This window comes from Salmo salar, chromosome 03 (assembly GCF_965601325.2).
Source record: "Salmo salar chromosome 03, fSalSal1, whole genome shotgun sequence".
In the NCBI taxonomy this organism is placed as follows: Eukaryota; Metazoa; Chordata; class Actinopteri; order Salmoniformes; family Salmonidae; genus Salmo; species Salmo salar.
Genome location: NC_138293.1, coordinates 69,051,200 through 69,169,092, shown reverse-complemented (window position 1 = coordinate 69,169,092; position 117,893 = coordinate 69,051,200). Strand labels below are relative to the sequence as shown.

Here is a 117,893-nt window from a genome sequence, read left to right as displayed (position 1 = left end):
ATAAATCAGTGGGAGCTCATAATAATGTCTGGAATGGTGCAAATGGAATGGCATCAAACACATAAAAACCATGTGTTTGATACCATTGTGCTCCAGCCATTACCACAAGCCCGTCCTCCCCAATTAAGGTGACACCAACCTCCTTTGGTAGATATGTATAGGGGTAAGGTGACTAGGCATCAGGATATATGATAAACAGAGAAGCAGCAGCATATATGATGATTGTATGTGAGTGGGTGGGTGTGTGTGTGTAAAGTCAGTATAAATGTATGTGCATATTATGTGTGTGAGCAAATGATGGCGTGAGTGTTTGTGTGTGTGTGTTGGAGTGTCAGTGTGCGTGAGTGTATAGGGAGGGACCTGTGAGTGTGCATAGAGACAGTGCAAAAATAAAATACAAGGGTCAACTCTGATAATCCGTGTAGCCATTTCGTTAGCTCTTTAGCAGTCTTATGGCTTGGGGATAGAAGCTGTTCAGGAGCTTCTTGGTGTCAGACTTGATGCACCGGCACCGCTTGCCATGTGGAAGCAGAGAGAACAGTGTGGTTTAGGTGGCTGGAGTATTTAACAATTTTCCTTGCCTTCCTTTCACACTGCCTGATATAGAGGTCCTGGTTGGAAGGGAGCTCAGCCCCAGTGATGTACCGGGCTGTCCACACCACCCTCTGTAGTGCCATACAATCGAGGGTGGTGCTATTACCATACCAAGCAGTGATGTAGCCAATCAAGATGCTCTCAATAGTACAGCTGTAGAACGTTTTGAGGATTTGAGGGCCCATGCCAAACCTTTTCAACCTCCGGAGGAGAAAGAGGCGCTTTCACGCCTTCTTCATGACTGTGCGCATGTGTGTAGGCCATTTTAAGTCCTTAGTGATTTGGAAACCAAGGAACTTGAAGCTCTTGACCCGCTCCACTGCAGCCCCGTCGTTGTGGATGGGGGCGTGCTCGCCCCCCTGTTTCCTGTAGTCCACGATCAGCTCCTTGGTCTCACTGACATTGAGGGAAAGGTTGTTGTCCCAGCACTACACTGCCAGGTCACTGACCTCCTCCCTGTAGGCTGTCTCATCGTTGCCGGTGATCAGGCCTACCACCGTTGTGTTGTCAGCAAACTTGATAATGGTGTTGGAGTCATGCGTGGCCATGCAGTCGTGGGTGAACCGGGAGTACAGGAGGGGACTAAGCACACACACCTGTGGGGCCTTTGTGCTGAGGGTCAGCGTGGCGGAGGTGATGTTGCCTACTCTCACCACCTGGGGTCGGCCTGCCAGGAAGTCCAGGATCCAGTTGCAGAGGGAGGTGTTCAGTCCCAGGGTCTTAAGATTGGTGATGAGCTTGGAGGGGACAATGGTTTTGAACGCTGAGTTGTAGTCAATGAACAGCATTCTCACATAGGTACTCCTCTTATCTAGATGGGTGAGGGCAGTGTGGAGTGCAATTGAGAATGCGTTGTCTAAGGATCTGTTGGGGCGGTATGCAAATTGGAGTGTGTCTAGGGTGTCTGGGATGATGGAGTTGATGTATGCCATAACCAGCCTCTCAAAGCACTTCATGATTACAGATGTGAGAGCTACAGGGCGGTAGTCATTGTGGCATGAAGCCTTAGAGTTCTTGGGAACAGGAATGATGGTGGTCATCTTAAAACGTGGGGGTTACAGACTGGGACAAGGAGAGGTTGAACATTCTCTCACCCTAACCTAACGTAGCAAGTGTAAAATAATCTCACCCCAACAACAACTAGGGAAAGTAAATGCATGCGAGTAATACTATCAGTGAGCTCAAAAAGTATTGGGACAGTGACAATTTTGTTGTTGTTTTGGCTCTGTACTCCAGCACTTTGAATTTGAAATGATACAATGACTTTGAGGTTAAAGCGCAGACTGTCAGTTTTAATTTGAGGATATTTTATTCCATATCAGGTGAACTGTTTAGAAATTACAGCACTTTTTATACACTGTCCCCCCCATTTTAAGGGACCAAAGGTATTGGGACAAATTCACTTATGTGTATTAAAGTAGTATAAAGTATTTGGTCCCGTATTCCTAGCACGCAATTACTACATTAAAAGCTTTGACTGTAAAAACTTGTTGGATGCATTTGCTGTTTGTTTTGGTTGTGTTTCAGATTATTTTGTGCCCAATAGAAATTAATGGTAAATAATGTTTTGTGTCATTTTGGAGTCACTTTTATTGTAAATAAGAATATAATATGTTTCTAAACACTTCTACATTAATGTGGATGCTACCATGATTACGGATAATCCTGAATAAATTGTGAATCATGAGTGAGAAAGTTACAGATGCACAAATATATCCCCAAGACATGCAAACCTCTCACCATTACAATAACAGGGGAGGTTCGCGTTTTGGGGGGGGATATGATATTTATACCTCTGTAACTTTCTCACTCATCATTATTCACGATTCATTCAGGTTTATCCACAATCATGGTAGCAGCCACATTAATGTAGAAGTGTTAATTGCAATGGAAAGGAGAAGAAGCATGTGATATAACAGGCCAATACTTTCTGCAGCAGTTTCAGCAATCCATAAAGTGCATACAAGTTCAATCACAAGTAGTTATTGACACTACTCCAATCAGGTTAGGGTTGGGGGGGGGGGGGGGGGGGGGGGAAACTAAACTAACGGACAGCAATACTTCTATTGCTACTTACAGCTATTTTTGCTCACATGTACGTTACATGTAGTTAAATAATTATAGATAAAGTATATTGCTAATTTATTCAAGTGCTGGATTTTCACCCACAGTGGCCAATCCACCAAGTTATTATTTTAGTGGTGATTTAATGGTCACCAAAATTGCGGCATCAATTGCTGTGTCTGTGATAACACTCACATTTTTATTGAAAGCAAGAACATCACAGCAAAAAAAACCCATCAAAGATGAACAAGCAACAATCAATTCAACCCTATCTCTACTTCACCTTTGTGATTGCTCCTCCACAATCCCTTCAGCATCACTACTTCAGAAAACATTATTGCAGCCACTTTGAGATGGGTGTCCATCAGTGCTATCACAGCCCTCTCTTCAGCAGCCACTGAACCTGCTATGAGCTTCCAGGGGTCATTCCATTGTCTGCTTTGGCCCAGGGAGGGCAGGCCAGATATAATTCTGTCCTGTAATATCATGGATTTTTTTATTTGTTTTATTTGTTTAACACTTTTTGGGTTACTACATGATTCCATATGTGTTATTTCATAGTTTTGATGTGGTCACTATTATTCTACAATGTAGAAAATAGTCAAATAAAGAAACCCCCCCCAGGACCATGCCTTAGGACTAACTGGCCTGATGGCTCCTGGCTGTCCCCAGTCCACCTGGTTGTGCTGCTGATCCAGTTCTGCCTGTGGCTATGAAACTCTGTTCCTGTTCACCAGACATGATACCTTGTCATGCTGCTGCTCCAGTTTCAACTGTTCTGTCTGCAACTATGGAACCCTAACCTGTTCACTGAACATGCTACCCTGGACCTTCTTTTTTTCGTACTCATTTTTACATTTTAGTCATTTAGCAGACACTTTTATCCAGAGCGACTTACAGTAGTGAATGTATACATTTCATACATTTTTTTTCTCCATACTGGTCCCCCGTGGGAATCGAACCCACAACCCTTGCGTTGCAAACACCATACTCTACCAACTGAGCCAGACGGGACCTCCTGAGGTGCTGGCCTGTTACACCCTCTACAACCACTGTGACTATTATTTCACCCTGTTGGTCATCTATGAACGTTTGAATATCTTGAAGAACGACCTGACCTTAATTGCTTGCTGTTTGGGGTTTTAGGCTGACGTAAAAATGGCTTTATAAATACATTTGATTTGATTATGAAAGGCCTATATGATATACTGTGTGTGGCTATAACTGTACAGTACACTCTTATCTGCTCATTATTACTTGCACAACACAACTGCTTGTCGCATAACACAAGTGTTTCCCAGAACTGGGCAAAAATAAGTTTCATTTCTCCATCATTGCCACCCCCCCCGTCCCCCCCCCGTCCCCCCCCCCCCGTCCCCCCCGTCCAGTCACTCAACAACCTAATCCAATCAGATGGTTCAATCGGACTGGGGGTTGGACTTAATCCAGATGAAATCCAACAATAAATTGTCTTCTTCACTCACATCGTCTGAAATTTAAGAACGGTTTGTTGTCGAAGTTGCATGCTGCAGTGTGAAGAGACTGGTCTGCGCGCAAAGAATCCAGGTAGGTTTACGTTACATTTCCCTCACTGTAGCTCGAGGTAGAAGATCAAACTGTTACAACATTTTTCTAATGAAAGATTAACCTTGCAATGATTCAACTCTGGCTATGATACTGTATAGTTAACTAAATACTTCCACCAACCCTCGACACATAACACCGCTTGCCCCCCCCCCCCCCCCCCACACATATTGTAAACATTTAGATGTTTGAACATCTTCAATTATTTTCCACCAGACTGTATTTCTGACTTCCTTAGTGTAGCGTGTAAGCAAACCTTTGGTAATGGCATTGGACGGATGTGGCCAGCTGTGCAAGTGTATCCTCCTCCTTTTCAACATCATTTTTGCCGTAAGTATCCACAATCTCACTGTAACTGTAGACCTAATGGTAACACCTTGGTATCTGGTGTGTATGAGAAAGATAAGGGGGCTGGTGTCAAATTTAAATTAATTGTGGTACGTGAATAGTTCAAATGTATTTATTTTAATTTTAACTTTATTTAACTAGGCAAGTGGGTTATAACACGTTCTTATTTACAATAACGGCCTACCCGTCATTGGGCATTGTCTATTTATCTTTGATCAACCTAAGCAGCATTTGCCATTTGCTGATTTGGAAATACACTTTGTTAAATTCAAATAATTGAATCACTTATTGAAATTTTGCCCAGAACCTTGCTACCATCTCTGTATGGGAAATACATTTTCACTGCTGTTATTAAAAGGCTGCATGTATTGTCTGTCTGACTGATTAAACCACTTTCCCATCAAAGTACCAGCTCATGTCTATTGCTCACAGTTGTCCATAAAATTGGTGTCACATGCCCGAATATAACTGGTGTAAACTTTACTGTGGAATACTTGCTTATGATCCCTTCCCTTGCAGAGTTTAAAAGAACAATACAAATAAAATAGTAACACAAGGAATAAAATATTGTTCAGCAGTCTAATGGCTTGGGGGTAGAAGCTGTTGAGGAGCCTTTTGATCCTGGACTTGGCGCTCCGGTACCGCTTGCCGTGCGGTAGCAGAGAAAACAGTCTATGACTTGGGTGACTGGAGTTTTATGGGCTTTCCTCTGGCATCGCCTATTATATAGGTCCTGGATGGCAGGAAGCTTGGCCCCCCGTTCGCACTACCCTCTGGAGCGCCTTATGGTCAGATTCCGAGCAGTTGCCATACCAGGCGGTGATGTAACCGGTCAGGATGCTCTCAATGGTGCAGCTGTAGAACCTTTTGAGGATCTGGGGACCCATGCCAAATCTTTTCAGTCTCCTGAGAGGGAAAATGTTTTGTTGTGCCCTCTTCACGACTGTCTTGGTATGTTTGGACCATGATTTTTCGTTGGTGATGTGGACACCAAGGAACTTGAAACTCTCGACCCGCTACACTACAGCCCGTTGATGTTAATGGGGTCTGTTCGGCCCGTCTTTTCCACACTGCCAGTTCTCTGACCTCCTCCCTATATGCCGTCTCATCGTTGTCGGTGATCAGGCCTACCACTGTTGTTGTCAGCAAACGTAATGATTGTGTTGGAGTCGTGTTTGGCTATGCAGTCGTGGGTGAACAGGGAATACAGGAGGGGACTAAGTACACACCCCTGAGGGGCCCCAGTGTTAAGGATCAGCGTGGCAGATGTGTTGTTGCCTACTCTTACCACCTGGGGTCGGCCCGTCAGGAAGTCCAGGATCCAGTTGCAGAGGGAGGTGTTTAGTCCCAGAGTCCTTAGCTTAGTGATGAGCTTCGTGGGCACTATGGTGTTGAATGCTGAGCTGTAGTCAATGAACAGCATTCTCACATAGGTGTTCCTTTTGTTCAGGTGAGAAAGAGCAGTATAGAGTGCGATTGAGATTGCGTCATCTGTGGATCTGTTGGGGCGGTATGCGAATTGGAGTGGGTCTAGGGTGTCCGGGAGGATGCTGTTGATGTGAGCCATGACCAGCCTTTCAAAGCACTTCATGGCTACCGACGTGAGTGCCAAGGGGCAGTAATCATTTAGGCAGGTTACCTTCGCTTCCATTGGCACAGGGACTATGGTGGTCTGCTTGAAACGGGTAGGTATTACAGACTCGGTCAGGGAGAGGTTGAAAATGTCAGTGAAGACACTTGCCAGTTGGTCGGTGCATGCTTTGAGTACACGTCCTGGTAATCAGTCTGGCCTAGCAGTGTTGAATGTTGACCTGTTTAAAGGTTTTGTTCACATCGGCTACCAAGAGCGTTATCACACAGTCATCCAGAACAGCTGGTGCTCTCGTGCATGCTTCAGTGTTGCTTGCTTCAAAGCGAGCATAAAAGGCATTTAGCTCGTCTGGTAGGCTCGCGTCACTGGGCAGCTCGTCTGGGTTTCCCTTTGTAGTCCGTAATAGTTTTCAAGCCCTGTCACATCTGACAAGCATCAGAACCGGTGTCGTAGGATTCAATCTTAATCCTGTATTGCCGCTTTGCTTGTTTGATGGTTCGTCTGAGGGCATAGCGGGATTTCATATAAGCGTTCGGATTAGTCTCCTGCTCCTTGAAAGCGGCAGCTCTAGCCTTTAGCTCGATGCGGATGTTGCCTGTAATCCATGGCTTCTGGTTGGGATATGTACGTACAGTCACTGTGGGGACGACGTCATCGATGCACTTATTGATGAAGCCGATGACTGAGGTGATTTATTCCTTAATGCCATTGGATGAATCCCGGAACATATTCCAGTCTGTGTTAGCAAAACAGTCCTGTAGTGTCGCATCCGCGTTATTTGACCACTTTCGTATTGAGCGAGTCACTGGTACTTCCTGCTTTAGTTTTTGCTTGTAAGCAGGAATCAGGATAGAATTATGGCCAGATTTGCCAAATGGAGGGCTGGGGAGAGCTTTGTATGCATCTCTGGGTGAGCATTTTCTTCTTTGCTTATGACCTTATCGAGTTGGTTGAGAGTGGTCTTAGTGCCAGCTTCGCTTTGTGGTGGTAAATAGACGGCTACGAATAATACAGATGAGAACTCGCTTGGTAGATAGTGTGGTCAACAGCTTATCATAAGGTACTCTACCTCAGGCGAGCAATACCTCGAGACTTCTTTAATTATTAGACATCGCGCACCAGCTGTTATTGACAAAAAGATACACACCCCCACCCCTCATCTTAGCAGAGGTAGCGTCTCTGTTCTGCTGGTGCATGGAAAATCCCACCAGCTCTATATTGTCCATTTCTTCGTTCAGCCACATCTCGGTGAAACATAAGATGTTACAGTTTTTAATGTCCTGTTGGTAGGATAATCTTAATGGTAGGTCATCAATTTTATTTTCCAACGATTGCACGTTAGCAAGAAGAATGGAAGGCATTGGGAGTTTACTCGCTCGCCCCCGGATTCTCAGAAGGATCCCTGATCTGCGTCCCCTTTTCCGGTGTCTTTTCTTCACGCAAAAGGCGTGAATCTGTGCCTGTTCCAGTGAAAGCAGGATATCCTTCTCGTCGGACTCGTTAAAGGAAAAAGTTTCTTCCAGTCTGCAGTGAGTAATCGCTTTTCTGATGTCCAGAAGTTATTTTCGGTCATAAGAGACAGTAGCAGCAACATTATGTACACAATAAGTAAAAAAATAAGTTGTACAAAACGCAACAAAATTGCACAATTGGTTGGGAGAATGTAAAACGTCAGCCATGTTTTTCAGTGCCATCTTTTAGAGCATGCGTGTGTGTGCGTATGTAGTGTACACAACACACACACACACAAGTTCATTCCATTAGTGAATTTCTCCTTCATTAATGGAAGTGAGCGAGAAGTTTAGTGTCATGTTAAGTTTCAAAATGTTGTCGTTCATCCAGACAACCTCTTAGGTTGTGTTCAGGCTTTTTAATCCAATCAATGTAATACGAATACAAAAGAAGCAACAAAACATTTACCTTGCTGCTGAAAAGCAGGCCTAAATCATAAAAAAAAAAATATATATATATATATATATATATATATATATATATATATATATATATATATATATATATATATATATATATATTTATTTCACCTTTTATTTAACCAGGTAGGCTAGTTGAGAACAAGTTCTCATTTACAACTGCGGACCTGGCCAAGATAAAGCAAAGCAGTGCGACACAAACAACAACAACACAGAGTTACACATGGAATAAACAAACATACAGTCAATAACACAATAGAAAAAAGTATATATACAGTGTGTGCAAATGAGGTAAGATAAGGAGGTAAGGCAATATGAGATATGAGCCGACAGTTGCAAAACCACAGACTTACTTCATCATTGGGGTGTGGTTAGTTCACTTTACCAGCTAACTGATATTCCAAGCAGGGGAATTCCAAATAAATGAATCAAAAGTAAGAAACGAAACCAAAAACTTAAATAGCAGTGTAGAATCACACAGTTGTGCTGTTTAATTCATTGAACTAGTTTATTCCTAGCCCCTGGTTGAGGAAGCTATTCTGTTCAGTATTTATGCTAATGCTATTTTGTGCTTTGAAAGGAATGCCTATTGTGAAACATTCTTTCTTTATGTCTTGTTTATCTAGCTTTCCCAAACTAGACTATATTTATTCGTAGTCCATTTTTGCAAAACAGTGCTGCAGCTGACATTTACATTTATATTTAACCTTTATTTAACTAGGCAAGTCAGTTAAGAACAAATTCTTATTTACAATGACGGCCTACCCCGACCAAACCCTAACCTGGACGACGCTGGGCCAATTGTGCGCCGCCCTATGGGACTCCCAATCAGGGCCGGGTTGTGATACAGCATGGAATCGAACCGGGGCCTGTAGTGACGCCTCTAGCACTGAGATGCCTTAGACCGCTGCGCCACTTGGAGCCCATGACTGTCATCATGTTACCAATCATCGTTCAAAACTTCAAAACAGAACATTTCAGGAAATGGAAAAAACTGCCATATTCTCCCATTAACAAACATACAATTATGAAACTTCAGAAGCAATTTTGAATACATTTCTTGGTCCTAGAGTCATGAAATGAAATATTCACAGTTCATTGAGGGGAGTTACTGCTTTCAGTTTGAAGGAAGTTGCTAACTAGCGTAGCGCAACCGCTAACGAGCTAGTATGCTAGTAGATACCATAGACGTCCAGCCATTGTGCTAACGCTAGTTAATATTGGTTCCTTCATACTCAGTGCTTGACTTGGGCAGAAACTCTCCTCAATTGTTTTCCTGCTTGAGCTTCTGTTCCTCTTATAGAATATTAGCTCAAGAGTATTGTGGAGCTCCTGCACCTAAATATAAACAGTACCGGCACCCAAAATGAGTTCTGGCACCTACAGTGGCAAGAGAAAGTATGTGAACCCTTTGGAATTACCTAGATGTCTGCATAAATTGGTCATAAAATTGTATCTGATCTTCATCAATAGACAAACACAGTCTGCTTAAACTAATAACACACAAACAATTATACGTTTTCATGTCTTTATTGAACACACTGTGTAAACATTCACAGTGTAGGGTGGAAAAAGTATGTGAACCCTTGGATTTAATAACTGGTTGACCCTCCTTTGGCAGCAATGACCTCAACCAAATGTTTTCTGTAGTTGTGGATCAGACCTACACAACGGTCAGGAGGAATTTTGGACCATTCCTCTTTACAAAACTGTTTCAGTTCAGCAATATTCTTAGGATGTCTGGTGTGAACCGCTCTTGAGGTCATGCCACAGCATTTTAAATCAGGTTGAGGTCAGGACTCTGACTGGGCCACTCCAGGTGTATTTTCTTCTGTTGAAGGCATTCTGTTGTTGATTTACTTCTGTGTTTTGGGTCGTTGTCCTGTTGCATCACCCAACTTCTGTTGAGCTTCAATTGGCGGACAGATAGCCTAACATTCTCCTGTGTTGATAAACTTGGGAATTCATTTTTCCGGCGATGATAGCAAGCTGTCCAGGCCCTGAGGCAGCAAAGCAGCCCCAAACCATGATGCTTCCTCCACCATACTTTACAGTCGGAATGAGGTTTTGATGTTGGTGTACTGTGCCCTTTTTTTCTCCACACAGTGTTGTGTGTTCCTTCCAAACAATTCAACTGTAGTTTCATCTGTCCACAGAATAATTTGCCAGAAGTGCTGTGGAACATCCAGGTACTCTTTTGCGAACTTCAGACATGCAGCAATGCTTTTTATGGACAGCAGTGGCTTCTTTCGTGGTATCCTCCCATGAACACCATTCTTGTTTAGTGTTTTTCGTATCATTCACTCGTCAACAGAGATGTTAGCATGTTCCAGAGATTTCTGTAAGTCATTAGCTGACACTCTAGGATTCTTCTTAACCTCATTGAGCATTCTGCACTGTGCTCTTGCAGTCATCTTTGCAGGACGGCCACTCCTAGGGAGAGTAGCAACAGTGCTGAACTTTCTACATTTATAGACAATTTGTCTTACCGTGGACTGATGAACATCAGGACTTTTAGAGATACTTTTGTAAACCTTTCCAGCTTTTATGTAAGTCAACAATTCTTAATCTTAGGTCTTCTGAGATCTCTTTTGTTCGAGGCGTGGTTCACATCAGGCAATGCTTCTTGTGAATAGCAAACTCAAATTTTGTGAGTGTTTTTTATAGGGCAGGGCAGTTCTAACCAACATCTCCAATCTCGTCTCATTGATTGGACTCCAAGTTAGCTGACACCTGACTACAATTAGCTTTTGGAGAAGTCATTAACCTAGGGGTTCAAATACTTTCCCCAACCAACACTGTGAATGTTTAAATTCTGTATTCAATATAGACAAGAAAAATACAATAATTTGTGTGTTATTAGTTTAAGCACACTGTTTGTCTATTATTGTGACTAAGATCAAATCAAATTTCATGACTAATTTATGCAGAAATCCAGGTAATTCCAAAGGGTTCACATACTTTTTCTTGCCACTGTATTTCAGTCCAAGTCAAGCACTGTTCATCATTCTGGATGTAGAGACATGTAAATGGTATCCATGAGTTCATCTGACTCTGGGGAAGTATTGCCAAAATCCCGAAGTATCCCTTTAATACTAGTACATCTTGTACACTATTTGTAACATATTGTGTGAGACTGATCTTTAGGTATGCTTTCACAACCTGTTTCATGCACAGTTTTTGTGGTCTCTTCCTCTGATAGCTGGTGGGTTTTGTGATGTTCGGGTTGGGCTTGTGGCTGAGATTCAGCTCTGAGACCAGAGGACTTTTCAACATAGACCTCAACACGCAACAGTTTGTCAGCGGTGAGCTCACACAATTCTGCTCTACTAATTTCAGCCCCAGATTTGTTGGAAAACCTTTTGCAGCTGTATGCCATGGATAGACTATACAACTTTAGGTCACTTTATATATTTTATTACAGGTTTATAAACTAATAATTACTTTATTAATGACTTATAAATATTTTAAAACCATTAATAAAGTTAATCTCTTAAGTGTTACTGACAAATTATTCAAATCACCATTAGTGCTGAACAGCTAACATTGACAAATCTCTCTCTCTCTCATACTGTAGTTGTGTCAGTGTTAATTGTGTTAGGAGCAGTGATGTTGCTCGTGGCTGTTTTCGGAGACTATGGAGCGTGCAATGAGAATAAGACTGCATTGGAAGTGGTAAGCTACAACGAAAAGAAAAACGGCAACCATTTTCCATTAGTTACACTACACTGAAGGGGGGGCACGAAGTATTTAACAGCCCTGATTTAGAGGCTTGAGTGGGCAGAGGTAGGTAACCTTAGTTCATTCAATTGTCCTCAAACAAGTCAAGGAAGATCAAAAGACTGAAACGTGAGACCAGACATGCTTTCAGAAACCAGGTGTGGATATTCACCCATTTCTAGTGACCAACCAACCCTTCTTCCACATGGAACATTGGCGTCTAAGAACATACATATTAGTTTAACTTCTTACTTTCTAGTGAGGAACTCTTATTATCTAAACTTGTTCAACCCAATATTTTGCCCAAAGCCCTTACCCACAAAGCACCGGTGGAAATCTAAGCTGTCACATGGAGCGTATGGAATGTTGAGTGAACCTGCTGCTTTTTCCCGCCACTCTCTGGTTCTCCTTGCTGCACCTCTGACCTCTCTCTCTCAGGGGCCTAGCAAGCACTTATTGTCATCAATCCCTCAACTGATCCACTACCTCAAGAGCCATGGTGCACTTTGCAACCATAGAGGAGCACTGGGAGTCTCACCTCTTGGTCTGAGAAGGCCAGAGACTTAAGATCCCATTTAACAAGGGCTCGAGATAAGAAATTCTTACTTCCTGTGTGAAGCTTTGCTGCAGGACATTTTTGTGAATGACTAGCTCAGTGGGTGACCTGTTTCCTGGTTTAACACCATTCCATGGGTATAGCGACAGGTTTCCAGTTCTTAGGGATAGTGAGTTCAGGGAAGAGGTCAAAGGCTCTAACAAAGTTTCTAGATTTGGAAAACACTTTCACAGCTTGAAATAACCCAAACTATTATTATTATTAGCTATTCCCCTACGAAACACACTACAGTCCAAGATGTCAGAAACAGATGATGCAATTATGATTGCTTCGTATCTCAAATTGACAAAGATTGACAAAGCAATGCGCTTACTAATTTACAGCTATGATGAGCTGAAACTTGTTTTTGGCTGCAGGTTCAAGGTAGAAATCACAGTGAATGGTTTATCTTGCCCAGAGCTTCCTGTTGCCATTTTGAGGCAGCGGTTGCTTTCACTCTGTGGTTTATTATTGGATGCATGACTGTGAGCGTGTCATACAGTATGTGATCTCTCTCACATTAAATTCAGAACTCAGGTTGAGGAATGTCATTACTTCTATGCTTCTGTAGCTTGTGAAGATAGCCAGTGATTTATTTTAGAGGCACATAGTAACCTTCACACAGTTTCTCAGAAAGGTCATGGTCTTTTCTCATTGTCGCAACTTCAAATTCAACTTGATTTATTGTGCATACATTTAACGTCACAACACAAATAAGAAACAAGTCAATTTAAAGGACAGTTTATACATATACAGTGATACTGTGGTTTTATGTGTGGTAATTCATAGAGTATGTGTCTTGTTTTCCTGCCTCTCAGTCTTCCTGCCTGCTGTCTTTCCTGACTGTATTAGTGATTGGAGCCGGTGGGGGAGCCTACGTGATGAGCGATGAGGTGAGAGAGGGAAGGGAAAAGGGGAGCGAGAGAAAAGGATTAATGATAAACAACTTAAAGCCAAGGCTTCCCTTTCACGCAGATCACCAAACCCTGTGCTATTTCATGAAGTGGTAGTAGTCAACAGTGTAAGTCTACCTCATGTGTTGTTGTCTTGTCTTTGTGCTGTGCTGTGCAGGTTGGGAAGCAGGTGGCAATATTCTATACGACTGTGTACGCTCAGTATCTGGACAAACAAGACCCTGGCTTGGCTGTTACCCTGTCCATGTTCCACAATGTGGTAAAGACCAAACCTATTCCCAAACTATTAATAGAATCACAGCTTTAGTTAGGCACATTTCACTCCATCATAGCTAATTCAATCCACAGCTCTATAACAATTATGTACACATTCTAAATAGCACTTTCCTTCTCTCTTTCTTCTAGTTGCACTGCTGTGGTCTCCTTGGTGGCTTGGACCTCTTGGTCAAAATCACATGTCCCATTACTGGCTTTTTGGGGACCTTAGCTGTCCCTGTGAGTGTGTTCATCATAGGCCAAATCCTATAAACTTGAGAAACATGAACTTGAACTTCAATGTATTTCATGCATTGTTGTCCATCCAATGGATATTTGTGAGTAAATGTAAGTTACAGGTGCAGGCAGGGTACCACATGAGGGAGGAGGATGTCTTCCTGTAACGCACAGCGTTGAGATTGCCTGCAATGACAACAAGCTCAATCTGATGATGCTGTGACACACCGCCCCAGACCACGGCGGACCCTCCACCTCCAAATCGATCCCGCTCCAGAGTACAGGCCTCGGTGTAACGCTCATTCCTTCGATGATAAACGCGAATACGACCATCACCAATGGTGAGACAAAACCGCGACTCGTCAGTGAAGACCACTTTTTGCCAGTCCTGTCTGGTCCAGCGACGGTGGGTTTGTGCCCATAAGCGACATTGTTGCCGGTGATGTCTGGTGAGGAACTGCCTTACAACAGGCCTACAAGCCCTCAGTCCAGCCTCTCTCAGCCTATTGCGGACAGTCTGAGCACTGATGGAGGGATTGTGCGTTCTTGGTGTAACTCAGGCAGTTGTTGCCATCCTGTACCTGTCCCGCAGGTGTGATGTTCAGATGTACCGATCCTGTGCAGGTGTTGTTACACGTGGTCTGCCACTGAGAGGACGATCAGCTGTCCGTCCTGTCTCCCTATAGCACTCTTAGGCGTCTCACAGTACGGACATTGCAATGTATTGCCCTGGCCACATCTGCAGTCAGCATGCCTAAGGCACATTCACACAGATGAGCAGGGACCCTGGGCATCTTTCTTTTGGTGTTTTTCAGTGTCAGTAGAAAAGCCTCTTTAGTTTCTTAAGAGTTCATAACTGTAACCTTAATTGCCTACCGTCTGTAAACTGTTAGTGTCTTAACGACCGTTCCACAGGTGCATGTTCATGGTTCATTGAACAAGTATGGGAAATGGTGTTTAAACCCTTTACAATGAAGATCTGTGGATTTTTACAAATTATCTTTGAAAGGCAGGGTCCTGAAAAAGGGACGTTTCTTTTTTTGCTGAGTTTATGTAAAATAATCTCTCAAGACTGACAAATGACATTTGTTACCTTATGTTTATTCCACTATGGAGGCATCGAGGAGGATGGCCTCGATTTCCATATCTCTGCTCTGTACTGAGCCCAAGGCCCTAACCCGTCCCCCTCTGGTCTCTCTGTCCCCCTGCAGGCCTGCCCCACAGTGATCATCAACCTCCTTGAGTCCAAAGCGCCTCTGGTGATTGGCCTCTTCCTTGGGACTGCTGCTATGATGGTAGGCAATACTACACACAGTTCAGTGGACAAATTCGTTAACCAGGGTATATGTTGCTGCAGGGTTAGAAATGCACTGGTTAGAAGAGAGCAACAGATGGGTGTTGTGTTACACATTGTTCCCGTGCTGAATGTGATGAAACTGATTGTCAGAGGAGAGTTGAAGCAAACCCCAAGACTTAACTGTTTTCGTTTTTCAACCCTCTGCTTCTCCTTTGTAATAACCCCTACCTTCATCTGTTTCTCCCATCCTTTACCATCCCTCCCTTCAAATCACTCTTCTCCCCCTTCCTTTCCCTCCTTTCAGATCTTGGCCCTGGTGTGCATCTCCCTCCTCAGGAAAGAGATCCAGCACTCCCAGTCCTCTCCCCTACATCCTCCTCTACTACTGTCCCCCCCCCAACCAGGACCCTGTGGTCTTTACCCCACTTCCCGTCATCATACCTGTGGCTGATGCACTAACTCCTTACTCCTCCATCTTTATTTACACCAATGATCTATGATTCTTTCCTCGCACACTCACAGATCCTCTTTCCACTGCTCAGTAAGGTCAATGTCTAGTCTTACTGCAAGCTATCCATCTTCTACTGTTAAATGTCTGGAATGAGTGTGTCTTCAATTCACACACTATTTAGGTACATTTGCTTGTCTAAGGCAATATTTTAGGTGGGGATTTGCACTCATGAATCTCACCCTGTTACTTCATGTGGTCTAATCCTGAAGGTGATGGGGGGCGATCGCTCACCCTGTTACTTCATGTGGTCTACTCCTGAAGGTGGCTGTGATCGCTCACCCTGCTCTCTTTCTCTGATCCCATTCTGCTTAACCCTTTCCTCCCTGCTCCTAGATCACAGCCGTGGTGTGCTGCAGCATCCTCGTGAAACAGATCAAGAGGAGTCACCTCTCTGCCCCCGTGTACTGAGGGGACAGGACCACCATGTTCAAACATTTCTCCATTGAGACCAAACCAGATGGTTGTCATTCAGTGACCATCACCCCATTCTTTCACTTAATACTTCTGGAGAGGCGCCCAATAAAAATGGATGTCCTAATTAGCTTGTATTCATTTGCGTAGCTGGACAGGGCTCTAGATCCTCTGGACGTGCTTTAGCAGGGCTCAGAATGAGACCACACCATCCATTTAGATGACATATGAACATTGCAGACAAGATACTGTTGCTCAGTAGCTCAGTAGCAGCTGTTTGTTCTGCCCCTCTTCCCACTGTAGTCCTTAATCTTCATATTTTTTACCTTTTTAAAAATCACTTACCAAATGTATATAGCTGCTCTTGCTGACAATGCTGCTTACATGAAAGGGACCATTTTATTAAGATAGTCATACGGAGCATTGAATGAGGGCACTGCTGTAATCAGACAAGTGAAGCACGTTTCAAAGTTAAAATATCCATAGCAATGTACTGCTGACAGAATTAGCATCTTAACATGATCTTAGACTGTTAGGAAATTAATTTACAAGGATTTAACTGCAAACTGGATTAATCCGTAGTTGGTTCTCTATGCCAAATGAAGTACATTTATTAATAACATCTAATCATTCTACACAATTACAATACTAATCCCAACTCCAGCTCCACTTGTACGCCCTGAGGTGATACGAAAGACTGATTTCTTCATTCCATGTTTGGATGTTGACGTGGGATGATATCATATGCAAAGTTGAGTCAGGAATCCTTAAATATGTCTCTAACGTTCTGTTTGCTTGACTTCGTATGCTATTACTTTGATGCCGATGTGAAATGGCTAGCTAGTTAGTAGTGGCACTCGCTCTGAGACCTGAAGTAGTTCTTCCCCTTGCTCTGCAAGGGCCGCGGCTTTTGTGGTGCAATGGGTAACGATGCTTCGTGGGTGTCAGTTGTCAATGTGTGCAGAGGGTCCCTGGTTCGAGCGAGGAGAGGGACGGAAGCTAAACTGTTACACTGATTTTTATAAGCAAACATTTTTGTAATTTTGAGTCACTCCAATCGCAGCGGATGTGAACCTTATTGCTATTGGGAATCATATCGCCCTGAATGCCCCGTCAAGCAGCAGTTGTACTGGAGGCTGTTGAGTGTGATAGAATAAACACTTCAAATGGAGTGGCTTGGTACACAAGCCAAAGTGTTGCCCTGTAAATGCAGGCCATGTCAGGCAGGAGTAGGCCAAATGGTGTACCTAACCAGGTCAAGTGTCTTGTAGGAAGTCTTAATTTATGAGAACTACAATTTCCAATGTTTTTTTTACACTGAGTACCGCTTATGTTCTGTTACAAGCTAATACTACTGACTAACTTGGCACCAAATGTGGAGCTTTTTGTTAAAATAAAAAAAAAAATGTCTTCCTCCTTGTCTGATGTCATTGTGCTTACTGCATGACTGAATAAGTGCTGGAGAAAAACAAATCATTGACCAATTGTGAATTTATTAATTTCTTCAGTTGTCCAGCTTTGGTCCTACAAATGAATAACAGTTAATGTAACAAAGATTGCAAATACATTAGTGTCACATTGAATACTGTAAGAAACAAGTACATTTTATGCTCACGATTGTCCAAACCATTATAGGAGTGTTAATTCAACTCACCGCTAAAGCAGCCCTCAATACAGTCCCCATCTGCTGGGGAGCACAACTCCGTGGAGCACATGAAGTAGATCTGTTGTGGATGAGGACAGGACAACACACTCAAATGCACTGACCAGACAGTATGTATCAAACTCTGTCTATAATATGACACCATTGGCTGAAACTGACCTCCTGGTCCTCCAGGTGGGAGGGACTTCCTGTGGGTAAAGACTGGAAGGTGGTGATTGTGAGCCTCCGGGTGTGACGGGGTTGGGCTGGTGGTGGGGGAGGGGCCTGGGAGTCACCACGGCAGCTGAAAAACGAGACAAAACAACGTAGAGGTTTTCAGACAAAATAACTGCTTGTTCACTATATGGACAGTTATTTAGTGGAGCTGAGCAGCAGGTTCTGTGGAAAAACCTAAAGAATATGGATATTTCATGCAGCTACAGTGAGGGAAAAAAGTATTTGATCCCCTGCTGATTTTGTACATTTGCCCACTGACAAAGAAATAATCAGTCTATAATTTTAATGGTAGGTTTATTTGAACAGTGAGAGACAGAATAACAACAAATCCAGAAAAACACGTCAAAAATGTAGAGGTGAGGTGCCCTCTTGTGGCTCTTTATAGTGCATGCACTGATATGAGACAACCACAGCCTTTCAATAGTGGTGCAGTTCACACATACAGTAGAAATATTAAAGATGAAGACTTACCTTTCATCACTGTGTCTGGCAGATCTCCAGGGGGCCCTGGGTTGGGACGATGATGGGAAGGAATGGTTGAAGTTTGTGGATGAATGATGTGATGGTGTGAGGGGTTATGAATGGGTTTGGTGGTAGGATGGGGTGCATGGGTTGGACTCGCCACAGGAGTGCGGGCAAAGCTTCCTCTTCTATAATGGTCAGAATCTAGGGGAGCTTGAGCCCCTGATGTCTTTTCGGCGTGTGTACTGGGATCATAGCTTTGGTCCTGGTTGTAGATGGACATTCCAGGATGGTAGTAGTAGTAGTAGTAGTAGTAGTAGTAAGGGTCAAAGGGAAAAGGTGGGATTTCAGGAGTTGTAGATTCTGGGGTTGGAGTGGGGGTTTGAGGACTGTTAGTGGCAGGAGGAATAGGCTGAGTTTGGGTAGTAATCTGGATAGGCATTTTGGCCTGGGCATAGTCATATGGAAGGGCTGGTTGGTGAGAAGTTTCCATAGTGTGAGGAGCAGAGGTCTGAGATGGAGGAGTCGGAGCTCCTTTAGATGGGGCAGAAAATGCATGATCAACAGGTTGGGGTAATCTGTATGGATCATAAGGCAATGAGTGGTAATAGTATGGGTGATCGTAGTAGTGTGGATAAACTGGATGGCCAGATGCTGGAGTAGAGGTTGAAGAGGATGCAGGCGGAGCAGTGGGGAGGACAGTAACAGGGTTTTGTTCTTGTTGAGGTTTGCTGATGGGTGATTTGAGATAAGGGTAGTACAACGGGGGGAAGTTTGGAAAGAGAAGAGGTTGGGTTGCAGCATGGGCAACAGAGGTAGAACTAGTAGACAGGCTCTGGGCTGTGTGTGAATTGGAGGGTTGTTGTTGTGGAGGCCATTTCAGGTGACCATGAGGGTGTGACTTTCCACTTTGATCAGGAGACGACGCAGGGGGAGATGGGACAACTGGAGGTTGTTCGTCCATGGGTCTAGAGGGATTGTTGGTCTGGAGAACAATTCTGTGTTTCTGGATCGGTGGAGGCTTGTATGGAAAATGAAGAGTGTATTGGTAGAATGGGATCTCTATTAAGGTGGGAGATGAGTTAGGGGAAGTGATAGGTTTCAAAGGTTGAAGATGAATAAAAGGGTCATCAGGGTGATGGGATCTCTTGACTTCACCACTGGGTGTTTGTGGGGTGTAGTAGTGAGGATAGGGTGGAGGGTGAGGCACAGGAGTTCTACGGTGTGTTTGTGAACTGCTAACAGGGAGAGTAGAGGAGTGAGAGGCAGGGGTAACAGGCTGAGGGCGTTGGGGTGGGTTATAGGGAGGCACTTTGGGGTGGTAGAGGTAGTAGTGTGGAAACACCGGGAAGATCGGGTTAGGGGTGTAAGGGGCAGGTGGTTCAACCTGAGGACCATTGGTGGAAGTACCCGTCTTGGCACCAGGACTGGGCCCTTGAGGTGGCTCAAGGATAGGGATGTTGGGGTGATGGTAGTTGTGGTAGTATGGGTGGAGAGTATACTCAGGGGTTCGGAGATTGGGGGTTTCAGAGTGAACTGGATGACCAGCTGTAGTGGTAGAATACTGAGTAACATGGGAGTTATTGTAGTTGGGGTGGCTTGGGACAGGAGTGTGGCCTGGCTTCGACTCAGTGGGGCCTGTAGTTGGGAGTTGAGAGGGGGGACTAGAGGAAAGGGGTGACTGGTATGACTCACTGAGGGGCATCGTGTGGAGGTAGTAATACTGATAGAATGGGTAGGCCTGAAGACGCTGAGCCAGGGGAGGATGGACAGAGGGGCCATTAGTCAAGGGAGAAGTAACATGGATACCAGGGCTGGAAGGCTGATCAGGGGGAAATGTGGGCAGGGGATTGAATGGGTGAAGCACCGGGTAAGACGGGGTTATGGAAGAAGGGTTAGACAGCAGGGTTGTGGAAACTGAGTTTGTTGGGCCCATAGTTGCATAATGGGGGAAATCTGCTGCAGGTCGGAGGGGTTGTATTACTTGGTCAGGCGGAGAAGAAGGACAGGCCAGTGTGACGGCTTTCTCTCCTATCTGAAGAGAGAGAGTGTATTTTCCATCCTGGAAGAAAATGTCCACTATTTCAGTTAGGTGGGGAAAAGATCATTTCACTGAGTGTACAAAATATTAGGAACAAGTTTCCTAATATTGAGTTGCACCCTCTTCTCTCAAAACAGCCTCAATTCTTCAGGGTATGGACTATAAGGTGTCGAAAGCGTTCCACAGAGATGCTGTCCCATGTTGACTCCAATGCTTCCCACAGTTGTGTCAAGTTGGCTGGATGTCCTTTGGGTGGTCGACCATCCTTGATACACACAGGAAACTTTTGAGCATGAAAAACCCAGCAGCGTTGCAGTTCTTGACACAAACTGGTGAGCTTGGCACCTACTACCATATCCCATTCAAAGGCATTGCAATCTTTTGTCTTGCCCATTCAACCCTCTGAATGGCACACATACACAATCCATGTCTCAAGGCTTAAAATTATATTTTACCCATCTCCTCCCCTTCATCTACACTGATTGAAGTGGATCTAACAAGTGACATCAATAAGGGATCATAGCTTTCACCTGGTCAGTCTCATGGAAAGAGCAGGTGTTCCTAATGTTCTGTTCACTCAGTGTAAAATGCAACATTATTAAGCAAAGAAATTGTTTTAGCAAATTTCATATAAAAACAAAAAGGACAGTCAAGTAGCCCTGAGTCATCATTTCCATCCCATGGCTCACCTTTGATGTGATCCCACAGGCAGTGAAGGGTGCAGATATGAGCAGCTCTCCATGTTGCCTGTCCATTCTGTAGCCACACTGCAGGGCCAGCGAAAGCAGTGGTGTCCATTTTCCTGTAACTGCAGGGGGAAACCAACACAGCTCACATACAGACCTGACAATATCCCCACAAACTCATCATAGCAGTAGAAATATAGTTACAGAAACATTGGATTCAGTCCAAATGATGCCTCTAAATCTGTCTGTTCAGCAGCCAGTGTGCAGGCTGTGCACAATTGTGATAAATTATACTATAGAACTCCACACTTACCCTGGACTCTGAGCTCCTCTTTGGCTCCATGAACTTGCAGTCTGACAGTCATTCCCTGAGATGAGCAGCAGAGGGAGGAGGGGGCCAGGGCCTGGGACACTGGGCAGGACATCTTCACAGGGGTCCCTCTCCAGATCAGAGGTAACACATAACTACCATCCTGTCAGCAGCACCGCAGGCCACGGGAAAGAAGTGAATAATGGTGTGTGAAGAACAATAGAAAAAGCTTTTAGGTTGACAGAACGACAGTCACAGAACAGTTTTGACCTGCCAGTCTGACAAGTTCGGAGAATGGATTGTGACTATGGACATCGAGTTACTTTTAAAGAGGGGGGGGGGGGGGGGTGCTACTTTACCACTTCTTGCTTGACGTGACAGGCATTATAAGGTACCACAAACGTCAGGTCTCGCCATGTCGACTCGACAGAGTAGCCACATTGAGAGGGTAGATGGGCCAGGGGGACAGCAGAGGCATTCGCTAAAGGCAAGAGGACAAATTAACAGAATAACCTTCAGCTATGCATCATTCACACCCACACACCTTGTGGTCAGACTTTGCCCAATAATGGACTAAATGAGCTTAACTTTACTCCTTATAGTCCAAGGACTTTACATGTTCTGTTTAAAGGCGAATTGGCTCTGGAAGGCAAAATAGTCAAATACTCCATCTAAAACATGAATCAATTCTCAATTGCAGTAGGTTTCTATAAACATAAATCCCTCTACTTTCATATCACGTCAAAATCATTTCATAAATGAAAATAATGTACACTGTTTTTAACACAGTTGCAGACAATAGTATTTTTTGGTGACGACTCAAGTTTGTGGAGTCCGTCTTCCATTTACACAAAGATGTTCAGAGACGCAGATAGCTAATTAGCACAGTAGTCCACTGTCTTCCGTATTATTCTGTACATAAATCCGTGACACTCCATTTAGTATGATATGCTACGTTTCGTATGGTATGTATTCATTTGTAGTAAAAATGGCTACCGTTAGCTAGGCTTGAGATTAAGGTTAAAGGTTATTAAGTAACCTTCTGTTTTATGTAACCATAGCAAACTAATTTGAGTGTCCCAGATTTACACTTATTATGTTACCTCTAGGCTGGGGAACCCTAACTCTAGAAAGGTGTGTATCAATTTAACTTTTAGTTTTTATAAAATGATGTCTTGCTGATATGAAAGATAAGGTCCTTAAGCTTCCAAAACCCTAACCCAAGCGATGTGAGTTAATGTTCAGACCGAGCATCAGGGCTCTTAAAAAAATATCATAAAGGGCTCTTAAAAAATATATAATAAAATAAACACTCCCCTGTACAGAAGACACCTTCATCCAATGACTAATGTGTAATGGAACTGAGAGTCATGGTCAACGGGATAGGTCACTGTCCGACTTACCTCTATCTACTAGCAGATGTAGGGCTCTTCTCCCTCTGATACTGAGGATCATAGTCTCATCTCCACATTCTACCTCTGGCTCCATTCTCATCCAGCTCTCTGCTTTTGCTATCTCACCTCGAACTCGGATCTTTCCTGCACGCACTCCTAAAACAGACATAACATTCAGTGGCGGTTCTAGACCATTTCAACTTGGGGGGCCAAACTGGGGCCAGTTGTACTGTTAGAGGGGCCAGTTACATTAGTTATTGTTGTCATATCGTTTTCTTCACTGCATTGCAGGCATTAGCAGGCAAAATACCATGTTCATAATCATCATCGTTGCCACTGTCTAATAACGGATCTGATGTAAAAAGAAAAATGATAGCCAAAATGTAAAAATTATTTCATACTCCACATTTAGGGGGGCCACAAAGGGGTCCAAAATTGTTGTCACAGCCCCCCCCCCCAGAACCGCTAGTGTTAACATTAGCCTATTATGCATATTCTGAGCAAAGAAATACGTGGCTAGTCAAACTAAACAAGTTGAATGGTAGTGACAAACAGAGCCCACCTATAGTTTACCTGGAGTTACTGAATCTGAGTGGTTCTCATCGTTTCCCGTGATGGAAAACTTTCCACGATGTAAATTCTGAATTTTTCCTTGATTGCAATCGATATTACTAAATGATTTAAATGGAAAATCTTCCGAATGCTTCTCCTCGTGTTGTTTGGAATGGTACTTGCCGTTCTTATCATTGAATACCACCGTTCTTGTTCTACCCGAACGTCGTGATCTGTTCAATTCTTCAAAGTCCTGAGATAATTTATATTTTCGCACGTTTTCGTATGATTCACCCATTTCACCTGGCTTGGTGTCGTGGAGCTGTCTTCGCGCTGGCATTTCTACGCTGATTCTTGACTGGTTTGTTTGACGGACGTTGGTCTTTGTCGTCGGGATGTAATGAGTCAGTTTATCGTTACGGGTTACACTGTCGCTTGAAATAGGATTTTGTGTGGATTCTGTGAACTCAACAGGTGTATGAATTATTATTTTACCTGTTGAATCGTGAGCCTGACCTCGCAGATACCGAGTGATTGTTAGAATGTAAAGTAGGAGAATACCGTAGCCTTTTTGTTTAAAATACATTGTCAATGTGATTGTTTCTCAACGTGCATCAACACACTGGGACGAGGCAAAAGGGAAAGGTATATTTTGAATGCTCCCGCAAGCATGCGTTCACTGATTCAACCTCAAGTAGTCTTAATTGGTAATTAGTCTCAACAATGACATGCTGATTCCAATTACGCTTGCCATTTCTACAGGGGTATATAATTACAGGTTTGCTATATAATTTACCATAATAAAAGTCATGTTGAAACAACCACAATACGTTAGAGATGACAAGCTCTCTTCTCTCCACAAGAGGGTGGCAATGTCATACAAGTCAAATCACACATTGAATTCTCCACTCCCCCCCGAGGAGCCTCTGACCATTCCACCCTTACCCTGGTATGGCCAAGTAACCTTACGCAGTTCCTATAACTTTGCTTTGTTATTATGGTAGGAAAATAAACCATCATCTGCTGTAGCATAAGAACATCAGCAATTGCTGAGAGGTGAACCTGACCCTAATCAAGTTTCACCTTTGAATGTATGGGCTAGGAAACCTGCTTTTGTACCAACCCACATGACATAATACTACAGTATTGCTATATTTATATACTATAGTATTCGCCATAGTGTTTTAGCAGAGTAGTGTATTATTTACTTCACTGTATTGTTTTTAGATCTTTGACATAGAAGTGGGGTCTTTCTCCTTGAGGAAACCTGCTGGACAAATACTAAAAGAGCAAATGTTCCATAACCTGTATGTAGGTAGGACTGGAGCCTGAACAGGTAGTTCAGCTCTTCTGTAACCTGTATGTAGGTAGGACTGGAGCTTGAACAGATAGTTCAGCTCTTCTGTAACCTGTATGTAGGTAGGACTGGAGCTTGAACAGATAGTTCAGCTCTTCTGTAACCTGTATGTAGGTAGGACTGGAGCCTGAACAGATAGTTCAGCTCTTCTGTAACCTGTATGTAGGTAGGACTGGAGCCTGAACAGGTAGTTCAGCTCTTCTGTAACCTGTATGTAGGTAGGACTGGAGCCTGAACAGATAGTTCAGCTCTTCTGTAACCTGTATGTAGGTAGGACTGGAGCTTGAACAGATAGTTCAGCTCTTCTGTAACCTGTATGTAGGTAGGACTGGAGCCTGAACAGGTAGTTCAGCTCTTCTGTAACCTGTATGTAGGTAGGACTGGAGCCTGAACAGGTAGTTCAGCTCTTCTGTAACCTGTATGTAGGTAGGACTGGAGCCTGAACAGATAGTTCAGCTCTTCTGTAACCTGTATGTAGGTAGGACTGGAGCCTGAACAGGTAGTTCAGCTCTTCTGCTCTCTTCTGTAACCTGTGGGGAATACAACATGTGATCTATACTTGACATGTAGGTTTCTCATTCATGGTTGGCACAAGTTGGGATATTTTTTGTGTGGAAATTGCCCTGAAATCAACTTGGAATAATCTAGCAAATTTGTGCATCATAGGGATTTTATTTAGTGTTTCGTTTGTAATATCATCATTATAACCATTGCTATTATTGTCATAGTGACACTGTGCCACCATATGACAACATCAATGTTGATCATTATCAACCAAATTGTACAGTGGCATGAATTGTACGGACAACAGTAGGCCTAAGAGTGACAGTGAAAAACAAAAACTAATTCCACTGTACTTTCCTCTTATCAGGCATCTGCATACTAACTACTGTAATATTCAAGAAGGACCCGTAAGTAAGAGGGATTTCATTGAAACTGAGCATAATGTACACTGTCTAACTGAACCACACTGTTCAATAGGCTACATGAAGAGAGTGTACAGGGGAGGAGAGGGGGTTGATGGGCGCGGCAGAGTGATGAGTCATATTGTGAGTTGCCTAGCTACCAACAGTCAGGAGTTGTTTTCTTTTCAACGTTTCAAAGCAAAAATATGTATGTCTGGATTTCATTGAGAGAAAAGAGGGAGAGGGGGTGGTAAACGAGGGCCGAGCAGGAAAAGGAGGGACAAAACAGTCAGAGGAGCTGGACGAGGGTAGATCATGTGCAAACTAAGTGAAATGTAGCAATAATGTGAGATCTAAAAAAGAGCTACAGGGTGGAAGTGACAGAGAGGGAGTGGATCAAGAATAAAACCCTGACCAGTCACCATGGAAACGGGCGGCTCCACTAAATATCAGGATTTTTTTTGTATTGAATGTAAACAGTTGCTGGAACAACCAAAACAACTAGCGGCTACATTTCTTATCTGTCTTCTGTTACTACATTGGGCTTCATGTCCCTTAAAACTATCCCCGACAGTTTACAATTTCTTCTTAAAAAAAAACAACAGACTGCTTTAAGACCTGTTGGAATTCCCCTTGCAGGGACCCACATGAAAAAATACTATAGTATTCTATGGTATAAATACTATAATATTCACTGTAGTGTTTTTGCGGACTTTACTGTAGTATTCACTGTAGTGTTTTTGGAGTATTTACTGTAGTACACTGTAGTATTTATTATTTTTTGTACCATTTTTTAACTAGGCAAGCCAGTTAAGAACAAATTCTTATTTACAATGACGGCCTACCGGGGAACAGTGGGTTAACTGCCTTGTTCAGGGGCAGAACGACAGATTTTTACGTTGTCAGCTCAGGGATTCGATCCAGTTAACTATAGTATAAATACGGTAGTAAAAGAAAATGGTAGTATAAACTATAGTTATTTATGTAGTGCTTTTGCAGATTGTAGTACACAGTAGTATTTACTGTAGTGTTTTTGTGGCCTGTAGTATGTACTGTAGTGTTTTTGCGGACTGTAGTATACTGTAGTATTTACTGTAGTGTTTTGTAGACATTACTGTAGTATTTAGCTTACTATAGTGTTTTTGTTTTATTATCTTAGATGTGGAGGCTTTCTCCTTCAGGAAACCTACTGGAGAAATACTAAAAGATCACATTTTCCATAACCTTTAGACAGTAGGACTGGGGTCTGAACAGATAGCTCAGAGCTTCCACTCTTTTCTATAACCTGTAGGGAACAGGTTGGTCTGTACTTGGCATGTAGGTTTCTCACTTATTTTTTGCGGGCATTACTGTAATATTTACTAAAGTGTTTTGTTGGGGGGGATAATACTGAGTATTTACAGTTCCCGCTCAGCCCAGTCAAAACTGTTCGCTGCTCTGGCACCCCAATGGTGGAACAAGCTCCCTCACGACGCCAGGACAGCGGAGTCAATGACCACCTTCCGTAGACACCTGAAACCCCACCTCTTTAAGGAATACCTAGGATAGGATAAAGTAATCCTTCTAACCCCCCCCCCCCCCCTTAAAAGATTTAGATGCACTATTGTAAAGTGGTTGTTCCACTGGATATCATAAGGTGAATGCACCAATTTGTAAGTCGCTCTGGATAAGAGCGTCTGCTAAATGACTTAAATGTAATGTAAATGTACTATACTGTTCTACAGTATACTTCAACATTATATAGTAAGTACTACACATTATCGAGGGATACTACAGTTACAGTATAGTATTCTACAGTATAATACAGTTTATCATTCTATAGTAAGTACTGTAGTATTGTATAGGAAACTGTAGTATTTTTTTAAACGTGGGGAGCATTTTGAAACCCCAGACGAATCTAAAGGAACCACAGACTGCCATAGTTTTGCCGTTACAGGCCTCAACTGATCACTGTCCCTATCATCCCCAGGGAAATCAGTGTTATGCAAAAGTAGATATAATCTCATGAAACCAAAATGATGATGACAGAGCAATTAAAATGGCATTCTAATTCTGGTCACGTAAAGGGTAACACAAATCACAGGATGTCCATGTACTCTGTGCATAATGATATCATTTAGTTTCGAGGCTTACATAAAATCACATTGATGTACATGTCCTAGGACCTAGTCCAACTCTACCTGTTTCTGGCTGACCTATGATGGCACCTGGCTGACCTGAATGTTGCTCCACCTTAATTAGGCTCATACGTCTCTTACTTTGGCTGGCTCTCCGGTGGCTTACCAGGTTCACCACATAATCACAGACCCCTACTACTTTACACTTTCCTCTTGAATCTTTCTGCCTGAATTGTGTCCCTGGGATCTCTAATGGAGGGAGTGAGCAGATTTAGCAGCCCTCGCTACACTAATATGGGTGGTAGCTGCACCTGGGCTGTTTCAAGGGGCTTGATCTTGCTTGTGAATTACTTGTGCATTACAGAGAATAATGTATGTGGAAGGAGCATGCAAACAACATGTAGATCATGGGAGTAGTATCTTTCAACTGGCAGCAATGTTCCCTCTAAACTGTGAGCACGTGTGTGGGCGTGCAGCTCCCCAGGACTGCCACGCAGAAGAAATATCAGCGTGCAGAGAAGCACGAGATTAAACTTCACTCAACTTTCTAGTTTCCCCCCTTAGTTAACACAATCACTGTTTCAATTTACTGTGGCAATTGTGATCAAATCAACGCAATATTAGCCACTTTCAATGCAACATACTGAAACAAAATGAACTATACAAGACTTAGTATGCAAAACGAACTATGCAAGAGATTTTATTGTAGGCCGAAAGCATCGGAGTCGGATTCTATTGCATTGACATGCGTGACTCAGGCCCCTACTCTACACAGACCAGTGTGCCATAACCAATCAGAGCTGCAGTAGTCCTATATGCAAATAGACCATTGCTATATATGGATCTGTGCCGTTCACTTTGAACTAGACTGTATTTACAGCATGAGCAGATGCCCTTGTTTTGAGATCAAAGCGAGAACTGCATGTAGCGACGTGTACATTTGTTCATATCCTTTGCTAGTTAGTGAGTTATTAGCCCCGTTATAGATCATTTCTAGTCAGCAATGGGGGAGTGATTGCTTCCTACAAGAGCGCAAAACGTGTGCATTTCTAGACATCTTTGAAAAGCAAGTCAGTTTAAGTGCCTTTTTGGTCTTAAAGGGGCGGTGTTGTATTTTGAGACAGGCTTGAATAAGCTAAGTAGCCAATAGGCAGAGGGCAGCAACATTTGTCTGATTCTCTGTAATAATGGGATGAGAATAATAATGCATTTTATTTTGTAAAGTGGTTTCTTGCATCAAAAAATACAAGGACAAGTGTATAAACAGGCTAATGTCAAGCCCTGCATATTTTTTTCAAGTCTCATGGAATGTAGGCCTATATTGAACACCACACATTAGCTGCTACTGTAGGCTGAACGACAGAACAGCTATTACCATGTTAAAATGTTATGTGATGCATTTTCTCCATTGTTTTTGATGGTAGGCCACTTTGGTAGGCCTACATTAAATAGCCACAGTAGTCTACTTGACCACTGTTAGAACTAACTTAAAGCAGGTACAACCTCGGTGTTCACAGTAAACGCACGCCGGAAGTTGCACAGAATTTTCACAACTTTCAAGTTTGCTTTCAGCAGACCTGAAACTTGCTAAGTGATGAAAAGAATTAGAGGGAACATTGACTGGCAGGCATAGAATTAGACGGTCCATTTTCTCCTTTGATCCAGGTAGTATTCCCTGTAGGATAGGGAGCTCCTTTCAGCTTCCACTGTGTGTGTGTGTGTGTCAGAATGTGTCTGGCTATGACATTCATCCGAGGGCCGGAAGGGTGTGATCATGTGTGTTACAACGGCACCATGACATCAGTGTGTACCTTACCTGTATAGGAAACCAGTTAAGCGACAAGTGGGAGTGAAGGGATGAGTGAGATCCCAATAGCCTCATCCCAATTAGGCAACACTGGGTAGGGTGAGAGTTTCAACACACTTTTTTGATACAGGCTATTATCTGTTCTGACTCATTAAACAGTACACAGTTCTCTTTAAAATTACTCAGCAAATCCCCTTGCTGTCTTTCTAAATTTAAACCTAGCAATCAGACATCCAGGATAGTCATGTTGCTGTAGGCAGACTCAGACAGGCAGAGACCGGGGAGAATGACAGTTAACCACAGCAGATTATTTTACCATTGTAAAGCGACGTGCTTATGGTCACGCTTACTCCCTTTGGCATGTGGACACTGGAATTGTTTCACACGGCCGTGTGGAAATACTCTGTCAGTGAGCAGCCCTGGGAGTTCCTCAGCGTTGAGTCACAAGCGGCGTGGTCTTTCTCAGCGCTCCCAGAAGTAACCCACGCATTCGAACTTCTCATCCCACACAAGACAAGGTGAGCCACGGCCACGCTGTAGATCTGCCTTGAATATGAAGGCGCGAACTCGTTATTAATACTGTACATACAACACTTCAATTCAAACAATATCACAACTGTTCCAGTCTGCCTTTAGGGCACGTGTCAAACTGATTCCACAGAGGGCTGAGTGGCTGCAGGTTTTCACTCCACCCTTCTACTTGATTGATTGATTAATTAAGGTCACTGATTAGTAAGGAACTCGCCTCACCTGGTTGTCTAAGTCTTAATTGAAAAGAAAAAACCAAACCCGCAGACACTCAGCCCTCCTGGAATGAGTTTGACACCCCTGCTTTATGGGCTCTGGTTTTTCCAGTTTTGATTAAGGAAGGGAAACAAAGGGCTGATTGTTGATGAAACGATCCCATTGGTCCTCTCAAAAGGCATGTTATTTGTTAATTTCACTGGGGCCCCGCCTAGCTCGGGACCAGCTTCCATAGGCAGACAGGGGCAGCAGGGATAAATAGTAGGCCACACTGTACCCAAGCTAACTTACTTCACCTGCCAGGTAGGTGGGGTCAATACACCGTGGGAAGAGGCAGGCTAGACAACATTTCTAAATTCCCTCTCTGAATTTTCTATATGTGAGGCCCAGTATTTGAGTTGCCTGTCCCTCTAGGGGCAAGGGTGTATCCTATTGGCTTTGTGACAGTCACAGCCTTAGTGTTGGTTGTGGGGAGTCCGCAGTACATCTTTAGAGGTTGCTCTGTATTCCTTGACTTTGACCCAAGTGAGGAATGCTGTTTGTGGAACCGTATCCACCAATAACCAGTATGTGACGTGCCCAGTGGATAATACTTTGAGGTCTGAGAGTCACTTGGCCAAACATGTCTGAAACCCTATCATTACCCTGTGACATCCCCTGAGGCTGCTGAAGCACTCTGTATGTAGCACATTACCTCAGTACATGTCAATAGAAGTCGTTTTCTTTCCCTCTACTTATATTGTCAGACTATTGTCCTAGATAGTGCACTATATCTATCAATCAAGTGTGAATATGAGGTGAACTAGTGGGAAACGGGTTTCTCTCACTCGTTCTCATGCAAACACACAATCTCTCTCTTTCTCTCTCTCAGGCTATGACTTGCACTTGTTACCTCCTCCTCTCCCTCCCTCCCTCCCAACCAACTACATTCCTTCATCCTGACTATCCTCCCGGAGAGAGAGCTTTGGAGGGGGAATGGAGAGAGTGGGTGGGGATCAGGCAGAAACACTACACCCACCACGTCAGTGTGTGGAGATACAACAGCAACAATGTGGTCGCTCTGGCTACTACTGAGTCTCCATGGCAGCAGGGATTTGAATTCATGACAATATTTTGGGAGTTCCCCAAACATCAGTGGGTGAGTCAGTGTGCTTCCTCTGAGTACTCATGGATATAATGGCCTAAATAGACAGAGTGACAAAGACATAGCTAGAGCATGAAAAACAAATAAACCACCACAAAGTTGTTGAAATAGTGGCTTTTGGGTAATTGCATGCATGTGAGAGAGAGACCGAGAGAGCAACGGAGGGAGAGAGAAAAACGGAGGGAGAGAGAGAGATAGAAAAAAGGAGTGAGAGATTTGGGTGGGGTGTGGACTCGAGGAAAAGAGGGAGGGAAGTGGGTGGAGGTGTGGTTGTGAGTGTTTGTGCGTGCCTTGGCGGCGAGGGCTGAGTCTGACATTTGGAACATAGAGAGCAGAAGGAGTTGGGCTTCAACAGAAAGGCTACCATCAAAAAGTAAGTTGAACATTTGTGTTCTCCTTCAGAACTCTCAACTCTTTGACATGCTCGTCATGTGTTTTTTAAATGATAATAGCCTATATAAAAGCCTATATGCATGCCTTCTATTTTATTACTGTTAAGACTAATAAAATTGCACACAGTCAGTAGGGGCGTAAATGAATTAGAATTGTAGCTAGCACGTCTTTTGTAGTGCAAGTGATACTGGTAGTTTATTCCTTTGCCAGGTAAGTTCAGTGTGGGCGTGTTCAGGTAATTGATCAGGTAGCTGGTTCTGAAACAAACATTACAAGGTGAAAATCCAAATGCACTGAAATTCTGAAACTTTAAGTATACATTTAGTTAAAGTTCATAATGCACACACTTTAGCCCATGAAACCTGTCCTGTAATTTCTGGTAGATAGCTGAGTTCATGATGGAACTATGCTCCATCCTAGAAGGCAGGGAGATTGTCATGAATTCAGTGTTTACTCTCTGTGACTCTGGCAAACTGCTGACGTTGGATAGGGTGTACTTTGTATTTCCTTCACATAACAGAACAGGGCTAAACTTCCCTCAGCAGCTGTCAGCTCAGACAGTCAGAGGTTTAATTGTCTAAGACTAGCTCGAGTTTCCTCTTTATTTGTCCCTTCAGCACTTAGATGAGAAGCTCTCATATGAGAAATTACACAGACCATCTTTTGTGTACTCAAATGTTTACACACAGTTGAGCTAACTAAGAAGTACTTGTTCCCAATTACAGTAATTTTGAAGTGTACATGGGTGGGAAACAACTTGGGGTGGGTCAGTGTTGATGTAGATCACATGTCTGGACCCAACCCAGACCAGCCCTTTATCCCAGAGAGGGTGCATTCCAGATGGGCTCTCGCCTCGCTCTCTCCACACCCACCAGATCCCAAGCCGCTCTATTGCTAGTAGTAGGGGTGGGAAGGAACTCTAAAGTGTATCCGTGAGTAGTTCTCACAATATGATTGTATTTAGGAAGAACAAGCATCAAGCAACCTCGCCTTCTCTCTACTGACAATGGCCATTCATACAGTCATTCAGCTTTTTTTGTATTGTTTATGATCTTTACTGAATGAACAAATCAAATAATGGCCATTATAATTCGTGAATTGAGATCGTTTATCAATATTTTGAGTTGAGCTGCCTAGTTAATCTGAATTGGTTAAGGCATGGGTTCTCAAAGTGGGGTCATTCAAACCGACTAACAATGGCTTGCAGTGGGTTCGCAACCAGATCTCAAAATATATATAAAAAAATGTGTGTGTGTGTGTATGTATATGTGTGTGTGTATTTATATATATATATATATATAACATTCATTTTATTATATAAATATTACTAACAACAACAATTTAAAAATGAAAAAAATGTCCAAGGGATCCGTGGAGTAAGTTTATGGGTTGTAATATTATTAATCTACAATATGTTCTTAACCCTGAGCAACATGGGCCTGGGAAGCTCACAGGGATATTGGTATTCACAATACTTTTACATAAATGCAGTGTAATTTAATCTTTAAAACTGCAAAGTCTTTCTCTCTGCCTCATAGAAAAATGTGTAGAATTGTAGGATATTAGCTTAAAAGCTGCAACAACAAAAGATCTCTCTGCCACATGACAAAATCTGTAGATTTGCATGAAATTAGCTTGGAAACGGCAACGTTTTCTCTCCGATGGCAAGAGGCAAGCATTTAAAATGTTCCAACCTAGGGCCCAAAACTTGCTTTGTCTGACCATGCACTGCCAAAGTCATGGCAATACTCCTTGTATGCTATTATTACCTAACTTGAGTTGTGTTCTGATTATGGGGGAGGGGGTACATGAGGAGTTTACTATCGGCCCCATAACGTTTGAGAACCCCTGGGTTAAGGTGGGTGTTTATTTGGGGGAGGTGGGGCAGGCAGGGGAGTAGGTATTTTGTGCAGTTATTTTAAGGAGTGGCGGTTTGTTGCAAGCTGCAAACAAGTTACAACTCATCTCCTGCCAACACTTCCCCCTTTATCCCTCAGATTTTCTCGCTCTCTGTTTCCCAGGGCTATCACTACCTCGCTTGATCAATCACTGTGTCCTATCTCAAATCTCTTCCTCGGAATCCTTTTAGATTCATTTTTTATCAAGCGTCCCTCCATTTCTGTTAGTGTGTGTGGCTATAACCCATGGTATTCAAGAGTTCTAAAGCCGCACCCTGAGGGGGTGCAGACTCAGGCCTTCCATCATTAATGACTGCCTGTTTCAAAGTGCTGAAGCCAAGCCACACAGTGCAGCCTTTGTCAACATCCATATCTAATAATATTTAATAATAAAAATGCATGAGATTTAAAGCAACTTTCAAGAAACCAAAGGACACTGTACAGCAAGAGTACAAAACAATAGAGTATCTGATTCATGTCACTCATGTTAAGCCCTGTGACAGTGTCTGTGTCCCCCAGTATCCCTTTATTTGATATGGTATAGAATGAGGAAGTGTTTGACCAACTTTTAACAAAATGTATACATTTTCTCCCTCTCCCTTGTTCTGTCTTTCTCTCAGTCATCATGTTGGTTCTTCTAGCCGGAATCTTTCTCCTTCACCTCACCAGCATCATCCTCCTCCTAGTGGCAACTATCGACAATGTAAGTAATCCCCCACTGCTGCTCCTCCACTTAGTTGTCTTCATGTTGACATAGCCCTGTGGAGCTACACATGAGTGCACGTCTCTTTCACTATGTATATGGGGTGTTGAATCAAAAGATGAAAGCATGCTATGTTAGCCCTCATCGGCTCAGGCCTTTGGTGCTGTTCTGTGTGTTCCACTTTGGTATTCTGGACTACATTTCTGAGATCACTCTCACCCCTGAAAGAAGATAGGTGACAAACCGGTTGGCCAGTGTTTCATCACCCTGAGTGTGTGTTTGTGTGTGTGTGGTGTCCGTGTACCTGTGCGTTATCGTCAACAATGTGGCTGCATATACATGCTCTTGTTCGTATGTGGGATTCCAGTGAGTGTTAAATGGCCTGTCATAGTGAGAGGAGCATACCTGTCTGCTGTGGTATGCTGCTACGTTCTACCCATGTACATTCCACCCATTGACTGTTATCCCTGTGCCTGGACATCCAAATGCATGTTACAACACAACACATGAACCTGTGGATGTCCATTGACTATCTCTCCTCTCTGTCCTGTCCAGGCCTGGTGGATGACAAAAATCGTGTCCACTGATGTGTGGGCCAGGTGGATACTGACCAATGGAACCTGGAGCTCCAACGATCTCCCCAGCTACTACCATCAAGGTAAGCCTGGGCCATACTGAACTGCTAAGCTAAAATGTAATGAAACATTCTCTGTGAAAAAAAAACAGCACTGCAGGAAATTAGCATTGCTCCTGGATATACAGTATATGTAAATATCAACCTACACATGAATAAAAAAAAAAAAATTCTGTCTCAAGTTACCCCAAGATACACATTTTCCAGCACAGAAACAGGAACAGTGTAGTTTCTCCAGGATGTGGGTTTACTGCACTGGAGGTTTGGTTGAATTCAGGGTAAAGCTCCATAACAACTGTCAGACTAAGCCTCCCATCTAGCCTGTCAGTGTGAAGCATGATTGATCAGTAAGCACTCTATTGCCCAACGAGGGAGAACAATGCCATTTTCTCATAGAGGAAACTGAACAGAGGGTGTGGCAGGATCAGAGACAGAGTTGGGGCTGGTGGGGAGGTTCAGATTTGCTTGAGGACGTACACTGAAAGTGCATTACAAATACAGTGAGTCTGTGTGTAGACCTTTAGTGAATGTGTGGTCAAAAGTATGTATGTAGCAATGTTGTGTCTCTCATAAAGTGTTTTATTTGATTGCTGAGAAACCCTTTTACAACCTATGAAATGAACTTGTCTTAAATCCTCTCATAAATTTTCCTTAGCACACAATTTTCCAGATTAAAATACGTTCATTGTGTCTCTAAAAAACAGAACTGCCCCTTTCACCTCTGCATTCCAGAACGTGACACAACACTGTTTCGTTAATATGGTGTTGATTTCTGGGTGTGTCTGTTCTGTAAATAGTCCTTACTCAGTGTCTGTCTCTGTCTCCCTCTACAGAATACCTCCAGGCAGTGCAGGCTAGCTCCATTCTGGCCTGCATATTCTCTTCCCTTGGCCTGTTTGTGTTTGTGGGACAGCTCTTCACTCTGTCAAAGGGACAGAGATTCACCTTCTCTGGCATCTTCCAGCTCCTAGCCTGTACGTATTGCCCTGAACACTTTCAATCTTCAACCTGTTAAACAACTAGTTCTGTCTTTGCTTGATGTTTGTCCCTCCCTCCCTCCAGGCCTGTGCATCATGATCGCTGCTTCCATCTACACAGACATCTTTCACAAGAATGAATCGGATGGTTGGTATGGCCACTCCTTCATTCTGGCCTGGATCTCCTTTGCATTCACCTTCATCTCCAGTATAATCTACTTTGTCCTGCGAAAGAAGACAGCAAACTAGAAGCAGAAGACTAGCCCAAACCCAAGGGACAGGCTCAATATCTTACGATCTGATCGTTTTTTGTACAATTAGGTATGGATATGAGTGTGGAATACAAAAGGGGAGAGTTGTTATCCACAGATTTTCATCCATGTATCTCTTTTGGTTCCCACTGAAGTGTCTAAACATATGGATTTACATTTTACATTTTAGTCATTTAGCAGACGCTCTTATCCAGAGCGACTTACAGTAGTGAATGCATACATTTCATACATTTCTCTCCGTACTGGTCCCCCGTGGGAATCGAACCCACAACCCTGGCGTTGCAAACACCATGCTCTACCAACTGAGCCACACGGGCCTGCCAACATAGTTATAACCTACCTGTCCTCCCCACATAGTTATAACCTACCTGTCCTGCCCACATAGTTATAACCTACCTGTCCTGCCCACATAGTGAGGTGGCAGGTAGCCTAGTGGTTAGAGCATTGGGCCAGTAACCCAAAGGTTGCTAGATCAAATCCCCGAGCTGACAAGGTAAAAATATGTCGTTCTACCCCTGAACAAGGCAGTTAACCCACTGTTCCTAGGCCGTCATTGAAAATAAGAATTTGTTCTTAACTGACTTGCCTAGTTAAATAAAGGTTAAAAAAATGATATAGTAATAACTTACCTGTCCTGCCCACATAGTTATAACCTACCTGTCCTGCCCACATAGTTATAACCTACCTGTCCTGCCCACATAGTTATAACCTACCTGTCCTGCCCACATAGTTATAACCTACCTGTCCTGCCCACATATTACCAAGTCCTTGTTTAGTTTTCATGGACTCTTAATATAAAGTGGGACAACATTTTCAAAGATAATGAAACTTTCACAGACCTCATATTTGTTGGAGAAGGTATAGGGGAGTCAGAGAGTATAGAGCGACAGTATCTCATTATTTCAGAATCATAGTCCTGAACTATTCTTGCTTTCATTTGATTTATTTCTCAATTAGGCTCATAATACAATGCCAAAACACTCAAAACCAAATAGAAGAATGAATTGACTAGAGTGCCGCAAACAGAATCCAATTTCGGAAACTGTCAACGATCATTACCCCGTTTGACTTACAGCCCTACTATAGTGTGCTGAATAAGACAAAGAATATAATGTATTTGCCAATGTCCATAAATGGAATGGATTATTATTTCTAACCTCACTGCTAACTGGACCCCTCCCCTTTTTAGTTATGTAATTATTTTTGCCAATTATTTTATGCTTTGTACCATTAGTCTTATTGTGTAGGTTAACTTCCGTTTGTCTGAATCAACCTACCCCCAGACACACCCATGGACTGACAGACGGATAGATCTTGAGTGCCTTGAAATCTGACAGAGCATGTTTGCTCGCTGCACATTGAGATATGTGTAAATATGAACATGTTTGGCTTCACATTATGCTTTGTATGTCTAATGCAATTTTATTTTTGTTACTATTTCTTATCAGTATGATAATGATAATAATTTGTATTAAAACCTGATTTAAATCAAATTTCTCCTGTCAATGCTAAACAATTTTATATGAATCATAATCGGTGAAGGAGGACAGATTGCAGGAAGATGAATGATACCTAGTCACTGGTAGAGGGAAACCACAGTGAAACTGACAGAAGGCATACTAATCTCTGCATGAAATCATTTTGCACATTTTCACCAAGTTTTATTGACAGCATGCATACAAGTTTGGACAGAGAGCTTCAGACTACTTCACACTGATTTGCTCTGTCAAAATCCAAATGCATGTTGGCTCATAGGTAAGTATCACACACATACAGTCAAAGTGGGCTGTACTCATCTGAGTACTCCCTCCCCTCTTCATCTCTCTGCCCCTGTCCTCTGAGTAGTACTGGGGTGTGTAACTGTGGACGGAGAGGGGGAGGGAGTGGCGTGGACAGGGGAACACAGAGGGACGGGGGAGGTGGGAAGTATTCAGGGTGGGGGAGTGTGTAGCAGTGGGGGCGGGAGAGGGAGTGGGTGAGTGGACGGGCTGATGAGGTTGGGGGTGGCGAAGGGGAGTCATAGTAGGGTGACAGGGGTGAGAGTTCTGGGGATGGTGGGGACATGTGGGGGCGGAGGGCAGTAGTAGGGGGCCGGGGGTAGCAGGGGCTCTATGTCAGGGAATCGAGGGGGGTACAGGCGGGCTTTGCGCCTCCGCTCCATTACAGCCTTCTTGATGTAGTTGTTGAGGGTGGAGACTTCTGACAACATGCAGCAGGTAAAGGCCAGCCATGCCACACTAAGACTGAAAAATAGAGTAGAGAGACAGGAGCAGCAAGGAGGATTGTGTTAATCTGAACCCATGTGTGCAAGCCTACTGTTGCAAACATATTCCATACCCTTTTCTTACTAAAACACAATTGCTTCAAGGCATATGCGTTATTGCAATAATCTATTTGAGATGGACAGAGGTCTTTAACAGGAGCCCAGGCCTCATGAGAGTCCTTGAGATACATTACTGGGTGTCTCTTATTTAAAGGGGAAAATGTAAACACTTAACCACACTTGCTCTTGGTGGCCAAAGAATCAAGAGAGCACACTGAAGATCAGAGAACAAGTAGTGGTACTGTAGTAAACAGTGTGTGTGTGTGTGCGCAGACTCACTAAAAGCCCCAGGAGTAGCCATAGCTGTGTGGTTTGAAGTCCTCTGGACCCATAGAGGCTGTAGTCTGAAACACCTGCATGAACATCATGTGAGCCACCATTCCCAGTCGCCCTAAGAGAATAAAACAGAGATTCAATGGCAGACATTGAAAGCTTTTATGTGGATTCCATCAGAGAGACATTTTTATTTCTCATACAAGCACTGATTTCGCTAATATCTTTATTGAGGAAAGTTTTACTTGCAATGACTGATGTGTGGTTGTCTTACCTACCTTAGTTGGGACACACTGATGGTAAGTTGCTCTGCATAAGAGCTTCTGCTATATCAGGGTTTCCCAAACTCGGTTCTGGCCTGTATAGCAGCCTGTATAGCATCTGCAATTCAACCAAAAGATAGACAACACATACAGTAGAGGCCTAGGGTTTCAAGCTTTGGTTGATTTGAAATCTTCAAGTTAATCATTAACATGTTGGATTCACATCTCCATCTAAACCAAAAATCTAAGTTAAAGAACAGGACTAAATAAATGCATTTAAAGTTTGATTAAATTAGATTTAGTCCTATTCTTTCATTTAGATGGAGACTTGAATCCAACATACAAATTATTAATTTGGAGACAAATTAGCTCTATCAAGTCTTCTCCAGCCCCAGCTTTAGGGTCTTGAGTCCAGTCAAGGCGGGGGGTTGAATATTGTCATAATCGTGTATGTAGGTGGCACGGAAGTCAGGCGCAGGAGAAACCAAATTGGTTAAAATTGAGTATTTAATAATGACAAAACAAACTCCAAAACCAAAGTACAAAATAACATGGGTAAAAATCACCCGTCGCACACAGATACAAAAAAACCACGTAACATAACATCACAAACAATCACCGACAAGGACATGAGGGGAAACAGAGGGTTAAATACACAACATGTAATTAATGGGATAGGAAACAGGTGTGTAGGAAGACAAGACAAAACCAATGGAAAATGAAAACTGATCAATGATGGCTAGAAGACTGGTGACGTCGACCGCCAAGCACCACCCGAGCAAGGAGGGGCATCGACTTCGGTAGAAGTCGTGACAGTACCCCCCCCCCCAACGCGCGGCTCCAGCAGCGCGTCGACACCGGCCTCGGGGACGACCCGGAGGACGAGGTGCAGGGCGATCCGGACGGAGACGATGGAACTCTCGCAGCAGGGAAGGATCTAACAACCCCTCGCCCGACGTCTCGAATCCAGGATGGATCTAACGGAGTACGCCGGGGCCCCCTCAATGTCCAGAGGGGGCGGAGGAACCTCCCACACCTCAGCCTCCTGGAGCGGGCCAGCCACCACCGGCCTGAGGAGACACACATGGAACGAGGGGTTAATGCGGTAATAGGGGGGAGCTTTAACCTATAACATACCTCGTTCACTCTCCTCAGGACTTTAAATGGCCCCACAAACCACGGACCCAGCTTCCGGCAGGGCAGGCGGAGGGGCAGGTTTCTGGTCGAGAGCCAGACCCTGTCCCCCGGCGCGAACACCGGGGCCTCACTGCGGCGACGGTCTGCTCCAACTTTCTGGCGCCGCGCGGCGCGCTGAAGGCGGACATGAGCGGCATCCCAGGTTTCCTCCACGCGCCGGAACCAGTCGTCCACCACAGGAGCCTCGGTCTAACTCTGATGCCAAGGGGCCAGAACCGGCTGATACCCCAACACACACTGAAAGGGAGAGAGGTTAGTGGAGGACTGGCGGAGCGAGTTCTGAGCCATCTCTGCCCAGGGCACAAACTTCGCCCACTTCCCCGGCCGGTCCTGGCAATAAGACCTCAGAAAACTACCCACATCCTGGTTAACTCTCTCCACCTGCCCGTTACTCTCAGGGTGAAAACCCGAGGTAAGGCTGACGGAGACCCCCAGACGTTCCATGAACGCCTTCCAGACCCTAGAAGTGAACTGGGGACCCCGATCAGACACTATATCCTCAGGCACCCCATAGTGCCGAAAGACGTGTGTAAACAGAGCCTCCGCCGTTTGTATGGCCGTAGGGAGACCGGGCAAAGGGAGGAGATGACAGGACTTAGAAAAACGATCCCCAACGACCAGGATCGTGGTGTTACCACAGCGACCACGGCCGTTGTGGAACGGGTAAGGGTTGTAACTTACCCCTGGGTAGGTGTCTAGGAGCCTTGCACTGAGCGCACACTGAGCAGGAGGAAACATAAACCCACCAGTACCTCTCACTAAGACAGCGCATTGTCCGATCAATCCCAGGATGACCAGAGGAGGGTGATGTGTGAGCCCTTTAGATCAATCGGTCGCGGACAGCAGATGGAACATACTGATGCCCAGCTGGACACTCAGGGGGAACTGGCTCTGCACGTGACGTCCGTTCAATGTCCGCGTCCAGCTCCCACACTACCGGTGCCACCAAACAAGAAGCTGGAATTATGGGAGTGGGATCCATGGACCGCTCCTCTGTGTCATACAGCCGGGACAATGCGTCTGCCTTAACATTCTGGGAACCTGGTCTGTAAGAGAGGGTAAACACAAAACGGGTGAAAAACATGGCCCACTTGCCTGGTGAGAATTTAGTCTCCTCGCTTCCCGGATGTACTCCAGATTGCGGTGGTCAGTCCAGATGAGAAAAGGGTGTTTAGCCCCCTCAAGCCAATGTCTCCACACCTTCAAAGCCTTGACAACAGCCAACAGCTCCCGGTCCCCCACATCATAGTTTCGCTCCGCCGTGCTCATCTTCTTAGAAAAGAAGGCACAGGGGCGGAGCTTAGATGGCGTACCCAAACGCTGAGAGAGCACAGCTCCTATCCCAGCCTCAGACGCGTCCACCTCCACTATGAATTGCAAAGACGGATCCGGATGAGCCAACACAGGAACCGAGGTAAACAGAGCCTTCAGTTTCCTAAAAGCCCTGTCCACCCCATCCGACCACTGCAAACGCACCGGACCCCCCTTCAATAGTGAGGTAATTGGAGCAGCTACCTGACCAAAACCCCTGATAAACCTCCGGTAGTAATTGGCAAACCCTAAAAATCGCTGCACCTCCTTCACCATGGTTGGAGTCGGCCAATTACGCACGGCTGCAATGCGGTCACTCTCCATCGCCACTCCTGACATGGATATGCGATACCCTAAGAAGAAGACGGACTGTTGAAAAAAACAGGCATTTCTCAGCCTTGACATACAGGTCATGCTCCAACAGGCGACCAAGTACTCTGCGCACAGGGGCGAAAATCTGATATCAACTTTGGAGGGGACAATTACATGAAATTTTCTCAAGAGCAATTCTTGAGGGGGACACCAAAAGTAGTGCTCTAACACATAGCCTACATTGTAATATGGTAAATGTATATTGAGGAACCAAAGAAATAAGGTGTTTGGGTACCGGTAGTTAGGAGTACGGCAAAACTACACAACTAATCACAACAGCAATACCATTGCCTTTAACAAATCTTAGTTCAGTCACCAGTTTAAGTTGAGAGTGGGGGTATCCATGCCATTTTTAAATTATGTTCCTATTTTACAAGTAAAAAAAATTGAGAACCTTTCATAATGTTGCCAAACAAAGACTCAACAAACTTACCTGAGACTCCCTGTCTCTGCCAGTCTGTCCCTGCATATCTGTCCCCAACTCTGCTGTCTGTGTGCCATCTGTTGCCTGCTCTGCCTAATGACATAATTGTGAAACATTTCCATTAGAATTTCATTTCTTTCTTATGAACATTTTATCAACTAGTCTTTGAGATATTAGGCTACTAGGGTTGTTACTTTGCGTTTTGGTGTACTGAAAAATACTCTGATGTCTGTCTTTTATTTTTCTGCCATTTTTCTACCTGGCTGGCTGGCTACACACACACACAGTGTGTAGGTTATTTACAGTAGGAGATGGGCTTCTATCATCTTATCTTTTATCATTCTATTTGGGCTTCGATCTAAAAGGTAGCTAGCAAATGTGAAACGGATTAAAATGACAAGAGTTGACAGCTGTATGAGTTCACCATTTACACAACATATGCTGCAACCTTTTTTAATTTTAATAGTTTGTTTCATATTGGCTGGCTTCCAACAATAGCTGAATTTGCAAAGCTAGCGAGCACCAATTCCATTTCAGTGGTGTTTGCTATAATCTTTGCTACCCGGGTTAAATAAAGGTGAAATAAAATAAATACATAAAAGTTCCCTTGCGACAATTTAGCTTTTGCAACGAGACCATTAAATATATTTAAGACAATGGTAGAAGAGAGTGTAGTTCTGTTCAGTTTGGACTTCAGTTTATCGCTAACCTTATCACAGGGACTTTGAAGCACTAATTTACATCATCTGCATGCTGATCTTGGAATAAATTGACGATAGCAAAGATTCCATCTTTGACAAGGCCACATAAATGGAATAGGTACTAGCTAGCTTAATAGTTAATATTTGCGCGCTAGCTCTGCATATTCAGCTAGTGTGTGTGCGCGATTGACTGGATTAACCTCACGTCAGTTACGTTCATTGAGTGCCTTTCAGACAGTGGATACGACCCCTCTGTTACCTTGCCAACTAAGGAACTGGCAGTGGATCAAACCATTGTGAGGCAAAGGGTGGGGGGGGGTCGCAATCGTTTGTGGACACGCAATCTTAATCAGCACCATTGCTTTCATTGCGTATTATTAATATTATTTAAATTACATAGTTATGTTTCAGTGATATATTGGGAGGGACAAATCATATTTTTCCCAGGATGGGGGGGTCGTGTCCCCCCCGTCCCCCCCGGGATTTCCGCCCCTGTCTGCGCACCAGGGACACATGCTCAGCGCGTGTAGCGGAGTATATCAAAATGTTATCAATATACACCACTACACCCTGCCCGTGCAGGTCCATGAAAATCTTGTCTACAAAAGATTGGAAGACTGATGGAGCATTCTTAAACCCGTACGGCATGACGAGGTACTCACAATGCCCTGAGGTGGTACTAAATGCTGTCTTCCACTCGTCCCCTCTCGGATACGCACCAAATTGTACACACTCCTGAGATCCAGTTTAGTGAAGAAGCGCGCCCTGTGCATTAACTCAATTGCCGTGGCAATCAGAGGTAGTGGGTAACTGTATCCCACCGTGATTTTATTTAGACCTCGATAATCAATGCACGGGCACAGACCTCCATCCTTCTTCTTCACAAAAAAGAAACTCGAGGAGACGGGGGAAATGGAGGACCTAATGTACCCCTGACGCAGGGATTCGGAGATATATGTCTCCATAGCCACTGTCTTCGATTGCGACAGGGGATACACGTGACTCTTGGGAAGTACAGCGTCCACCATGAGATTTATCGCACAATCCCCCTGTCGATGGGGTGGTAATTGAGTCGCCTTCCTTTTACAGAAGGCGAGAGCCAAATCGACATATTCGCGGGGAACGTGCACGGTGGAGACCTGGTCTGGACTTTCAACCGTAGTAGCAACAACAGAAACCCCTACACACCTACCTGAGCACTCTCGCGACCACCCCGTGAGAGCCCTCTGTTGCCAAGAAAAAGTGGGGTTATGACACGTTAACCAAGGTAGACCCAGCACCACGGGATACACAGGAGTGTCAATAAGGAAAAAAAGACAGTTTTTTTCCTTGTGACCCCCCTGCGTCACCATACTCAAAGGAGCTGTGGCATCCTTGATCAACCCTGACCCTAATGGTCGACTATCTAAGGTGTGAACGGGGAAAGGCACATCCACGGGTACAATGGGGATCTCTAAACTACGAGCAAGAGCATGATCAATGAAATTCCCAGCCGCGCCTGAATCTACTAGCGCCTTATGCTGGGAACGCGGGGGATTTGTATTTTTTTTTTTATCAGGAAAAGTAACAGACACAAATATATGTGCAACAGAGGGCTCTGGATGAGAATGGTGCCTACTCACCTGGGGTGGCGCCAGAGTGCCCTGCCTGTTACCTCGATTCACAGAGGAACCTACCCGGCACCGACCAGCAGTGTGACCTCTGCGGCCACCGATGGTGCACGAGCGGGAACCCCCTCCAGTCTCCCTGTGCACCTTCCCTCCCAGTTCCATGGGAAGAGGAGAGGGGGTGCGGGAGGATGGAACCACCAGACCCCGATCTGGACGTCCGCGAGCAGCCAGCAAGTTGTCCAGCCAGATGGACAGATCCACCAGCTGGTCGAAGGTGCGGGTGGTGTATCTGCAGGCCAGCCCCCGACAGACATCCTCACGCAGACTGCAGCGGTAATGGTCGATCAGGGCCCTGTGATTCCATCCCGTACCGGCTGTCAGGGTCCTGAACTCCAGGGCGAAATCCTGGACGCTCCTCGTCTCCTGCCTCAGATGGTAGAGGCGCTCATCACCGTTCTGCCCTCGGCTGGGTGGTCGAAAACTGCCCGAAAATGGCGGGTGAACTCCTCATAATGGTCCAATGCCGCATCTCCTTCTCCACACACAGCGCTGGCCCATTCCAGGGCTCTCCTGGTGAGGCATGAGACGAGGGTGAAACTCTTCTCCCGGTCAGTTGGAACTGGGTGGACCGTGGCCAGATAAAGTTCTAATTGGAGCAGGAAACCCCGGCAGTTGGCAGGACTTCTGTCGTAACTCTGAGGCAAGGCTAGACTGATGCCACCGGGTTCAGGTTTGCACTGGGCGCTTCGGATAGACCCCGGTTGGGCTGCTGGAGGCGCTGGAGTAAATTCCCTGTATCTCCCAGCGGTCCAGATTCTGGACAACGCGATCCATGGCGGCGCATAGATGGTGTAGCTTCTCCGCATTCTCCTGGATGCGCTCCTCCACCTCTCTGCCCGAGGTATCTTCTCCTGCTGACTTCAATATTTTGGTCGGTGATTCTGTCATAATCGTGTATGTAGATGGCAGGGAAGTCAGGCGCAGGAGAAACCAAATTGGTTAAACTGGAGTATTTAATGACAAAACAAACTCCAAAACCAAAGTACAAAATAACATGGGTAAAAATCACCCGTCGCACACCGATACAAGAAACACACGTAACATAACATCACAAACAATCACCGACAAGGACATGAGGGGAAACAGAGGGTTAAATACACAACATGTAATTAATGGGACAGGAAACAGGTGTGTAGGAAGACAAGACAAAACCAATGGAAAATGAAAAACTGATCAATGATGGCTAGAAGACCGGTGACGCCGAGCACCACCCGAGCAAGGCGAGGCATCGACTTCGGCAGAAGTCGTGACAATAATATAAACCTTTCTCTCTATTTGGTCATAACCCATAATTGAGTCATGCTGTTAGAATCTAAATCCCCCTGAACAGAGCACCGATAATAATCCTCTTTATAGAGTGCAAGAGCTCACACACACACACACACACACTCCACCGTACCTAGACTCTCATTGCGTTTAATCTCACCAGTGATTTTCATTTTGATCCTCACTTCCCATTGTTACATTACTGTGTGACTGCAACTGCCCCACTTTGAACCCACTATATGCAACTCTTGTGAACAATCCTAGAGTTATTAAAGTTCCAACCATCCATTTTCATCCCCCAAAGTCTCACCCCAGGCATCAGTGTAGATGTCCTCCTCACAGCTCATCCACATGCCTGCATGGAAGGCAGGGAAGACGAAGCGGTCGTCCCCCGTCTCCCAGGAGAACTGGATGGAGGTGGAGTTATGCGAGACCCCGGGCACAGGTATGCATTTGGTCAGTTTGTTGGCCGAGCAGAGGGACTTGGGGACCTTCTGACTGCCCTCACACCAGTAGGACGACAAGAGGGCCATGGCCCTCAGGACCAGAGACACTAGCGTCTGGAAGAAGGTGAGCTTGGGGGACCGCACCCTGGACAGAAACGACATGATGAAGGGAGAGAGAGGGAACCTGGGGTGGGAGGAGGTGTTGGAGAGGGGGAGAAGAGAGGAAGAACGAGAGAAGTTGTATTTTTAACAGCTGGTCAAACACTCCCTCAGTCTATACTATATAATGACAAAGGGAGACGGGGCCACTTCAGACACAGAGACTCTGTCAGAGAGTGACAGGAAGAGAGACATGTGACAGGAATCAGATATGGACGTTGACAAAGGCTGCACTGAGAGGCTCGACTCCAGCTCTCTTTTAAACAGCATTAAGATAGTTGAGAGATATGGAAAAGGAAAAGATAAAGTATTCAGAGGAATTGCCAACACAACTGAAAGAAAACAATCTAATCCCCCAATGTCTTTCCTTGCCTGGACTGTGTGATTGTGTTCTCTGTAGCCGATATGAGCGAGATTTTTAAACAGGTCAACATTCACAAAACCCCCCACCCACGTTATTTTGACCTCCACACATAATTGGAAGAGGAAGTATAAACTCTAACATAGCCTATTAGCTACAAAGGTAACTCCAAACACATTTTCTTTTTTTTCAATTTAAAGTTTTATTAAGTTTTCTTGTTTTTCAATCAACCAACAAAACACATTCCACATTCACAGATGTGACAGACTTAAAAAAAAATATATAATAATAATATATATATATATATATACAAATAATAATAATAATAAATATATATACACACACACACACACACACACACACACACACACACACACACAAAGAATAATTATTACAAAAGTAAATATATATATATAAAACTTGCAGCAGCACTATCAAGGTTCTTATTAGCTATTTCCAGCCTTAGCTGAGACGACGAGCAAATAATTCGTTTTTAGATTTTACAGCACCTTACACAACATGTATCTGCTCATTTTCCTAATCACCCCATTCACTCTGTCCAATTTGAAATATAGTTGAGTAGTGGAGACCAGAGTCTATCAAACTTGGGCTGTCTCTTGCGGAGGTCATAAGTGAGCTTTTCAAGAGGGAGAAAGTCAACAATCTGGTCAATCCACATTTTAAATGTAGGAGAAGTATTAGAGGCCCACAATAGAAGAATACATTTCTTAGCAAAGTATGTAATAGTCATAAACAAATTTTCTCTGTCAGGATCAAGAACAGAGTCCTGCTGGGCATTAAGAAGATTGATACACGGGGTAATATCAAACTGTACATCTAGTATTTTCTGTGCAGCAGTATGTATAGATTGCCAAAATCTGGCAATCTCTCTACAGCTCCAAAATACATGCATATAGGTTCCACCTTCAGAGGTACATCTTTTACAGTTAGGAGAAATGTCTGTTTTCATTCTATGGAGTCTCATTGGAGTGTAATAAAATTTGTACAAAAATGTGTAATTAGATTCTTTCATTTTAACATTAGTAGAGAAGCAGTATACCCTGTCGCAAACCTCCGCCCATAACTCATCACTGATAGTCAGACCAAGGTCCTTTTCGCAGATTATTTTCTAAGGAGTAAAGGAGGAGCCTCCGTTCTCAGGAGTCTATAGATATAAGATATTTTGCCTTTAATGGATTGTGCTTTGACAAGAAGGGTTTCAACTTCATTCAGCTGAGCTCTAAACCTCCTCTTGGAAGTACAGACATTTCACCATTTTATTACGTTTGCAATTACGTTTGCAATCGCAACGAATAATCTGCTCAGACCCCAACCAAGGAGCATCAAAAGTCGTGCTACAAATTCTCAGACAACCCAAAGATTCCTTGATGCCCTTCCAGACTCCCTCTGCCTACCCAAGGACATCAGAGGACAAAAATCAGTTAACCACCTAACTGAGGAACTCAATTTAACTTTGCGCAATACCCTAGATGCAGTTGCACCCCTAAAAACTAAAAACATTTGTCATAAGAAACTAGCTCCCTGGTATACAGAAAATACACGAGCTCTGAAGCAAGCTTCCAGAAAATTGGAACGGAAATGGCGCCACACCAAACTGGAAGTCTTCCGACTAGCTTGGAAAGACATTACCGTGCAGTATCGAAGAGCCCTCACTGCTGCTCGATCATCCTATTTTTCCAACTTAATTGAGGAAAATAAGACAATCCGAAATTTATTTTTGATACTGTCGCAAAGCTAACTAAAAAGCAGCATTCCCCAAGAGAGGATGGCTTTGACTTCAGCAGTAATAAATTCATGAACTTCTTTGAGGAAAAGATCATGATCATTAGAAAGCAAATTACGGACTCCTCTTTAAATCTGCGTATTCCTCCAAAGCTCTGTTGTCCTGAGTCTGCACAACTCTGCCAGGACCTAGGATCAAGGGAGACAATCAAGTGTTTTAGTACTATATCTCTTGACACAATGATGAAAATAATCATGGCCTCTAAAGCTTCAAGCTGCATACTGGACCCTATTCCAACTAACCTACTGAAAGAGCTGCTTCCTGTGCTTGGCCCTCCTATGTTGAACATAATAAACGGTTCTCTATCCACCGGATGTGTACCAAACTCACTAAAAGTGGCAGTAATAAAGCCTCTCTTGAAAAAGTCAAACCTTGACCCAAAACTATCGGCCTATATCTAATCTTCCATTCCTCTCAAAAAAAATTGAAAAAGCTGTTGCGCAGCAACTGACTGCCTTCCCGAAGACAAACAATGTATACGAAACGCTTCAGTCTGGTTATAGACCCCATCATAGCACTGAGACTGCACTTGTGAAGGTGGTAAATTACATTTTAATGATGTCAGACTGAGGCTCCGCATCTGTCCTCGTGCTCCTAGATCTTACTGCTGCTTTTGATACCATCGATCACCACATTCTTTTGGAGAGATTGGAAACCCAAATTGGTCTACACAGACAAGTTCTGGCCTGGTTTAGATCTTATCTGTCGGAAAGATATCAGTTTGTCTCTGTGAATGGTTTGTCCTCTGACAAATCAACTGTAAATTTCGGTGTTCCTCAAGGTTCCGTTTTAGGACCACTATTGTTTTCACTATATATTTTACCTCTTGGGGATGTCATTCAAAAACATAATGTTAAATTTCACTGCTATGCGGATGACACACAGCTGTACATTTCAATGAAACATGGTGAAGCCCAAAAATTGCCCTCGCTAGAAGCCTGTGTTTCAGACATAAGGAAGTGGATGGCTGCAAACTTTCTACTTTTAAACTCGGACAAAACAGAGATGCTTGTTCTAAGTCCTAAGAAACAAAGAGATCTTCTGTTAAATCTGACAATTAATCTTGATGGTTGTTCAGTCATCTCAAATAAAACTGTGAAGGACCTCGGCATTACTCTGGACCCTGATCTCTCTTTTGAAGAACATATCAAGACTGTTTCAAGGGCAGCTTTTTTCCATCTACGTAACATTGCAAAAATCAGAAACTTTCTGTCCACAAATGATGCAGAAAAATTTATCCGTGCTTTTGTTACTTCTAGGTTGGACTACTGCAATGCTCTACTTTCCGGCTACCCGGATAAAGCACTAAATAAACTTCAGTTAGTGCTAAATACAGCTGCTAGAATCCTGACTAGAACCAAAAAATGTGATCATATTACTCCAGTGTTAGCCTCCCTACACTGGCTTCCTGTTAAGGCAAGGGCTGATTTCAAGGTTTTACTGCCAACCTACAAAGCATTACATGGGCTTGCTCCTACCTATCTTTCCGATTTGGTGCTGCCGTACATACCTACACGTACGCTACGGTCACAAGACGCAGGCCTCCTAATTGTCCATAGAATTTCTAAGCAAACAGCTGGAGGCAGGGCTTTCTCCTATAGAGCTCCATCTTTATGGAATAGTCTGCCTACCCATGTGAGAGATGCAGACTCGGTCTCAACCTTTAAGTCTTTACTGAAGACTCATCTCTTCAGTGGGTCCTATGATTGAGTGTAGTCTGGCCCAGGAGTGTGAAGGTGAATGGTAAGGCTCTGGAGCAACGAACCGCCCTTGCTGTCTCTGCCTGGCCGGTTCCCCTCTCTCCACTGGGATTCTCTGCCTCTAACCCTATTACAGGGGCTGAGTCACTGGCTTATTGGTGTTCTTCCATGCCGTACCTAGGAGGGGTGCGTCACTTGAGTGGGTTGAGTCACTGACGTGGTCTTCCTGTCTGGGTTGGCGCCCCCCCTTGGGTTGTGCCGTGGCGGAGATCTTTGTGGGCTATACTCGGCCTTGTCTCAGGATGGTAAGTTGGTGGTTGAAGATATCCCTCTAGTGGTGTGGGGGCTGTGCTTTGGCAAAGGTTGGGGTTATATCCTTCCTGTTTGGCCCTGTCCGGGGGTATCGTCGGATGGAGCCACAGTGTCTCCTGACCCCTCCTGTCTCAGCCTCCAGTATTTATGCTGCAGTAGTTTATGTGTTGGGGGGCTAGGGTCAGTCTGTTATATCTGGAGTATTTCTCCTGTCTTATCCGGTGTCCTGTGTGAATTTAAGTATGCTCTCTCTAATTCTCTCTTTCTCTCTTTCTCTCTCTCGGAGGACTTGAGCCCTATGACCATGCCTCAGGACTACCTGACATGATGACTCCTTGCTGTCCCCAGGTTCCTGGCCGTGCTGCTGCTCCAGTTTCAACTGTTCTGCCTGCGGCTATGGAACCCTGACCTGTTCACCAGACGTGCTACCTGTCCCAGACCTGCTGTTTTCAACTCTCTAGAGACAGCAGGAGCGGTAGAGATACTCTCAATGATCGGCTATGAAAAGCCAACTGACATTTACTCTTGAGGTGCTGACTTGTTACACCCTCGACAACTGTGAATATTATTATTTGACCATGCTGGTCATTTATGAACATTTGAACATCTTGGCCATGTTCTGTTATAATCTCCACCCAGCACAGCCAGAAGAGGACTGGCCACCCCTCATAGCCTGGTTCCTCTCTAGGTTTCTTCCTAGGTTTTGGCCTTTCTAGGGAGTTTTTCCTAGCCACCGTGCTTCTACACCTGCATTGCTTGATGTTTGGGGTTTTAGGCTGGGTTTCTGTACAGCACTTTGAAATGTATCAGCTGATGTAAGAATGGCTATATAAATACATTTGATTTGATTTGATTAAATGAGGAAATTACATGTCTAATTTGAAGATTTTTTTAAAAATGGGATCTTGGCGCATTGAATTCACTGCAGAGCTCTTGAAAGGATTTCAGTGTAGTGGTTGTCTAATGAAATAGGTCTGAAAAGGTCCTGATTCCTAGAGTATGCCAAAGGTTAAAGTTGGCATCCCTCAGGGCTTTTGGAAAGTCTGGGTTGCCTACTATAGGCGAGTGAGAACATATTTGGGAGGAAATGCCCAGGTATTTCTTACAGTCCCTCCACGCTAGTAGGGTGCTGTAAATCACAAAGGTTTTGGCTATGTTGCCCACTTCACTAAAGTTATTAATGAATATAATTGAGCTTAGGGGCAATGAACCACAGGATTGGGCTTCTATCTGAATCCACGTTGACTCTTGTCTGTTTGTGATCCATGTTAGCATGTTGCGGATTTGGGCAGACCAGTAGTACAATTGAAGGGAGGAAAGGGCAAGACCACCCTTAGATTCAGGTTTCGATAGAGTGGAGAACTTGATCCTAGGTTTTTTATTGCCCCATATAAATTTAGTGATGCTTTGGTTAGTTGTTTTGAAAAAGGAAACTGGGAGATAGCATGGGAGCATCTGAAATAAATAGTTCAGTCCAGGGAGGACGTTCATACAGATGACATTAATTCTTCCTACTAAGCTAATTGGGAGGGAGATCCAGGTTTGGAGATCGTTCTTGATTCGATCCATGGGAGATCAATTTCCTTGAAAAGGCTATTCAGATCTGGTGTGTCTTCATAGAGCTGGTGAGTGTAATATTGAGAGGGCAGACAGTGGATTTGTTAAAATGTATCTTATAATCTGAAAACTTGCCATACTGAGCAATTGTGTCTAAAATGGGAGGGATTTCTCAGGGTTGGATATGTAGAGCAAGACATCATCCGCGTAGAGCGAAATCTTGTGCTGCAGGCCGCCTGCAGAAACACCCATAATACTTGGATTGCTCCTTATCAACTCTGCCAGAGGCTCCGCCCCCAACAAGTAGAGCAGGGGGGACATCGAGCACCCTTGTCTTGTGCCCCGTCCCAAAGGGAATCTGTCAGAGTTCAGTCCGTTAGTAGTCACCACAGCATTTGGATGAGAGTATAGAGATTTGATCCATTTAATAAAGTTTGGGCCCATATTGAACTTTTCTAAGACTGAGAACAGAAAGCTCCACTCCATCCTGTCAAACGCCTTCTCAGCATGCAGTGAAGCCAGCAGGACAGGGGTCTTCTGTGCGTTTACTTGATCAATAATATCAAAAAGACAGCGAATGTTATCAGAAGAGTATCTGTTTCTAATAAATCCAGTTTGGTCCGCTTTTATTATTTTGGGAAGAAGAGTGTTTAGTCTTTTGGCGAGCAATTTGGCAATTATTTTGTAGTCGAAATCCAACAAGCTTATGGGCCGGAAGGATGTTAAAATAATTTTATATCTTGATGATAATAATCAATACGCCTTGACTAATGCCCAAGGTTTGTAAGACAATGGGTTAAATAATTAGGCAAGGACTCAGCTTTCTGCAAAAGGTTCATTCAGCTTTATTCAGAGAACGTTCTGAGGTCAAGATAACAAAACAGTCATTATATAGTTTCTTGCTTACTTACGCACTTGCATTTACACACAAACTGTTGGTGAACTGCATCCCCCTTTGACTTCCCACACTGTTTATCACTATCCAGCTCAGCCTGTTCCTTTCCCTCAAGGTTAGGAACCCCTTGAAGTTTCTGCTCCCTTTACCATCTGGCCCCTGCCCTCTTGGGCCCACTAAACACACACACACACATTTCTCCCCCTCCAGCCTCTACTAGACTTTCTGGGACTAATCGATCATTACATTGATTATTCATTAAGCATGCTACATGACTTATAATTCATAATGATTTATTGATTCATTTACCTTTATTAGATAATTTTCTTATCAAAGGACGAGCAGGATAGAGGGTCCTTGTCTTTTTTGAGCAACACTGTAATGCGAGCTGTGTGCATTGAGTCTGGGAGAACTCAGTTTTTGCAAAGATCCTCCAGCATTGGCATGAAAATAGGGCTAAGCTGGGGCCAAAAAGCTTTATAGAACTCTCTGTGGAATCCATCTGGACCTGGGGACTTATTAGGTGGCATGGAGGTAATTGCCTCCAGGACCTCCTCAGGAGTGAAGGGGGAGTTGAGATCTTCTTGGTCGGTCTCTGATAATTTAGGTAGTGAGAGTCCCTCTAGGAAGGAGTGGAGTTCTGCCTATGTGTGTTTTCTCTCAGAGGTATATAGTTTGCAGTAAAAATCATGAAAAGCTAAATGTATATTTTTGGGGTCATATGTGACCTCGTCCTCTGCTGTTCGGATAGCTATGATTGTACGCTCTGACTGCTCTTTTTTTAATTGGTAAGCAAGCAATCTACTCGGCCTATTGCTATACTCATGGTATTTCTGTTTAGTAAAGAAAACTTTTTTTTAATCAACCGAGTATAGTCCAAATTCAGTTTGGCTTTTGCTGCTTTAAGTTGACTCCAGGAGGTGCTGTCTGGGGATTGTTTATGTACTTTTTCACAGCGTTCCTGCTCCCTCTGAAGATCTAGCCTGTGTGCTTCCATTGCTTTTTTCTTAGAGGAAGCATATGCAATTAGATGACCTCTTAGTATGGCTCCCGCAGCGTCGCACATTGTGGCCAGAGAAACAGGAGAGTCTTTGTTGTCTTGTTTGTAGTTGTCTATCCATGTAGTTACCAATGTATGGAACGCTTCGTTTGATAACATGGAGGTGTTGAATTTCCAGCTCTTTGACCTCGGGATGTTTTTGCAGAGGTCAAAGCGGAGGTGGACAAAGGCGTGATCTGAAAGTGCTATTGGTCCGATGGTACACGTGGCTGAATTTATGAAAATCTTTGGGATAAAAATGTAATCTATACGGGAGTTGGTGTTATGGACATTAGAGTAGTATGTATAGTCCATAGATGAGCTATTAGTCTCTCTCCAGATATCTATCAGTCCCATCTCTTTAGTAAGAGAGTTCAACATCTTTGCAGATCTAGGATTTGTGGTGGGGACTTGAGATGATTTGTCTAGGGTTTGGTACAATTAAAATCTCCGGCCACCACGCCAAAGGAAACATAATGCTCATTGAACATATCATTTTTGACATGAAAGCAGGAATGTCTGTGTTAGGGGCGTATATGTTTAAGATAGTAATTGGTTGCCCATACAATGACCCAGTTATCAAATAAATCTCCCCTCCGGATCAGATGTGTTTTTGTCAATTATGAATGGAACATTCTTATGGCTAAGTATGGCTGTACCTCTACTGTTTGATTTGAAAGATGAGAAATACACCTGTCCCACCCAAGCTCTGCGGAGTTTGGCATGTTCGGCATCACAGAGGTGTGTCTCTTGTAATAGTGCAATGTCTGCTTTTTCCTTTTTTAGAGCACATAGTGTCTTTTTCCGTTTTATTGCATGACCTAGACCATGGCAGTTCCATGTCAATAGATTTAAGGTACTAGTCATTGTCATCGAACAGTAATCGAACTTTAGTGCAAGTCATCTCTGGGTAAAGGTGGATAATAGTTACAGCTGCGTTCACATAAAATGTACATAAAATAACAATCTCTGAACACCCCAGCCGAGTTCCCAAACAACTCGACATATCCTGTTGGATCTATTACCCCCCCGCTCAGTCTCAATTCTGTGTTCCGAAAAAATAATAAAAAATAAAAAATAATTTAAAAAAACGGGAACAGTTAGCAACGCACAACGTCTCCCCCTCCCCACCAAAGAAATGCGTCATCCTCTCCTCTCCGCCCCACATTGAGTAAATGACAACGTAGCCCCCGTCCAGACCACATTAAAAGAGGGAGAACATAAAATCAATAGTCCAGCCTACATATACCTCCCCCAATGGACATAGGGAACCACAAGTAATAATAGCAACAACAGAAAAAGGGAAATAAAAGTAGGCTGAAACGTTAGTAGGCCTAGGTTAGGCTATATAGCCTATCCCTCTCAGCTAAAGGAAAATAAATCTAGATTAGTCGGCTATAATGACATTTAGCGGGGCGGGTGGGTTTTTGGATGTTGTCTATATGTTGTCTTACCTCCTTTAGTAATAACAGTAATCACATTTAGTCATTGGTCCATTTCTCATTGACCAGGATTGTCTTTTCAAAAAAGGTTTTACCTCTTCGGGAGTTTTGAAGTGTCGCAGGGCTCTTTGGTGAAAAATCCTGAGCTCGTTTGGTTTTTGAATCCCCTAAAGATGCCTCGGTCAATGGAGTATTTCTTCACCTCGTCAAACTCTCAGCACTTTCGGCGTATTCCAGCTGACAGGTCCTGGTGTAAAGTGAGTTTGGCATTTCCCACTGTAATGGTATTGATTTTCGCCGCTTGTAGGACTCGTTCCTTGTCGGTGAATCTCAGGAAACGTATGGTGATTGGGCGCGGTGGTTGTCTGGCTGCTGGTGGGGGCCTCAGTGCTCGGTGAGCTCTCTCCAGTTCTATGGGCCTGTCGGTGGACAGGTGGAGCCACTCGGGAAGTTTGTCTTGCAGGTAGCAGATCAGTGGCATATTTCCCTCTTCTTTTTCACCCAGATTTAATAGAACACAATTATTCCCCCTGTTTTCCAGGTCCTCTGTTTTCTCCTCCAGATCCTCTATTTTCTTTTTAGCATATGCTATTGTTTCCATGGCATCTGTCAATAAGTTTTCCATGGATAGGATTCGCCCCTCTGCCTCGTCCAGGCGCCCCGCATTTATGGTTATCTTGTTGTTGATGTCAGGCAAAGCATTTTCCAGGATTGTCACCTTGCCCCCCATCGCACTGAGCTGAGAGTTAATGGCATCTAATTTAATGTTGAGTTCTGTACGTTGGGATCTCAGCCCAGAAAGGATGTCTTCGACAGGGTGCGAGGTTGGCATTCGTTGGGCCTCGGGGGGAATGGGTCCTCTTGCTCCTGGCTAATGGCGCTAGCTTTTTCTGAAGCTAGCTGCTTCTTGGAGGCTTTTTCCGTCGCTAGTGCTCGAGTCCGGGTAAAAATGTCACCTGTAATGTCGACTTTTGTAGCCGCCATGACTTTTTGACTAAAGCTAAAGGAGTTTAAACTTGAAGTGGAGGTAAGATTAGGAATTGGAAACTACTTGTGCGGAACTCTTAGTTCATGCGGCCATCTCGTTCAAGTGTCACGTGATCCCCCAAACACATTTTCAATAAGAGTAGCTGTTTAAACAAAGGTTAGCCATGTGTTGGCAAACATTTATGTCCAAGTCAAGAAAGCTTACCAGCAGCCAGCAGCACTTTTCCCACATTTTGTTACATTACAGCCTTATTCTAAAATGCAGGTAGCCTAGTGGTTAGAGCATTGGGCCAGTAACCAAAAGGTTGCTGGATCGAATTCCCAAGTTGACAAGGTAAAAATCTGTCGTTCTGCCCCTGAACAAGGCAGTTAACCCACTGTTCTCCGGCCGGCCGTCATTTGAAATAATCATTTGTTTTTAACTGACTTGCCTAGTTAAATAAAGACAAAATTAAAGACAGAAATACCCCATAATGACAATGCAACAACAGGTTTGCAAATTTATAAAACATAAAAAACAGAAATACCTTATTAGTATTTAGACCCTTTGCTATGAGACTCGAAATTGAGCTCAGGTGATGATTTGGAAAGGCACACACCTGTCTACAGTATATAAGGTCCCACAGTTGACAGTGCATGTAGGAGCAGAAACCAAGCCATGAGGTCGAAGGAATTGTCCGTAGTGAGCCGAGACAGGATTCTGTCGAGGCACAGATCTGGGGAAGGGTACCAAAAAATGTCTGCAGCATTGAAGGTTCCCAAGAATAAAGTGGCCTCCAACATTCTTAAATGGAAGAAAGTTTGGAACCACCAAGACTCTTACTAGAGCTGACCGCTCGGCCAAACTGAGCAATCGGGGGAGAAGGGCCTTGGTCAGGGAGGTGACCAAGAACCCGATGGTCACTCAGAGAGCTCCAGAGTTCCTCTGTGGAGATGGGAGAACCTTCCAGAAGGACAACCATCTCTGCAGCCCTCCACCAATCAGGCCTTTATGGTAGTGGCCAGATGGAAGCCACTCCTCAGTAAAAAGGCACATGACAGCGTACTTGGAGTTTGCCAAAAGGCACCTAAAGGACTCTCAGACCCTGAGAAGCAAGATTCTCTGGTCTGATGAAACCAAGATTGAACTCTTTGGCCTGAATGCCAAGCGTCATGTCTGGAGGAAACCTGGCACCATCTCTTCGGTAAAGTATGGTGGTAGCATGTCCTTGAGTGGCCCAGCCAGAGCCCGGACTTGAACCCGATCGAATATCTCTGGAGAGACTTCAATATAGCTGTGCAGCAACACTCCCCATCCAACCTGACAGCTTGAGAGGATCTGTAGAGAAGAATGGGAGAAACTCCCAATACAGGTGTGCCAAGCTTGTAGCGTCATATCCAAGAAGATTCAAGGCTGTAATTGCTGGCAAAGGTGCTTCAACAAAGTACTGAGTAAAGAGTCTGAATACTTACGTAAATGTATATTTGGGTTTTTACCCCTGTGCAAGAGGGCAGGTATAGTTTGAGATGGATTACATCCCTATTTATATAACTGAATGACAAAAAATGGGAGAATACAAATCGAAATGGTAGGAAGACCAGCAGGAGTAAAAAATGTCAGCAATTACAGAAAATAGCTTATCTGTGAATCCTATAGAACAAATAATGGCTCAAATGTTCAGAAGCATTGACGACAGACAGTAAGGATCATTTGAAAGAGAAAAAGGATCCACTTTCTTCAACCTGTCTTATTTCCTCTTTATCTTCAGTACTTCATGTACTGAGTGTGGATTGTGGTAGTATTTAATGGACTCCTATTCCTCTTCCCATCGCCTCTCTCTCGTGTCTTCCTCTCCATCAGATAGCATGTCAGTGATTCAGGGTGTTGACCCTCACAGTAACCTCTGGAGTGTGTGGCTGTCACTCTTCATGTTACCACTTGGTCAGTAAGTCAGTGTGCTCAACCAAGCCTTAAGCTCCCCTCTTCTTTAATCTATTGATACAACTCTAAATCCACAGTGGACAACTCCATTCAATCTGTTCTCATTTTCATCCATTTCATCTACTCTTTTACCCCTCTTGTCTTCCCGCTTTCTCTCAAACTGGCCACACTCTCCTAATACCACCAGTTTGAATATAGTGTACCAGATATAGTTTACTAGCATCACCGCCTGAACTCCAATCTAGCGACTTTCTAAGTAAAATGTATGACTTCACATTACTTGAATGCCTTCCCTGTAGCTCAGTTGGTAGAGCATGGTGTTTGCAACACCAGGGTTGTGGGTTCAATTCCCACGGGGGGCCAGCACAGAAAAAAAAAAAATGTATGAGTTGTATGAAATGTATGCATTCACTACTGTAAGTCGCTCTGGATAAGAGCGTCTGCTAAATGACTAAAATGTAAAATGTAAAATGTTGAACATTAATTACACTGTATGATGTATTTCATCTCACAAATAAGAAACTCCTGGACAAATTCTATTCCCACAGACATGTTCCTGGTAGTTAGTCGCTGAGAGACTTTCCATAGAACTTTACCAGAATGGTAAATCTCCCATCTGTTTTTCCTCAGAACATCCTGAATAAATATAATCTTTTTACTATTTTATTTATTGGAAGGTCTTGATTCAATCCGTAGTGCTGAAGATCCACGCTGTAGCGAAATTGAAATGTAAAGGCCCAGCGCAATCAACATTCTGTTTTGCCTGTGTCTTATATCATATGGTACAACAGCTGTAAAGGCGTGAAAAAATGTGATCTGTGTTAGTTTCTGGTTGGAAATACACTGAACAAAAAATATAAACACAACATGCAACAATTTCAAAGATGTTACATAGTTACAGTTCATATAAAGAAATTAGTCAACTTAAATAAACTCTAATCTATAGCTGTCACATTTGTTTTTATTTTATTTCACCTTTACTTAACCAGGTAGGCCAGTTGAGAACAAGTTCTCATTTACAACTGCGACCTGGCCAAGATAAAGCAAAGCAGTGCGACACAAACAACCGAGTTACACATGGAATAAACAAACATACAGTCAATAACACAATAGAAAAGTCTATATACAATGTGTGCACATGACTGGGGCGTGGATCAGAAAAACAGTCAGTAACTGGTTTGACCACCATTTGCCTCATACAACGCGACACATTTCCTTCAAATAGATTTGATCAGGCTGTTGATTGTGACTTGTGGAATGTTGTCTCACTCCTCTTCAATGGCTGTGCAAAGTTGCTGGATATTGGCGGGAACTGGAACACGCTGTCGTACATGTCGATCCAGAGCATCCCAAACATGCTCAATGGGTGATATGTCTGGTGAGCATGCAGGCCATCGAAGAACTGGGACATTTTCAGCTTCCAGGAATTGCGTACAGATCCTTGTGACATGGGGCCGTGCACTATAATGCTGAAACATGAGGTGATGGCGGTGGATGAATGGCACAACAATGAACCTCAGGATCTCATCACGGTATCTCTGCATTCAAATTGCCATCAATAAAATGCAATTGTGTTCATTGTCCGTAGCTTATGCCTTCCCATACCATAACCCCATCGCCACCATGGATCACTCTGTTCACAACTTTGACATTAGCAAACCGCTCGCCCACACAACACCATACACGCCGTCTGCCCGATAGAGTTTAAACCGGGATTCATTCATGAAGAACACACTTCTTTAGTGTGCCAATGGCCATCGAAGGTCAGCATTTGCCCACTGAAGTCAGTTACGATGCAGAACTACAGTCAAGACCCTGATGAGAACGACGAGCACGCAGATGAGCTTCCCTGAGACGGTTTCTGACAATTTGGGCAGGTTATTGGTGGCTGGTCTCAGACGATCCCACAGGTGAAGCCAGATGTGGAGGTCCTGGGCTGGCGTGGTTACACATGGTCTGTGGTTGTGAGGCTGGTTGGACGTACTGCCAAATTCTCTAAAACGACATTGGAGGCGTCTTATGGTAGAGAAATGAACACAAAATTGTATGGCAACAGCTCTGGTGGACATTCCTGCAGTCTGCATTCCAATTGCACACTCCCTTATGACATCTCGGGCAATGTGTTGTATGATAAAACTGCACATTTTAGAGTGGCATTTTGTTCCCAGCACCAGGTGCACCTGTGTAATGATCCTGCTCTTAAATATCTTGGCAAAGGAGAAATGCTAACAGGGATGTATTTAAATTATATATATCTCTTTATTTAACTAGGCAATTCAGTTAAGAACAAATTCTTATTTACAATGACGGCCTACCCCGGCCAAATCATATCCAAGACAACGCTGGGCCAATTGCGCACCGCCCTATGGGACTTCCAATCACAGCCGTTTGTGATACAGCCTGAAATCGAACCAGGGTCTGTAGTGACACCTCTAGCACTGAGATGCAGTGCCTTAGACTGCTGCACCACTCGGGAGCCCCGTAAACATGTTGTCCCAAACATTTCAGAGAAATAAGCTTTTTGTGCTTATGTAAAATTTCTGGCTGCATTGGGCTTTTAAAAAACTTAATTTCCGTTTGAGCTGACATATGCAGTGTTCACCGTGAATGCAGTCTCCGTGAACACAGGAACATTGCCTTTAAATTTCAATCATGCTGTAGTGCGGATCTTCAGCGCAACGGATTGAATCGAGCCCTTGGGGTTTTCAGGAAAGTGGTGAGCTGGCTCCAACCACAAGGAGCTCTTCATCGACATTAAGGAAAAAACTGAACTACACAACACACATCCATGATGAAACATACAGTACAGTACTCAAAACACCATGATGTCAAAACACATACTAGCATCCCTACTGAATTTCAAGGAGACATGCAGAGGGACAGACACTCATAACTCAAAAAGGTGTTACTGCTAAGACAATATGGCGACCATGCTTCAACCAAAACGTAGTGCACAATTCTCAGCACATTTCTGACATTTGGTTTCTGAATGACATTTGTGACTGAACGCATCACTCACACTTGGGTCTGATATGTGGAGCCAGATTTAATCCTCACTTGAATATACAGTGAACCTGAGGCTCACTGTCAGCAGTACACAATTTAAGACACAGCAGGAGTGAGAAGAGTGTGTGCGTGTGAGAGAGAAATACTGAGAAGAAAAGGAATGACAGAATGAAAGGAGAGTCTATTGGGCTGAGAGAACCCAGAAAGGATCTTCCTCTCCAATAAAAACAAATTAAGTTTGAATTAAAAAAATGAATGGCTTAAAGGGACAACAGTACAATGTGAAATATTCAAAAGGATAGCATTCTTTGAAGCAGTTAGTAAGTGTATTCATAGTTCATATACATATTGACAGGTTTCTAATACAGCATGTTTTCAATATCATACTTGTTTTCTTTCAGTTCAACATTTTTTTTTACAAGTACAATAATAAAAAAATGATAGACAACACCACGTACGACTCACTTTTTTAGTTTATGGCAACGCTTCTTTTGAATGCATTTAGCATATCTTGATCCATATCTTAAGTGTCATTGAGAAATTAACCTATTAAAGTACTTAGGATATACTGACTCCTTGTTCCACAGTAAAGGTGGGGACTCCCAGTCCCAGTCATTCCAAAAACCCTCTAGATTCCAAAAGGTTTTGGTAATGCTCGTTAGAATTTTGTCAGCCAAATGTGACTTTCTTTTCACATAAAACCCCACCCATATACTGAACAGGGTCCACCACAACGAAAACACTTGGTTTACCTGTCAAGTGACGTCTTCTCCCAATCCACATGGTCAAAGATGGCAGGCATGCATTAGTCAATATTGTGATCTCCTCCTGTCAGGGTTCAATTGTTCTCTCAGCACATTATTAATATTTTGTTTGAAAAATAAGATCATGTCCATTCGATTTTCATGAATACTATCTGTACCGTAAAAACCCCAAGGATGAAAAATAAGAACACTTTTCAAAGGACCAAAAATGGACACTCAAATCCACATTTTCACACACATTCACTCTTATACATACGCACTTTGAAAGGCAACAAATGTCCATTCTCCAAGGCAATAATGTCTTTGTGGCAACTCGGCCTTGACATTCCAAATGATGTCATTCTGGCACCTCCCTCTCCAGGAATGATAAAATATCCGATGTTTGATAAATGTTGACAAAATATAAATGGAGATACATCCATTTCAGTAAATACTGATGCAGATACAAAATAATAATGATAACTAAAATAATGATTATGAAGGTTATGATAAAATACTACATGAAGTAGATACATTGCCTCTCCTTTCAACTATAATGTCAACTTTTCACCCCAACGCTCTCTTATAGTCCTCTGGGTGGGTTGTTCCCAATACTCTGATTCATAACATTTGGACAAAAAAACATGATCGATAAAATGACTAGAGCCATGATGGAAAGAAGAGTTTGAAGGTATTTCCAGAAATGCAAAGTTTGCCTAGAGAGGCTGTTTGTTTCTTTTAAGAGGAAGTTCCTTTCTGTTCCGTCACTCGCAATGTCTCGTTCTGTCCCACCTTGGTCTTCCTTTTTAGTCTTCCTCAGCGTTGCTTTGATCGTTTTTTTCTTTTTAAAGTAAGGAGTTTTTTAAAGTTAATTCCTGTTCAGAAATTTTACAATCCTCTTTTTTCTCCGTCATCATAGTCCATCCGTCAAAAGATGCACGTCCCATCCTGTTTAGGGCTGTTTGTTTCACTGACAATCCTCATCGTCCAAGCATACCTAGGAAAGGATACAAAAAGCAAGTGTGTATTGACACCAGGGATTAAACAACCCTGTGTGTGGTCGAAACAGTGGGCATATCCAAATCTATGATGAGCAGAATACTTTATTTTTTAACTTTATGCTACCTTGAAGCTTATGATATAAACAAAAATAATAAGCAGCCCTGGGCTAATAAATACTTGGCTTCATCTTTAACAGACACTTTCTTTGGTTTAACAATTTGCTAATTTGAGGATCATTTGGGGGGGATATGAACACAAACAAATAGAACAGGGTGCTCAGTCTCATAAACAAATATTAGTCTTTTCCAATCCTTCAGAGTTGCAACGTCGCACCACTGCCTTTTAAAAACTTACCGATCCTATACTCCTGCGTCTCTTCCTCCTCAGTGTCTCTCTCAGCCTCTTTCAGACTGCTCAAGGTACACAGATTTAGCTGGCTGGCTGCTCTGGGGAAACTGCCGAATATAAGAGGGGGTGGGGGAGGTGCAAAGGAGAGAAGGTAATTCAAGTGGTAATTAGTTTCAACTATAGTGGCAGAATTTAGTTTCTTAATAACTATAGTGGCATAATTTTGTTTCTTAATAACTACAGTGGCATAATTTTGTTTCTTAATAACTATAGTGGCATCATTTTGTTTCTTAATAACTATAGTGGCATCATTTTGTTTCTTAATAACTATAGTGGCACATGAAATAAAGGAATTTTAAATATATTAACACAATGAAGAGTCACAAATATTTGGTTTTCCTAGGAATTATATAATAACCAACCTCTCCCTTTTTACCTTGTGCTTCGGACATCGTAGTGAAAAATTATCTTCATTCAGAGAGCAGTCTGAGGAGAGGTGAAGGAAAAGTGATACAAATGACATAACCATCAACTCAGAAAATTATAACACTCAATATAATTGGGTACTATTGTTATAGTTACAGTAGGCAGTGGGAGGCAAGGTTTAGGGCACAGCATATGAGTAATGAGATATAACATTCGGTATTAAGGAACTATTTTGCTGCTCTTACCTGCATCCATGGCACACGGGTAGTGATATCTCAGTGTGCAGCCTTTGCTGTAACAGCCAAGGGTTGAGCCAACCATTTCACAATATGAGCAGACCTGAACACAGACAGACATAACATGGAGAATAACAGAAGAAAGTGCAAAAATCGATTAAACTTAGAACTGTGGACTTCTGAGAACTGCTTTAGGTATATTGAGCTGAAAAAAATCTCTATATAGCAACCAATATCATTACATTGTATACTGTATAGACGTCAACAACAAAAAAGATTACTCACTGTGTCTCTGGCACCATCTAGTGCCTCCTGTAGGCCATACAGTCTTCCATTGACCAGGTAAACCCCACTGGTCCAGACCATGCATGCCTCATGCACCCACAGCTCCTCTGGGTCTATAGGCATCTGAGGAAGTTGGGCCAGCTGTGCCAAAGGCCCAAGGGAGTCCAAGGTTGGGGGAGGAGGCTGGAATGGCAATGAGGCTTTGCTGTTGGATGGTACCATTCTTGGGGAATCCTCACTGGATTTCTGCCTCCTTTTAAATCTCGGGTGCGAGGTCAGCTTTCTGTGTTGTGGCCTTTGTTGAGTGTCTTCTGTCTGCTGTTGCTGGCATGGTTGGTTTTGCTGACTGTAAGTGGGATCATTCTGAAGTTCGGGTTGTTTCCTTAGCTCAGTAACTGGTTTTAACTCTGGAGGCATGTCCCACTTAAGAACTGTTGTCTTGGTGGTGGTTTTAGCAAGTTTGCTGGCCAGATAAAGCATCTCCCCTCCACCTGCTGGAGAGGCAGTGCCAACAGCAGTGGCAGGGGAAGTTGTATTTGTCTCTTGACTGAACATGCAATCACTATAAGTTGAGGACTTGATAGTTGGCACATCTTTCAGTTCAGGGCCCTGGGTGGTCAACACATTTGAAATGGTGTCTAGATTTTGCACATTTCTACTCATCCCAGTAGTTACAAGACTCTGTCGAATCTGGGGCTGATTCTTGGGAAGCCTTGTAGCATATTCAGGAGGGTAGTAAGGTCCATAGAGATCCCCAAGGTTTTTGTAATTGGCCCATTTCTGGCACAGGCAGCAGAGAAGACGGCCAGAATGAATGGATTCAGTAATCACAGGGCCTGGTAGAAGGTACTCAGATGAAGGTAGAACCTTTCCTGCCTGGAGGGCAGAGTCTACATCCTCCAGTTCCCTCTTCTCTTTGACCCTCTCAATTTCTCCGTCTCTCCTAGGCAGTTGAGACAAAAGAGCTGAGGTCAAAAGAGCTTCAATACCACTACTGCTTGCTTTCCCTCCAACTGCTCCACGCTCTCCCTTCATCTTTTCCTCTTCACCATTCACAATTGTGCACACGGCTCCTATCTCAGCTACTTTCCTCTCCACATGTATGTATGGAGCAAAGGCACACTTGCTATTATCAGGAAAAACTCTGCTGTTATCAAAATATTCCCCTGCTCTTGTAGCCGCTTCCAGGTCATCTTTGGCCGCCGCTGCTGCTACTCCTCTTCTTCTCCTCCTCTGCCTGCCTCTTGATCCCACCACCTCACTCTCGTCTTTCACCCCCCCTTGTTTCTGGCAGACTGATTTCACCTCCGTCTCTGGCTGAGTGTCCTCACTTTCAGCATCCACTTTTACTGCTTGGGTCAAGACTGGTGGAATCTCAGGAGGAGTCATTTTCTGATCAGTCGGAGGAGTGACTGATGGGGCAGAGGCTGTAGTGCTAGGGCTTGGGGCTACCTGTGGGCTAACAGTTGCAGGAGATTGAATGGGTGGGCCAGACAGAGCACTTGGGCTCACATTCTGTGTCTGGGCCTGGGTGGCTTGAGCACGTTTTTGCTTATTCACACTTCCAACAGGCCTTCCCTTCTTCTTGCCTGATGGGAAATAGCCTTTGGGTACAGAATTGTCTGATTGTTTGGAATCTTGTGGTGACCCTGTCATTGCCAAAGATGACCTTGGAGAAGTTTGATGTGGCTGTCTTAGTAAGTGCCCTTGAGCCTGACTGTGGTGTGGTGGGGTGGTTCCATAATAGTCACTCCTACTGTAATCATCAAATCCAATCCCAGTTTCTTCAAGTTTTTGTCTCAGAAGGTTAGCAGCAGATTTTTCACCTCTTCGAGTCTCAAGTTGCTGGTAAGTATTAGTGAAATGTTGAATATCAGACAAGGCAGATGAAGAAGGAGGGGGGGAGCCCTGTACTGGACAAGGTAGTGGTGGAGGTGGGGGTAAGGGCCCTAACAAGGTGAAGTCAGCGGGTATCTCTTTATCTCTATCACCAGTACTAGATGCTGCAGTCCCTAACCCAAAGTCAAAGTCTGGCTGCAAAGGTCTTGTAACAGTTCCTGTGGTGCCACGTTTAAGAACTTGTGATGTCTGGTGAGGATCACAAGGGTATGCGGTGGGAGGTAACGGTCCAGTCTCATCAACCCCTCTGTAGGGCATAATGTCACTTAATGAGAGACTTTCTTCTAGATAAGGTAAACATTCCTCTTCGTCCTGTGTGTCAGTAAACTGTGACATTTCAGTGTGAGAAAATCCAGCAAAATCATTTGAGTCAACATCGGTATGGCCGCTGTTAGTAGATTTCTTCACATTTGGTGTAATTTTCTGAACAATAGCCTCCAGTTTCAAACCTCTCCCTTTTCTTGGAGGCAGACTCTTTTTACCCTGAACAGGTGAGGAGGATTGTGAATAAGTGCTTTGTCCAGGTGTGGGACAAGGAGTATTAGGCGAACCAAGTGTAGTTATATCTGAACTGGATGAGTCATCGTCATTTTGGAGGCTGGATTCAGAGTAGGCCAAAGGTGAGTGATATGAACTAGGGGCACTCCTTTGCTGTGATACATCCTGATGCTGCCTCTTGGCAGGGATAGGGGAAATGAAAGATCGAACTCTCCTCCTCAACATTAATGGATTAGTGTCCCCAGAACCCCCAGTTTTATTTGGTCGATGGCTCTGTGGCATCACGGAATTGACATTGCCACCAATACTGTGACCAACTGTTTTCATGGAATTAGGTGTAGGTGTTGGATGGAGTGATTTAAAGATGTCCTCTGTAACCACTTGGGAGACAGGTGATTCAAGAATGTTGGAGACTGGTGAAGCTGTTGGAACCAATTGGGGGGCAACAGACCCAAGAGGAGCAGCAGGAGGTGGCTGTTGATTTCTCTGGTAAGGGTCCCCCTCCATCATCCCTACACTCGCTCTACCAGAGTGTGTTGACTCCCACATTTTCATGTCATAGTAAGTGTTCTGATGAGGAACTTGCTGTTTAGCGAATGGTTGGCGATTGTGCAAAATGTCAGTTGGAGATTGCATTCTTTGTCTCTGCTCTGAATGACTGAGTTTATGTCTACCTGGAGAAGTACTGGACTGCATCATATCCTTGGTGGGTCTATTAATGGTAGCTGCCCAATCAAGTCTGTCATCCAAGTCATGAGCATGGAGGTGAGTATACATTTGTAATTTGTTTGCGGCTTGTGGGTTTTGTAATTGAACTTGGGGTGAGTGGTAGGGATTGTGAAAATGGGGGTTACGTGGCATCATATTGCCCTCTCTTGTATCACCAAACCTGGAACCAGGAAAGCCACTGGCATGCCCTGTAGATAAATCTACACCATGTGGGTATGACTGACGTCTTGATGGTGGAGACAGAGGGTTAGTGGTAGAGGGATAGTGAGAGGTTTGCTGCAGATGTCGAGAGGGCATGGTGGTGGTCAAATCAATCTTACCTCTTCTAAGAGGCTCTGAATTCATAACCACAGATGGGTGTAAAGCCTTGTTATGATGCTCAACATCGGTTTCCTTGGTTGTAAGACCACTATGATGGACAGCCTCTGCAGTCTCCTTTGATGCTACCTTCACTCCAACCTCTTTTTTATCTCCCATCTCCTTACTGTTCCCTAGATCATTTGTTGATGGCAGTTGGATCACAGAGGCACCAATTGGACTTTTTTCCTGCTCTCTTTCACGTTCCCCATCCCTTTCTGGTGTACTGCGGCGATTGGGACAAACATCACATATAACAGAGCGGCGCTCTTTAGATGGAGGTAAAAGGGAGGACGTCAACATTTGAGACTCAATTTGACCTATGGTTCCAACACTGCCTGCTAGCGGCTCTGTTTCCTGCAATAGGAGTTCCTGTACAGCTGACGATGAGCTGGGCAGACCTGAAGGGGGTTTCCTGTGAGGTAACGAGTAGTCGGCTAAATTGATGTGTTTTGGTGGAGGTCCAGACAAAAACTCTGTAGACTGTGGCATATGGGTGGGGTGACGCTGCGGTGTTGCCATTTTATTTTTCTCTGAAGAAGCACTGTGAGATCCCTTAGTATCTACTCCTTCAGACCTCAAGGAGGGTTGAGGTGATTCTGGTACAAAATCAGATCCAGGCCCCTGGCGCTGATTTAGTTGAAGAGGCTTTCCAGGGCTGGTCATTCGGGAGGGGTGGGAAGTGACCTCTCCAACTCCAGTTTGGGTTCTCATACTTTCAGCCATGCCATAAGGATGCCTGGTTTGGTACTGTTGCCGAGTCATATTTTGAGCCTGGAGATGGGCAGTTAGTGCCTGTTCAGATCGCCCATAGCGCCGGTCTAAGTGATAACCCTGTAGAACCTCCTGCAAGAGGCTTGGAAATGGATGCTGGAGTTGAGAATTATCATCATGTCCTCTTGCTCCTGATCCTTCTCTTCTCCTCACTGATCCCTCAACTGTAGTACCTGCGACATCCTTGGTGTGTTCAGGGCCATAATTGGGCTTTGGCTGATGGAAGCCTTGATACCTTGAATTTGATCCCGTTACACTCCCTGGACTAGGTCTCCCCCTGTTCTTCAAACCCATGGCAGCACCATGTGGTGACTCTTGGTAACCATATTTTTGAGGACCTGAGGGGGGATGATTTTGAGGGACAGAACGCCCAAAGTTAGATTTCTGGGGAACTTCATGATGAGAGGAATATACACTCAAATCCATTCCTTCCTCCCCATTATGACGACTAGACTCTCTAAAGAAGCTGTCTGAATGTTTCACCTCTATGCAGTTGTCTTGTGCATGTGTAGCTTTTTCTGGATTATTTACCTCACAACGAGTTGACACAATAACACCCACTCCACCAGCATTTGGCTGTTCCTCAATATTTTGATCTTGACTGGAGTTGTCCAAATCTCGTGTCTTACATCGTTTTCCGTCCTTCTCATCGGCCTTTTTGTTACGCAAGGAAGATCGATCCAATTTATTTTCTTTGTCCTGCCCATCGGGTCGCATGTGTCCCTCTCGGGTCTGCTCTCCATGGGAGCCTTTTTCAATTTTTTCAACCATCCCTCCACTTTCATCTTTAATTCCTTCATATTTAATTTCCCTTGTTTTCCTAAGCCCATTTTTAGTATTAACATCAGTGGCACCAGGCTCAGAAACACAGTTTGGATGGAACTGAGGAGCAGGAGAGGGAATGGGGCATGAGGGAGTAGAGGAAACGGGAGGGTGAGAATGTACGCATGGACCAGGCTCAGCAGATTGAGGAGCAGAGGATAGAGATGACGATGAAGGTGTCCGGGTTTCAGTTGTCTTTCTTTCAGAAACATCTGATGGATTCAGAGATTGTTTTGTAGAAGATTCCGTGAACATCATCTTCCCTTGTGAACCCTGATCCCTCTTTCCAGTATGGGATTGATTTTTACTTGAACCCATGGACATTTGACTCTGAGATGGAGGAGGATAGTAGCCAGTTGGTTCTGATCCACTGCTTGCACCACTCATCTGCCGCATTCTAGATTTTTCCCCCTCAGAAATCGGCTCATCTCGTTCCTCTTTGGCCCTTGATGATACTCTTTCGGACACCAGAAAGGAATCTTCATCACCTCCAGCCTCAGAGCTAGCACCTTCACCACCACCTATCCCACTGCTTGAGGCAGCACTGACACTTCGACTCCTTGGTTGAGTAGAGGGAATGGCTTGTAATGCCTGCAGCATTTGACTTTGTCCATCTTTCCCCCTTCTATGTGACATTAATGTGTCAGTGAGAAGCATATGTTGCACTGTATTAGGTAAATTCGCTACCTGTGATGTCAACGCATTTAGACTGTTCAAGCCAGGATCTTGCATGAGTTTGTCAAGAGGAGAAGATGAATAGACAGACGAGGATGACCCTTCTTCATGTGATCCTTTTCCTGTACCTGCAGCAATTCTGCTTCGGTTTGAGACTAAGTGACCACCTCCAGCGCTTGTATTCAGACCAGTAGCTTTGTTACTGCCACTGCTGCCACAACTACTGATGCTGCTGTTGGAGTTGGGTGTTGGACTCAACTGAGGCATAGTCTGCAATAACCGACCACGGCAACTACGAGGATTTGGGGGAGGAGGATGTGATGGAACATGTGGGGGACATGAAGGGTTTCCATGACCTTCTGAGACACCCATCAACGGGGAAGGTGAGGAGCTACAACTGGGAGACTGCACTGCAGAGGCAGCTGGAGAGGGGTTAGATATAGGGCTGAAGTTTTGGTTAATCTGGCCCTGTTGGGGTTGAGAATGCATTGGCGATTTGGCTATTTCTTGACACGGTTGTTGAGGCATTCCGGGATTGGTGGATTGGTGATGTTTAGAGTATACAGAACCTGGTGGAGGGGCATGATGCTGCATTTTGAGAGAGTTGTCATAACCTATTCCTAAATTGTGCTGAGAATTGCGGTGCTGGAGGGTGGCTTGTTTGTGGAGTGGATGAGTTTGTGGGGAGTATGAGGGGTAACTTGAAGAGTGGTAACTCTTTGCAACATTCTCCAGTGAGCCAACATTGTTTGTTGTAGCTGAACTTGAAATTGAGTTTGAATTAGAGTTCATATTAGGAGAGTTGTTGACTTTAGGTTCAAATCCACCACCACTGCTGGCCCCATCATGATATCGCTGTGGTGGGGAGCTGTACATTCCTGATGACCCTGTGGATGCACTACCCTGTGGGGAGTAGTGTGAGAACTGTGGAGGCATTCTGTGTCCAGAGATGGGATAAGTCCTATGCTGCTGTCCATGTTGCAGAGCTTGATGGGCAGGGTAATTCTGTCCATGTTGGCGGTGCTGCATCTGAGGCCCTGATGCTGGCTGCATAGCAGGGTTCTGACCCATTTTGTACTGATGGGAGGGGGAAAATGCTCCAGCACCACTGCTGCCACTGCTACTACCACCCGAGCCGGCCGTCGAACCATAGTCCAAAGGATAGGGAGACATCATCCCGGAGGACAATCCGGAGCTAGTTCCAGTTTGTCTGTATTGCTGAGGTATATGTCCATCCATATTTGAGTACCCAAAACCTGCCCCATATGCCATACCTCCTCTTCTATGTCTGTCCTTTCCACCCATTGCAAAATAATAATCCATTGTTTCCTTTTGGTAAGGGTTGCTACTACTGCCACTGTGAATATTACCGTGTGATGATTCCCCAGCTCTGTTTCTTGCATCATAAGCAAGCATATGGCCAGCCTGACTAGGGTGGTGGTGCCCTCGATGGAGTAGGTGTCGACTGTGACTTTGAGGGTTTGGGGGTGTTTGCTGTTGCATCCCAGTGTAGTCGTCTGTCATCCTTGGAGATATCTGGGGATCTGTTGACTGTGGTGGGTAAGAGGAGCCACCTCCACCCCTACTAGTAAATCCAGGAGGAAGAGCTGGAGGTGCTGGACTGTTGGGGAAATTCTGCATGTTTTGATGGATTTTTATGAATTGTTTGAGGGAATGTTTTTTGTTCCGTAATGGCAGTTACTGTGTCAGTTGACTTCGTAGGCTTGCAGTTAAATGATGGTGGAGAGTCCAACAAAGTCCAGCAGAGTTGAAGCAAGTGACTTTATCACAAATGTTTTATCATACTTGTAGCAGCAATTGAAGATGAAGCAAATACTGAATGCTTGAGCAGAAAATGACTAGTAATAATTTTCAATTAGATGCAACTCCAAAGAACTTCTGAAATCTGCTGCTGATGTAGAGTAACTCCATTATAGTTGTAATAATTAGAGAGCTGTGTTCAAATTACAACAAAATGTACGTTTTTTTGTACTAAATGTAGTAGCGATTTCAATGTTAAAAAGATATGATACAGATGTTGCAGTTTGGCACTAAATGTGAAAATATCAAGTGCAAGAGAGACAACAGCACTTGAAATAATAGGCCTCAAAGTCCTTTCCACTGTATAAGAGCACAGGCAAACAGAGTTAAGATAAAATTGCAGTGGGATTCAATGGTGTCCCATGTGCAAAAACTTCTCAAAAGTAACTGAGTCACTGCCTTTTAGACTTCTGGACTGCCATTGCAGAAATTATTCAGTTCTGGCAGGAGTAGCCTATGTGAAACAATAATGCTTCCCTCATGTAGGTTTGCATGTATTTGGCTACTACCTGTGTAGAAACAGCCTTAGAAATGCTAACCAATACTTTCATCAAATAAATGTCTCAAACCAAAAGGGGGAAAAAATCCACTGATATTCGTGTGTTCTTGTTGAGATTAATACTTTTTGAAATTCTCATTTTTTCTAATTTCCTTAGATTTTTGACGTATGCAGTTGGATTGTAGAAAAGTATTTGGTCCCCAGTTTCCCCCAACTTTAGTTCTTCTTCACCAGTGTTTATCTTGGTGCTCTTCTAGATCTCCAACATGTTTCGGTCTTACCTTATTTTCTTTTTCTTTCAATCATTATTCAAATTGACCATCTCCCATACCAATTTCCAAAAGTAAGGTATCCATTTAATCAGCTTCTTCTTGTTTTTCTTTTGCAGTTTCTCTCCAGTATTTCCATCCATGTGAGTCCATCTCTCTTCAGTTGTTTACAGGAGCCCTGTGGAAATCTGAAAGAACAGAAAAAGAAACAAAAATAACTGTGTGTGCCACAACGACCACATAGCCTATACTGTACATAGGCTATTACATCCAAAAATGCTGTGTGGGTTTTTGTAGACAAAGTAAGTACAGTGGGTTTGTTGTTAACCATTGCATAACCCATTACTCTTTCTCACTGTGTTCCTTAACATATGCCACATGGTCTATTTTAGTATTGTACTAACTGTAGGTCTTACTGTAGAAATAGTCACATATAATCTGCAATACAATTAAATCAGGTGTCAACATGTCCAACATAATAACATCATACTGTAATTACACTACAGGCCCACCTGCCCATGTAACTACTATGTAAATAAATACACAGGTATTAGGGCACTTGTTGTAAAGTGGTATCAAACTAAAAAGTGCAAAACCACAACTATATGATTTTGAGGGGCAACATTTGTCCAGACGTCAATGGCTACAATATACCGTATTTGTATTGTGTGTGTCAACTGCTGTGCTTGTTCAATTCCTGATAACGCATGTAACTCAAACATCCACGGAATTGCACAAAAACGAAAGGCACTAGAGTAAAAGGTAAATTCATATAAGTTCAATAATTTTTGGACCGCTTCCCTGTGAATTTAAACAAAACTTTCCATACATGTTTGCCCATGGAAAAAGTGGTCATAAAGTGACTTTTTGGACCTGAATGCCAAAACATTCAGGAGACAGAGGTGCTCAAAGTTGACCCATTTTCCATACCCCACCACACCAAGAGACATTAGGTTAGGGACGATACCAGTATCACGATACTAACATTTTTTGTTAGTATTGCGGCAAGGGAAAAAAACACAAAGTGGATTTAAGTTATTTAGGAAAACAGCCCTAGTTTTGCAATATTGCGATACTGGTATCGTCCCGGTCCTATGAGACATGTCTTTATCACTGCAAATGATAAACGGTTGAGTTTGATATCATTTTAAAAGCTTACAAACAGAGTTGTCAAACTATTGTATAATTTCTTTGAGAAAAAAAAACTAAATTAATTATTATTTGTTGTTGCTTAGACCCTACTTTACATCATCTGAAGTTTGTGTGTTGTGCCCGCCATCGGTTGAGACACAACATGCTAGAAATTTATTCATAGAATGACTTATCCCTTCAGACCACTGGAATTTAACTGGTACACCATTCACATTTAATTTAAATTTGTACTTCTAATTACTACCACAAAGATGGCCGCCGGTCCACCCACCGTCAAATGTCAACTTAACTGGTCATGTCTATTCTATTATCTATATTTCAATAGGTTTCCTATGGAGGATTGACAGTGTTATTTAAACCAACTTATATTCCCATTCAAGTCAACATTCTCTAATGTGTGGTCCTCCAACCATGTTTGTTGTACCATTTCAAAGTATAAATTTCATTTTTTTTTTTTATACATTTATCAGCCAAAACATGACGCCCACCCTGTATTCAAGAACATGTTGTGTCTCAACAGATGGTGAGCACAACACCAAAACCTCAGATGGTAATTAGATAAATCAATCAATTATAAAACAGTTTGACAACACTGTTTGTAAGCTTTTAAATATCAATCTCAATAGTTTATCGTTTCCAGTGAATGCAAAATAGGTCAACTTTGACCACATTTAATGACATTTTATTTAACCTTTATTTACCTTTGACCACATTTATCTCTTGAATGTTTTGGCATTCAGGTTTAAAAAGTCACTTTCTGAGCACTTCTACTATTGGCAAATATGTATGAAAGGTTTCGTTCAAATCAAAAGGGGTGCTTACAAAAAGTGATTGAATTCAAATGTATTTATCCAGAGGCTTAGCAGCATGAGGTCAAAACAGTGGCACAATAATGTCAAGATCACAATGAATCCATGTAGGCCTACATGGATTGTACATGATTACAAATAATCTTATAAAGCTGTGGTAAGCCAGCCATGTGGTTTCTTATCACCCCACTAAATGAATAAAACAGGTTGGTATAGCTCAACGTAAATGTATTTAACAGCCTTCTAAGGCATTAAATCAACAGGGACTCTAATTATGGTGTGACGCCACTTTGATGGGGTCATCATTCATGAGGACCCATGTGACACGTCTATTGTCTGTTTTAAATACACTGTAAAGTGCTTAATTGACCAATTGCTTGCAGCCAACTTCTGCAGTCTTTTGTAAAAGTGTAATTTGTATAGCCAAGGCCTTGAACCTTAGTCACTGTTCTAGCCATCTACCACCCGGTACTCTACCATGCAACTTAGAGACTGCTGCCCTATGTTCAGTCATTAACACTGGTCACTTTAATAATGTTTACATACTGTTTTACCCACTTTATATGTACAGTGCCTTCAGAAAGTATTCACACCCTTTGACTTTTTCCACATTTTGTTGTGTTACAGACTGGATTTAAAATGGATCCAATTTAGATTTTGTGTTACTGAGCTACACACAATTACCCATAATGTCAAAGTGCAATTTTATTTGTAGAGATTTTTTACAAATTAATTAAAAATGAAAAGCTGTAATGTCTTGAGTCAATAACTATTCAACCCTTTTGTTATGGCAAGCCTAATTAAGTTCTGTAGTAAACGTTTGCTTAACTTGTTATGGATAGGGGGCAGTATTTTCACGGCCGGATAAAAAACGTACCCGATTTAATCTGATTATTACTCCTGCCCAGAAACTAGAATATGCATATAATTATTAGCTTTGGATAGAAAACACTCCAACGTTTCTAAAACTGTTTGAATGGTGTCTGTGAGTATAACAGAACTCATTTGGCAGGCCAAAACCTGAGAAGATTCCTTACAGGAAGTGCCCTCTCTGACCATTTCTTGGCCTTCTACACTCTCTTTATTGAAAACTGAGGATCTCTGCTGTAACGTGACACTTCCTACGGCTCCCATAGGCTCTCAGAAGGCGGCAGAACGGTGAATGATGACTTTGCAGGCCATGGCTGAAAAACAGTAGCGCATTTGGATAGTGGTCGATCTGAGAACAATGAGACTGGGGGCGCGTGCACGAGCCGACACCATGTTTTTATTTTCAGTCTTTGAACGAAAACAACGACGCCCGGTCGGAATATTATTGCTTTTTTACGAGAAAAAAATAAAAAATAAAAAATAATCGCATAAAAATGTATTTTAAACAGCGTTTGACATGCTTCGAAGTACAGTAATGGAATATTTTGAATTTTTTTGTCACGAAACGCGCCGGGCGCGTCACCCTTCGGATAGTGTCTTGAACGCACAACAAAATGCCGCTATTTGGATATAGCTATGGATTATTTGGAACCAAACCAACATTTGTTATTGAAGTAGAAGTCCTGGGAGTGCATTCTGACGAAGAACAGCAAAGGTAATCCAATTTTTCTTATAGTAAATCTGAGTTTGGTGAGGGCCAAACTTGGTGGGTGTCAAAATAGCTAGCCCGTGATGGCGAGCTATCTACTCAGAATATTGAAAAATGTGCTTTCACCGAAAAGCTATTTTAAAATCGGACATAGCGATTGCATAAAGGAGTTCTGTATCTATAATTCTTAAAATAATTGTTATGTTTTTTGTGAACGTTTATCGTGAGTAATTTAGTAAATTCACCGGAAGTTTCGGTGGGTATGCTAGTTCTGAACGTCACATGCTAATGTAAAAAGCTGTTTTTTGATATAAATATGAACTTGATTGAACAAAACATGCATGTATTGTATAACATAATGTCCTAGGAGTGTCATCTGATGAAGATCATCAAAGGTTAGTGCTGCATTTAGCTGTGGTTTTGTTTTTTGTGACATTATATGCTAGCTTGAAAAATGGGTGTCTGATTATTTCTGGCTGGGTACTCTGCTGACATAATCTAATGTTTTGCTTTCGCTGTAAAGCCTTTTTGAAATCGGACAGTGTGGTTAGATAAAGGAGAGTCTTGTCTTTAAAATGGTGTAAAATAGTCATATGTTTGAAAAATGGAAGTTTTCGGATTTTCGAGGACTTTGTATTTCGCGCCACGCCCATCATTGGATATTGGAGCAGGTGTTCTACTAGCGGAACGTCTAGATGTAAGAGGTTTTAACAAGTCACATTATGAGTTGCATGGAATCACTATGTGCAATAACAGTGTTTAACATGATTTTTTTTATGCCTACCTCATCTCTGTACCCCACACATATAATTATCTGTAAGGTCCCTCAGACTAGCAGCAAATTTCAAATACAGATTTAACCACAAAGACTGAGGTTTTCTAATGCCTCGCAAAGAATACAAATATTCCAAAACATGCATTCTATTTGCAGTAAGGCACTAAAGTAAAACCGCAAAAAATGTGGCAAAGAAATGTACTTCCTGAACACAAAATGATGTTCGGGGCAAATCTAAAACAACACATCACTGAGTACCACTCTTCATATTTTCAAGCATAGTGGTGGCTGTATCATGTTGTGGGTATGCTTGTCATTGGCAAAGACTAGGGAGTTTGTTGGGAGTATAAAAATAAACGGAATAGAGCTACGCACAGGTAAAATCCAGGAAGAAAACCTGGTTACGTCTGCTTTCCCACAGACACTGGGAGACAAATTCACCTTTCAGCAGGACAATAACCTAAAAAAACAAGGCCAAATATACACTGGAGTTGCTTACCAAGATGACATTGAATGTTCCTGAGTGGCCAAGTCGCAGTTTTGACTTAAATCGACTTGAAAATCTATGGCAAGACTTGTAAATGGTTGTCTAGCAATGATCAACAACCAACTTGACAGAGCTTGAATAACATGAAGAATAATGTGCAAATATTGTACAATCCAGGTGTGCAAAGCTCTTAGAGACGTATGTAGAAAGAGTCACAGCTGTAATCACTGCCAAAGGTGGTTCTAACATGTATTGATTCAGGGGTGTGAATACTTATGTAATGTAAATAATGTATTTAATTTTCAATACATTTGAAAAAAATTCTAAAAACATGTTTTCACTTTGTCATTATAGGTTAGTGTGTGTAGATGGCTGTAACAACTAAATGTGGTATAAGTAACAACTAAATGTGAAATAAATCAAGGGGTATGAATACTTCCTGAAGGATCTGTATATACTGTATTCTAGTCATGGCTCATCTTATAACTACTGCTGTACACACCATTTCTATACTGTCTTTACACACCATTATATATACACAGTTGAAGTCGGAAGTTTACAAACACTTAGGTTGGAGTCATTAAAACTCGTAATTTAAACCACTCCACAAATGTCTTATTAACAAACTATAGTTTTGGCAAGTCAGTTAGGACATCTACTTTGTGCATGACACGTAATTTTTCTAACAATTGTTTACAGACAGATTATTTCACTTATAATTCACTGTATCACAATTCCAGTGGGTCAGAAGTTCACATACACTAAATTGACCGTGCCATCAAACAGCTTGGAAAAATCCAGAAAATTATGTCATGGCTTTAGAAGCTTCTGTTAGGCTAATTGACAACATTTGAGTCAATTGGAGGTGTACCTGTGGATGTATTTTAAGGCCTACCTTCAAACTCAATGCCTCTTTGCATGACATCATAGGAAAATCAAAAGAAATCAGCCCCAAAAAAATGTTGACCTCCACAAGTCTGGTTCATCCTTGGCAGCAATTTCCAAATACCTGAAGGTACCACGTTCATCTGTACAAAGTATGCAAGTATAAACACCATGGGACCACGCAGCCGTTATACCGCTCAGGAAGGAGATGCGTTCTGTCTCCTAGAGATGAACGTACTTTTGTGCGAAAAGTGCAAATCAATCACCGAACAACAGCAAAGGACCTTGTGAAGATGCTGGAGGAAACAGGTACAAAAGTATCTATATCCACAGTAAAACGAGTCCTATATCGCCATAACCCGAATGGTCGCTCAGCAAGGAAGAAGCCACTGCTCCAAAACCGGCATAAAAAGCAAGACTACGGTTTGAAACTGCACATGGGGACAAAGATCGTACTTTTCAGAGAAATGTCCTCTGGTCTGATGAAACAAAAATAGAACTGTTTGGCCATAATAACTAGAGGTCGACCGATTATGATTTTTATTTTGCCGATGCCGATTATTGGAGGACCAAAAACCCGATACCGATTAATTGGACAATTTATTTTATTTTTTGTAATAATGACAATTACAACAATACTAAATGAACACTTATTTTAACTTAATATAATACATAAATACTATCAATTTAGCCTCAAATAAATAATGAAACATGTTCAATTTGGTTTAAATAATGCAAAAACAAAGTGTTGGAGAAGAAAGTAAAAGTGCAATATGTGCCATGTAAAAAAGCTAACGTTTAAGTTCCTCAGAACATGAGAACATATGAAAGCTGGTGGTTCCTTTTAACATGAGTCTTCAATATTCCCAGGTAAGAAGTTTTAGGTTGTAGATATTATAGGAATTATAGGACTATTTCGCTCTATACGATTTATACACTGCTCAAAAAAATAAAGGGAACACTTAAACAACACATCCTAGATCTGAATGAAAGAAATAATCTTATTAAATACTTTTTTCTTTACATAGTTGAATGTGCTGACAACAAAATCACACAAAAATAATCAATGGAAATCCAATTTATCAACCCATGGAGGTCTGGATTTGGAGTCACACTCAAAATTAAAGTGGAAAACCACACTATAGGCTGATCCAACTTTGATATAATGTCCTTAAAACAAGTCAAAATGAGGCTCAGTAGTGTGTGTGGCCTCCACGTGCCTGTATGACCTCCCTACAACACCTGGGCATGCTCCTGATGAGGTGGCGGATGGTCTCCAGAGGGATCTCCTCCCAGACCTGGACTAAAGCATCCGCCAACTCCTGAACAGTCTGTGGTGCAACGTGGCATTGGTGGATGGAGCGAGACATGATGTCCCAGATGTGCTCAATTGGATTCAGGTCTGGGGAACGGGCGGGCCAGTCCATAGCATCAATGCCTTCCTCTTGCAGGAACTGCTGACACACTCCAGCCACATGAGGTCTAGCATTGTCTTGCATTAGGAGGAACCCAGGGCCAACCACACCAGCATATGGTCTCACAAGGGGTCTGAGGATCTCATCTCGGTACCTAATGGCAGTCAGGCTACCTCTGGCGAGCACATGGAGGGCTGTGCGGCCCCCCAAAGAAATGCCACCCCACACCATGACTGACCCACCGCCAAACCGGTCATGCTGGAGGATGTTGCAGGCAGCAGAACGTTCTCCACGGCGTCTCCAGACTCTGTCACATGCTCAGTGTGAACCTGCTTTCATCTGTGAAGAACACAGGGCGCCAGTGGCGAATTTGCCAATCTTGGTGTTCTCTGGCAAATGCCAAACGTCCTGCACGGTGTTGGGCTGTAAGCACAACCCCCACCTGTGGACGTCGGGACCTCATACCACCCTCATGGAGTCTGTTTCTGACCGTTTGAGCAGACACATGCACATTTGTGGCCTGCTGGAGGTCATTTTGCAAGGCTCTGGCAGTGCTTCTCCTGCTCCTCCTTGCACAAAGGCGGAGGTAGCGGTCCTGCTGCTGGGTTGTTGCCCTCCTATGGCCTCCTCCACGTCTCCTGATGTACTGGCCTGTCTCCTGGTAGCGCCTCCATGCTCTGGACACTACGCTGACAGACACAGCAAACCTTCTTGCCACAGCTCGCATTGATGTGCCATCCTGGATGAGCTGCACTGCCTGAGCCACTTGTGTGGGTTGTAGACTCCGTCTCATGCTACCACTAGAGTGAAAGCACCGCCAGCATTCAAAAGTGACCAAAACATCAGCCAGGAAGCATAGGAACTGAGAAGTGGTCTGTGGTCTCCACCTGCAGAACCACTCCTTTATTGGGGGTGTCTTGCTTATTGCCTATCATTTCCACCTGTTGTCTATTCCATTTGCACAACAGCATGTGAAATTTATTGTCAATCAATGTTGCTTCCTAAGTGGACAGTTTGATTTCACAGAAGTGTGATTGACTTGGAGTTACATTGTGTTGTTTAAGTGTTCCCTTTATTTTTTTTAGCAGTATATTTCATATACCTTTGACTATTGGATGTTCTTATAGGCACTTTAGTATTGCCAGTGTAACAGTATAGCTTCCGTACCTCTCCTCGCTCCTACCTGGGCTCGAACCAGGAACACATCAACAACAGCCACTCTCGAAGCAGTGTTACCCATGTAGAGCAAGGGGAACAACCACTCCCAAGTCTCAGAGCGAGTGACGTTTGAAACGCTATTAGCGCGCACCCCGCTAACTAGCTAGCCATTTCACATCGGTTACACCAGCCTAATCTTGGGGGTTGAAGTCATAAACAGCGCAATGCTTAAAGAATTGCGAAGAGCTGCTGGAAATCGCACGAAGGTGCTGTTTGAATGAATGCTTACGAGCCTGCTGCTACCTACCATCGCTCAGTCAGACTGCTCTATCAAATATCAAATCATAGACTTAATTATAACATAATAACACACAGAAATACGAGCCTTTGGTCATTAATATGGTTGAATCCGGAAACGATTATTTCGAAAACGAAACATTTATTATTTCAGTGAAATACGGAACCGTTCCGTATTTTATCTAATGGGTGGCATCCCTAAGTCTAAATATTCCTGTTACCTTGCACAACCTTCAATGTTATGTCATAATTATGTACAATTCTGGCAAATTAGTTACGGCCTTTGTTAGGAATAAATGGACTTCACACAGTTCGCAATGAGCCAGGCGGCCAAACTGCTATGTATATACCCTGACTGCTTGCACGGAACGCAAGAGAAGTAACACAACGTCACATCCCTAGTTATAAGAAATTCATGTTAGCAGGCAATATTAACTAAATATGCAGGTTTAAAAATATATACTTGTGTATTGATTTTAAAGAAAGGCATTGATGTTTATGGTTAGGTACATTGGTGCAACGACAGTGCTTTTTTCGCAAATGCGCTTGTTAAATCATCACCCGTTTGTTGAAGTAGGCTGTGATTTGATGAGAAATTAACAAGCACTGCATCGATTATATGCAACGCAGGACACGTTAGATAACTACACATGGTTGATGATATTACTAGTTTAACTAGTGATTATGTTAAGATTGATAGTTTTTTATAAGATAAGTTTAATGCTAGCTAGCAACTTACCTTGGCTTCTTGCTGCCCTCACGTAACATGTAGTCAGCCTGCCATGCAGGCTCCTTGTGGAGTGCAATGTAAGGCAGGTGGTTAGAGCGTTGGACTAGTAACCGGAAGGTTGCAAAAACGAATCCCCGAGGTGACAAGGTAAAAATCTGTTGTTCTGCCCCTGAACAAGGCAGTTAACCCCCGTTCCTAGGCCATCATTGAAAATAAGAATGTGTTTTTAATCTGACTTGCCTAGTTAAATAAAAGGTGTAAAAAATAAATAAATAAATAAAACGGCAAATCGGTGTCCAAAAATACAGATTACCGATTGTTATAAAAACTTGAAATAGGCCCAAATTAATCGGCCATTCCGATTAATCGGTCGACCTCTAATAATGACCATCGTTATGTTTGGAGGAAAAAGGGGGACGCTTGCAAGCCGAAGAACACCATCCCAACCGTGAAGCACAGGAGTGGCAGCATCATGTTGTGGGGGTGCTTTGATGCAGGAAGGACTGGTTCACTTCACTAAATAGATGGTATCATGAGGAAGAAAGTTATGTGGATATATTGAAGCAACATCTCATGACATCAGTCAGGAAGTTAAAAGTTGGAAGACCCATTTGCAACCAAATGGACAATGACCCCAAGCATACTTCCAAAGTTGTGGCAAAATGGCTTAAGGACAACAAAGTCAAGGTATTGGAGTGGCCATCACAAAGCCCTGACCTCAATCCTATAGCAAATGTGTGGGCAGAACTGAAAAAGCGTGTGTGAGCAAGGAGGCCTACAAACCTGACTCAGTTACACCAGCTCTGTCAGGAAGAATGGGCCAAAATTCACCCAACTTATTGTGGGAAGCTTGTGGAAGGCTACCAGAAACATTTGACCCAAGTTAAACAATTTAAAGGCAAGGCTACCAAATACTAAATTGAGTGTATGTAAACTTCTGACCCACTGGGAATGTGATGAAAGAAATAAAAGCTTAAATAAATCATTCTCTCTACTATTATTCTGACATTTCACATTCTTAAAATAAAGTGGTGATCCTAACTGACCTAAGACATGGAATTTTTACTAGGATTAAATGCCAGGAATTGTGAAAAACTGAGTTTAAATGTATTTGGCTAAGGTGTATATAATGTTCCGACTTCAACTGTGTGTGTGTGTGTGTGTGTGTGTGTGTGTGTGTGTGTGTGTGTGTGTGTGTGTGTGTGTATGTATGTATGTATGTATGTGTATATATATATATATATATATATATATATATATGCGCTGGACATCACTCCTGTGTTCCAATGGCACGTTGTGTTAGCTAATCAAAGTTTAGCATTTTAAAAGGCTAATTGATCATTAGAAAACCCTTTGCAATTATGTTAGCACAGCTGAAAACTGTGGAGCTGATTAAAGAAGCAATAAAACTGGCCTTCTTTAGACTAGTTCAGTATCTGGAGCATCAGCATTTGTGGGATCGATTACAGGCTCAAAATGGCCAGAAACAAATAACTTTCTTCTGAAACTCGTCGGTCTATTCTTGTTCTGAGAAATGAAGGCTATTCCATGCAGGGAATTGCCAAGAAACTGAAGATCTCGTACAATGCTGTGTACTACTCCCTTCACAGAACAGCAAAAACTGTCTCTAACCAGAATAGAAAGAGGAGAGGGAGGCCCCGGTGCATAACTGAGCAAGAGGACAAGTAAATTAGAGTGTCTAGTTTGAGAAACAGATGCCTCACAAGTCCTCAACTGGCAGCTTCATTAAATAGTACCCGCAAAACACCAGTTTCAACGTCAACAGTGAAGAGGTGACTCCGGGATGCTGGCCTTCTAGGCAGAGTTGCAAAGAAAAAGCCATATCTCACACTGGCCAATAAAAATAAAAGATTAAGATGGGCAAAAGAACACAGACACTGGACAGAGGAAGATTGGAAAAAAGTGTTATGGACAGACAAATCTAAGTTTGAGGTGTTAGGATCACAAAAAAGAACACTAGTGAGATGCAGAAAAAATTAAAAGATGCTGGAGGAGTGCTTGACGCCATCTGTCAAGCATGGTGGAGGCAATGTGATGGTCTGGGGGTGCTTTGGTGGTGGTAAAGTGGGAGATTTGTACTGGGTAAAAGGGATCTGGAAGAAGGAAGGCTAGCACTCCATTTTGCAACACCACGCCATACCCTGCAGGCAGCACTTAATTGGAGCCAATTTCCTCCTACAACAGGACAATGACCCAAAGCACAGCTCCAAACTATGAAATAACTATTTAGGGAAGAAGCTGTCAGCTGGTATTCTGTCTATAATGGAGTGGCCAGCACAGTCACCAGATCTCAACCCTATTGAGCTGTTGTGGGAGCAGCTTGACCGTATGGTATGTAAGAAGTGCCCATCAAGCCAATCCAACTTGTGGGAGGTGCTTCAGGAAGCATGGGGTGAAATCTTATCAGATTATCTCAACAAATTGACAACTAGAATGCTAAAGGTCTGCAAGGCTGTAATTGCTGCAAATGGAGGATTCTTTGACGAAAGGAAAGTTTGAAGGACACAATTATTGTTTCCAATGCTTGTTCAATGAACCATAAACAATTAATGAACATGCACCTGTGGAACGGTCGTTAAGACACTAACAGCTTACAGACGGTAGGCAATTAAGGTCACAGTTATGAAAATTTACAACACTAAAGAGGCCTTTCTACTGACTCTGAAAAACACCGAAAGAAAGATGCCCAGGGTCCCTGCTCATCTGTGTGAACGTGCCTTAGGCATGCTGCAAGGAGGCATGAGGACTGCAGATGTGGCCAGGGCAATAAATTCAATGTCCGTACTGTGAGATGGCTAAGACAGCGCTACAGGGAGACAGGATGGACAGCTGACCATCCTCGCAGTGGCAGATCACGTGTAACAACACCTGCACAGGATCGGTACATCCGAACATCACACCTGCGGGACAGGTACAGGATGGCAACAACAACTGCCCGAGTTACACCAGGAACGCACAATCCCTCCATCAGTGCTCAGACTGTCCGCAATAGGCTGAGAGAGGCTGGACTGAGGGCTTGTAGGCCTGTTGTAAGGCAGGTCCTCACCAGACATCACCGGCAACAACATCACCTATGGGCACAAACCCACCGTCGCTGGACCAGACAGAACTGACAAAAAGTGCTCTTCTCTGACGAGTAATGGTTTTGTCTCACCAGGGATGATGGTCGGATTTGCGTTTATCGTCGAAGGAATGAGCGTTACACCGAGGCCTGTACTCTGGAGCGGGATCGATTTGGAGGTGGAGGGTCCGTCATGGTCTGGGGCGGTGTGTCACAGCATCATCAGACTGAGCTTGTTGTCATTGCAGGCAATCTCAACGTTATGGCATTACAGGAAAGATCCTCATCCCTCATGTGGTACCCTTCCTGCAGGCTCATTCTGACATGACCCTCCAGCATGACAATGCCACCAGCCATACTACTCATTCTGTGAGTGATTTCCTGCAAGACAGGAATGTCAGTGTTCTGCTTTGGCCAGCGAAGAGCCCAGATCTCAATCCCATTGAGCACGTCTGGGACCTGTTGGATCGAGGGTGAAGGCTAGGGCCATTCCCCCAGAAAGGTCTGGGAACTTGCAGGGGCCTTGGTGGAAGATTGGGGTAACATTTCATAGAAAGAACTGGCAAATCTGGTGCAGTCCATGAGGAGGAGATGCACTGCAGTACTTAATGCAGCTGGTGGCCACACCAGATACTGACTGTTGCTTTTGATTTTGACCCCCCCTTTGTTCAGGGACACATTATTCCATTTCTGTTAGTCACATGTCTGTGGAACTTGTTCAGTTAATGTCTCAGTTGTTGAATCCTGTTATGTTCATACAAATATTTACACATGTTAAGTTTGCTGAAAATAAATGCAGCTGACAGTGAGAGGACGTTTCATTTTTTTTTGCTGAGTTTATGTACAATACGAGTCAAAGGTTTGGACACACCTACTCATTCAAGGGTTTTTCTTTGTTTTTACTATTTTCCACATTGTAGAATAACAGTGAAGACAACAAAACTATGAAATAACATATGGAATCATGTAGTAACCAAAAAAAGTGTTAAACAAGTCCAAATCTATTTTATATGAGATTCTTCAAAGTAGCCACCCTTTGCCTTGATGACAGCTTTGCACACTCGTGGCATTCTCTCAACCAGCTACATGAGGTAGTCACCTGGAATGCATTTCAATTAACAGGTGTGCCTTGTTAAAAGTCTTTGGAATTTCTTTCCTTCTTAAAGCGTTTGAGCCAATCAGTTGTGTTGTGACAAGGTAGGGGTAGTACACAGAAGACAGCCTTATTTGGTAAAAGACCAAGTCCATATTATGGCAAGAACAGCTCAAATAAGCAAAGAGAAACGACAATCCATCATTACTTTAAGACATGAAGGTCAGTCAATACGGAAAATTTCAAGAACGTTGAAAGTTTCTTCAAGTGCAGTCGCAAAAACCATCAAGCGCTATGATGAAACTCGCTCTCATGAGGACCGCCACAGGAAAGGAAGACCCAGAGTTACCTCTGCGGCAGAGGACAAGTTCATTAGAGTTACCAGCCTCAGAAATTGCAGCCCAAATAAATGCTTCACAGAGTTCAAGTAACCATCCCATTAGGTTTGTGCTTAGTGGGACTATCATTTGTTTTCCAACAGGACAATGACCATACACACCTCCAGGCTGTGTAAGGGCTAATTGACCAAGAAGGAGTGTGATGGAGTGCTGCATCAGATGACCAGGCCTCCACAATCACCCGACCTCAACCCAATTGAGATGGTTTGGAATGAGTTGGACCGCGGAGTGAAGGAAAAGCAGCCGACAAGTGCTCAGCATATGTGGGAACTCCTACAAGACTGTTGGAAAAGCATTCCAGGTGAACCTGGTTGAGAGAATGCCAAGAGTATGCAAAGCTGTTATCAAGGCAAAGGTTGGCTACTTTGAAGAATCTAAAATATATTTTGATTTGTTGAACACTTTTTTGGTTACTACACGATTCCATGTGTTATTTCATAGTTTTGATGTGTTCTCTATTATTCTACAATGTAGAAAATAGTAAAAATAAAGAAAAACCCTTGAATGAGTAGGTGTCCAAACTTTTGACCGGTACTGTATATGTATTTATATTCCATTCTCTGACATTGCTCCTTCTGATATTTCTGAACTTCTTTATTTGTGTTTTTCTGGATTTTGTGTGCATTTTTTCTTTTTTACTGCTATGTATCCACTACTGGATTTCCCTGCACCTACAAATCTGTTTACATGACCAATAATCTTTGATTTGAATGATATTTGGCAGGTTTCAATCGTGACAGTGAAACAAGTGATATCGTTACACATTTGGTCAGTTTCGTTTTCCAAGTCAGTTTACTATACATCCAGTAGCCTAATTGTTTGGGGTTGAATACTTTTGGACCAATATTACTCCGTTTTACTGGCTGTAATTAAAATGTTGATGGTGGTGACGTGATAAATTCATTATGGTATAAAATATGACAGTTTATGAAGAAACAGCCTATTCGATTACAGACCAATGAAGCTTTTATTGACAACACAGTGCTGTCACACCAGGTGCTAAACGTAACCACTGGCCTCACGCACTGTAAACAAGTTGTCTGTAGAGTTATAGGCCAGGACAGAAGTAGGTTGATGAACCACGTCCTCTACTAAACCAATGCCATGGCACATAGCTAGATATTATGATGTAGCTAGCTAGAAAAAACAGTAGCTAGTGAATAACATTGAATAGGATGCTAAATGTTTAATACCAGCTAGCCATTTGAGCACACCCTGTATGTTATTTAGTTAGTTGCAGACCAAACTATGCGCGGGCAGCTTCTAGAATCTAGATAGTAGTTTCATGTTGACGTTAGTTGTAGCTAATATTAGCTAGCTAGCACGTTTAACGTTAGCTTTATGCATCACAATTAGTGGGTGCTGCTGGACTAGCTAGGCTGTGCTATAGAAACCCATTTACGTCATTGCAAATTGGGTTTGAGTTATTTTGCTGCAATTTAGCTACGTTAGCTATCCTGATAAAATAGATTTGTGCACAACGAACACAATTAGCTAGCTAACTAGCAATGTTAGCTACCTGGTCTGGCCAATAATCATAATAGGACGGGAAGGCAAGCAGCTTACAAAAAGAGGGTGATTAGGTGCAGATGTTAGAAATACAGCAGTGGTAGGTGGGTAAGCATATATAACACTGAATAAAGCGGATGTTGCTGCAGACAATCTTCCCCCCAACATGTAATTTCCCCGTACTAAATGCTGAGAAAAACAAGACAGAGACACTCTTTCAATGCATTCGTTACCTGGGAACGCTTAAGGCCCCACGAAGAGTAAAAGGTTGTTTTGTGACACTCCCGCTGCTCTGGCAGGAAACCCCGGTCTTGAGTCGACTGCTCCGCCGCTTTTCCTTCACCCTTTGTAGTCTTGACAACCCCGACCAGCGGCGGCGAGTCGGGGGCCCCGTCACAATCAAATCCTGGGCCTTTCCTCCAATTTTCCCTTTCTTTTGTCCTCACCTCCACAAATTATGAGAGCACAATCGGGGTGCCTGTAGGTCCCGTAACCAGTGAGGTCCATACACCCCCTCCCCTCTTGTTCCCTCTCCTTTCCTCTTTCACACACTGTTTAGGTGAAACCACCTAGCTCGAGCTCAAATTAAACGCATTGCCAGTGTCACCGCACTAACTGTACAACTAATAATTATAAATCTCAAGTGCCTATTTCCATGATACGTACATCGTATAAAAGCATGCATCTATCCGTAGACCTATTCGTTTTCCTGTTACTGTTTTTTTGCTACTGAAAGACCGCCTTGAAAATGCATACACTCATATTCCTGCACCCCCTCCCTCATCTCTTCCCATCACATCCCTCCATCTCCCCTCCCTTTCCCAATGTTTTCTACTTAATGATTTTTGTATTTATATATTATATTATATATATATATAAACACTGAGCGCAAAATATTACTGTTTTAAATCACTGCATTTTGCTATCTTTGCTCTTTCAATCAGTTTCATTGTTCTTATTTCATCCAAGTGCATGATTACTGAATTCACTACAAAGGAACCCATAAAGAGACGTGACAGTGGTTGAAAGATGTTAAGAAAATGGGTTTAATAAAGATACAGACAGCATACTGGTTGATGTGGTTATTTGCCTGGTCTTTAAAATCTCTGATGTTTAGGGATAAAGCCTGCCATTCAGTAACTGTAGCCTACCTTAGCTACAGCACACTGACACCCAACACATAACATAAAGCCCTTCTCAACTGACTCCTGACTTATGAAATGTCTCATTAAATTACCCTACTGCAAGGAATACCATGCACTGAAATTACAGCAATGAAAGCCTAGGTTATCGAATAACCTACCTGATTAGATTTATCACATTGTGATTAGGAAACCATGTTATCATGTACAATAACAGAGGTTCTAAACAATATCGTTTCCCTATTTAATTAGTGTTGTCGCTGAGTGCTTATCTCCTCTCAAGCACAGGCAGTGAATGCAGTACAGACCCACTCACTCTCTCCTAGTCATAATGGCCTGGCCTATGGCCCCCATCCACGCTGATGCACTTTTAATGTACTGCAGTGTGCACACTCATTCACCAATCTTTTATTTTCTGTCTCTATTTCTAAATAACACAGTTCAATTATTTCGTTCCCATGCAGATACCCGTCTATTTCTACCATGGTTACCATAGCAACTGCATCACAGAACCCTAACTGTGGAAAATGTGTCTATGCCAGTTACACATGTGCACATGCACACACTTACCAGTAAATGTAGGCCTTTACATACCTACATACACAGTATGAACATGCATACACTCATAAATACAGTAGCAGTAGTCCTGACATGCATAGAAGCAGCGTAGTACTCAAACATGTTCTATGCTTAGTCACACAAAGAATTTAGAGGTGAAAAGAGCGGCATCAACAAGGACAGATATCCATCCGATATAGATACAGGAAACATAGGCACTGATATAAGTGAATGTAATGTATCACAGGCAATGTTACTGTTGTGTCCTTGACTCTAAAACAAATGATTATCAATCCATTGCTGATATATATATATATATATATATATATATATATATATATATATATATATATATATATATATATATATATATTATCTGTATAAGGAAAAGTGCTATATAAAATAAATAAATAAATATATATATATATACTGTACATTTATTTATTTATTTATTTATTTATTTTATATAGCACTTTTCCTTGTACAGATAATCTCAAAGACGCTTAAAAACAAAAAAGTACATGTCTTCAACAGTCAGAGGCTGGCACGTCCAGGTCACATCCAACTTCGGTGGGCTGCACATAGGTCAAGTCTACAGTACACCCGTCACCAAGTCAGTCAAGAGCCTTCACTCTCCCTTAGAACTCTCCTCCACCATGCTGTTCTCAGCTCCTCTGATACCCGGAAGCAGGCTTGAGTAGGGGGAAATCAGTGGTCACATCCAGCAAGGTGGGGTTGGGGGTGGGGGGTGGGGGGTGGGGGGGCAGAGGCTCACTACACATCAATTATTAGGATAGTCCACCTTGGAGTGAGAGGTCCACTCAAAACTACAAGCCTCTGTGTGATGTCCAAGCTTGTGCCATCTCCAGTTAAAAAAATAAAATAAATAGCTATACATTGTCATAAAACTGGCAAGTCAGTTAGTTTTGTCAAGATAACCCAGAGGCTAGCAAGCTAGCTATCTAGCCTTCGGGTTATCTTGACAAAACTAACTGAATTGCCGGTCTTATGACAATGTTGAATCGATAAGTTAACAAAATAAAAAGTTGATAAAAAACATAAAATCAATAAAAGATTTACAAATTTACAGGAGTTCTCTGCCTCAGCCATGGCATAAATATAAAAATATATTGTTGTCAATAAAGTAGTCCATTATCTATAAAGAAATATATTATTTTTATAGGGACGTTATACCAGGCGAGGTCATAAAATAATTCGAATTTAAATTTAGAATCTACAGTTTGAATGCATGTTTTAATGATCTACCTCTTCAGTGAATTAACCCTCACCTGACATGTCATATACCTTAGGGAGCACAAAGCTGACAATGTTGCTTGGAGAAGGAACTCAAAATCCACCTGAAAGGGACAATCCGCGTTTGAAACAATAACAAAATTAAATCCCCAAGATTTTATCTGTAAAAAGCTGGGGGATGGGGCTGGAGAAATCGAACCACTCTCAAATTCATAGACAGAGCTATGGACGCAAGGACTGACTATCCATGATATCAACATTATAGTTTTAACCATGTTTTGAGGCTATACAGTGCTTAGTTATAAATACATTGTTTACAAACATTGGATTAAAACAAGTTTATATTGTGGGTTCTGATGGGGCACGACAGTTGAATTAAGGTCGTGAGGCATTTCTAAATTATATTCTTCAAGAATCAATGGGTACATATCATTGATTTATAAGTAAAAACAATGCATGTAGCAACTGCTGCTTGCCCCTTACAACAGAACAGTGATCTAAACATAGTCTATAGATTTAGCTAATCTTCAGATTATCAAAGTGAGGAGGGTCAACAATATGCATAATCTCAAGAAAAACGAAGATAGCACTTTAATACATTACGTCGCATTTATACCTGTCTAGGAATACTTCATTTGCTCAAGTAACAGCAAAGCCTCAATGCATGCGTTCGACCGACCTGAGATGGTTTTGTGGAAAAGGTCTAATATATGAAAAGCAAGTGTTCAGGATGCCAATCAAATCCCTGAATGAGCAATTAACAACCCAGTTGGAGCACAGTTCTAAACCCTGAACTCACGTAGGGAGGAACACTGGCTAAGTACCCGTACTGGATGTCTTTCTTTAGCCTACATATTTCAATAGACCTATTTTAACCATCACATTTCCCAATGTATTCTAATGTATAATATTACTAGAATCACATCATCAACTATAAAGCCCTGTTTACTTTTGATCAGAAAAACCGAAAACTCAAATCCAACCAAAGAGTGAAAGGTCCAGGCACTCAGGCAAATGTTAAAGTTACAAAAGGCCTTAATATACTGGGCATATAGCATATGAAAACAGCTATGTGTTTCAGCATAGAGTCTTCATTAAGGTACCACACAGGGTATTTATTTATACCTGCAGGGCTCCTGAAACTTTTCACCTACGACTTCTGCTTTTTGTACTTTATCTGTAAGGATATTGGAGTCTGGTCAAAGGTTGTCACTGTCCAGTAGAATGATCTCTCTTTATAGAAATGCTGTAGGCATGTGGGTGTAGTTCACAGCAGCGGAGGCTGCTGAGGGGACGACGGCTCATAATAATGGAATGGAGCACATGGAATGGCACCAAACACATGGAAACCATGGAAACCATGTGTTTGATGTTGTTGATACCTTTCCACTTATTCCGCTCCGGCCATTACCACGTGTCCATCCTCCCCAATTAAGACTCCAGATGTTTATATTCACAAATGAAGTAGTTTAAAGGAATGCATCAGAAGAGACATGTAAGACACCACCTTACATCTTGTCTGATGACATCCAATTTATATGGCAACCAACTCCCAGCACTGCAAGCATGGCATGCAATGTGCAATTTCTATGATGACCACATGGAGTCAGAGTTATACCAGAAAAATGCAACATGCTAATCAAAAAACATTAGAGCGTCACAGCAGCATGCAAAATATGAGGAATTTGCAGGTGTTAACCTTTTTAATATTAATCCAACAAGGCCTTTGACGTGTGTGCTTGTATACCATGCATCTACAGTTCTACATATATCTACAGTTTACTGTCCTTTGCCCTTTACTGGTGTAGCGTCTGTGTCCTACAATATTTCAATTGGTGCAATTATAATAGACATTGAATCAATAGAATGGGTTGATCTGATACCTTTCTATGGAAAACAAATGTTGTCTAGCACAGCATCTTGAGTAGCTTTGGCTGCATTCATCCCTCCATCTTTCCTTTCCTCCTATGCTTGACAAAAGAGAGGAGGCACTTTACAGTAATGGAGACAGCGAACAAGAGCGCATCCTAGACAGTCTAATTTCACTGCAAATATCTGTCATTTAATAGAGGGAATTCTTAGCATCCTAAAGGCTTTATGCTAAGGAGATGTCCTTTATCAGAGCAGAATAACAGAGATGTAAGATAACTGCATTATGACTAATAGAAAGAGTGACTATGTGTATCCAGCAGGGGGCATCCTCTCCTAAAGGCCCACACAACATCCTCATGGCAGGTTCTCTCTCTCGCTGAAGCCGACTACCTCACTCTCCACATTTCCTAGCAACCGCAGAACCCTGCCTCAATCACTACGGATACCGGGAGGGAAGGGGGGGGGGGGGGGGGGCTGGGCCAGGCAGGCAGGCATCGGCATCCCAGCAAGGCCTCCATACTTAGAGGAGGGAATGGCCTTCTCCAGCAGCAGTGAAAGGCAGGGTGCTGGTTAATGTGTTTGGGTGAGGGTTTACACAAGCCAGGGAACAAGGGCTAAGGGGACCAGAGAAGTCTAAGGGACATATTGAGAACATATTTCAAATTCAGTGATATTACAGAATGAGAAGTGAGGAGAGTGATTACCCCAATTAAGCAGGTTTGTCTTACAGTGGAGGAAAAAAGTATTTGATCCCCTGCTGATTTTGTACATTTGCCCACTGACAAAGAAATTATCAGTCTATAATTTTAATGGTAGGTTTATTTGAACCGTGAGAGACAGAATAACAACAAAAAAATCCAGAAAAACACATGTCAAAAATGTTATAAATTGATTAGCATTTTAATGAGGGAAATAAGTATTTGACCCCTCTGCAAAACATGACTTAGTACTTGGTGGCAAAAACCTTGTTGGCAATCACAGAGGTCAGACGTTTCTTGTAGTTGGCCACCAGGTTTGCACACATCTCAGGAGGGATTTTGTCCTACTCCTCTTTGCAGATCTTCTCCAAGTCATTAAGTTTTCGAGGCTGACGTTTGGCAACTCGAACCTTCAGCTCCCTCCACAGATTTTCTATGGGATTAAGGTCTGGAGACTGGCTAGGCCACTCCAGGACCTTAATGTGCTTCTTCTTGAGCCACTCCTTTGTTGCCTTGGCTGTGTGTTTTGGGTCATTGTCATGCTGGAATACCCATCCACGACCCATTTTCAATGCCCTGGCTGAGGGATGGAGGTTCTCACCCAAGATTTGACGGTACATGGCCCCGTCCATCGTCCCTTTGATGCGGTGAAGTTGTCCTGTCCGCTTAGCAGAAAAACACCCCCAAAGCATAATGTTTCCACCTCCATGTTTGACGGTGGGGATGGTGTTCTTGGGGTCATAGGCAGCATTCCTCCTCCTCCAAACACGGCGAGTTGAGTTGATGCCAAAGAGCTCCATTTTGGTCTCATCTGACCACAACACTTTCACCCAGTTGTCCTCTGAATCATTCAGATGTTCATTGGCAAACTTCAGACGGGCATGTATATGTGCTTTCTTGAGCAGGGGGACCTTGCGGGCGCTGCAGGATTTCAGTCCTTCACGACGTAGTGTGTTACCAATTGTTTTCTTGGTGACTATGGTCCCAGCTGCCTTGAGATCATTGACAAGATCCTCCCGTGTAGTTCTGGGCTGATTCCTCACCGCTCTCATGATCATTGCAACTCCACGAGGTGAGATCTTGCATGGAGCCCCAGGCCAAGGGAGATTGACAGTCCTTTTGTGTTTCTTCAATTTGTGAATAATCGCATCAACTGTTGTCACCTTCTCAGCAAGCTGCTTGGCAATGGTCTTGTAACCCATTCCAGCCTTGTGTAGGTCTACAATCTTGTCCCTGACATCCTTGGAGAGCTCTTTGGTCTTGGCCATGGTGGAGAGTTTGGAATCTGATTGATTGATTGCTTCTGTGGACAGGTGTCTTTTATACAGGTAACAAACTGAGATTAGGAGCACTCCCTTTAAGAGTGTGCTCCTAATCTCAGCTCATTACCTGTATAAAAGACACCTGGGAGCCAGAAAACTTTCTGATTGAGAGGGGGTCAAATACTTATTTCCCTCATTAAAATGCAAATCAATTTATAACATTTTTGACATGCGTTTTTCTGGATTATTTTGTTGTTATTTTGTCTCTCACTGTTCAAATAAACCTACCATTAAAATTATAGACTGATCATTTCTTTGTCAGTGGGCAAACGTCCAAAATCAGCAGGGATCAAATATTGTTTTCCCTCACTGTATGGGTACCCTCTCTAGATCCCCCACCCAGCGGCCATTACATTTGATGGTGCCATCATCTCGGTGCTGTCCCTGTGACTCATGGTGGGCCTCTGTGCTTTATTACTTCTCTCTTCCAGGCTGTCTGAGGTGTCCTTTCTCATGATGTATGGTTTCTACCTTCGATCCCCTGCTGTGACATCACCGTGACCTTACAGCCCATCATTCATCCCTTGGGTGGTTGTCAGGGAAGTATCGCTAAGCCACAAGGTTGACAGTGTTTGGTTCCATACCATCCTGCTTGTATTACCTTGGTGGGTGCAGAGGCTATGTACAAAGAGAGGAAGGTGAGACTATATGCAAATGTTAATTACTTTCAAGTCCTGGCCCTTGCTGGAGTATTGTATAAAACCAAATAAAGAATTATGTACCCCCTCTTGCTGTTACTTCAACTACAACTAATTAGTGTTTTATGAAAGAACCTCATAATGATGTAATGCAGGTTTCTCTTTATGAAGGTTAAGTCATGTTAGTCTTGTATATTGAAATGTTGTCAGTGGGTCTTAGAAAGGACATGCTCTGTAATGATAACACATCTACCAGGGCTAGGAGGTCAATCCATATCAATTCTATTCAATTTAATCATCAAGTTAAAGAGATTCTCCGGTACTTTCGTATACGTTGTATACTTTTGTAAACCAGTAATTCTGAAAGTAGCACTCACGAGCCAAAAGTGGTCCTTGAAAATTGCGTACTACGTCACATACTGTATGAGCAGATATGTGCACCACGTCATTGCTCTCTTGCTAGCTCAAATTGCTAGTGGGTTGGCCCACGTGGGAGAAAATGTAGGGAAAAGGGTGCCAGTAAACAGGAAACAGGAAACAGTAAACAGTCGTTTTTCAGTAAACAGTTGCTTTCAAGCTAGGGATTTCATGGCTAATTGAGGTAAAACAGTAATTTGGCTCTTAGATTATGCATGTATGAACTACACATTGACACATCCAGCCCAAAGCGAGAGGTTTAAAAAATACTTACCAGTCGCAAATGTTCCGGAGCATGTCTTTAATTGAAACACTCCTGATTTATTTGATTAGTTAAGGTACAGTAGTCATTATAGTGTGCTTCCCGAACCTGACGTAGAGCATGTACCGTTTAACCCCTTATGTCACACGAAGGCATTCTGTCATCTCCACCATCAAAACTTTTTCGCTCAGCAATGGAAATGCTGGCTCTTGTTGCCGCGGCAACCATTTCATTCCCCTCTCCTCCTTAACCCTTTCTCTCTAGCGCTTCCTTTCACCTTCTGTCTTTCACCCTCCCAGTGTTCTATCGCTTGTAAATGTCCTTTCACTCCATCTGTTACTCGCTCTCCACATCCCATCCCGCTCTCTCCCTCTTTCTCACACGATACTAAATCTTCAACCCTATTTACTCATGTTATTATAACCATAAACTGTTATGACATCCACGCCTATACCTCATCTATCATCGAACCTATTGCGTCTACATGCATCTACTACTATCTTCTGTGTATCCCACCTTGACTCGCCCTCAGCTCTGAGCAAACAACTGTTTTGCAAATATCAACAAATATTTTGTAAAGGATTAACCGTCATAGCAACAGTCATACGTTCTTAGGTGTGAATCTGTTTTATTCTTCTCTCTATATTACCAGTAAAACAGACATCTGCAACAGTATTTTATTTTTTTAATTAACCTTTATTTAACTAGGCAAGTCAGTTATTAAGAACAAATTCTTATTTACAATGACGGCCTAGGAACAGTGGGTTAACTGCCTTGTTCATAATGACAGATTTTGACATTGTCAGGTCAGGGATTTGATCTAACAACCTTTTGGTTACTGGCCCAACGCTCTAATCACTAGGCTACCTGCCACCTCCAGTATATTACACACCCAACTGTTATCTTTGTCTGAATCCTTTCTCTATGTATGTGTTTCTGCATTTAGTGTGTGTGATTTGATCCTCTCTCTCCCTGCAGGAATGTTGTGGTTGTCGGTGTTAACGTAGCTCATGTATATTGGGCTGCTGTGTTTCAGCTGTGTGCTGCTGTCTCTTCAGTTGTGTCTGGATGCCTTTTGGCCCTCACAGCGCTGGGGACAGCTCCTCAATGCCTACTCCTTCACTATCTTAGGAGGTACACACTATGTATAGACACTGCAACACCTGTCCTGGAGCATCATCCAGCCAAATTCTCTCACAGTTCCTATCCAGTGTTAAGTGCTTGTGTGGGTGTATGTAGTATACAGTATGTGTGATGCAATCAACCTCAAAACATCTGCCATTTTGCCCAGTGCTCATATACTAAATTGAGCAAATTCATGTTCTCTTAATTCATATAACACATGTATGTTTGATATTGTATTGTATGAGAAAATGATTTTAACAGTACTATAAAGCATTACTTCTCTTCACTGCCTAAAACCTTTCTCCCTATACCTCTTTCACTCACACGGTTGCTAGGTAACAGTTAATTGTTAAAAAGTAGGTACTTGTATTGTAGTGCATTCTGGGATTGTGGGGGTGAGATGTAGTGGAAGCGAGGACAGACATTGAGAAAAAGAGAAGATAGGGCAACACGTATTGGAGGAGGAAGAAAAAAGGCATATTCTATATTAATAAAGAGAGTCTGAGACCGACATGTGTTTACAGGATAAGCTAAGAGTTGACATTGAAAAAGCAGCCGGCATTATGGACTTAGAGAGATAGTATCTTCACCGCTGTCATCTGTCCTCCTTACCTCTCGTCCCATTTATATTTTCTCTTACCCTTTCTCGCGCTCCTCTCATTCTCCATAATCCAGTGGACTCTCATCCATAACTCACAGGTCTCCCTCCATTTTATTACATCCCTGCCCCCATCCTAATAACTCAAGGTGACACACAATATATGTGGGCCTTGGAGAGAGAGAGAGGGAAAGAGCGATAAAGAGCAAGAGAAAGAGAGAAAAAAGAGAGAGCGAGAGCAAGAGCAAGAAAGGGTGAAAGAGGGCAAGAGAGAGGCCAAGAGAGCTTTGCCAGTTAGATGGGGTTAAATTAGAGTCCCTGAAAGCTTGGCCTTCAAACAAGCCCTGAATGGGGATTTGCTCTGACTGGATCATTGGCCTCTGCCCTGGCCTCCCAGCCTGTCTACCTCTTGTGTTCCCTCTCCTATATTAACCTCTCTAATCTCTCCCCCTCACTCTCCTCCCCTCTACCTTTCTCCCGTCACCTCTGCCTCCCAGACGTCCGAGGGCTTCAAAAAAGTCCTGCTTTTCTCTTGCGCCTTTTTTTCTCATGCCTCGCCCCCGCTATCAATCATTTAATAAGTCTTGCTTTCCAACTGACTGAAAGATTTATAAGAGGGGGAGAGAGAGACATGCTAGAGGAAGCTGATACATGGGGAGATGAGTGTCATGGTGGTTGTAGGTCTGAACAAGAATGAAGGGATGTGTAAACTGACAGACAGAGGGACAGAGATACTGAGAATCATGAGTAAGGTGTACATTCACAGGCATGTGCTTTTGCTCCAAAGGAGTTATTCGGCTATCCCCATAGGATAACCTTTTTTGGTTCCAAGTAGAACTCTTTGGGGTTCTATGTAGAACCCTCTATGAAAAGGGTACTACATGGAACTCAAAAAGGTTCTACCTGTAACCAAAAGGTTTCTACCTGGAACCAAAAAGGATTCTTCAAAGGGTTCTCATATGGGGACAGCCGAAGAACCCTTTTAAGTTCTAGATAACACCTTTTTTTCTAAGAGTGTATGTCTCCCATGTTCATTCCCACAACTATTTCCTAACCATAGTATAATAGAATAATGTCCCTGACAGACTGTTTAGGTTGACTCCATTAGTCCTACTGGGCCCGGGCAAAATGATGTCTTGAGACAATCTCTATATGAATAGAGCACAGTAACCTAGCTACAGATTCTCTGGGTTCACACCATGGAGGACTGCTTGTCTCTCACAGAAAGTAAGGACACCATGTGGTATTTAAATGTATTAAAATGGAGGAAGGCAGGGTACCAGAGCCGGTCACAGACTACTAGATCTGGTTGAGCACAGGAGCAACCGGAGCCCTGGGCCTGGACTGTGGTGCTGTGGTCTGTAAGGTGCTGTGGAGCGCCAGCAGTGTGGGTCGCAGCGGAAACCCAGCCGCCCTGCAACTCAAGGTACCATATGGCCCTGCTTCCTGGGCCGCCACCTCTCACCCACGGTCCTAGCTCCTTCTAACTCTGCCGAGCTGAGCTCCCAGACAGAGAGAGAGAGGAAGAGGAAGAGGAGAGGGAGGAGGAGGAGGGGAGACAGAGTGAGAGATGGGGTGTAAGGGAGACAGGGAGACTGCAGCCCTGTCCAGTAGACTGAGCAGACAGACTCAGTATGTCTTGCCAGTAAAAGCGATTGAACGTGAGAGACATACACAAGCAGGGAGCAAGGCAGAACTTTACTGGAACATAAATATATCAATATATCAGGGAAATGGAAAATGAAAGATTGAGGGGGTACAGGGGAGATGACAAATCTTTAAAATGACAGGAGGGAAAGAAAGAAAGAGAGGGAGGGAGGGGTACAGAGCACACAAGGGCAGAGAAACTCATCCCCAAATCTGTAAGACTTGGCATGTTTTAATTAATACTCAACACGTAATTTTTGTTCATCACGTACAAAGAGAAATAAGTCATATTTTAGCACTTATCATTGAAGATATCAGTATTATCCTTGTTGGAGGTACCATGATGATTTTTTGTGTGCAAATATCCAATGACTTTATTCATTTGTTATTGTGGGTAATTTAATCATTTCCATACAAAAAAAATGAAGGAATGAGTTTAAATGTTTTCTCCAATATTCATATTTACACAATCTGTACAATTCTTTATTTGTATATACTTTTCTGTTTATATAATGGTGTAAAAATGGTGTAACATTTCAAAGAAAGGGCCACAAAAGGAGAAAATAATGGCCTACAATAATATGTATACAGTTGATACTATTCATGTTACATTTCACCTACTCATGGTAAATTCAATCAGGATATTCAGCTGGGGTAAAGAAAGATCACAAACCTTGCCCTAAAACGCAGGCTGTCTGTACACACTCTCAGCAATTAATATTTTTTTATAAAATACATTTTGCAACAACCCCTTAACCAATGTTACCCACATTACTATAACATTTGTCATGTTATGAATCTTAATCATGAAGACAAAAGAAAATCAAACCGTTATACATGTTATATGCTCCAATAAACACACGACCACAACTGATCAACCATTCAAGCATACACACAAAAACACACACAGTGCACCACTTTCATTCAATCTACAAGAAATGAGAGCACAACAAAAAATGCATAAAGTTGCAATGTTAATCCTTGCAAAACCCATCAATATTCATAAGATTAACTTTTTCGTTAATTTGTCCAAAGCACTCAAGTGAGAATAGGCCTGTAACCAATCACTGTGTTCTCAATGTAATAATTGTAATACTATTACTATCAAAGTTTATATTGTTATACAAATTAAATAGTTCAAAAATTGTAAGTCCTTTTCATCAATATTATAATAAAAACACAATGAAACCAGTGTTGTTTATTCAACTTTGAAATGCAGGAATAAACCGTGGTTGTAGACGTAGTGGTGTTTGTTATCATATTAGATAAACGTGTTCCAGTTGGAGTATTCACCCAATAGCATCGGCCTGTTCTACAGTCCACTACCATGGCAGAGCATTTCCTTGCTTTGGCTGATGTGACATTGCATTTTGCTTCATATCCCATTTAAACAAATGTGTATGTGTACTGACATGCTTGTGCACAGAGTGTGACTGGGACCAAAAGGCCTTGGAGAAATAAACACTGCTTGCTGTTTCTCACTTGCTGGCCGTAGAGTAGTTGTGGTAAAGGGTATGACAGCCTGTATAAAGCAGTATCAATTTATTCCACCCTGTCCAATCAGTGAAAAAAACGGTTAAGACCAGTGTGCCATTTTCAAGAAGAGTTCCTGACCATCCATATCACAATGTAGGCCTGTACGTTTAAAGGGATTCTTACATTCAAGACTAATCAACACACCAGTAGATTCCAACACAAACACTCCAAGGGATCATGCAGTTTATTGCGATGAGTAAAATCAACATGAGGAGTTGCATAAAAAATATGCAGACCCAGACAGAGTGCAGTGAAAACACATCTTTCAATTTCCATTTTCAGAAAAAACCCTCTGGACATGAATGCATTTGAATGAGAAATGTCAAGCTAAAATGATCTCTCCCAAAAAGTTGGAAAATAAACTCATTGAAAGTTATTGAAACCAATAATGCTCAGACAAAAACTAGCAGATGAGTAAATAATGTCTTAGACAACATATATACCTCCTCACACATGCATACCAAACAGTTTGACACACAGTGGAGATCTGATCAAGGATAAATACATCACAAAGGATATCATTCTTTCTCTGACAAGAACCCAAATGAACATAATGATGTCAACTCATTACCTTGAATTACTTGATTCACCCTTCATTTCTAACCATCTGCACTTTATGTTTAGGTGACATGGATGCGAAACATTTCATCATTCTATAAAGGGTTGGAAAACTGCATTTCCATTTCAGATGGATTCTTCAATGTGATGAAGCTCACCACTTCCTTTTGACCCCATCTGCACCACCATCCTCTGTTAGTGTGAGAGCAACACTGGGAAATGTCCAATGTGTTGTGCCCAGTGCTACTGACACGTATCACTGAAGATATCAGTATTATCCTTATTAAAGATACACAGAATGAGGAGGAAGAGCCAGTCCTGCGTAGTGTAGACTCTATCGACACCAGTGCAATCGGCATCAGATCCCAGTTGAATAAAGGGCAACATAACACAAATTATCTTGCAGTCAATTACTTAATTAATGAGGATTGCTTAAATGAAGGATCACAATATACAGTCTCTATATGCAAAAGCCATCTACTGGTATGTATACATGTAATACTGTATTACATAAATGTATAGATAATTGTGTGTGTCCCGTAAAGCATGAAGAGTAGCCTATCTTAATTAAAAGAGAATCTAACACAATTCAAGGGAAACTTAGCAAAGACTCGTAAACTAAACCTTCCCCCTTATCACCAAACGTCTACACTAAATTATCTTCAATTTCCAACACTTTACTGAAATTAAGCAAAAGCATATTCTTAAAATAATAATTATATTTACTGGTGAACTTTTATAATTAAGTAAACATGAGATTTAAAGCAAATAAAAGGTTCAATCATATCACTTATCATTATTAATCATATTTGTCTTAACTATATTTTGCATATTTTTGTTTTTGTATTTTTATGTTTTTATTACCATTTGGTTTATTTCTTAAATTGTTGTAAAACATATTGAAAGTTACATCCTGACTGTCTGCCTACTGTACAAAGGGAAAAAAGCTTTTAAATATATTTACAGGGAAAAAGAGAACATACTAATGCTGACATTGATTGATAATAACTCTATTTTCTTTCTCACTCTCTCTTATTTCTTCCTCTTCTTTTCCATTGCTTCTTCAAACTTTCTGATATTGGACGACCATCCAAAACATGTGCAGATAAAAAGTCCAAAGATACCCATCCATTTGTGAAGTAATTCATGGGGGGTGTTGACTCCGTTTGATTTAAGGCTAACATGAAGGGTTTCATCTTAATAGTATGGAGAAAGAGGTGGGTACTGAATAAATGAATAGATTAGCAGCAGGTCTAGGAAAACAGCTGTTATCACTCAATCATTTCCCCTCCATCTCCCACCTCCATATTACAGAGGTGCAGTTTGATCATATTGGAAGTAGGAATGACTCGGCGCAATCTACTCCCTCAGCACCTTCAATCTCCATTCAGCACTGAAACACAATTTCCTGCAGCCCTTGAACACATGACACCTCATACTAATTGAAGACAAACCTTTAAATAACTGATAGGCTCGTACGCTGTACAATATCTTGTGTCATCAGTCAGTTTCATATGATAAGGCATGTATTTCTGAAAGTCTGAACCCAGGGGGGTGGAGGTTCAGTGCAATATAGAGGTCTCAGGTTAAAAGTACTGTCAACATCTGTCAAAGCATACAGCGTGAGCATTCCCAAGATATCCTCCGTCTAACTGCCTCAGTCTGAGGAGGAATGTCCCTTTTAGAGACATCCTCACGACTTACATTCAGCCTTTAATCAATACCATTACCATCTTCTTTGGGCAACAACATCTTTTAAGAGGATTTGAGTTAAATTTAGAATTACAGAGCATACGCCTATAATACACATGAAACACTCTGACTGACGTGAAGTAAAACTCCATTCACAATGCTTCTTCAATGTGTCTCATAAGCCCGTATGGACCTTCCTAACTTCAGAGCGTGAACGCAACGGCTTTTACGAGATAAGTGGTGTGTTAAAAAGTGAGCCTAGGAGGCTGCTGGCTGTTTTCTAAGAACCTGAATCCAAAAGGGTTGATCAAATGCTTGTTAGATGAGGCACAGCAGTCTGACAGTATATGTGGTGTTCTTTAGTATGGGTGTGTGGCAGGTTTATGAAGCACTTCCGATGGTATTGTAATGTCTGTGTAATAAATGTCCACATCAAGTTAAGTGTTAGTTATCAAATATGTTATTGTCTTGAAACACACCACAGTCTCTCAGTCTCACATCTGTAAATAATGACTTGGTTTCAGAGCAGCACGTTTTCCCTTCAAGACAAGTGGATATTGCACACATCTTAACACCGTGTTCAGTACGCATCATGCCGTTACACCACGCCCCCCTGCTGAGCTCTCTGGGGTACACATCATCTGGAGTCCTTTAAGGCCTTCAGTCAGTATCTTCAGCCATCTGCTTTATGACAAGAGATGTCTTTCACAGTTGTTGACCTGTTCAGAAACAGGGTGTGAAATCTCTTGAAACTTCAAACAAAGAAGAACCGTTCAGCACTGTGCAAATGATGTCTTCCAGATCTTTCCGTAACAATTTTAAAAACAGCAAATTAATGAATGAGCATGGACTGTATATCATTAAAACAAAAACAAGAGACCTAATGACTTTTCACTCAGTCCTTCAGGCTTGTTAGTTGAATTAGATAACAAGCTTCCTGCCACCATCGGGCAGACAAAGAAATAACAACAAATATTAAACAGTATTGAAATATCAAAGGAACATAAAACAAACTTAATGTCATAAGCACTTCATAATATCACTTTTGTTAATCACAATGTTAATAACATTATTGTTGTTTTACCCTGTTATTTCAGTAAGAATATCTTATTTCCATTTATGATTGAATTATCATAACAAACAAGAGTCAAAGGGAGGGAGCAGAAGGGAGCAGAGAGTGTAAGGGAGCAGAACAACTCACTTAGAAAAAGGTGCTATCTAGAACCTTAAAGGGTTCTTCGGCTGTCCCCATAAAATAACCTTTGAAGAATCTTTTTTGGTTACAGGTACAACCCTTTAGGTTCCAGGTAGAACCCTTCTGGGTTCCATGTAGAACCTGTTCTACAGAGGGTGGACCTGGAACCATAAAGGATTCTACCTGGAAACAAAAAGGGTTCTTCTATGGGGTCAGCCAAATAACCCTTTTGGAATCCTTTTCTCTAAGAGTGTAGAGGCGAAAAAGGAAGAGTTAGTGCACAGGGTAAACACGGCCAAACTCATTTTCGGCCTCAGAGCTATCATAAACATGAGTCATGACAACATCTCCTTTCTCTAATAACACTTGACCAGATGGACACTTCACTACTCACTCACATTCCCTTCTCATAATCACTCTGTAGGTGTGACTCTAAGCCATTTGGCTCAAACTTGTAATATCACATTCAGAGGTGTCAATTTTGTGTTCTTTTTGAGTGTGTTGATGGCAACGGCCAAATAAATAATAGAGTTAACATAACCCTACCCACGTGTCACCTCTTGAATTCATTGTTTTGTAACAAAATAACAGGGCATGAATGTCCCCATCTTTCCTTCTAACTCACCCTGCTCTCTTCTGTCGAACCTTTTCACCATTCTGTCGTTCATCTTCTCTTCCCTGACTGTTCTCCTTCCTTGTAACAAGTGTTGTGGTTGCAATGTGGACAGTGGTGCCCCATCATCCCTGACTTCCCAGCACTAATGCCATGCCTCCCTCCCTCCGTGCCTCCCCACCCAGTCTCCTCTCTCACACGTCTGACTCTATGCTGGAGAGTTTCTCGTACACGTGCCCGTTGCTGCCATTGAACGGACGCTGTATTGGCCCCACACCCAGCGTGGAGCCGTGGAGGTTCCCTCCCAGACACAGCTCCATAGGGAACCTGGGGGCCACGGTGGACATGACCCCAGCAGTGGCAGTCGCTGGCAAGAAAGACGTCACACCCACCGAGCCCCGGAAGTCACTTCGGCTGTTTTTGGGGGGCATCTGCTGCTGCTGCTGTTGCTTTTTCATGTAGTATTGTTTGGCGCCATGCAAGAGACACTGGTCGTCACCAAAGGTTGGAATAAAGGGGTTTTGGTTGACCCTATCCGGGTAGAGAGATTTGGATAAGGAGTAGGTTCCTCCTCCACCGCCTTCCATCATGGCTCTTTCTCTGTCCCTCATGTCCCTCTCCCCCACTGAGCGGCGGTGAAGGCCATCGCCACCTCGGAACAAGCCGAACGGCGACCCTGCTTCTTTGGCCATCTCACCACCGTAGAACAGGGGGTCTCTGTCTCGCTCCTTCTCCCTCTCTGAGCCTCCATGCCTCTCAAATATGTGGGCGAAGGGGCTAACACCCTCCATGTAGCGCTCCTTCTCTTTTAAGCTAACACTTCTGGGAGGAGGCAACATCCCGCCCATTCCTACACCCCCCATGCCCCCACCGCCCCCTCCTAGATCCCCCATGACCCCCCTGACTCCGACTGCCTCCTCTTTCTGAAGGTCTACGAAGGTGTCGCACGAGTGTTGCCGTCGGAGGGGCTTTCCAAAGCCGGCAGACTTCCTACGCTGGGCTTGAGATTGAGGTTGGGCGCCTCCACTTAACCCCACAGCTCCCATGCCTCCGCCTTTCCCACCCCCCATCTGTTCCAAGAGGTGGTTGTTGTCCTCACTGATGTCGTACAGGTTGCCTGTCTTTTTGCAGCCCTCGCAGCGCATGCAGGTGGCAGAGCTGGGACGGCTGTTCCCTCCACCGCCCGAGGATCCACAACTAACCCCTCCACCGTACCCACCTCCCCTCTCCCCCGCCCCGCTGCCATGCATCGACATCTGCTTTCCCCCTCCTCCGCTGGCACGGCAGTTACGACACTCCCAGTCTCCTCCTGCCAACCCCGCCCCTGATGTGCCTCCCCCACTCTTAGACTCTGATTTTTTGGGTTTATTTTGTTTCAGAAAGTCGTCCACTGACACCAAACTGGTGCAGTTCCCCCCGCCCCCTCCACCCCCCCCTCCAGGACCGTCTGTCAGATCAACATGTTCCCATTGGGGGACACCATCTTTGGGGCGGAACTGATCCAAATAGAAATCCCTCACACTCTCTTTGTCACGGAACAGGTAGGATGTGCTCCCTGCATTGCCCCCTCCTCCTCTCTTGCGTTCGGAGGCCAGTAGGGGCGGGGAGGAGGAGCGGTGGCCGTGGTAGTGGTGGTAGCCTGTGTGGTAGGGCTTTCTCCGGTAGCCCAGCTCAATCTCATCCAGCTCTCGTCTCGACTTGGCCGAGGCGGGCCTCTTTTTCAGGCTGTCGCGATACTGTTTACGCTTTTTAGCGTTGCCCTCCAGGTTCCCGTAGGTGACAGTGTGAGTGGAGATGTCTGAAACGTCTGAACGAATGTTTCCGTCATCCTCTCTGCCCCCTCCCCCACAGTACCTGTCGTGCCCGGGGATGTAACCTGAGCTGGAGGCCCCTCCCTTGAAAGAAAACTTTCCGTACAGGTCTGAAAGTCCCGATTTGAAGCCTGGCCCGGAGGGTGGGTTCTGACCGGCAATCAGGTCAAACTTACTCATGTTCCTGTGGGTCAGGGCAGAGCGTGGCTGGGTGGTGAAGATGGGTGCCACTCCTCCCCCTAAACTGTCACAGTCAAACATGCCCCCTTCCAGAGAGCTGTTGCTGCCCAGGCTGTGGGGTCTGTTAAGTGGCGGGCCGCTGAGCCCCAGGGCAGAGCCTCCGTGGTGGTGCAGGTAGTGGTCCTGGTACAGGTTGCTGTCCTTCAGGTGGAGGTTCCCGAACGTCCTCTCCACCTCGTTGATGTAGTCACTGAACATGTTATCCTCCGGCATGTACGGAGGCTTGCAGTCCGAGTGACCTGCCAGGCTGCGGCGGTGCTCGGAGATGTCGTAGACGGATGACTCACGACGGATGAAGTCCAGGGCGCTGTGAGGTGAGCCGTTAACCCCGGACAGGGAGGCCATGTTCTTAGCGGTTCGGAGCAGACGCAGGATGTTGGATTGGGTGTTGTTCATGGTGACCGATGGAGAGTCGAGAGCTGAGCTGCTCTTCTCCTCGATCTGAACCCCGTGGATGCAGCTGTAGATGCCCTGTGAGTGAAGAGGGTCATTAAGCAGCATTAGAGAGGGTAACGGAGAGTCAGAGGCAGAATAAAGGAGAACTAAAAATAGGGCTTCTAAGAGTAGACTGAGGAGAATGAGAGGGAAATTGAGACTGTTAAATAACACAGACATGTACATAGCCTACGCAACTGTTGAACATTAGACCGTGGAACATGCACTACACATAATATCTACATTTACTGGTCAAAAGTTTTAGAACACCTACTTATTCAAGTGTTTTTCTTAATGTTTTACTATTTCCTACATTGTAGAATAATAGTGAAGACATCAAAACTATGAAATAACACATATAGTAAAAGTAATAATAGTAAAAATAGTAATAGTAAAAATAAAGAAAAATCCTTGAATGAGTAGGTGTTCTAAAACTTTGGACCAGTAGTGTAAAAAGAGATGAGGAAAGAAGTGTCCACTTCTAGTACCTCTGGACTTGACTCCTTGTTTATTGTTTCTCCATTAAGTGGTAAAATACAGATTCACATGGACTGAATGCAATACATCTAACGTATTTCTACTGTATGTGGGTATATGAGACAGGAGAGCATGAGAATGTAGGAGAGAGGAGAGGATGGGGAGATGATTGATAATGACAGAGATGCAGTTAAGCCCTGTGGGTCTCAGTGGTCAATACCTTCAATCAATGTGATTAGAATTTGGCTGAACAATACCCCGTGGCAGTTAATAAATACCCCCGGCATCGACTGTAGACCGCCATGCAATAACATAAAACTCCAGAGAGAGGATGAGGCCATGAAACACTGACATAATGATGACAGAAAGACAAACCGTGCTATTTGCATCCTGTGATGTACAATACAATATTCAAATACAAATGGATGGAGAGTGGGGTGAACGAGGTGTGACAGATGGATGAGTGGGATCAAATCTATCTCACCCAATGATTTTTTTGTTATTTTGTCTGGGAAATGACAGCAGAGGTAATAGGACCCTTTGGCCGCCATTAAAGGTCAAAGGTGTACTGGTAAATGGCAATGATTGCTTAACAGGGTAATTTTCATGTCATCTGTCCTCTCTCTCAGCCTTGATGCCATGACAACCATGATGCCAACTTTATTCCTTGTCAACTCTTTCATCACGTTTGACATCTCCCTCTTTTAACTATTAGTCATTGGTTGTCTCTGTGGTACTGTATCTCTCTTACTCCTCCTTCTGCCTCTTTGTTTCATCAATGTGCCCTCCATTGCTCCGTTTTGATGTGGCCATGAGCCTGCCATACCACCATTCTCCCCAGTGGCGTGTAATAAAACAATTGAACAAGATAAAATATATAATTATGTATTTTTTGTCTCACTGTGTTTTCATAATTTTCCTTCAATTCGCAAGAGGCTGAATGTATCTCACCGGAGAAAGCATCCGAGCGAGCGAAACAGCGCACCCTCTGTCTCTGTATGTGTAGGTCATATACAGTATCTGATGCTGTCTGGTCATAAAGAGTATGACATTGTTGCCGCCCTTAGCATTGAATGCAAGGGAAGCCAGTGAGCATTTTTCATCCCTTGATAATAAAAAAAACATATAAAATAATAGCCAATCAGTGTTGAGGTTAACTGAGTGAGCTCAACTGTGAATGGTCATGGGGCACCAAAACAAAGTGTCAAGGGAAGCCAGTTTGGATTTGGCTTCACTCCAATCACATCGCATCAAGAGAAATACGTCATTGACAGAAACAACTTGAATTGTTGCATCTCATTGTGTTGTTGTCCTCCGATGGCTAGCTAGCTAGCTAAAATTGTCGCTTTTCTAAACTAGCCATGGATGGAGATATGGATTTGGACTTGTTGGTTTTACTTAATCTCCGTACTGGACAATGAATATACAATGATTCTGATCCAATCATAAATTCATACATTGTTGTGTCCCTGAACTGAGAGGATGAGAGTTCAATATGTAGGTTGTAGCTAGATGTAGAAGGCTAATGTTAACTAGCTAACATTGCCCATGAAAGGAAGTTGGGCTAGCGAGCAAGCATTTTAGCCAGATAGCGTAGGACAACAAAAACTAAAAGTGTGTACTGTACGTCATAGACTGTTTCGTCAACATAAAAGAGAGGAGGATGGCATTGGCGTTTCTCTACACACACACAAATCTGAATTGTGGACAGCCACATCATATTTAGCTTATGTTGATTGGACTAAATTGTTTTGGGTATCTTTTAGTTGTCACTGTATTAGACTAAGCATAGGTGAGTTGATGATGTTGAAATGGTGCTGGAATAGTGGAGGCAGCTCCTGTTTTCTTTGCGACTTGCGGTAACTCTACGTGGTTTTAAATCAATAGTTGTTTAGTAGTCTGAAAATGGCGGAAACATCAACTTGCTTGACCATGCTATAGGTCATGTAACTGATTGTTACATTCAATATGTTTTGTGGACTTCACCGACAGATGTTGCTCTCCGGTTTTGTGATGAAACAAAGGTTTGGTTGAATATTTTCTGCCACTGTCTCTTCTTATTGTCTCAGTTTAGGCCTATATATCACAGTGTCAAGGCATATGAACTAACAGGTTATAGAGCAAGCAATGCAATTATCACAACACATAGGTTGTAATATGGCTTTTTTTCTGGCTTGGCTTCCCCAGTGATTTTACCCACACGCCGCTACTGACTCTCCCATATTCTCTGTGACATGCTGTCCTTGTGTTTACTCAACCCTCAACCCTTGGCAATGTTAGATGACATCATGTGTGCTCCGTTTGAGCGGTTTGCAGAGATGAATAAACAAAACAACAGAATGTCTTAGCATCATCAATGGTGCTTCATACTCAACTGAGATACTCCACATGCCCACATAAAGTAAACATTCACAGACTGTCTCTGGGATTATTGGGGCAGGGACGTGTGAATGGTAATAGCTCTGGCCTGAGTGTTAGAAATGCAAAGTCATGGAGGCACCTACAATTTATAACTGATTACAGAGTGTACATGTGGTTTCAAATTCAAAGATTCGCTAGCTGCCCTGTCCTTGAGTAGCCTATATGTGGCTTTATGCAAATAATACTACCATGTGACCATTTGAAGATGCATCGATTAGGCTTAATATATTTACAGTACTTATCTAAACTCTTAGCTAAAGTCATTAGATGGTTTCTTAAATCGATGTCATGAATTAGTTAGTGAATTAGTTACAGTGTTGCAGGTGTAAGAGGAATACCTTTGCTAACGAAGCCCTGCTTACTGTTTTTCACCAGCGCAGAGGGGGGAAACTGTCACCAACAAGGGCTTGGACACTAGACTCCGATCAGGCATGACAGATTTCTCATTCTTACAGTGCTGAGCTTAAATGTTAATTGCGGTAATAATAATACAGTTTATTGGATTACGCTGTGAAATTAAGAAACAGAATCAATCCAGTGGCACAGGGAAAGGGGCGTCAATGGAAATATCAAACTAAATGAGAATGAACCAATGTGAAGCCTTACCCCAGGATTGTGAAAAGCTAATCAACCATCATTTCCCTCGTTGTTTAATTATCCCTTGAAAATCTATTATGTGGCGATGAATTCTAATAAATAAACATATTGTAGGTTGTTTCCTCTGAATATTTTGGAGGTGCTATATAGAACCTAAAAGTGTCCTTTGGCTGTCCCCATAGGAGAACCCTTTGAAGAACACTTTTCGGTTCCAGGTAGAACCTTTGTGAGTTCCATAGAACCCAAAAGAGTTCTACCTGGAGCCAAAAAAGGGTTCTGACTGGAACTAAAAAGGGTTCTCCCCTATGGGGACAGCCAAAGAAGCATTCTGGAACAGTTTTTGATTGAACTGTATTCAAAGGTCACATCCAGATACCATCACAACAACTAGGAAATAATATCACGAATACATGTCATAATGGAACCTCATTAATTCTCCTCATTCTCATCCTCATACAAACGCTAATGGTATAATCATCAACGCTTACTGACCAATCTGTCTTTGGAATGAGAAGCCAACTGTCATGGATACACACCCAAACAACACACTGACAAACACACACTAAAATTGACACTATAACACTAGACACAAAATAATCCACAGTTTTTCCTCTGCCCTGGTATTCAAATGAAAAGAACATTGTATTGTGTGGCACTGTCGTAAATGAGCCACGTGGTTAACCCCAAGCGTTTCACCTTGGTGAGTTACAGTGGAGCCATGTCAAAACAGTTGGACTAGAAATCAAATACCTCGGGGTGACTTTGCTCCCAGGAGGACTAGTAATCTACCCTTATTTCTCCGGCCAAGTGAACAATTGATTTTGGCTCAATATTTTGTAAATATTTACCCCGGATGTGAAATGGGCATTAGCATCAAAACGAAAGAAGAAAGCTGTCTGTGTTCAAACTAAACTCAGAGTTTGGCATTGGTTGGCCACTGGGGACATAAACTACATGCTGATTTCTGCTATCAGTGCCTATAAGCCTCAACTTGACCAGGTTTCCTTATGGACTACCTTTTCAAAGTATAAAGCGCTCTCATTTACTGGGTATTAGAGACAGTAAAGTTGATGATGTGAGGTTGATGATGAAGGTCATAACTCTAAAAAGATGCCAAAGGGTGCTGATGCAGATCACAGGACCACAGGAAGAAAACCTAAGTGAAGAACAGCCATGTATGAGTGTGTGCAGACAGTTACTATGGGTGTCTGAGGTGGACTGGCTCACCCTGCTGATGGAGAAGACGAAGCCTGGCTTGCCCGTGCAGTAGCCCATGAAGCAGAAGCGCAGTTGCCAGTAAAAGGCATGCTCGGCGATGAAGGTGATGAGCGACAGAGCCATGGCCGCCCCCAGCATGTAGAAGACGCCGGCCATGTTGTCCACGTCCAGCTGGCTGCTCATCACCTCGTTCTTCTCATGGTGGCAGATCCCTGTCAGCCACATGGCCTCCAGCTCCTCCATGTCACCTGGAGAGAGGGACAGGATGGAGGGAGGAGTCAAGGAAGAGTGGGGACGGGAAGAGGAGGGAGAGTGAGGACAGGCGGATGGAGGGAGGGGACCGGGTATGGAGAAGGACGGAGGAGTGGAGGGAGAGAAAGGAGGGAGTAGGAGAAGGGTGTGGAGAAAGGAGGACATGATGTAGCAAGAGGATAAATATTGGAACGGGAGATTGATGCAAAGTGAGCAGAGAAAAGGTATAGGGATGAGGAGTAGGGAAAGACAATTGAAAATACAGGTCTGAAAATGATACCTAAAACTGTAGAGGACAAACACGTAAAGGCTAATGCATGCAAGCCTTGGGTGGCAATTTAATGAATACAGTTTTACAATACATCTCAGTTTTCTTATTCATGACAGCACACTTCAGATTCAGCAAATAGACCCATGTGTGCGCATGACTATATGGAAATATCAGTGTGCGTGCATGATGTGTGTGTGTCCACATGTCCAGCCATGTCCCAGAGTCTCTCTGACTCTTTGTGGGTCACCTTGTGTAACATCAGCAGCAGTTAGTTCTGGCGGACCGTCCGTGGCAGGACTGGTGTTACTTAACTAAGCATACATTCAGATGGCTGTGCACGTCAGCAGAGCTCTCGCATGGCACCACTGGCCCCTGAGCATCAACACACACACACACACACACACACACACACACACACACACACACACACACACACACACACACACACACACACACACACACACACACACACACACACACACACACACACACACACACACACACACACACACACAGATAATCGAACTCAGGGCCCACTGCCTGCTGTGCCTGCATGGCTCCTGGATGACAAGGGCGACTGGTGTGAGAGATGGGGCTCAGTGGCGTCTGTGAGACCAGAGCTCCCTGGGACCCTTGGCATTCTCCTATGTTCTAAGTGACTGTCTGCGAGTCTCATCATCAAACCAGCCAGGACCCCGTCTGCACCCGTCAAAGGCCCCTGGTCTTTCAGCGCATGAGGATCGCTTTCTCAATCTAGGTCACACTGAAAGGAGTGCATGTTGGGGCGTGTCAATGTGACATTGAGGGCCACTTGCTAAGTTTTGGCTGGCTGTACACAGGGGACGGCACCCGATGATGACCCATATTCACACATTCATACATGAGAAAATCTACAAGAAACTGTATACTATACACACACACAATAACATATTGTCACCGATCCCTAAATACAAAAAACCCACTCCTTATCCAAAGCTTATAAACAGTCCTGCCACTTAAAACACACCTGTACATTCAGTAGACAGACACAGAGACCTACACACACAGTCTTCGTAGGGCTGACCCGCATTCACACACACCCCTTGTCTACAGAGAAACAGAGACCTACACACACACACAGTCTTCGCAGGGCTGACCCACATTCACACACACCCCTTGTCCACAGAGTGTAGAATACACCAGCAGCTTTACTGGCACCTCTAACTAGGACACTATAGTGGGGCCTGGAGGGGCCTTGGACCAGGATCCTCAAGACAGGCTGGAACACACCCAGATAAAGTGGCTTCAGCCCAGACAAGCTGTAGAGAGAAAAACAACTTCTATATGGCTTCGAATGCAGCTCTGACTGATGCTCAATCAAGGTGGGACACAGTCTTACTATACACACTATAACATACATAGACAATACCTGTAGGATTGTGTGTTCTATATTTTAGCCAGTCGGCAAGTATGCCAAAAGTATACAGTCAGCTACAATTCCATGGGGAAACATTACGACAGCACACTCTCAAATAATTTTATTGCATTTCTCTTCAGAGGAAGGCAAGTAATCTGACCGGAAAAACTTGGCTGTTTTCCATCAAAGAACACCATTAAAACCCTCAGTAAAATGGCACGACTCCCTAGCTGAAATACATGAAGTCAAACTGTATGTAATTCTAACTGAGCGCCGATCTCACCGTCTCCAAAGAGCTGAAGGATGGCCAGGTCGACGTGTCTCTTCCAGCCAGACTCCTTCTGGATGGCGATGCCGTAGCCCGTGGAGGCAAACACTTTCCCACTGCCAATGGTCACCAGCTTACAGCCCTCGTCCCTTCCGGCCATGTAGTTCAGCACTGCTGCGTCGTAGATGAAGGCGTCCAGTTTACTAATGAGAGAATTTACAGTAATCACTTCTGGCCTAGCTTTACACTGTAACTACTCATCCCAGTTAACCTGCTAAGTGGCCCTAATGTTGTGATAAGGATAATAGACTTCTGCCTGCTTTGCCAAGGGCTACAGTTGTCACATACTGTATAATGGTAGACAGTGTTGTGCTGGGAAATGAATAAAACCAGAGCTTTTAATGAGAAACAAGGAGAATAATTAAACTAAGATATTCAAAAAATACATAGAAGAAAATAGAATACATGTTCCCCTATTCCCCCAGTCTAAGGCCCCATTCCCCCATTCCCCCAGTCCAAGGCCCCATTCCCCCATTCCCCCAGTCCAAGGCCCCATTCCCCCATCCCCCCAGTCCAAGGCCCTATTTTAAGGCCCAATTCCCCCATCCCCCCAGTCCAGGGCCCTATTTTAAGGCCCCATTCCCCCATTCCCCTAGTTTAAGGCCCCATTCCCCTTATTCCCCAAGTCTAAGGCCCCATTCCCCTTATTCCCCCAGTCTAAGGCCCTATTCCCCCATCCCCCCAGTCCAAGGCCCTATTGTAAGGCCCCATTCCCCCATTCCCCTAGTTTAAGGCCCCATTCCCATTATTCCCCCAGTCTAAGGCCCCATTCCCCTTATTCCCCCAGTCTAAGGCTCCATTCCCCTTATTCCCCCAGTCTAAGGCCCTATTCCCCCATCCCCCCCAGTCTAAGGCCCCATTCCCCTTATTCCCCCAGTCTAAGGCCCCATTCCCCCATTCCCCTAGTTTAAGGCCCCATTCTAAGGCCCCATTCCCCCATTCCCCCAGTCTGAGGCCCCATTCTAAGGCCTCATTCCCCCAGTCTGAGGCCCCATTCCCACTCCTCACCCGGTCTAACGCCCCATTCCACCTGCTCACCCAGTCTAAGGCTCTGTTCCCCCTCCTCACCCAGTCTAAGGCCATGTTCTCCCTCCTTACCCAGTCTAAGGCCCTGTTCTCCCTCCTTACCCAGTCGAAGACCCCATTCCCCCTGCTCACCCAGTCTTCAGACCATAGAGGGCCTCGTCCACATTCTTCTGGTGGAACTTGATCATGTAGCCATGCATCTCCTTGTAGTTGTTCTTGATGTTCCTTTCCGTGCTGCCGTTAGGGACCGTCCCAAACCGGAACGGAGGGGAGAAGTCATTGGGTCTCTGGAACTGAGGGGAGGAGATAGGGAGAGTGAGAGAGAGAGAGACGGAGCGAGAGAGATGAGATAAGAGGTGTAGAAATAATGATGGCGTGAGGAAATTGGTGACAGGCAGAGGACAGAGTGAGAGATAGAAATCAAGGGAATCAAGGAAAGATGGACAGTGAGATGGAATGGAGGTGAGATAAGGAGAGGAGAGAGATAGTAAGAAAGAGCGAGTAAAGGACTAATGAAGTTTAATGACAGGCCTTACCTTCTTGTCGCTGAGTCCAGACACCTGGTCCACATACTCCTCCTGGATCATGAAGGCTGCCAGGTTGGCAGTGTAGGAGGCCAGGAAGATGACAGCGAAGAAGGCCCACACCGACACCATGATCTTACTGGTCCAACCCTTGGGGTTCTGCACTGGGACAGAGTTGTTGAAGACCAGACCCCATAGCAGCCAGATGGCCTTGCCGATGGTGAAGGAGGGTCCTCCAGGCTCTGATGGAGAGACAGGTAGTGATCACAATGAGCAATGGTCTCAGGGAGGCGTCTCAGTGTTGTAGTTATGTTGTGGTTAGCTGTAGGATCATGAAGCACAATGTGGCTAGGGAAGCTGGAGAACATGACTGATTGGACCACGGTGCTGTGTCATTCTGATAAACACCTGGGTAAGTGTGTTGTAGTGCAGATGAGGCTTTAGTCCACTACTAAGTATGCCTATTGTTGTTGAATATGTGTGCTGTGGTTCTGTCACTACCACACAAGATTGAATCCATCATGATAATACTTTTTGGCACAGTTGTATTTACTGTTCTGTAAGTAGCCACCCTGAGTATCAGTAGTTGGAATCCAACATTTGATCCAATTCGCACAAACACTGAATTCCCAAGACTACTGTATGACCAGCTAACAATAGCACTCCTACAACGCTTTAGGAAAGAGGGTCTTATTCTCCAGAACATGAAGGATGAGAGAGATTAAAAAAAGATATGGTCTCTAAATATAGTCCCGTCATGAATAGGATGGAGAGGCATTGATTATTTCTTTTAAGCTGGGAGATGTAATAAAAACGGGCCCATCCCTGTCAGGCCTGACATGTGATTCCTGAGAATATGGAAATGAATGCAAAACACAGGGCCCACATTAAAATACATGAAAATCCAGGGAAGTGTGTGTGTGTGAGAGAGAGAGAGAGAGAGAGAGAGAGAGAGAGAGAGAGAGAGAGAGAGAGAGAGAGAGAGAGAGAACGAGTGAGAGAATGAGGAAGAGAAAGAGAAAAATATGTATGTGTGTGTGCATGCGCGTGTGTGCATTTGTGAGAGAGATGTTCATGCCGGTGTGGAGCCAGACCCTCTCACCTCTACCGTCAGCCAGACAGCGGTTGTAGCCCACAGGGCTGAGGTACTCAAACACAAACACAGCAATCGCCGACACCAGCAGCAGCATCACGAACATCATCACCCACACATCAGCACTGAAGGGCTCTGAGAGAGAGGCAGAGAGAGAGAAAGGCCAATG

The 117,893-nt window shown here is 43.4% G+C and overlaps 6 protein-coding genes and 3 non-coding genes across 14 annotated transcripts in view; 2 read left to right on the top strand and 7 right to left on the bottom strand.

Moving 5' to 3' along the window:
- Positions 1 to 4,077: 4,077 nt before the first annotated feature.
- Positions 4,078 to 17,465, top strand: cd9 (CD9 molecule). 4 transcript variants are annotated; one of them, XM_014193133.3, is made up of 9 exons: positions 4,078 to 4,224; positions 4,459 to 4,572; positions 11,315 to 11,417; positions 11,690 to 11,787; positions 13,246 to 13,320; positions 13,499 to 13,600; positions 13,747 to 13,836; positions 15,045 to 15,128; positions 15,975 to 17,465. In XM_014193133.3, the coding sequence occupies exons 2-9, from the start codon at positions 4,507 to 4,509 to the stop codon at positions 16,047 to 16,049; spliced, it is 693 nt and encodes a 230-aa protein (XP_014048608.1). In that variant the 5' UTR covers positions 4,078 to 4,224; positions 4,459 to 4,506; the 3' UTR covers positions 16,050 to 17,465. The 4 variants fall into 4 exon arrangements, with proteins under 4 accessions (XP_014048608.1, XP_014048609.1, NP_001117013.1 ...); XM_014193134.3 differs by having other exon boundaries at positions 4,089 to 4,224; positions 4,486 to 4,572; NM_001123541.3 differs by having other exon boundaries at positions 4,153 to 4,224; positions 4,481 to 4,572.
- LOC123741693 (uncharacterized) lies at positions 17,085 to 18,954 on the bottom strand. Its single transcript, XR_014387614.1, has 3 exons — positions 18,403 to 18,954; positions 17,875 to 17,998; positions 17,085 to 17,776 (listed from the first exon to the last, which is right to left on the bottom strand). It is a non-coding gene; the product is annotated as an uncharacterized LOC123741693 (transcript).
- Positions 18,954 to 24,028, bottom strand: LOC106601204 (uncharacterized). Its single transcript, XM_082973116.1, has 7 exons — positions 23,398 to 24,028; positions 22,834 to 22,980; positions 21,790 to 21,911; positions 21,434 to 21,593; positions 21,124 to 21,242; positions 19,100 to 20,455; positions 18,954 to 18,971 (listed from the first exon to the last, which is right to left on the bottom strand). Exons 1-7 carry the CDS (start codon positions 23,960 to 23,962, stop codon positions 18,954 to 18,956), a joined length of 2,487 nt encoding a protein of 828 aa, XP_082829242.1. The 5' UTR covers positions 23,963 to 24,028.
- A 591-nt stretch (positions 24,029 to 24,619) lies between these two features.
- LOC123741935 (U7 small nuclear RNA) lies at positions 24,620 to 24,675 on the bottom strand. Its single transcript, XR_006769459.1, has one exon. It is a non-coding gene; the product is annotated as a U7 small nuclear RNA (small nuclear RNA).
- Positions 24,676 to 26,801: 2,126 nt separating this feature from the next.
- On the bottom strand, positions 26,802 to 26,854 carry LOC123741938 (U7 small nuclear RNA). The gene has a single exon (XR_006769462.1). It is a non-coding gene; the product is annotated as a U7 small nuclear RNA (small nuclear RNA).
- Positions 26,855 to 31,306: 4,452 nt separating this feature from the next.
- On the top strand, positions 31,307 to 37,820 carry LOC106601205 (epithelial membrane protein 2). 2 transcript variants are annotated; one of them, XM_014193213.3, is made up of 5 exons: positions 31,307 to 31,444; positions 34,362 to 34,444; positions 35,000 to 35,102; positions 35,912 to 36,052; positions 36,141 to 37,820. In XM_014193213.3, the coding sequence occupies exons 2-5, from the start codon at positions 34,367 to 34,369 to the stop codon at positions 36,302 to 36,304; spliced, it is 486 nt and encodes a 161-aa protein (XP_014048688.1). In that variant the 5' UTR covers positions 31,307 to 31,444; positions 34,362 to 34,366; the 3' UTR covers positions 36,305 to 37,820. The 2 variants fall into 2 exon arrangements, with proteins under 2 accessions (XP_014048688.1, XP_014048687.1); XM_014193212.3 differs by lacking the exon at positions 31,307 to 31,444 and adding an exon at positions 31,667 to 31,823.
- Positions 37,821 to 37,963: 143 nt separating this feature from the next.
- On the bottom strand, positions 37,964 to 62,604 carry LOC145850228 (germ cell-specific gene 1-like protein). The gene is made up of 5 exons (XM_082973115.1): positions 62,509 to 62,604; positions 46,438 to 46,757; positions 40,003 to 40,256; positions 38,930 to 39,087; positions 37,964 to 38,570 (listed from the first exon to the last, which is right to left on the bottom strand). Exons 1-5 carry the CDS (start codon positions 62,556 to 62,558, stop codon positions 38,345 to 38,347), a joined length of 1,008 nt encoding a protein of 335 aa, XP_082829241.1. The 5' UTR covers positions 62,559 to 62,604; the 3' UTR covers positions 37,964 to 38,344.
- LOC106601207 (transcription factor 20) lies at positions 61,777 to 89,257 on the bottom strand. 2 transcript variants are annotated; one of them, XM_082971419.1, is made up of 6 exons: positions 88,742 to 89,257; positions 64,797 to 73,327; positions 64,521 to 64,614; positions 64,272 to 64,335; positions 63,856 to 63,956; positions 61,777 to 63,496 (listed from the first exon to the last, which is right to left on the bottom strand). In XM_082971419.1, the coding sequence occupies exons 2-6, from the start codon at positions 72,189 to 72,191 to the stop codon at positions 63,480 to 63,482; spliced, it is 7,671 nt and encodes a 2,556-aa protein (XP_082827545.1). In that variant the 5' UTR covers positions 72,192 to 73,327; positions 88,742 to 89,257; the 3' UTR covers positions 61,777 to 63,479. The 2 variants fall into 2 exon arrangements, with proteins under 2 accessions (XP_082827545.1, XP_014048691.3); XM_014193216.3 differs by having other exon boundaries at positions 64,286 to 64,335; positions 88,742 to 89,256.
- A 10,985-nt stretch (positions 89,258 to 100,242) lies between these two features.
- Positions 100,243 to 117,893, bottom strand: part of LOC106601208 (glutamate receptor ionotropic, NMDA 2B) — an 88,616-nt gene continuing 70,965 nt past the window's right edge. The window contains exons 11-16 of the mRNA XM_082971418.1: positions 117,734 to 117,859; positions 116,644 to 116,873; positions 116,240 to 116,400; positions 115,037 to 115,224; positions 112,844 to 113,082; positions 100,243 to 108,157 (exon numbers count right to left, since the gene is read on the bottom strand). Coding sequence (XP_082827544.1) covers positions 105,830 to 108,157; positions 112,844 to 113,082; positions 115,037 to 115,224; positions 116,240 to 116,400; positions 116,644 to 116,873; positions 117,734 to 117,859 — 3,272 coding nt within the window. The 3' untranslated portion in view covers positions 100,243 to 105,829. The remainder of the gene's footprint in view (positions 108,158 to 112,843; positions 113,083 to 115,036; positions 115,225 to 116,239; positions 116,401 to 116,643; positions 116,874 to 117,733; positions 117,860 to 117,893) is intronic.

What these genes read in the sequence shown, in the direction of transcription:
- cd9 (XM_014193133.3), top strand. Translation starts at nt 4,507, where the DNA reads ATGGCATTGGACGGATGTGGCCAGCTGTGCAAGTGTATCCTCCTCCTT. An exon ending in TTTTCAACATCATTTTTGCC is followed by an intron (nt 4,573 to 11,314) that starts GTAAGTATCCAC and finishes TTCCTCTGATAG; the next exon opens with CTGGTGGGTTTTGTGATGTT. An exon ending in ATAAGACTGCATTGGAAGTG is followed by an intron (nt 11,788 to 13,245) that starts GTAAGCTACAAC and finishes CCTGCCTCTCAG; the next exon opens with TCTTCCTGCCTGCTGTCTTT.
- LOC106601204 (XM_082973116.1), bottom strand. Translation starts at nt 23,962, where the DNA reads ATGTATTTTAAACAAAAAGGCTACGGTATTCTCCTACTTTACATTCTA. An exon ending in AGAGGAGCTCAGAGTCCAGG is followed by an intron (nt 21,243 to 21,433) that starts GTAAGTGTGGAG and finishes TTCCCCCTGCAG; the next exon opens with TTACAGGAAAATGGACACCA. An exon ending in CCTGTGGGATCACATCAAAG is followed by an intron (nt 20,456 to 21,123) that starts GTGAGCCATGGG and finishes ATTTTCTTCCAG; the next exon opens with GATGGAAAATACACTCTCTC.
- LOC106601205 (XM_014193213.3), top strand. Translation starts at nt 34,367, where the DNA reads ATGTTGGTTCTTCTAGCCGGAATCTTTCTCCTTCACCTCACCAGCATC. An exon ending in TAGTGGCAACTATCGACAAT is followed by an intron (nt 34,445 to 34,999) that starts GTAAGTAATCCC and finishes TGTCCTGTCCAG; the next exon opens with GCCTGGTGGATGACAAAAAT. An exon ending in CCCCAGCTACTACCATCAAG is followed by an intron (nt 35,103 to 35,911) that starts GTAAGCCTGGGC and finishes CTCCCTCTACAG; the next exon opens with AATACCTCCAGGCAGTGCAG.
- LOC145850228 (XM_082973115.1), bottom strand. Translation starts at nt 62,558, where the DNA reads ATGCCTGCCATCTTTGACCATGTGGATTGGGAGAAGACGTCACTTGAC. An exon ending in GAGAAGACGTCACTTGACAG is followed by an intron (nt 46,758 to 62,508) that starts GTAAACCAAGTG and finishes CTCCCACCCCAG; the next exon opens with GTTCCCTCTCTCTCCCTTCA. An exon ending in GCGCGTTGGGGGGGGGGGTA is followed by an intron (nt 39,088 to 40,002) that starts CTGTCACGACTT and finishes TGGAATCCACAT; the next exon opens with AAAAGCTTTCAATGTCTGCC.
- LOC106601207 (XM_082971419.1), bottom strand. Translation starts at nt 72,191, where the DNA reads ATGCAGAATTTCCCCAACAGTCCAGCACCTCCAGCTCTTCCTCCTGGA. An exon ending in TAGATGGTGCCAGAGACACA is followed by an intron (nt 64,615 to 64,796) that starts GTGAGTAATCTT and finishes GTCTGTGTTCAG; the next exon opens with GTCTGCTCATATTGTGAAAT. An exon ending in CCCGTGTGCCATGGATGCAG is followed by an intron (nt 64,336 to 64,520) that starts GTAAGAGCAGCA and finishes ACCTCTCCTCAG; the next exon opens with ACTGCTCTCTGAATGAAGAT.